Below are 144,179 nucleotides of genomic sequence, written 5' to 3' on the forward strand. Positions count from 1 at the left end.
ATGCAGCCAAGTTTACTATTAGGTGTGGATTGGACACGACCGACTCGCTGGGTAGGGCAATTGCATCGACAGTGGCTCTTCGTCGCCACACCTGGCTATTCAGGGGATGTCCAGTCAGGTTTGATAGACATGCCTTTAGATGGCTCGCCTTTTTGGTGAGAAGGCAGACTCTGCGCTTGAGAGGTTCAAGGATTCTTGAGCTACGGCCAGATCCTTGGGCCTCTGTTTTCTGTCCCTTTCGAGGCTTCGGAAGGGGCGCGGTACCACGCCAGCCACAAGTTAGCCACCGTCCTCTGGCTTCACACCATACCGTGCGAGGACGAGGTCATGGTACCGTCAGACCCAGAGGGTCTGGCCAGGGATCGGCCACCACACAGCCCCACTCCGCAGCGCCCAAGCCCTCCTAATGTTGTTCTGCAAGACCATGTCCGTCCAGTTGGAGGGAGGATTCAATATCATCTCCCTCACTGGCAATCCATCACATCGGACAAATGGGTCTTGCAGATCATACAGAAGGGCTATTCGATCCCCTTCCAGTGTTTCCCTCCTATCCCTCTGATAAAAGAACGGCTGATGGAGGATCATTTGGTTTTGCTCCGCGAGAAAGTTCGGCTCTCTTGGCCAAGGAAGCTATAGAAAGGGTCCTGTGTCAGAAGTAGGCAGTGGTTGTTATTCCCGCTACTTTCTGATTCCCAGAAAGAACAAGGGTGTAGGAAAGTACCATCTTGCCTGGCATGTTACCCCCATTTTTCACTGTATATATGTTGTTTTAGTTGTATGTGTCACTGGGAACCTGGTAACCCAGGGCCCCAGTGCTCATAAGTGTGCCTGAATGTGTTACCTGTGTAGTGACTAACTGTCTCACTGAGGCTCTGCTAATCAGAACCTCAGTGGTTATGCTCTCTCATTTCTTTCCAAATTGTCACTAACAGGCTAGTGACCATTTTTACCAATTTACATTGGCTTACTGGAACACCCTTATAATTCCCTAGTATATGGTACTGAGGTACCCAGGGTATTGGGGTTCCAGGAGATCCCTATGGGATGCAGCATTTCTTTTGCCACCCATAGGGAGCTCTGACAATTCTTACACAGGCCTGCCACTGCAGCCTGAGTGAAATAACGTCCACGTTATTTCACAGCCATTTTAGACTGCACTTAAGTAACTTATAAGTCACCTATATGTCTAACCTTTACCTGGTAAAGGTTAGGTGCAAAGTTACTTAGTGTGAGGGCACCCTGGCACTAGCCAAGGTGCCCCCACATTGTTCAGAGACAATTCCCTGAACTTTGTGAGTGCGGGGACACCATTACACGCGTGCACTACATATAGGTCAGTACCTATATGTAGCTTCACAATGGTAACTCCGAATATGGCCATGTAACATGTCTATGATCATGGAATTGCCCCCTCTATGCCATCCTGACATAGTTGGCACAATCCCATGATCCCAGTGGTCTGTAGCACAGACCCTGGTACTGCCAAACTGCCCTTCCTGGGGTTTCACTGCAGCTGCTGCTGCTGCCAACCCCTCAGACAGGCATCTGCCCTCCTGGGGTCCAGCCAGGCCTGGCCCAGGATGGCAGAACAAAGAACTTCCTCTGAGAGAGGGTGTGACACCCTCTCCCTTTGGAAAATGGTGTGAAGGCAGGGGAGGAGTAGCCTCCCCCAGCCTCTGGAAATGCTTTGTTGGGCACAGATGTGCCCAATTCTGCATAAGCCAGTCTACACCGGTTCAGGGGACCCCTTAGCCCTGCTCTGGCGCGAAACTGGACAAAGGAAAGGGGAGTGACCACTCCCCTGACCTGCACCTCCCCTGGGAGGTGTCCAGAGATCCTCCAGTGTGCTCCAGACCTCTGCCGTCTTGGAAACAGAGGTGCTGCTGGCACACTGGACTGCTCTGAGTGGCCAGTGCCACCAGGTGACGTCAGAGACTCCTTGTGATAGGCTCCTTCAGGTGTTGCTAGCCTATCCTCTCTCCTAGGTAGCCAAACCCTCTTTTCTGGCTATTTAGGGTCTCTGTCTCTGGGGAAACTTTAGATAACGAATGCATGAGCTCAGCCGAGTTCCTCTGCATCTCTCTCTTCACCTTCTGATAAGGAATCGACTGCTGACCGCGCTGGAAGCCTGCAAAACTGCAACATAGTAGCAAAGACGACTACTGCAACTCTGTAACGCTGATCCTGCCGCCTTCTCGACTGTTTTCCTGCTTGTGCATGCTTTGGGGGTAGCCTGCCTCCTCTCTGCACCAGAAGCTCTGAAGAAATCTCCCGTGGGTCGACGGAATCTTCCCCCTTCAACCGCAGGCACCAAAAAGCTGCATTACCGGTCCCTTGGGTCTCCTCTCAGCACGACGAGCGAGGTCCCTCGAATCCAGCGACTCTGTCCAAGTGACCCCCACAGTCCAGTGACTCTTCAGTCCAAGTTTGGTGGAAGTAAGTCCTTGCCTCACCTCGTTGGGCTGCATTGCTGGGAACCGCGACTTTTGCAGCTACTCCGGCCCCTGTGCACTTCCGGCGGAAATCCTTTGTGCACAGCCAAGCCTGGGTCCACAGCACTCTAACCTGCATTGCACGACTTTCTAAGTCGGTCTCCGGCGACGTGGGACTCCTTTGTGCAACTTCAGCGAGCACCGTTTCACGCATCCTTGTAGTGCCTGTTTCTGGCACTTCTCCGGGTGATACCTGCTTTAGAGAGGGCTCCTTGTCTTGCTCGACGTCCCCTCTCTCTCCTGGTCCAATTTGCGACCTCCTGGTCCCTCCAGGGCCACAGCAGCGTCCAAAAACGCTAACCGCACAATTTGCAGCTAGCAAGGCTTGTTGGCGTTCTTTCGGCGGGAAAACACTTCTGCAAGACTCTCCACGGCGAGAGGGATCCGTCCACCAAAGGGGAAATCTCTAGCCCTTTTCGTTCCTGCAGAAACCGCAGCTTCTTCTGTCCAGTAGAAGCTTCTTTGCACCCGCAGCTGGCATTTCCTGGGCATCTGCCCATCTCCGACTTGCTTGTGACTTTTGGACTTGGTCCCCTTGTTCCACAGGTACCCTAGATTGGAAATCCACAGTTGTTGGTTTGTGTCTTTCCTGCATTATTCCTCTAACACGACTTCTTTGTCCTTAGGGGAACTTTAGTGCACTTTGCACTCACTTTTCAGGGTCTTGGGGAGGGTTATTTTTCTAATTCTCACTATTTTCTAATAGTCCCAGCGACCCTCTACAAGGTCACATAGGTTTGGGGTCCATTCATGGTTCGCATTCCACTTTTGGAGTATATAGTATGTGTTGCCCCTATCCCTATGTTTCCCCATTGCATCCTATTGTAACTATACATTGTTTGCACTGTTTTCTAAGACTATACTGCATATTTTTGCTATTGTGTATATATATCTTGTGTATATTTCCTATCCTCTCACTGAGGGTACACTCTAAGATACTTTGGCATATTGTCATAAAAATAAAGTACCTTTATTTTTAGTATAACTGTGTATTGTGTTTTCTTATGATATTGTGCATATGACACTAGGTGGTACTGTAGTAGCTTCACACGTCTCCTAGTTCAGCCTAAGCTGCTCTGCTAAGCTACCATTATCTATCAGCCTAAGCTGCTAGACACCCTATACACTAATAAGGGATAACTGGGCCTGGTGCAAGGTGCAAGTACCCCTTGGTACTCACTACAAGCCAGTCCAGCCTCCTACATTGGTTGTGCAGCGGTGGGATAAGTGCTTTGAGACTACTTACCACTCTTGTCATTGTACTTTTCATAAGAGAAAAATATACAAAACAAGGTCAGTGTATATACACATAGCCAAAAAGTTTTGCATTTCCTCTTTTCACTCTTTTCTAAGTGCTGAAAAGTACTTCTAAACTTTCAAAAAGTTCTTAAAAGTTTAAAAAGTTTTTTTCTGTCTTTCTAAAAAGTTCTGACAAACTTTTTATCTTTTACTATCACTTTAACTCTCTCTAAAAATGTCTGGCACAGGCCAAAATGTTGATCTGTCCAAACTTGCATATGATCACCTTAGCTGGAAAGGAGCAAGGAGTCTCTGCATAGAGAGAGGTTTGAGTGTAGGGAAGAATCCTTCCTTAGAACTGTTAATTAACATGCTTAGAGTACAGGATAAGGCCATAAGTGCCCCATCTGTTGCAAAAGTAGCTAATGGTTCTCAATCTGATCCAGGGACTCCCCCAGGAAAAGATTCAGGAAAGAAAGTTCCTAGCCTGCCCATTACTAGACAGTCTAGCATAGTTGGTAATGATGATGAGCCACACCATATAAATAGTGTTCTCTCGTAGGGGATTTCCATGTATAGTCATAAGCATTGAATAGTTCCGCGCGCCTGCGGGGACCCCGGAGCACTGATGTGAAGTATATTCTTAAGTGCAAACACCAGCCGTTTAAAGAAAAGGTCTGTCAAAAAACACTTAAGAATAACATTGTGCAGCCTATGTGAACAGCTACACAGGCCAAATTGTTGAAAAGAAAATCAATAGTAGTGTAAATTCATGTTCAAACACCTATTTATTCTAGAAATGTAATAACAAATACATTCTCATACTTTATTTACACCTCTGATGAGAATAAAACAATGCAGGGCAGTGTAGCCCATAGGCTGCCATTATACAGAATGTAAATAGAGCTGTGCCTTTAAGAAAAGTAAAGTCTTCCTGTTTCCCATCATGCACAGCAAAAGGCAGTTGCCTCAGTTCTTTTTTCCGGCTCCTGCTGACAGGACCCTGAAGCATTGAGCTCTACCTCACAAAAGCTTTTGTGACAGAAATTCATTGAAATATCTTCTGAATTTCATTTTCACTCGACGTTTTTACCTTTGAGTGATCATTTTCTACTGATTTCTGTTAAATTCTGACAGAATTTTGAGGTTTTTCTAGTTAGAAATGCCTTCACTTTTTGATAAATGTCCTTCTTGTGGAAGAAAGAAGGCTAAAACAGATTCACATAGGGTCTGTATAATTTGTCTTCCATCCAGCCACAAACCGGAGTCGTGTGACATCTGTAAAACCTTCTCTAGAAGAACCCTTCGTGACAGAGAGAAGATCCGACTCCAGGCGAAAGAGGACAGGAGAAAAAGTGGCCATTCCACTACAGAGCGAGGAGAAGGTCAGACTTCTACCAGGGCTCAACCTGTTTCCTCCATGACTCCTTCCAGACCTGCTGAAAAACGACATAGATCTCCGACGACGTCGAGAGCGTCGACGTCGAAGCAGGGAACGGCGCCAACATGTTCGCCGTCGAGGAGTGCTTCGCCGGCGAGAAAACGACATCGTTCGCCGTCGACAGCTATTTCGCCGTCGAGGCGGCGAAGACACCCGACGTCGAGAGGATCTGGGTCGCCGTCGACACGGCGAACGATCCGAGTCGGGCTCGCCGTCGACACGGCGAGGGAGATCGCCGTTGAGAGAGAGTGTTCGCCGTCGGAGGCGTTCACCGTCACTGCACCGACGTCGAGGTTCGTCGTCGAGAGGTTCTCAGCGGCGAGACAAGTCGACGTCTAGAGGCACTCGGCGTCACCGCAGTTCGACGTCGAGGAGTGCTTCGACGTCGAGAAGACCATCTAAGAGGCCTAGAAGGGTTTATACAACCTCAGAATCCTCGGCCTCGCTTATCCTACTTCCAGCATCACCACAGCTCTCACAAAGGCAGTCGCCTTTACCACAGACGCCGGTAACACCTACGGCTCCTCTTCCGGCGCCTCCTCCAGAACCTGTTCCGAGGACTCCAACGCGATCTGCAGGGCGTTCTGGTTATTCCTCGAGACGTACATCTACCTCAAGGCACCGTCGTCAATCACATCATGGACATTCTTCATCGTCCACACGAGACTACTCTCCAACCTTATCAGACTCACCATCCCCAAGAGTGTCTCCCATAGATGATGTCAACACATTTCAGGAGGTCTTAGTGAGAGGGGCAACCAAGCTGAATATCCCGCTAGCAGCTCCAGCCCAATCGACATCAGTAATCTTTGAGACCTTGCATCAAAGGACATCTTCACGACCTTTACTTCCACTGGTTCCGGGTCTTATTGAACCGGCAATGGACATTTTTCTCACGCCGGCTACAACAAAGTCTGCTCCTTCCAGACTCATTAAAAAGTACCGTCCACCAGAGCAAGATCCTCTATTCTTGAGGTCGGACCCAGTACCAGACTCGGTAGTTATAGTGGCAGCGAAGAAATCGCATTCGACGTCACCGTCTTCCTCTGCTCCCCCAGACAAAGAAAGCAGAAAGATCGATGCTGCAGGAAGAAAAGTATGCTCGACGGCATCTATCACCATGAAAGCAGCCAGTGCCACTGCTTTATTAGGGAGATATGATCGATCCCTCTGGGACTCTATACTACAGTTCTCAGAGCATCTCCCTAGGGACAAAAGGGAAGATTTCCTAGAGGTCGTGAGCGAGGGAGCAATGGTTTCTAACCAGATCATAAATGCTGCGGCAGATGCTTCAACTCTATCCGCACATAACTATGCTCATGGTATAGCGCTCAGGAGACATGCATGGCTGCGGCTTACATCGCTTAAACCCGAAGCACAGCAGAGGATACAGAACCTGCCTTTCTCAGGCTCCACTCTATTCGGCTCTCATGCCGATGATGAGATGGCCAGAATGAAGTCGGAGCTGGATACCTTAAAAGCGGTAGGCATAGAGCGACCTAAAGAACAGCGAAAGGGATTCCGCCCATATCAAAGAAGACTGTTCACCCACAGGTATCAGGCTCCACATTGGTCGTCTTCACGCCCTCAGCAACAGCAGCAGCAGCAGCATCAGAGGGGCTTCTCCAGAAAGTCGACAAGGGGTCGTTCAACACCTCAGACCCAGACACCTCGACAAACTCCCACGTCTAGGCCCTGAATCTTTGCTTCCCCCTCCTCCGTTACCCACTCCGGTAGGGGGAAGTATCTCAAATCATCTAGACGAGTGGCTACGCATCACAACAGACGCCTGGGTATTGAATATTGTGAGACATGGTTACGCTCTCAGATTCACCAGTTCTCCACCATCTGTTCCACCCAAAACAGCCAACCACCATCTCGAAGCTCTGCAGTTAGAGGTCAATATCCTATTGCAAAAAAGAGCCATAGAACCCGTTCCCATCAGCCAACATGGGAAGGGGATTTATTCGAGATATTTCCTTGTACAGAAAAAAGACAAACAAGAGTTTCGTCCCATCTTAGATCTGAGGACAGCAAACAAATGGATTCGCAAAGAAAAATTCAGGATGTTAGCCTTACACCAAATTTACCCACATTTACGTCAGGGCGACTGGCTATGTGCGATAGATCTTTGCGACGCTTACTTCCATATCCCAGTAGCCAAGAAACATCGAAAATTCCTAAGGTTCACTGTCGGAAAACGCCATTACCAATTTGCAGTTCTACCGTTCGGCCTAAAATCAGCGCCAAGGACTTTTTCCAAATGCATGGCGGTAGTAGCCGCCCACTTGAGGAAACAGCGAATATTCGTCTATCCCTATCGAGACGATTGGCTCATAAAGGCCTCCAGCTATCTCGAGGCACAGCAGCATTTCGAATGGACTCTACAACTGCTACAAAAACTTGGTCTTCAAGTCAATCTTCTGAAATCAACAGCAACACCTGTTCAGAGGATGCATTACTTAGGGGCCATTGTAGATACCAAGCTAGGAAAGGTGTTTCCTTCGGAGGAACGACGGTTATCGATTCTCCAAAAGTGCAAACAACTGCAGGAAAGACCTCAAGCCACTGCAAGAATAATAGCTTCTCTACTGGGCTCGATGGCGTCTTGTATCCATCTGGTTCCCAATGCTCGTCTCCATATGAGACCATTGCAGGAAAATCTAGAGGATCAGTGGTGTCAACTGAGGGACGATTGGGAGAACAAAGTCCTGCTGTCTCCTCACACCCTACAATCCCTCAAGTGGTGGTGTTTGCCCAGCAATCTCTTGGTGGGGATTCCGTTCCAACAACGACCTCCATCTCAAACCATCGTAACAGATGCGTCACTGCTCGGATGGGGGGCGCACATGGAACATCTTCGAGTCCAAGGCGAGTGGTCACAGAAAGAGAGTCTCTATCACATCAACCTGCTGGAACTTCGCGCAGTCCACCTTGCGCTCAAAGCCTTCCTTCCCTCTCTGAGAACGGAAACTCTCCTTCTTCAGACAGACAACGTGGCCACTATGTACTACGTGAACAAACAAGGAGGCACCAGGTCCAGAATTTTATCCAGAGAGGCCCAGACAATCTGGCATTGGCTTCTAGCCAGGAACCTGTCGCTAGTGGCAACTCACCTGCCCGGCATCCAGAATGTTCAAGCGGATGCCCTCAGTCGGGTAATAAGCGAGAACCACGAATGGGTACTACACGACGACGTCGTTCATTCCATTTTCGCACTCTGGGGTACCCCTTCTACAGACCTATTCGCAACCCCAGAAAACAAAAAATGCCAAAACTTCGCCTCCAGATATTACCATCCAGGGACACTGGGGAATGCCCTATGGATAAGCTGGTCAGGGGCATTTCTTTACGCCTTTCCACCGCTTCCCCTGATTCCGGCAGTTCTCCAGAAGCTGTCCAATGCTCAGACCAAAATGATCCTAATTGCTCCGGAGTGGCCACGCCAGTGGTGGTTCCCAGACCTTCTTCACCGGTCACTCAAACCACACATCAGGCTACCATATCGCCCGGACCTTCTCACGAAGTTCAGAGGGCAGATATCTCATCCCAACCCCTCATCGTTGAGTTTGGCAGCATGGCTCCTGAGCTAGTGCAATATGGACATTTGAACTTACCTCAGGACTGTATGGAAATTCTGAGGGAAGCAAAACGCCCTTCCACACGATCAGCCTATGCAAGCAAGTGGAAGAGATTCTGCATTTGGTGTTTACACAACAACATTGACCCGGTTTCTTGTGGAGAACAATCTATCTTACCATACTTGTTAAGTTTGGCAAAATCGGGCTTACAACTGTCGTCAATAAAAGTTCACTTGGCGGCGATAACAGCATACAGAAAGAGTCCTTCACAAACTTCCTTTTTTCGGATTCCGATTATTAAGGATTTCCTAGAAGGTTTAAAAAAGGTTTTTCCTCCCATTAGAAAGCCTTCTCCTCCATGGGAACTGAACGTTGTCTTATCACGTCTGATGCTGCCGCCATTCGAGCCGATACACAAGGCATCGCTGCAGCATCTCACATGGAAAGCTGCTTTTCTGGTGGCAATCACTTCAGCGCGTAGGGTCAGCGAAATCCAGGCCCTTTGCGCTCAGGAACCCTACACGGTTTTTCATTCTGCAAAAGTGGTAATGAGAACTCATCCAAAATTTCTACCTAAGGTAGTCTCCGACTTCCATGTGAACCAAACAATTTCATTACCGACTTTCTTTCAGAATCCAGCTACTCCTGCTGAGAGAACTCTGCACTCTCTGGATGTAAAGAAAGTATTGAAATTTTACTTGGACAGGACAAAAAGCTTACGAAAATCACAACAGCTTTTTATTAACTATGGCCCAATCAGAACAGGTTTGGGCACATCTAAACAATCTTTATCCAGGTGGATTGTTTCATGTATAATGTTATGTTATCAGTTAGCAAACAAATCCCTTGGTGGTAGACCAAAAGCCCACTCGACCAGAGGGAAAGCAGCTACTGTAGCCTTGATGAGAAATGTCCCTTTGGCAGAAATATGCAAGGCTGCCACTTGGAGGTCGGTCCATACCTTTACTAAGCATTACTGCCTTGATACAGACGCTAGGGCAGATGCTCAGGTTGGACAGGCTTTGCTCAAGAATTTGTTTGCATGATTCATGTTTTTCTCAGTATTCTTATATCGACTCCACCGCGGCTATGGGGATGGGCTTGCTACTCTATTCAATGCTTATGACTATACATGGAAATCCCCTACGAGAGAAGGAATGGTTTCTTACCTGTAACTCCAGTTCTCTCGTAGGGGTATTTCCATGATAGTCATAAGCAACCCTCCCTCCTCCCCGGTGGAGTTGACATAGAACATGAATATTATGGAGGTGGGTACTCCAACAAATGTTTTGTTTTTTCTTCATGTCAGGTTAATAGCCTCCAAAAAAGAACTGAGGCAACTGCCTTTTGCTGTGCATGATGGGAAACAGGAAGACTTTACTTTTCTTAAAGGCACAGCTCTATTTACATTCTGTATAATGGCAGCCTATGGGCTACACTGCCCTGCATTGTTTTATTCTCATCAGAGGTGTAAATAAAGTATGAGAATGTATTTGTTATTACATTTCTAGAATAAATAGGTGTTTGAACATGAATTTACACTACTATTGATTTTCTTTTCAACAATTTGGCCTGTGTAGCTGTTCACATAGGCTGCACAATGTTATTCTTAAGTGTTTTTTGACAGACCTTTTCTTTAAACGGCTGGTGTTTGCACTTAAGAATATACTTCACATCAGTGCTCCGGGGTCCCCGCAGGCGCGCGGAACTATTCAATGCTTATGACTATCATGGAAATACCCCTACGAGAGAACTGGAGTTACAGGTAAGAAACCATTCCTTTTCTCACATCATAGCAAAAGCATTTATTCTCACCATACTGGTAGTGATGTTTCTGTTAGCCAAGCTGTTAGGGTGGCTTCTGTAAGGGACAGGTCTCCTTCTGTCCATTCTCACCATACTTCTCTCGTAGGGGATTTCCATGTAAGTCATAAGCACTGAATAGTTCCGCGCGCCTGCGGGGACCCCGGAGCACTGTTGTGTAGTATATTCTTAAGTGCAATCATCAGCTCCTTGACAAAAAGGTCTGTGAAAAACACTTAAGAATAACAATGCGCAGCCTATGTGAACAGCTACACAAGCCAAAATTGTTAGAAGAAAAAACAGTTGTAGTGTAAATTTCACATTTAAACCTCTATTTATTCTATAAATACATAAATAAATACATTCTCATATTTTATTTACACCTCTCATGAGAATAAAACAATGTAGGGCAGTGTAGCCCATAGGCTGCCATTATACAGAATGAAAATAGAGCTGTGCCTTTAAGAAAGTAAAGTCTTCCTGTTTCCCATCATGCACAGCAAAAGGCAGTTGCCTCAGTTCTTTTTTCCGGCTCCTGCTGACAGGACCCTGAAGCATTGAGCTCTACCTCACAAAAGCTTTTGTGACAGAAATTCATTGAAATATCTTCTGAATTTCATTTTCACTCGACGTTTTTACCTTTGAGTGATCATTTTCTACTGATTTCTGTCAAATTCTGACAGAATTTGGAGGTTTTTTCTAGTTAGAAATGCCTTCACTTTTTGATAAATGTCCTTCTTGTGGAAGAAAGAAGGCTAAAACAGATCCACATAGGGTCTGTATAATTTGTCTTCCATCCAGCCACAAACCGGAGTCGTGTGACATTTGTAAAACCTTCTCTAGAAGAACCCTTCGTGATAGAGAGAAGATCCGACTTCAGGCGAGAGAGGACAGGAGAAAAAGTGGCCATTCCACTACAGAGCGAGGAGAAGGTCAGACTTCTACCAGGGCTCAACCTGTTTCCTCCATGACTCCTTCCAGACCTGCTGAAAAACGACATAGATCTCCGACGACGTCGAGAGCGTCGATGTCGAAGCAGGGAACGGCGCCAACATGTTCGCCGTCGAGGAGTGCTTCGCCGGCGAGAAAAAGGCATCGTTCGCCGTCGACAGCTATTTCGCCGTCGAGGCGGCGAAGACACCCGACGTCGAGAGGATCTGGGTCGCCGTCGACACGGCAAACACAGTCAACGTCAAGGAGATCCGAGTCGGGCTCGCCGTCGACACGGCGAGGGAGATCGCCGTCGAGAGAGAGTGTTCGCCGTCGGAGGCGTTCACCGTCACTGCACCGACGTCGAGGTTCGTCGTCGAGAGATTCTCAGCGGCGAGACGAGTCGACGTCTAGAGGCACTCGCCGTCACCGCAGTTCGACGTCGAGGAGTGCTTCGACGTCGAGAAGACCATCTAAGAGGCCTAGAAGGGTTTATACAACCTCGGAATCCTCGGCCTCGCTTATCCTACTTCCAGCATCGCCACAGCTCTCGCAAAGGCAGTCGCCGTTACCACAGACGCCGGTAACACCTACGGCTCCTCTTCCGGCGCCTCCTCCAGAACCTGTTCCGAGGACTCCAACGCGATCTGCAGGGCGTTCTGGTTATTCCTCGAGGCGTACATCTACCTCTAGGCACCGTCGTCAGGAATCACATCATGGACATTCTTCATCGTCCACACGAGACTACTCTCCAACCTTATCGGACTCACCATCCCCAAGAGTGTCTCCCATAGATGATGTCAACACTTTTCAGGAGGTCTTAGTAAGAGGGGCAACCAAGCTGAATATCCCGCTAGCAGCTCCGGCCCCATCGACATCAGTGATCTTTGAGACCTTGCATCAAAGGACATCTTCACGACCTTTACTTCCACTGGTTCCGGGTCTTATTGAGCCAGCAATGGACATTTTTCTCACGCCGGCTACAACAAAGTCTGCTCCTTCCAGACTCATTAAAAAGTACCGTCCACCAGAGCAAGATCCTCTATTCTTGAGGTCGGACCCAGTACCAGACTCGGTAGTTATAGTGGCAGCGAAGAAATCGCATTCGACGTCACCGTCTTCCTCTGCTCCCCCAGACAAAGAGAGCAGAAAGATCGATGCTGCAGGAAGAAAAGTATGCTCGACGGCATCCATCACCATGAAAGCAGCCAGTGCCACTGCTTTATTAGGGAGATATGATCGATCCCTCTGGGACTCTATACTGCAGTTCGCGGAGCATCTCCCTAGGGACAAAAGGGAAGATTTCCTAGAGGTCGTGAGCGAGGGAGCTATGGTTTCTAACCAGATTATAAGTGCTGCAGCGGATTCTTCAACACTATCAGCACATAACTATGCTCATGGTATAGCGCTCAGGAGACATGCATGGCTGCGGCTTACATCGCTTAAACCCGAAGCACAGCAGAGGATACAGAACCTGCCTTTCTCAGGCTCCACTTTGTTCGGCTCTCATGCCGATGATGAGATGGCCAGAATGAAGTCGGAGCTGCATACCCTGAAAGCGGTAGGCAAGGAGCGACCTAAGGAACAGCGAAAAGGATTCCGCCCATATCAAAGAAGACTGTTCACCCACAGGTATCAGGCTCCACATTGGACGTCTTCACGCCCTCAGCAACAGCAACAGCAGCAGCATCAGAGGGGCTTCTCCAGAAGGTCGACAAGGGGTCGTTCAACACCTCAGACCCAGATACCTCGACAAGCTCCCACGTCTAAGCCCTGAATCTTTGCTTCCCCCTCCTCCGTTACCCACTCCGGTAGGGGGAAGTATCGCAAATCATCTGGACGAGTGGCAACGCATCACAACAGACGCCTGGGTATTGAATATTGTGAGACATGGTTACGCTCAGATTCACCAGTTCTCCACCATCTGTTCCACCCAAAACAGCCAACCACCATCTCGAAGCTCTGCAGTTAGAGGTCAATATCCTATTGCAGAAAAGAGCCATAGAACCCGTTCCCATCAGCCAACAAGGGAAGGGGATTTATTCGAGATATTTCCTTGTACCGAAAAAAGACAAACAAGAGTTTCGTCCCATCTTAGATCTGAGGACAGCAAACAAATGGATTCGCAAAGAAAAATTCAGGATGTTAGCCTTACACCAAATTTACCCACATCTACTTCAGGGCGACTGGCTATGTGCGATAGATCTTTGCGACGCTTACTTTCATATCCCAGTAACCAAGAAACACCGAAAATTCCTAAGGTTCACCGTCGGAAAACGCCATTACCAATTTGCAGTTCTACCTTTCGGCCTAAAATCAGCGCCAAGAACTTTTTCCAAATGCATGGCGGTAGTAGCCGCCCACTTGAGGAAACAGCGAATATTCGTCTACCCCTATTTAGACGATTGGCTCATAAAGGCCTCCAGCTGTCTCGAGGCACAGCACCATTTCGAATGGACTCTACAACTGCTACAAAAACTTGGTCTTCAAGTCAATCTTCTGAAATCTACAGCAACACCTGTTCAGAGGTTGCATTACTTAGGGGCCATTGTAGATACCAGGCTAGGAAAGGTGTTTCCTTCGGAGGAACGACGGTTATCGATTCTCCAAAAATGCAAACAACTGCAGGAAAGACCTCAAGCCACTGCAAGAATAATAGCTTCTCTACTGGGCTCGATGGCGTCTTGTATCCATCTGGTTCCCAATGCTCGCCTCCATATGAGACCATTGCAGGAAAATCTAGAGGATCAGTGGTGTCAACTGAGGGACGATTGGGAGAACAAAGTCCTTCTTTCTCCTCACACCCTACAATCCCTGAAGTGGTGGTGCTTACCCAGCAATCTCTTGGTGGGGATTCCGTTCCAACAACGGCCTCCATCTCAAACCATCGTAACAGATGCGTCACTGCTCGGATGGGGGGCGCACATGGAACATCTTCGAGTCCAAGGCGAGTGGTCACAGAGAGAGAGTCTCTATCACATCAACCTGCTGGAACTTCGCGCAGTCCACCTTGCGCTCAAAGCCTTCCTTCCCTCTCTGAGAACGGAAACTCTCCTTCTTCAGACAGACAACGTGGCCACTATGTACTACGTGAACAAACAAGGAGGCACCAGGTCCAGAGTTTTATCCAGAGAGGCTCAGACAATCTGGCATTGGCTTCTAGCCAGGAACCTGTCGCTAGTGGCAACTCACCTGTCCGGCATCCAGAATGTTCAAGCGGATGCCCTCAGTCGGGTAATGAACGAGAACCACGAATGGGTACTACACGACGACGTCGTTCATTCCATTTTCGCACTCTGGGGTACCCCCTCTACAGACCTATTCGCAACCCCGGAAAACAAAAAATGCCAAAACTTCGCCTCCAGATATTACCATCCAGGGACACTGGGGAATGCCCTGTGGATAAGCTGGTCAGGAGCATTTCTTTACGCCTTTCCACCGCTTCCCCTGATTCCGGCGGTCCTCCAGAAGCTGTCCAATGCTCAGACCAAAATGATCCTAATTGCTCCGGAGTGGCCACGCCAGTGGTGGTTCCCAGACCTTCTTCACCGGTCACTCAAACCACACATCAGGCTACCATATTGTCCGGACCTTCTCACGAAGTTCAGAGGGCAGATATCTCATCCCAACCCCTCATCGTTGAGTTTGGCAGCATGGCTCCTGAGCTAGTGCAATATGGACACTTGAACCTACCTCAGGACTGTATGGAAATTCTGAAGGAAGCGAAACGCCCTTCCACACGATCAGCCTATGCAAGCAAGTGGAAGAGATTCTGCATTTGGTGTTTACACAACAACATTGACCCGGTTTCCTGTGGAGAACAATCTATCCTGCCATACCTTTTAAGTTTGGCAAAATCGGGCTTACAACTGTCGTCAATAAAAGTTCACTTGGCGGCGATAACGGCATACAGAAAGAGTCCTTCACAAACGTCCTTTTTTCGGATGCCGATTATTAAGGATTTCCTAGAAGGTTTAAAGAAGGTTTTTCCTCCCATTAGAAAGCCTTCTCCTCCATGGGAACTGAACATTGTCTTATCACGTCTGATGCTGACGCCATTCGAGCCGATACACAAGGCATCGCTGCAGCATCTCACATGGAAAGCTGCTTTTCTAGTGGCAATCACTTCAGCGCGTAGGGTCAGCGAAATCCAGGCCCTTTGCGCGCAGGAACCCTACACGGTTTTTCATTCTACAAAAGTGGTAATGAGAACTCATCCAAAATTTCTACCTAAGGTAGTCTCCGACTTCCATGTGAACCAAACAATTTCATTACCGACTTTCTTTCAGAATCCAGCTACTCCTGCTGAGAGAACTCTGCACTCTCTGGATGTAAAGAGAGTATTGAAATTTTACTTGTACAGGACAAAAAGCTTACGAAAATCACAACAGCTTTTTATTAACTATGGCCCAATCAGAACAGGTTTGGGCACATCTAAACAATCTTTATCCAGGTGGATTGTTTCATGTATAATGTTATGTTATCAGTTAGCAAACAAATCCCTTGGTGGTAGGCCAAAAGCCCACTCTACCAGAGGGAAAGCAGCTACTGTAGCCTTGATGAGAAATGTCCCTTTGGCAGAAATATGCAAGGCTGCCACTTGGAGGTCGGTCCATACCTTTATTAAGCATTACTGCCTTGATACAGACGCTAGGGCAGATGCTCAGGTTGGACAGGCTTTGCTCAATAATTTGTTTGCATGATTCATGTTTTTTCTCAGTATTCTTATATCTACTCCACCGCGGTTATGGGGATGGGCTTGCTACTCTATTCAGTGCTTATGACTATACATGGAAATCCCCTACGAGAGAAGGAATGGTTTCTTACCTGTAACTCCAGTTCTCTCGTAGGGGTATTTCCATGATAGTCATAAGCAACCCTCCCTCCTCCCCGGTGGAGTTGACACAGAATATGAATATTATGGAGGTTGGTACTCCAACAAATGTTTTGTTTTTCTTCATGTCAGGTTAATAGCCTCCAAAAAAGAACTGAGGCAACTGCCTTTTGCTGTGCATGATGGGAAACAGGAAGACTTTACTTTCTTAAAGGCACAGCTCTATTTTCATTCTGTATAATGGCAGCCTATGGGCTACACTGCCCTACATTGTTTTATTCTCATGAGAGGTGTAAATAAAATATGAGAATGTATTTATTTATGTATTTATAGAATAAATAGAGGTTTAAATGTGAAATTTACACTACAACTGTTTTTTCTTCTAACAATTTTGGCTTGTGTAGCTGTTCACATAGGCTGCGCATTGTTATTCTTAAGTGTTTTTCACAGACCTTTTTGTCAAGGAGCTGATGATTGCACTTAAGAATATACTACACAACAGTGCTCCGGGGTCCCCGCAGGCGCGCGGAACTATTCAGTGCTTATGACTATCATGGAAATACCCCTACGAGAGAACTGGAGTTACAGGTAAGAAACCATTCCTTCTGTTTCAAGGCATGTCCCTCCCACCCACCCTGATGACAGATTGTTAGAAAGGGAGCTCAATAGATTGAGAGTGGAACAAACCAGACTGAAGCTCAAGAAGCAACAGCTGGATTTGGATAGACAGACTTTAGACGTAGAGAAGGAGAGACAGAAACTGGGTTTAGAAACCCATGGTGGCAGCAGCAGTATTCCCCATAGTCATCCTGCAAAAGAGCATGATTCCAGGAATCTGCATAAGATAGTTCCCCCTTATAAGGAGGGGGATGACATTAACAAGTGGTTTGCTGCACTTGAGAGGGCCTGTGTTGTACAGGATGTCCCTCAAAGGCAGTGGGCTGCTATCCTATGGCTATCATTTAGTGGAAAAGGTAGGGATAGGCTCCTTACTGTGAAAGAAAATGATGCTAATAATTTCCAAGTTCTTAAGAATGCACTCCTGGATGGTTATGGCTTAACCACTGAACAATACAGGATAAAGTTCAGAGAGACCAAAAAGGAGTCTTCACAAGACTGGGTTGATTTCATTGACCATTCAGTGAAGGCCTTGGAGGGGTGGTTACATGGCAGTAAAGTTACTGATTATGACAGCCTGTATAACTTGATCCTGAGAGAGCATATTCTTAATAATTGTGTGTCTGATTTGTTGCACCAGTACTTGGTGGACTCTGATCTGACCTCTCCCCAAGAATTGGGAAAGAAGGCAGACAAATGGGTCAGAACAAGGGTGAACAGAAAAGTTCATATAGGGGGTGACAAAGATGGCAACAAAAAGAAGGATGGTAAGTCTTCTGACAAGGGTGGGGACAAATCTAAAAATGAGTCTTCATCAGGCCCACAAAAACACTCTGGTGGGGGTGGTGGGCCCAAATCCTCTTTTAATCAGAACAAGGAAAAGAAACCATGGTGCTATTTATGTAAAATAAAAGGCCATTGGACAACAGGTCCCAGTTGTCCAAAGAAAGGCACCAAGCCTCCTACCACTACAACCCCTACTGCTACACCTAGTGTCCCTACTAATAGCAGTGGTGGTGGGAGCAAACCTACTAATAGCCAATCCAAGGGAGTAGCTGGGCTCACTATTGGTAACTTAGTTGGGGTTGGCCTTGTTAGGGAGGCCACAGAGGCTGTGTTAGTCTCTGAGGGGGCTATTGATTTAGCCACCTTAGTTGCTTGTCCCCTTAATATGGATAAGTACAAGCAGCTACCCCTAATAAATGGTGTTGAGGTTCAGGCCTACAGGGACACTGGTGCCAGTGTGACTATGGTCATAGAGAAACTGGTCCGCCCTGAACAACACCTACTTGGTCACCAGTACCAAGTAACCGATGTTCACAACAACACACTTAGCCACCCCATGGCTGTTGTAAATCTCAACTGGGGGGGGGTTACTGGTCCAAAGAAAGTTGTGGTAGCTTCAGATTTACCTGTAGACTGTCTATTAGGGAATGATTTGGAGACATCAGCTTGGTCAGATGTGGAGTTGGAGGCCCATGCAGCAATGCTGGGCATCCCAGGGCATATTTTTGCTTTGACAAGGGCTCAGGCCAAAAAGCAAAAAGGACAGGGAAGCTTGGATCCTGGAACAATGGACCAAGTGCTCCCTAAAGCTAGGGCTAGTAGAAGCAAACCACTTCCTACTATCCCTCCCTCTACAGTGGATTCAACTTCTGAGGAAGAAGAATTCCCTCCCTGTGCAGAACCTACACCAGAGGAGCTGGAAGCAGACACTGCTGAGCTTTTGGGTGAAGGGGGGCCTGCCAGAGAGGAGCTGAGTGTGGCACAGCAAACCTGTCCCACATTAGAGGGTCTCAGACAGCAAGCTGTCAAACAGGCTAATGGGGATGTCAGTGACTCTCACAGAGTTTACTGGGAGGACAACCTCTTGTACACTGAGCATAGGGATCCTAAACCTGGAGCTGCCAGGAGATTAGTGATTCCTCAGGAGTACAGAAAGTTCCTCCTAACACTGGCACATGACATTCCCCTAGCTGGGCATCTAGGACAAATGAAAACTTGGGACAGGCTTGTTCCCCTGTTTCATTGGCCTAGAATGTCTGAGGACACAAAGGAATTTTGTAAGTCCTGTGAAACCTGTCAAGCCAGTGGCAAGACAGGTGGCACCCCAAAGGCACCCCTTATTCCACTGCCTGTGGTTGGGGTTCCCTTTGAAAGGGTAGGGGTTGACATAGTTGGCCCCCTTGACCCTCCTACGGCAATAGGTTTATCTTGGTGGTAGTGGACCATGCCACAAGATATCCTGAAGCAATTCCTTTAAGGACCACTACAGCACCTGCAGTGGCAAAGGCCCTCCTGGGAATATTTTCTAGGGTGGGCTTCCCAAAGGAAGTGGTATCAGACAGGGGAAGCAATTTCATGTCTGCATACTTAAAGGCCATGTGGAAGGAGTGTGGTGTAACGTACAAGTTCACAACACCCTATCATTCACAAACAAATGGACTGGTGGAGAGATTTAATAAAACTCTCAAAGGCATGATTATGGGTCTCCCTGAAAAACTCCGCAGGAGATGGGATATCCTTCTACCATGCCTCCTTTTTGCCTACAGGGAGGTACCCCAGAAAGGAGTGGGCTTCAGCCCCTTTGAACTTCTTTTTGGACACCCTGTTAGGGGTCCACTCACACTTGTAAAGGAGGGTTGGGAACAGCCTTTAAAAGCTCCTAAGCAGGATATTGTGGATTATGTACTTGGCCTCAGATCAAGGATGGCTGAGTACATGAAAAAGGCCAGTAAAAACCTTCAGGCCAGCCAAGAGCTCCAGAAGCAATGGCATGATCAGAAGGCTATTTTGGTTCAGTACCAACCAGGGCAGAAAGTGTGGGTCTTGGAGCCTGTGGCCCCAAGAGCACTCCAAGATAAATGGAGTGGACCCCACACAATTGTTGAAAAGAAGGGAGAAGTCACCTATTTAGTTGACTTAGGCACTGCCAGGAGTCCCCTTAGGGTGCTCCATGTTGTGAGAAGGTAGCCTCTTTCTAGCCTTGTTACCCCCACTTTTGGCCTGTTTGTGAGTGTATGTCAGGGTGTTTGTCACTGTTTTCACTGTCTCACTGGGATCCTGATAGCCAGGCCTCAGTGCTCATAGTGAAAACACTATGTTTTCAGTATGTTTGTTATGTGTCACTGGGATCCTGCTAGTCAGGACCCCAGTGCTCATAAGGTTGTGGCCTATATGTATGTGTCACTGGGACCCTGTCACACAGGACCCCAGTGCTCATAGGTGTGCATGTATATGTTCCCTGTGTGGTGCCTAACTGTCTCACTGAGGCTCTGCTAACCAGAACCTCAGTGGTTATGCTCTCTCATTACTTTCAAATTGTCACTAACAGGCTAGTGACCATTTTTACCAATTTACATTGGCTTACTGGAACACCCTTATAATTCCCTAGTATATGGTACTGAGGTACCCAGGGTATTGGGGTTCCAGGAGATCCCTATGGGCTGCAGCATTTCTTTTGCCACCCATAGGGAGCTCTGACAATTCTTACACAGGCCTGCCACTGCAGCCTGAGTGAAATAACGTCCACGTTATTTCACAGCCATTTTACACTGCACTTAAGTAACTTATAAGTCACCTATATGTCTAACCTTTACCTGGTAAAGGTTGGGTGCAAAGTTACTTAGTGTGAGGGCACCCTGGCACTAGCCAAGGTGCCCCCACATTGTTCAGAGCCAATTCCCTGAACTTTGTGAGTGCGGGGACACCATTACACGCGTGCACTACATATAGGTCACTACCTATATGTAGCTTCAGCATGGTAACTCCGAATATGGCCATGTAACATGTCTATGATCATGGAATTGCCCCCTCTATACCATCCTGGCATAGTTGGCACAATCCCATGATCCCAGTGGTCTGTAGCACAGACCCTGGTACTGCCAAACTGCCCTTCCTGGGGTTTCACTGCAGCTGCTGCTGCTGCCAACCCCTCAGACAGGCAGCTGCCCTCCTGGGGTCCAGCCAGGCCTGGCCCAGGATGGCAGAACAAAGAACTTCCTCTGAGAGAGGGTGTGACACCCTCTCCCTTTGGAAAATGGTGTGAAGTCAGGGGAGGAGTAGCCTCCCCCAGCCTCTGGAAATGCTTTGTTGGGCACAGATGTGCCCAATTCTGCATAAGCCAGTCTACACCGGTTCAGGGACCCCTTAGCCCCTGCTCTGGCGCAAAACTGGACAAAGGAAAGGGGAGTGACCACTCCCCTGACCTGCACCTCCCCTGGGAGGTGTCCAGAGCTCCTCCAGTGTGCTCCAGACCTCTGCCATCTTGGAAACAGAGGTGCTGCTGGCACACTGGACTGCTCTGAGTGGCCAGTGCCACCAGGTGACGTCAGAGACTCCTGCTGATAGGCTCCTTCAGGTGTTAGTAGCCTATCCTCTCTCCTAAGTAGCCAAACCCTCTTTTCTGGCTATTTAGGGTCTCTGTCTCTGGGGAAACTTTAGATAACGAATGCATGAGCTCAGCCGAGTTCCTCTGCATCTCCCTCTTCACCTTCTGATAAGGAATCGACCGCTGACCGCGCTGGAAGCCTGCAAACCTGCAACATAGTAGCAAAGACGACTACTGCAACTCTGTAACGCTGATCCTGCCACCTTCTCGACTGTTTTCCTGCTTGTGCATGCTGTGGGGGTAGTCTGCCTCCTCTCTGCACCAGAAGCTCCGAAGAAATCTCCCGTGGGTCGACGGAATCTTCCCCCTGCAACCGCAGGCACCAAAAAGCTGCATTACCGGTCCCTTGGGTCTCCTCTCAGCACGACGAGCGAGGTCCCTCGAATCCAGCGACGCTGTCCAAGTGACCCCCACAGTCCAGTGACTCTTCACCCAAGTTTGGTGGAGGTAAGTCCTTGCCTCACCTCGCTGGGCTGCATTGCTGGGAACCGCGACTTTGCAGCTACTCCGGCCCCTGTGCACTTCCAGCAGAAATCCTTCGTGCACAGCCAAGCCTGGGTCCACGGCACTCTAACCTGCATTCCACGACTTTCTAAGTTGGTCTCCGGCGACGTGGGACTCCTTTGTGCAACTTCGGTGAGCACCGTTTCACGCATCCTCGTAGTGCCTGTTTCTGGCACTTCTCCGGGTGCTACCTGCTTCAGTGAGGACTCTTTGTCTTGCTCGACGTCCCCTCTCTCTGCAGGTCCAATTTGCGACCTTCTGGTCCCTCCTGGGCCCCAGCAGCGTCCAAAAACGCCAAACGCACGATTTGCGTGTAGCAAGGCTTGTTGGCGTCTTTCCGGCGGAAAAACACTTCTGCACGACTCTCCAAGGCGAGCGGGATCCGTCCACCAAAGGGGAAGTCTCTAGCCCTTTTCGTTCCTGCAGAAACCTCAGCTTCTTCTGTCCAGTCGAAGCATCTTTGCACCCGCAGCTGGCATTTCCTGGGCATCTGCCCATCTCCGACGTGCTTGTGACTTTTGGACTTGGTCCCCTTGTTCCACAGGTACCCTAGATTGGAAATCCACAGTTGTTGCATTGCTGGTTTGTGTCTTTCCTGCATTATTCCTCTAACACGACTATTTTGTCCTTAGGGGAACTTTAGTGCACTTTGCACTCACTTTTCAGGGTCTTGGGGAGGGTTATTTTTCTAACTCTCACTATTTTCTAATAGTCCCAGCGACCCTCTACAAGGTCACATAGGTTTGGGGTCCATTTGTGGTTCGCATTCCACTTTTGGAGTGTATGGTTTGTGTTGCCCCTATCCCTATGTTTCCCCATTGCATCCTATTGTAACTATACATTGTTTGCACTGTTTTCTAAGACTATACTGCATATTTTTGCTATTGTGTATATATATCTTGTGTATATTTCCTATCCTCTCACTGAGGGTACACTCTAAGATACTTTGGCATATTGTCATAAAAATAAAGTACCTTTATTTTTAGTATAACTGTGTATTGTGTTTTCTTATGATATTGTGCTTCTCTTCCAGGGGATCCTCATCAATAGTCATAAACATTGAATATTCCCGCCCTTGTGCGGGGACCCCGGAGCATATATATAAAATACATACATATTATCATGTGTAAAACAGCAATGCAGGCTATAATCATAAATAGGCTAAAATGCTTTATTTCTATGCAAGTTTTTTTTTTTTTTTTTTTTATATTATAAAATCACAATAGATCATAAATATCTACCTAAGCCCCCAAAAACTGGACTTAGGGAAGTAAACAGCAGTAAATAGCAGAGAAAAATAGAAAAAACTACATTGAAAAACAATGAAGCATTCTTAGCCAATAGGCTGCATGCAGGTTAACACAGGAGAACCATAAAAACTTTGGCACCGTGCCTTTAAGACCCTGAGCACCTCCAGTATCCCACCATGCCTCAGGGGTGAAGGGAAGGTGACAGTTGGTTCATAGTTAGGTCAGTTCTTTTTTCCGGCTTCTTCTGAGAGGATCCTGGAGCATTGAGCTCTCAGTTTTTCTGAGTTTTTCTTCAGAAAAATCCTTAAAAATAGTGTTTTTCCTGTTTACTCGACAGATAACATCTTTTGTCTGAGTTTGGAAGTCTTTTTTGACAGAAAATGCCATCTCTTTTTGTAAAATGTCCTTCTTGTGGGAAGAAGAAAGCCCAGTCAGACCCACACTCTCTGTGTATTGTCTGCCTGCAACAGAGTCACTGTCCTGACACCTGCAAGTATTGTAAGAACATGTCAAGGAGGACTCTCAAAGACAGAGAGAAGATCAGGCTACATGGGCTTCAGGAGAGGAAAAAGTCAACATCCTCTTCACTTCCCAGACCTACAGCAGAAGGAATGGCCCGATCGACGTCGACAGGTAGGATTGTGCCTGTTTGTTCTCCATCGACGTCATCGGCACCACCGTCTCACCGGCATAGATCGCCGTCGACGGCGACCAGACCGACGTCGAGGGACAAAACGTCGAAGCATGGACACAGGGGTACATCTCCGTCGACGGCAGGCCGCCGTTCGGCGTCGAGCCATCTCCGGCGCTCCCGTTCGCCGTCGAGAACGTCTCACCCCTTGGCGTCGAAGGACACGACACCAAAAACACCTCGACGGCATGAACATCCGCCGTCGACCACTCGCCACTCAACGTCGAGACACACGACGGCGAGTAGGTCCAGGTCCCGCGATAGGCGATCGGCGTCAAGACACTCGACGGCAAGACCCCCGACGTCAAGACCTTCGACGTCGAGAACAGCTCAGCCATCGCAACCTTCGACGTCGAGGATACAATCGACGTCGACACAACCTTCAGCTGTGTCACAGGCAGTAGAGCCAGCGTACAAAGCTCCCTCACCGGTGGTCTCTATAAGGAGTGCATCATCCCATTCCAGAGCATCGGGGCATGTTTCTCCCATCACTCTATCACCCAGATGGTTAGAGAGCCTGAATAGACCGGCAGCATCCCCGGATTCACAATACTCTAGGATGTATTCTCCTACTGCCTCATTACCGAGAACGCCATCGCCTACAGCTAGAGCAGGACGGGCTCGTTCTGCTTCTCGTCAGCCGACCACAAGACCTGCACACTCTGCTACAGCCTCTCGGAGCAGGTCCCGTTCCCGAAGGAGAACCAGGTCACGAACACCACGCAGAAGATCACCTTCTTGGTCTTCTTCAGGATCGTCTGTTGGGCGGTACTCCCCCACACTCACAGATTCTCCACCTGCTAGGATTTCCCCGGTGGATGATATCACCACTTTTAATGAGGTTCTTCTAAGGGGAGCGCAGAAGCTAAATATTGAGGTACCGGAGCCGGCCACCTCATCCTCAGTTATCTTTGAGACCCTACAACACAGATCAGTCTCGAGAAAACTGCTGCCACTAGTACCGGGTTTGCTGCAACCGACTATGGACACTTTTCTGTCTCCAGCCACTCTCAAGTCTGCCCCGGCTAGGATTCAAAAGAAATACAAAGCTCCGGAACAAGATCCTTTATTCCTGCGGAAGGATCCGCCACCGGACTCTGTGATCTTAGCCGCAGCCAGAAAAACACACTCTGTGGCATCATCTTCCACAGTCCCCCCGGATAAGGAGAGCAGACACCTAGACTCTCTGGGGAGAAAGATGTGCGGTACGGCGGCATCTGCTATGAAGGTCTCCAGCGCCTCAGCACTTCTGGGCAGATATGACCGCTCTCTGTGGGACTCACTCCACAGATTTACAGAAAAGTTGCCCAGGGAAGATAGACAGGACTTCCAGGAAATCTTGCAGGAAGGGGGCCTAGTATCTAACCAGGTCATCAGCGCGGCGGCGGACGGGGCGGATTTGGCTGCGCATGGGTATGCGCACGGAATCTGCGCTAGGAGGTCTTCCTGGCTACGGCTCACGGGTCTGAAACAGGAAGCACAGCAGCGCATTTTGAACCTCCCATTCAGCGGGAGTTCGTTGTTCGGTACCCACGCGGATGAAGAGATGGCCCGAATGAAAACGGAAGTCGACACGATGAGGGCAGTGGGCCTGGAACGTAAAAAAGACTTCAGGCGGAGGTACAGGCCGTATGACAGACGACCATTCCAGCAGAGGGTTCAAACCCCTCACTGGTCTCAGAGGCCACAACAACGACAGGGACGTCCCCTGTTTCAGGCACGTAGACCCACAAGAGACCGAGGGTCAAGTAGACCTCAACAGTCTACAGCAAAGACACCATCAAAGCAATGAGGCATTGCTTCCCTCAGCACTGTGCACCACTCCGGTGGGGGGAAGTGTTACGCATCATCTTCGCGAGTGGCACTCCATCACAAAAGACAAATGGGTGCTCAATATTGTCGAACATGGCTATTCTCTCCTTTTCAAAAAACCTCCTCCACACTTGCCGCCAGCAAGGTGTTTTCCTTCTCATCTCAGCCTGCTACGCAAGGAAGTTCTCGCACTCCTACAAAAGAAAGCTGTAGAAAAGGTTCCTCCGGCACAAAAAGGAAAAGGGGTGTACTCCCGTTACTTTCTGGTGGCGAAAAAAGGTCAACAGGGCCTCTTCAGGCCAATTCTGGACTTACGGCTCCTGAACAAGTACATAAGAAAACAAAAGTTCAGGATGCTAGCCCTTCACCAGATTGTCCCGCAACTGCATCAGGGAGACTGGATGTGCTCCATCGACCTACAGGATGCATATTTTCACATCCCAATAGCAACCAAACATCGGAAATTTTTACGTTTCCAGATAGCGTCACAGCACTACCAATTCAGAGTCCTTCCATTCGGCCTGAAGTCTGCACCCCGAGTCTTTTCAAAATGTGTAGCAGTGGTAGCGGCACACCTTCGAAGACAAAAAATATTCGTCTACCCCTACCTGGACGACTGGCTAGTGAAGGCCTCATCTCCGGATCAGGCGAGAAAACATCGAGATATCGTTCTAAGAACTTTCGAGTCTCTAGGTCTTCAAGTCAACCACGACAAGTCAACCTTGATTCCAACACAAAACCTCCACTACCTGGGAGCGATACTAAACACAGAGCTCCAAAGAGTGTATCCTTCGGAGGAACGACTTTTATCAATCCACAGGAAGTGTCAACAACTATTAACAGCCGATGCACCTACAGCTCGTCAGGTGACATCGCTTCTGGGCTCCATGGCTTCATGCATCTTCATTGTCCCGAATGCCAGGCTACGCATGAGGCCCCTTCAGGAGGCATTAGAGAACAATTGGAGCCAAAAGACTGGTCACTGGGAGGACAGAGTTCGACTACCAGCAGTGGCTTTTCAATCACTACAATGGTGGATGCACAGACCTCACCTGTCGATAGGTTCTCCGTTTCACCAGACAATTCCAGTCGACACTCTGGTAACGGATGCGTCTCTTCAGGGTTGGGGTGCTCATCTGGGTTCCTTCCAAGCTCAGGGTCTGTGGTCCGACAAGGAAAAGAACTATCACATAAATCTACTGGAACTCAGAGCAGTCCATCTGGCTCTCAAATCTTTCTCTCCATTGGTTCAGGGGAAATCTATCCTAATTCAGACAGACAATACAACCACAATGTATTACCTGAACAAACAGGGGGGAACAAGATCACTACCTCTGTCTCGAGAATCCCAAACGATATGGCATTGGCTCCTGGCCAGGGGAATGTCTATCACAGCGGTACACCTGCCAGGTCAGCAAAACGTAGAGGCAGATTTCCTGAGCAGACATCTGGAAGACGCTCACGACTGGGTCCTACACGACGAAGTCGTCGAGGACATCTTCGGTCAATTGGGTCGACCCCAGTTGGATCTCTTTGCAGACGAAACAAACAAGAAATGCCCAGACTTCGCATCCAGGTTCTGCCGTCCGGGATCTCAAGGGAATGCCCTGTTGATCAACTGGTCAGGGACATTTCTCTACGCCTTTCCACCGATTCCCCTCATACCGGCAGTAATCAACAAATTTTACAACTCCAGAACCAGAATGATTCTGATAGCGCCACAATGGCCCCGCCAATTCTGGTACACGGACCTACTCAACTTATCGGAAAGACCTCACAGGAGGTTGCCGTGCAGACCGGATCTCCTGAGCAGAATGGAAGGCAGAATCCTACATCCCAACCTTCCCTCTCTGAGCTTGACAGCATGGCTCCTGAATTCCTACAGTATGGGCACCTAGGGCTCTCACAGGAGTGCATGAGCATCTTGAAAGAGTCAAAACGACCTTCCACGCGGCGTTCTTACGCTTTTAAGTGGAAGAGATTTTACATCTGGTGCTCTCAACAAGGTATAAATCCCATACGAGCTCAGGAGGACGTCATACTGTCCTATTTACTTCATCTGGCGAAGTCTGGTCTGCAGGTATCTTCTATTAAGGTTCATTTGTCTGCAATTACAGCGTATCGTAAGTCGCCTTCTCAGGAATCCTTCTTTACGATACCTGTAGTCAAGGATTTTTTAGAAGGCTTGAAAAAGGTTTTTCCTCCCATTCGGAGACCTTCTCCTCCATGGGAACTGAATGTAGTCCTGTCAAAACTTATGGGCCCTCCTTTTGAACCTATCCACAAGGCCTCTTTACAGCACCTTACGTGGAAGACGGCTTTTTTGGTGGCCATTACTTCAGCGAGGAGGGTCAGCGAAATTCAGGCTCTGTCTTGCAGAGAACCGTACACGTTTTTTCACGATAATAGAGTGGTTCTGCGAACTCACCCATCTTTCCTTCCGAAGGTGGTGTCAGAATTCCATATCAATCAGACTATATCTTTACCGACTTTCTTTCCCAAGCCGGAGACTCCGGCTGAGAAAGCATTGCACTCTTTAGACTTGAAAAGAGTGCTGAAATTCTATTTGGACAAAACAAAACCGATTAGACATTCTAACCATTTGTTTCTAAATTATGGTCATTTAAGAACAGGAGAGGCAGCGTCTAAACGAACGATATCAAGATGGATTGTGTCTTGTATTGTTAACTCTTACCAACTGGCTAATAAGAGATTACTGGCTAGGCCAAAAGCGCATTCCACAAGGGGAAAAGCGGCTACTGCTGCCCTCCTTAACAATGTACCAATTTCCGAGATTTGTAAGGCTGCTACATGGAAGTCTGTGCATACCTTTACTAAGCATTACTGTTTAGACTCGGATGCAAGAGCGGATGCCCAGGTGGGGCAGGCCTCTCTTAGAAATCTATTTGCATGAATATATATATTTTCCTGCACTTCTTTCAGACAGTCCGCAGAGTTTAGGGATGGGCTTGCTAATCTATTCAATGTTTATGACTATTGATGAGGATCCCCTGGAAGAGAAGGATAAGTTACTTACCTGTAAATCCTAGTTCTCTTCCAGGGGTATCCTCATCAAAGTCATAAACAACCCACCCTCCTCCCCGGACTCAAGTCTCCTGGAAGTGCAGGACAGATTATCTTTCTGATCAGTTACACAGATTGTCACCGTAAAAAAGTACTGACCTAACTATGAACCAACTGTCACCTTCCCTTCACCCCTGAGGCATGGTGGGATACTGGAGGTGCTCAGGGTCTTAAAGGCACGGTGCCAAAGTTTTTATGGTTCTCCTGTGTTAACCTGCATGCAGCCTATTGGCTAAGAATGCTTCATTGTTTTTCAATGTAGTTTTTTCTATTTTTCTCTGCTATTTACTGCTGTTTACTTCCCTAAGTCCAGTTTTTGGGGGCTTAGGTAGATATTTATGATCTATTGTGATTTTATAATATAAAAAAAAAAAAAAAAACTTGCATAGAAATAAAGCATTTTAGCCTATTTATGATTATAGCCTGCATTGCTGTTTTACACATGATAATATGTATGTATTTTATATATATGCTCCGGGGTCCCCGCACAAGGGCGGGAATATTCAATGTTTATGACTTTGATGAGGATACCCCTGGAAGAGAACTAGGATTTACAGGTAAGTAACTTATCCATATGACACTAAGTGGTACTGTAGTAGCTTCACACGTCTCCTAGTTCAGCCTAAGCTGCTCTGCTAAGCTACATTATCTATCAGCCTAAGCTGCTAGACACCCTATACACTAATAAGGGATAACTGGGCCTGGTGCAAGGTGCAAGTACCCCTTGGTACTCACTACAAGCCAGTCCAGCCTCCTACACATGTCAACCGCCTGAAACCCTACTATGACAGGGCTGATCTCACCCTGCTCATGGCAACAGATGAAGGACAGGAAGAATCAGTGATCCTCTACCTGATCTCTTCTCTTCCACAGAACAAGATGCTCTTGTGGAAGGTGTAGTTTTGGCTGATTGTCTTACTGCTGAGCAGAAAGACAATTGCATAAACCTCCTAGATCAATTCTCTGAACTCTTCTCTACTGTGCCAGGTACCACTTCTTGGTGTGAGCACACTATAGATACTGGAGACAGTTTACCTGTCAAAAGTAAGATCTATAGGCAGCCTGACCATGTCAGGGACTGCATAAAGCAAGAGGTCCAGAAGATGTTAGAACTAGGAGTAGTTGAGCACTCTGACAGTCCATGGGCTTCTCCTGTGGTACTGGTACCAAAACCCCATTCCAAAGATGGAAAGAAGTAAATGCGGTTTTGTATAGACTATAGAGGTCTCAACTTGGTAACCAAAACTGATGCTCACCCTATACCCAGGGCAGATGAGCTCATAGATACACTGGCATCTGCCAAGTATCTAAGCACTTTTGACTTGACTGCAGGGTATTGGCAGATCAAATTGTCAGAAGATGCTAAACCTAAGACTGCATTTTCAACCATTGGAGGACATTACCAGTTTACTGTAATGCCTTTTGGTTTGAAAAATGCACCTGCCACTTTTCAGAGGTTGGTGAACACAGTCCTGCAAGGGCTGGAAGCTTTCAGTGCAGCATATTTGGACGATATAGCTGTCTTTAGCTCCAGCTGGGATGATCACCTGGTCCACCTATGGAAAGTTTTGGAGGCCCTGCAAAAGGCAGGCCTCACTATCAAGGCTTCAAAGTGCCAGATAGGGCAGGGTAAGGTGGTTTATCTGGGACACCTTGTTGGTGGGGAACAGATTGCACCACTTCAGGGGAAAATCCAAACAATTATTGATTGGGTTCCCCCTACCACTCAGACTCAGGTGAGAGCCTTCCTAGGCCTCACTGGGTATTACAGGAGGTTCATTAAGAACTATGGCTCCATTGCAGCCCCTCTTAATGACCTCACATCCAAGAAAATGCCTAAAAAGGTATTATGGACAGCAAACTGTCAGAAAGCTTTTGAGGAGCTGAAGCAGGCCATGTGCTTTGCACCTGTCCTGAAAAGCCCTTGTTACTCTAAAAAATTATATGTCCAAACTGATGCATCTGAATTAGGAGTAGGGGCAGTCCTATCACAACTTAATTCTGAGGGCCAGGATCAACCTGTTGCTTTTATTAGTAGGAGGTTGACCCCTAGAGAAAAGCGTTGGTCTGCCATTGAGAGGGAGGCCTTTGCTGTGGTCTGGGCTCTGAAGAAGTTGAGGCCATCCCTGTTTGGCACTCACTTCATTGTTCAGACAGACCACAAACCTCTACTTTGGCTAAAACAAATGAAAGGTGAAAATCCTAAATTGTTGAGGTGGTCTATATCCCTACAGGGAATGGACTATACAGTGGAACATTGACCTGGGAGTAGCCACTCCAATGCAGATGGACTCTCCAGATATTTCCACTTAGACAATGAAGACTCATCAGGTCATGGCTAGTCTTATTGTCCTTCGTTTGGGGGGGGGGTTGTGTAGGAAAGTACCATCTTGCCTGGCATGTTACCCCCATTTTTCACTGTATATATGTTGTTTTAGTTGTATGTGTCACTGGGACCCTGGTAACCCAGGGCCCCAGTGCTCATAAGTGTGCCTGAATGTGTTACCTGTGTAGTGACTAACTGTCTCACTGAGGCTCTGCTAATCAGAACCTCAGTGGTTATGCTCTCTCATTTCTTTCCAAATTGTCACTAACAGGCTAGTGACCATTTTTACCAATTTACATTGGCTTACTGGAACACCCTTATAATTCCCTAGTATATGGTACTGAGGTACCCAGGGTATTGGGGTTCCAGGAGATCCCTATGGGCTGCAGCATTTCTTTTGCCACCCATAGGGAGCTCTGACAATTCTTACACAGGCCTGCCACTGCAGCCTGAGTGAAATAACGTCCACGTTATTTCACAGCCATTTTACACTGCACTTAAGTAACTTATAAGTCACCTATATGTCTAACCTTTACCTGGTAAAGGTTAGGTGCAAAGTTACTTAGTGTGAGGGCACCCTGGCACTAGCCAAGGTGCCCCCACATTGTTCAGAGACAATTCCCTGAACTTTGTGAGTGCGGGGACACCATTACACGCGTGCACTACATATAGGTCACTACCTATATGTAGCTTCACAATGGTAACTCCGAATATGGCCATGTAACATGTCTATGATCATGGAATTGCCCCCTCTATGCCATCCTGACATAGTTGGCACAATCCCATGATCCCAGTGGTCTGTATCACAGACCCTGGTACTGCCAAACTGCCTTTCCGGAGTCTCCACTGCAGCTGCTGCTGCTGCCAACCCCTCAGACAGGCATCTGCCCTCCTGGGGTCCAGCCAGGCCTGGCCCAGGATGGCAGAACAAAGAACTTCCTCTGAGAGAGGGTGTGACACCCTCTTCCTTTGGAAAATGGTGTGAAGGCAGGGGAGGAGTAGCCTCCCCCAGCCTCTGGAAATGCTTTGTTGGGCACAGATGTGCCCAATTCTGCATATGCCAGTCTACACCGGTTCAGGGGACCCCTTAGCCCTGCTCTGGCGCGAAACTGGACAAAGGAAAGGGGAGTGACCACTCCCCTGACCTGCACCTCCCCTGGGAGGTGTCCAGAGCTCCTCCAGTGTGCTCCAGACCTCTGCCATCTTGGAAACAGAGGTGCTGCTGGCACACTGGACTGCTCTGAGTGGCCAGTGCCACCAGGTGACGTCAGAGACTCCTTGTGATAGGCTCTTTCAGGTGTTGCTAGCCTATCCTCTCTCCTAGGTAGCCAAACCCTCTTTTCTGGCTATTTAGGGTCTCTGTCTCTGGGGAAACTTTAGATAACGAATGCATGAGCTCAGCCGAGTTCCTCTGCATCTCTCTCTTCACCTTCTGATAAGGAATCGACTGCTGACCGCGCTGGAAGCCTGCAAAACTGCAACATAGTAGCAAAGACGACTACTGCAACTCTGTAACGCTGATCCTGCCGCCTTCTCGACTGTTTTCCTGCTTGTGCATGCTGTGGGGGTAGCCTGCCTCCTCTCTGCACCAGAAGCTCCGAAGAAATCTCCTGTGGGTCGACGGAATCTTCCCCCTGCAACCGCAGGCACCAAAAAGCTGCATTACCGGTCCCTTGGGTTTCCTCTCAGCACGACGAGCGAGGTCCCTCGAATCCAGCGACTTTGTCCAAGTGACCCCCACAGTCCAGTGACTCTTCAGTCCAAGTTTGGTGGAGGTAAGTCCTTGCCTCACCTCGCTGGGCTGCATTGCTGGGAACCGCGACTTTTGCAGCTACTCCGGCCCCTGTGCACTTCCGGCGGAAATCCTTTGTGCACAGCCAAGCCTGGATCCACGGCACTCTAACCTGCATTGCACGACTTTCTAAGTCGGTCTCCGGCGACGTGGGACTCCTTTGTGCAACTTCGGCGAGCACCGTTTCACGCATCCTTGTAGTGCCTGTTTCTGGCACTTCTCTGGGTGATACCTGCTTCAGAGCGGGCTCCTTGTCTTGCTCGACGTCCCCTCTCTCTCCTGGTCCAATTTGCGACCTCCTGGTCCCTCCAGGGCCACAGCAGCATCCAAAAACGCTAACCGCACGATTTGCAGCTAGCAAGGCTTGTTGGCGTTCTTTCGGCGGGAAAATACTTCTGCACGACTCTCCACGGCGAGAGGGATCCGTCCACCAAAGGGGAATTCTCTAGCCCTTTTCGTTCCTGCAGAAACCTCAGCTTCTTCTGTCCAGTAGAAGCTTCTTTGCACCCGCAGCTGGCATTTCCTGGGCATCTGCCCATCTCCGACTTGCTTGTGACTTTTGGACTTGGTCCCCTTGTTCCACAGGTACCCTAGATTGGAAATCCACAGTTGTTGCATTGTTGGTTTGTGTCTTTCCTGCATTATTCCTCTAACACGACTTCTTTGTCCTTAGGGGAACTTTAGTGCACTTTGCACTCACTTTTCAGGGTCTTGGGGAGGGTTATTTTTCTAATTCTCACTATTTTCTAATAGTCCCTGCGACCCTCTACAAGGTCACATAGGTTTGGGGTCCATTCGTGGTTCGCATTCCACTTTTGGAGTATATGGTTTGTGTTGCCCCTATCCCTATGTTTCCCCATTGCATCCTATTGTAACTATACATTGTTTGCACTGTTTTCTAAGACTATACTGCATATTTTTGCTATTGTGTATATATATCTTGTGTATATTTCCTATCCTCTCACTGAGGGTACACTCTAAGATACTTTGGCATATTGTCATAAAAATAAAGTACCTTTATTTTTAGTATAACTGTGTATTGTGTTTTCTTATGATATTGTGCATATGACACTAGGTGGTACTGTAGTAGCTTCACACGTCTCCTAGTTCAGCCTAAGCTGCTCTGCTAAGCTACCATTATCTATCAGCCGAAGCTGCTAGACACCCTATACACTAATAAGGGATAACTGGGCCTGGTGCAAGGTGCAAGTACCCCTTGGTACTCACTACAAGCCAGTCCAGCCTCCTACATTGGTGGTAGCGGTGGGATAAGTGCTTTGAGACTACTTACCACTCTTGTCATTGTACTTTTCAAAAGAGAAAAATATACAAAACAAGGTCAGTGTATATACACATAGCGAAAAAGTTTTGCATTTCCTCTTTTCACTCTTTTCTAAGTGCTGAAAAGTACTTCTAAACTTTCAAAAAGTTCTTAAAAGTTTAAAAAGTTTTTTTCTGTCTTTCTAAAAAGTTCTGACAAACTTTTTATCTTTTACTATCACTTTAACTCTCTCTAAAAATGTCTGGCACAGGCCAAAATGTTGATCTGTCCAAACTTGCATATGATCACCTTAGCTGGAAAGGAGCAAGGAGTCTCTGCATAGAGAGAGGTTTGAGTGTAGGGAAGAATCCTTCCTTAGAACTGTTAATTAACATGCTTAGAGTACAGGATAAGGCCATAAGTGCCCCATCTGTTGCAAAAGTAGCTAATGGTTCTCAATCTGATCCAGGGACTCCCCCAGGAAAAGATTCAGGAAAGAAACTTCCTAGCCTGCCCATTACTAGACAGTCTAGCATAGTTGGTAATGATGATGAGCCACACCATATAAATAGTGTTTTCTCACATCATAGCAAAAGCATTTATTCTCACCATACTGGTAGTGATGTTTCTGTTAGCCAAGCTGTTAGGGTGGCTTCTGTAAGGGACAGGTCTCCTTCTGTCCATTCTCACCATACTTCTGTTTCAAGGCATATCCCTCCCACCCACCCTGATGACAGATTGTTAGAAAGGGAGCTCAATAGATTGAGAGTGGAACAAACCAGACTGAAGCTCAAGAAGCAACAGCTGGATTTGGATAGACAGACTTTAGACGTAGAGAAGGAGAGACAGAAACTGGGTTTAGAAACCCATGGTGGCAGCAGCAGTATTCCCCATAGTCATCCTGCAAAAGAGCATGATTCCAGGAATCTGCATAAGATAGTTCCCCCTTATAAGGAGGGGGATGACATTAACAAGTGGTTTGCTGCACTTGAGAGGGCCTGTGTTGTACAGGATGTCCCTCAAAGGCAGTGGGCTGCTATCTTATGGCTATCATTTAGTGGAAAAGGTAGGGATAGGTTCCTTACTGTGAAAGAAAATGATGCTAATAATTTCCAAGTTCTTAAGAATGCACTCCTGGATGGTTATGGCTTAACCACTGAACAATACAGGATAAAGTTCAGAGAGACCAAAAAGGAGTCTTCACAAGACTGGGTTGATTTCATTGACCATTCAGTGAAGGCCTTGGAGGGGTGGTTACATGGCAGTAAAGTTACTGATTATGACAGCCTGTATAACTTGATCCTGAGAGAGCATATTCTTAACAATTGTGTGTCTGATTTGTTGCACCAGTACTTGGTGGACTCTGATCTGACCTCTCCCCAAGAATTGGGAAAGAAGGCAGACAAATGGGTCAGAACAAGGGTGAACAGAAAAGTTCATATAGGGGGTGACAAAGATGGCAACAAAAAGAAGGATGGTAAGTCTTCTGACAAGGGTGGGGACAAATCTAAAAATGAGTCTTCATCAGGCCCACAAAAACACTCTGGTGGGGGTGGTGGGCCCAAATCCTCTTTTAATCAGAACAAGGAAAAGAAACCATGGTGCTATTTATGTAAAATAAAAGGCCATTGGACAACAGATCCCAGTTGTCCAAAGAAAGGCACCAAGCCTCCTACCACTACAACCCCTACTGCTACACCTAGTGTCCCTACTAATAGCAGTGGTGGTGGGAGCAAACCTACTAATAGCCAATCCAAGGGAGTAGCTGGGCTCTGAAGAACCAGAACCTTATGGGCCTGGCGGCGCAGGGTACGCCTGAAATCTCCTTGGATTCACCTGCCTCAACTAACAGAGACACGGGACACTCTGTCAGGCGTAAAAGATCAGATTTTATTAGCTGCAGCTAGTACAGTTGTCCAAGAAGTACACAAGGTATGTTCTCAGGAGACTGCCACTTTACTTTGTGGCGCACAATCTTATATACCGTATAAAAACCATTTATTAACTACATACACTCCCAGAACACATAGAAAGGAGCCAGTAAGAATAATGTAAAGATAGAACAGAGCCAATAGAAATGTCGGAAAACAAGACAGCACCAATAGAAGGAATTGGAAAACAAAGTATCAAGTGACTTAAGGTTGCCTCCCCTCCAGCTGTGTTTGTCACCCCTCCCTTGAACTAATTCATTAACCGATCCACAACGAAGTTGCATGTGGTGCGATAAGTTTGTGTGCGTTTGGAGGACAGTTGTGAAATGAGAGAATACTAGCAAAGGACAGCGAAGGCCAGACGATAAGATAAGATCGGCGGAGAATAGTGTGAGCCTACAGATAGTTGAAACAAGGATTAGAAAACCAGACAGGGATTAGTGTACTCGGTCAGACCTTAATACCAGCCTTGTAAAGATAGAGGCAGAAGGCTGTTTTGAACACCATGTTGCAGAATAAGCAGAAAAGGCAGAATGGACTTCGTTCGCTGTGCTGCCTGAGTGAAGGCAACATAAAATGGCGGCGGGCCACAAAATGGCGGGTCGATACGATCGTATTAAAAATCGAATTTCCTCAGACCCTCCTTTTGCCAGAACTCAGGCAAGATACACAAACTCATGTTAATCTGAGTCGATGTCTATGGCCATGAGGTCATCAAGCTGTTGCTGTACCATCATTTTGATATTCTCTGCTCTTTATGACTTGGGTTTGGGAATACATGCAGTAGCACATAGGTTGCAGATGGCAGGACCGCAGTGCATACAAAGACAACAAGAGAATATAAAAGCTAAAATTACTCCAAAGAATGTCAACACCTTCCAACCCCATTTGGACAGTAATCCCCAAAACCACTCTGAAAAGGACCAATCTCCTTCGTCCTGATGAATCGACTCGGAGATTATGTGTAACTTAGAGATAGCTTGGTATACTGTCGGAGCGTCATTAGGTATGAAAATACAGCAACTTGATCCGATCAATTTGCATACTCCACCACGGTCCGCAAGAACAAAGTCTAAGGCAACACGGTTCTGCAAGGTCATAAGACGATCAGCCTGTAGTTCAGCTGTAATGTTACTTAAAGCTCCTACAGTGATGTCTATGGTGGTTTCTACGACACAAACCAATTGCCTTATATTTCTGCTGTTGGCCATTGGACCCCAGAAGGGAAGAAATCCTTTGAGGAAATCTCCTCCCTCTTGTCCTGCTGTGTCTTTCGAATCCACAATCCCTCTGCCATATCTATTTTTATGATGGTTCGCAGGAGCGGTGTATGTAGGGGGAAGAAGAAAGGCTATATAACAAGTACCAGAGAAATCAGCTGGCAACCATGTATAAGCCCTATCGTGGCAAACGAAGTATGTACCTTGAGATGGTACTAACGGCGGTGAATTCAGGGCTGAATAAACATATGTATGGGAACATAAACTTTCTCTTTGTCCGGTGTTTGGAGTTCTACCATTTATTTGCCGACAGAAATTTCCTTGTTGGGGTATGACCCGTATCGGAGGAGATTTTCCTTGCTTAACCTTATCATTGAGGCTGGAAATGTAATTAGTTATGTTCCAATTGGTATATGCTTTTCTTTCATCTATGGAAGCTTCACTTTTTTTCCATGATTTTAGCCATAGCTACCATTCCCTTTATCAATAAACTATGACTGAAATCTGAACCAACACTATGTGAACTGACAGGTTGTTTAATTTTACTTTGATATGCATTATTGAAAATGACAAAATAAGCCCAAGCGGAACCCTCATAGGAGAATGGAAGAACTAAATATGGCATTCCTTTTTCTACCGTATGTGGTATGAGTCCACACACCCAACAGTCAGTTGTATTGATCACTAACTGATGTTGATGTAACAACTGGACGAAGGAATTGTTAAAGTATTCAGTTCTTCTGATGAGTTCATGCTGGGGAAGAGTGTGAAATAGGTGCGGAGAGATAGTAGAAGAAGATGTAGAGGTAGGAGAAGAGACAACTTTTTGCTGCAGAGTAATAATGATCCAGTTTACAGATGCCAAAAGAATACACGACAATATAATGACGCATAGAGCAATACTACAACGACTATATATTTCTTTACAATTATTCTTTACATTTTTACTTTCTCTTTTATCTAATGTAGCCTCCATCTTTCTAAGTGGATGCTCACGGCAATCTTCCTCAATCACTGTAGTCACGATTATCTACCGTCCTATGACACTGTGAGGTCCTGCAGGCCTATTGCCACTTACTCAGGTCGTAACTAAGACTCCTACCGTGACCCTGCAACCGGGATAGAGTACTACATAGGAGAGAAATTTACAAGTTCTTTGGTCTTGGTCTCAAATTATAGCGTTCCTGTCCAGAGGCAGTCTGGTTTTGAAACAATGTTCCTGGATTTGTCGTGTTCAAGCGACGATGCAATGGTATTGCTTCTTGAAGGATGTCGTCGTCCTCTTTCTCAGAAAGTGTTCCAATTAGATGCGCATCACTGAATGGTACAAATTGCGGAACTTTCTCACTTTCAGAGTCACTGATGCCTCTACGGACCCACTGATCGAAAGGCAAGGGCAAAGGCACTTTCTTGCAGTGCACGGCATGCACCCAGTTTTTCTTTCCTTCGACTTTAACTGCTGTTCTTGTGGTCAAAAGAACCAGGCGTGGCTCTCTCCATCTGGGCTCCAAATTTCTCTGTCGTTGGAAATTTTTCGTGCAGACCCAGTCACCTGGTCGGATGGAATGACCTGGGTCTGTGGAAGCCTCTGGTAGAGCACTCTGAACCTGTTGATGAAGAACACGCAATTTAGTTGTAAGGTCATGCAAGTAGTCAATCAACATCGGGTATGGCAAGTCTGAGTATTTCTTAGGGCGAGGAACTCCCCATACATTAGCTGGGCGACCAAATATCACTTCGTAAGGGCTAAGCCCCAAACGAGAGTGTACTGCTGTTCTGGTGGACAGAAGAGCCAATGGTAAAGCATCAGGCCAATTAAGTCCTGTGCTAGCTTGCACCTTAGCAATTTTAAGCTTCAAGGTTCCATTGTAGCATTCTACTAAACCAGCCGACTGTGGGTGATTCGCCGCGTGGAACTTCTGTTTTATGCCAAGACCTGCACAAACTTTTTGCATGACTTGACCCACAAATTCGCTCCCATTGTCACTCCAGACAATGCGCGGCAAACCAAACCTAGGGAAGAATTCTTTCAAAAGTATTTTGGCAGTTGATAAAGCAGTATTGTCCTTCAGAGGGTAGGCTTCTACCCATCTAGAAAAAGCACATACTACCACCAGAACATATTTGAGGTTGTTGCATCGTTCCATGTGAATATAATCGATCTGCAACACCTCAAATGGATATGTTGGAGGAGCAAAATGACCTGCTGGAGTTGGGGTTCCCTTTCCCGGATTGTACATCAAGCAAACAATACAATGTTTTACTACATTATTTGCACACTTTGGGATCCCCTCATTTTGCCACACTGGAGCCAGAAGTTTACATATTCCTTTTGCACTTAGGTGAGCTGGACCATGTGCCATAGTAACTACAGGTAGTACATAAGCATCTGGTAACAGCCAACGTTGATGTTCTGATAATTCAACCCAACATCCCATCTCATCTAACATTCCTGTACTTTCCTTCCACTTTCTCAACTCATTCTCCGTAGCCTCTCCTTGAATTGATTTCACACTCTCTACTGTATCTTCACACATTCCCTTTTCTCTTACGCAGTTTGCGGGACTTGCAACATACATTCGACTTGTGTTGTCTCTGGCTGTCTTTTTCGCTACCTCATCTGCAAATGCATTTCCTCGACCAACATCGTCCACTATCTTTTTGTGTGCACTACACTTCACGATCGCTATCTGAGTAGGCATTGTAAGTGACTCAAGAAGTTCAGTCACTAATTGACCATGTTGTATCTTAGTACCATGGGAAGTAAAGAATCCTCTTTCCTTCCATAAACGCCCAAAGTTAAACGCTACACCAAAAGCGTATTGGCTATCAGTGTACACGTTTACTCTTTTTCCTTTGGATAACACACACGCTCTAGTTAAGGCTATCAATTCAGCTGCCTGAGCTGAATTATGTCTAATGCGTGCTGTCTCCACAATCGTATGCAAAGTAGTAATAGCGTAGGCTGAAACTGTATCTCCATTCGGGAGCTTGAAACAAGAACCATCTACCCATAGTGTTCCATCTGGATTCACTAATGGCGTGTCTTTTAGGTCAATTCTACCCTTAGTCTCTTCTTCAGTACGGAGAAAACAATCATGCTGTTCAGAGACATCTCTCTCTTCTGGAAGAGGCAACAAAGTAGCTGGATTCAGGGTATTACATCGTTTGATGTGTATGTGACTAGCCAAAAGCGTCAGCTCATATCCGGACAACCGAGCACTCGTAAGATGCTGCGTTTTTGTCCTATTTAGTAAAGTATCCACTGCATGTGGCACCATAACAATGAGAGTATTATCTAGCACTACTCCAGCAGACTGTCGAATAGAAATTGCTGCTGCCGCTGTTGCCTTAAGACAACTAGGCAATGCTTTAGCTACTGGATCTAACGTAGCTGAGAAATATGCGCATGGTCGCTGTTGATCTCCAAAACGCTGCGTTAAGACTGACAATGCACAACCCTCTCTTTCGTGGACATAGAGCGTAAAGGGCTTACTGTAATCAGGAGTACCCAATACAGGAGCAGAACACAAAGCAATACGCAAATCAGTAAAACTCTTCTGACATTCGTCAGTCCACGGAAGAGGCTGAGGCGTATCTTTTAAAGTTAGCGCCAACAGCGGTTTAGCCAATAAAGAGAAACTCGGAATCCACTGTCTACAATAAGAAGTAATGCCCAAAAAGGCACGTACCTCTCTTTGTGTGGATGGCACTGACATTTGTGCAATTGCCTGAATTCGTTCGGGGGTCAATCGTCGTCCCTCCTTTGACAAGAGATGACCCAAATAAGTCACCTCGCGACAGACATATTGTAATTTAGAAGGAGAAACCTTGTGATTCAGATCAAACAAATGACGCAACAGTGCAACGGTCACGTTTTTGCAAATCTCCTCTGAATCAGCGGCAACTAATAAGTCATCCATGTACTGAATGAGAGCGGCACCGGACGGTAAGGAAAAGGCATCAAGATGACATTTTAGAGCTTGACTGTAAATAGAGGGACTTTCACAATAACCTTGAGGTGCGCGTTTAAACCGGAAGCTTCGGCCTCCGAGGGAAAAACCAAAAATATCTCTACTCTCTTCGGCGATGGGAATACTAAAGAAAGCATTCTTTAAATCAATAACTGAAAACCAAGTCGCTGTAGAAGGTATCATCGTCAACAGAGCAGTGATATCTGGGACTACAGGAAACTGCGGTACGACAATCTTGTTTACCTCCCGAAGATCAATTACAAAACGATAAACAGGAGGCTGAGAAGGATCAGTGCGTTGAAGAACCGGAAGAACAGGACTGTTACATGTATTTCCTCTCGTTTCCTCAACCACACCCTTCTGAATCAAATCATGGACAATTTCCAGAAGTGCTTTCTCACCTTCAGTAGAGATTCTGTATTGCGGAATACGTGGCATTTCAGCATTGGGCTTAAGAGTAACAACATAAGGTGGGATCTCAAGACAACCAACGTCATTCGGACCCGTAGCCCAAAGCGTTTCGGGAAGAGAAAGCAATTCAGGTGGGAATTGATCTTTTGATAAGTACATTGGACTAGTCATTTTCTGTCCTAGAGTGAGGTATACACCAGAAGGTGAACAATATATCGTAGCATGCATTCTTTTTAATAGATCTAAACCCAACAGATTTTCACCACAACCATTCGTCAGAAGAAGCGGAGCTTCTAAATCATAAGGGCCTATTGAAACAGGCAAAGGGCAAGAAACTGGATTGCGAACAGGGGCGCCAGAAAATCCTACAGATACATTCGTTAAGCCAGACAAAGGTGCGCCAGGGAGTTTAGAATGAATGATAGAGCTTCTCATGGCACCAGTATCTAAAAGAAATGGCTCTGAAACACCCATTGTAGTGACATTAACATAAGGTCCATTCTGATCCACTGGAATTGACGTAACCCCCTTACTTTGTCCATGGCTGTCCTATTCAAAATGAAGACTTTCATTCCCTCCTTCAATATACTGATCCTCACTGTAATACTGTGTAGACCTAACATTTTGCTGGTCAAAGTAATTTCCGGAATTTGGAGGAACAAAAGAACGCTGCTCTTGGGTTAACACACCTCGACCTCTACCTCTATTTGCTGACTGAGGACCACCACGACCTCGTGAAGCAGATGTTGCTCCATTACGCTGCAACAATGCCGGACAATTGTTCTTAAAATGACCTTCCTCCCTACAATAAGCACATTGATTGGGACCTAGCAAAGGTCTTGGAATGAATGGTTCAGGCTTTTGATACAACCTCTGAAACTGCGGAGGCTGTTGAAACTGAGGCTGAACATAACGAGGAGGATAAGCCTGTTGCAAGAGAACTTTAGTTTTTAATTCTTTCGTCTTTTTCTCTTGTTTTTCCCTTTCTTCTTTGTCTCTATTTTCATAATATTGTGCAGTAGCCAATATCTGGGCGGAAGAAGAAACTGCCCATGAACTCTCGGAGTCTTTTAGCTTGTGTGATAGTTCAGGAAGCAAGTTATATACGAACTTATCCACAAATAATCGCTGTCCCCCTTCTGTAGCCATATCTTGACCACTGTGATCAATGAATGTCTCCTCGAATCGGGTAAAGAAATCGGAAACACTTTCATCTTTCTTTTGTTTACATGCTGCTAGCTTATCCCAATTAACTCTCAAAGCAGGCATCATTGTTTTCATTAATGTAATAATCCTACCAGGGAGTTCTGAGATCAAAGCGTCGGGCTTTGCACCACCTACTTGACCTCTATCTGCGGCAATAATAGCGTTCCAATCGCCGCCTAATTCTTGAGCGTGATCCTCTCTACGAATTTTAGCCCATATTGTCTGTGGAACTACATTTCCCATCAACATGTCAATATCTGCTAGATTCATAGTACATGCATCAACTGTTTGCGACAACTCTTTATAGTAACCAGCAGGATTTTTGCGTGAATCTGGTAGTGACTGTTTAAGTGCTAAAACTTCAGACCTTTTCCAGGGGACATGTATCCATATGCGCTGAAAATGCGCAGGAATAGCTGGATTAGCACCTGCTGCTGCAACTTCTTCCTTCCATATTGGAGAAACCTCTCTCATGGGATAGTTTTTCAGTGCTGTCCTAACTGAAGGATCAGAATCAGGAAAAGTCTGTGAGAACAATAGGGATCTGAAAGAAATAAGTGTTCTGACAGCGTTTTCAACCTTAGGACCCACAATAAGTCCTTTGTCAAAGTCAGCCTGAACATCTAACAGATCCTGTGGGACCGAACCCAAATTCATATCCTCCCATTCTTTAGCGAGAGTATCGCACATAACTTTAAAAACATATCTCTGCGTAGGTGCATTCCATTGCAGAAAGGTGGACATAATATCAGACGTACTATATTGGGGACCCTTCTTGATCCATCTACAAGCAAGTGAGTCCAATTTTTCTCGCTCTTCGGAGTCTGGGAATTGACTACGAGACTGTCTTCGAGAAAAAGCTGGAGACACGTTTAAAGCTTCAAAGAAAGGTGATAAGAGACCAGAGACAGTATCTGCAAATCGCTTACGCATAGATGGAGAATTTGACATAAGGATAGGGGACAAGGTATTAGGTGAATTAACTAAAGGAGCATTAGGAATTGCCAAAGGAGCAGAAGGCAAAGGAGTTAAAGGCAAAGCTGGCATAGGCAATACTTGAGGAGGCAAATGTGGAAAAGCTGGAGCAGGCGGAAGCACAACTGGCGGCTGAACAGGCTGTAACATCGGGGGTGCATTAGCACCTTGTACATAGGGCAGAGGCAATTTCAATAAGTGGGACATTAAGGAATCTTCCTCAAAATCTTTTCTCTTATCAAGGGAAGAGATAGGCAACGTCGGATAGCATTTATCTATTGCCATTCGATGCTGTCTGTCTGAAATTTCCATTGCATTATCTATTTCATCATCTTTGAATTGCTGAGCAGCCTGTATAATAGTCATTCCCTGTGTTTTCCTATCTCGTTTCGCTTGTTTAATTTCTCTCTGTTTGGCTTCCTTACGCCAAAGGCGAAAAGAGTCAAACATTGCCGGCCGGGCTTTTCTTTTAAATAACGTTGCTTCTAAATTATCTAGCACATCAGTTTCGAAACTACCATTTTCTGGCCATTTTAAAACACCATCTTTCTTTGTATATCGGGTCCATGTCTTATTAAAGGCAATAGGACCAACACCATGTTTAGAATAGAGCTCATATGTGGGAGTTCCAACCGAAGGAATCGGACAGGAGTCCTCAAGCTGGGAGTCCCTATTACAACCAAAGCAACAAAGTTTTCCAAACTTAGTCAGACCAGACATCTCACGATTTTTACTGGCTGTTCACAAACATCAAGGGGGTAAAACTTTCAGTTTACACAGCACAAATGCACTTCCCCTCGGCTTTGGCCACCGCAATGGCCAAATCTAAGGACCTAAGGACAAAACAAAGACCAAAATTTGTGGGCGCGACCCACCAAATACTTAACTAAGGATGTCTTCTTACACCAACAGAGGCCCGTCTATCGTCTCGCTTTACCATACATCATCAAAGAAAGGGCCAAGGCAGGGCGGCAGTCAGGGCAGCAGTCGTCAGTAGCCGTCAGGAAGGAGTAACCGTGCTGAAAAAGACCTTCGGACCACTTCGACATACAGGGGTCGCTTGACGTGGCTCGCGATTCCTCCAGAATTTTCTTGCGGGGTTCCTCACGACCTTCAGGCAGAACCGGTACCGCTGAAGCCGCCCCACGTTGGGCGCCAGTTGAAGAACCAGAACCTTATGGGCCTGGCGGCGCAGGGTACGCCTGAAATCTCCTTGGATTCACCTGCCTCAACTAACAGAGACACGGGACACTCTGTCAGGCGTAAAAGATCAGATTTTATTAGCTGCAGCTAGTACAGTTGTCCAAGAAGTACACAAGGTATGTTCTCAGGAGACTGCCACTTTACTTTGTGGCGCACAATCTTATATACCGTATAAAAACCATTTATTAACTACATACACTCCCAGAACACATAGAAAGGAGCCAGTAAGAATAATGTAAAGATAGAACAGAGCCAATAGAAATGTCGGAAAACAAGACAGCACCAATAGAAGGAATTGGAAAACAAAGTATCAAGTGACTTAAGGTTGCCTCCCCTCCAGCTGTGTTTGTCACCCCTCCCTTGAACTAATTCATTAACCGATCCACAACGAAGTTGCATGTGGTGCGATAAGTTTGTGTGCGTTTGGAGGACAGTTGTGAAATGAGAGAATACTAGCAAAGGACAGCGAAGGCCAGACGATAAGATAAGATCGGCGGAGAATAGTGTGAGCCTACAGATAGTTGAAACAAGGATTAGAAAACCAGACAGGGATTAGTGTACTCGGTCAGACCTTAATACCAGCCTTGTAAAGATAGAGGCAGAAGGCTGTTTTGAACACCATGTTGCAGAATAAGCAGAAAAGGCAGAATGGACTTCGTTCGCTGTGCTGCCTGAGTGAAGGCAACATAAAATGGCGGCGGGCCACAAAATGGCGGGTCGATACGATCGTATTAAAAATCGAATTTCCTCAGCTCACTATTGGTAACTTAGTTGGGGTTGGCCTTGTTAGGGAGGCCACAGAGGCTGTGTTAGTCTCTGAGGGGGCTATTGATTTAGCCACCTTAGTTGCTTGTCCCCTTAATATGGATAAGTACAAGCAGCTACCCCTAATAAATGGTGTTGAGGTTCAGGCCTACAGGGACACTGGTGCCAGTGTGACTATGGTCATAGAGAAACTGGTCCGCCCTGAACAACACCTACTTGGTCACCAGTACCAAGTAACCGATGTTCACAACAACACACTTAGCCACCCCATGGCTGTTGTAAATCTCAACTGGGGGGGGGTTACTGGTCCAAAGAAAGTTGTGGTAGCTTCAGATTTACCTGTAGACTGTCTATTGGGGAATGATTTGGAGACATCAGCTTGGTCAGATGTGGAGTTGGAGGCCCATGCAGCAATGCTGGGCATCCCAGGGCATATTTTTGCTTTGACAAGGGCTCAGGCCAAAAAGCAAAAAGGACAGGGAAGCTTGGATCCTGGAACAATGGACCAAGTGCTCCCTAAAGCTAGGGCTAGTAGAAGCAAACCACTTCCTACTATCCCTCCCTCTACAGTGGATTCAACTTCTGAGGAAGAAGAATTCCCTCCCTGTGCAGAACCTACACCAGAGGAGCTGGAAGCAGACACTGCTGAGCTTTTGGGTGAAGGGGGGCCTGCCAGAGAGGAGCTGAGTGTGGCACAGCAAACCTGTCCCACATTAGAGGGTCTCAGACAGCAAGCTGTCAAACAGGCTAATGGGGATGTCAGTGACTCTCACAGAGTTTACTGGGAGGACAACCTCTTGTACACTGAGCATAGGGATCCTAAACCTGGAGCTGCCAGGAGATTAGTGATTCCTCAGGAGTACAGAAAGTTCCTCCTAACACTGGCACATGACATTCCCCTAGCTGGGCATCTAGGACAAATGAAAACTTGGGACAGGCTTGTTCCCCTGTTTCATTGGCCTAGAATGTCTGAGGACACAAAGGAATTTTGTAAGTCCTGTGAAACCTGTCAAGCCAGTGGCAAGACAGGTGGCACCCCAAAGGCACCCCTTATTCCACTGCCTGTGGTTGGGGTTCCCTTTGAAAGGGTAGGGGTTGACATAGTTGGCCCCCTTGACCCTCCTACTGCTTCAGGCAATAGGTTTATCTTGGTGGTAGTGGACCATGCCACAAGATATCCTGAAGCAATTCCTTTAAGGACCACTACAGCACCTGCAGTGGCAAAGGCCCTCCTGGGAATATTTTCTAGGGTGGGCTTCCCAAAGGAAGTGGTATCAGACAGGGGAAGCAATTTCATGTCTGCATACTTAAAGGCCATGTGGAAGGAGTGTGGTGTAACGTACAAGTTCACAACACCCTATCATCCACAAACAAATGGACTGGTGGAGAGATTTAATAAAACTCTCAAAGGCATGATTATGGGTCTCCCTGAAAAACTCCGCAGGAGATGGGATATCCTTCTACCATGCCTCCTTTTTGCCTACAGGGAGGTACCCCAGAAAGGAGTGGGCTTCAGCCCCTTTGAACTTCTTTTTGGACACCCTGTTAGGGGTCCACTCACACTTGTAAAGGAGGGTTGGGAACAGCCTTTAAAAGCTCCTAAGCAGGATATTGTGGATTATGTACTTGGCCTCAGATCAAGGATGGCTGAGTACATGAAAAAGGCCAGTAAAAACCTTCAGGCCAGCCAAGAGCTCCAGAAGCAATGGCATGATCAGAAGGCTGTTTTGGTTCAGTACCAACCAGGGCAGAAAGTGTGGGTCTTGGAGCCTGTGGCCCCAAGAGCACTCCAAGATAAATGGAGTGGACCCCACACAATTGTTGAAAAGAAGGGAGAAGTCACCTATTTAGTTGACTTAGGCACTGCCAGGAGTCCCCTTAGGGTGCTCCATGTCAACCGCCTGAAACCCTACTATGACAGGGCTGATCTCACCCTGCTCATGGCAACAGATGAAGGACAGGAAGAAGACAGTGATCCTCTACCTGATCTCTTCTCTTCCACAGAACAAGATGCTTTTGTGGAAGGTGTAGTTTTGGCTGATTGTCTTACTGCTGAGCAGAAAGACAATTGCATAAACCTCCTAGATCAATTCTCTGAACTCTTCTCTACTGTGCCAGGTACCACTTCTTGGTGTGAGCACACTATAGATACTGGAGACAGTTTACCTGTCAAAAGTAAGATCTATAGGCAGCCTGACCATGTCAGGGACTGCATAAAGCAAGAGGTCCAGAAGATGTTAGAACTAGGAGTAGTTGAGCACTCTGACAGTCCATGGGCTTCTCCTGTGGTACTGGTACCAAAACCCCATTCCAAAGATGGAAAGAAGGAAATGCGGTTTTGTGTAGACTATAGAGGTCTCAACTTGGTAACCAAAACTGATGCTCACCCTATACCCAGGGCAGATGAGCTCATAGATACACTGGCATCTGCCAAGTATCTAAGCACTTTTGACTTGACTGCAGGGTATTGGCAGATCAAATTGTCAGAAGATGCTAAACCTAAGACTGCATTTTCAACCATTGGAGGACATTACCAGTTTACTGTAATGCCTTTTGGTTTGAAAAATGCACCTGCCACGTTTCAGAGGTTGGTGAACACAGTCCTGCAAGGGCTGGAAGCTTTCAGTGCAGCATATTTGGACGATATAGCTGTCTTTAGCTCCAGCTGGGATGATCACCTGGTCCACCTATGGAAAGTTTTGGAGGCCCTGCAAAAGGCAGGCCTCACTATCAAGGCTTCAAAGTGCCAGATAGGGCAGGGTAAGGTGGTTTATCTGGGACACCTTGTTGGTGGGGAACAGATTGCACCACTTCAGGGGAAAATCCAAACAATTATTGATTGGGTTCCCCCTACCACTCAGACTCAGGTGAGAGCCTTCCTAGGCCTCACTGGGTATTACAGGAGGTTCATTAAGAACTATGGCTCAATTGCAGCCCCTCTTAATGACCTCACATCCAAGAAAATGCCTAAAAAGGTATTATGGACAGCAAACTGTCAGAAAGCTTTTGAGGAGCTGAAGCAGGCCATGTGCTCTGCACCTGTCCTGAAAAGCCCTTGTTACTCTAAAAAATTATATGTCCAAACTGATGCATCTGAATTAGGAGTAGGGGCAGTCCTATCACAACTTAATTCTGAGGGCCAGGATCAACCTGTTGCTTTTATTAGTAGGAGGTTGACCCCTAGAGAAAAGCGTTGGTCTGCCATTGAGAGGGAGGCCTTTGCTGTGGTCTGGGCTCTGAAGAAGTTGAGGCCATACCTGTTTGGCACTCACTTCATTGTTCAGACAGACCACAAACCTCTACTTTGGCTAAAACAAATGAAAGGTGAAAATCCTAAATTGTTGAGGTGGTCTATATCCCTACAGGGAATGGACTATACAGTGGAACATAGACCTGGGAGTAGCCACTCCAATGCAGATGGACTCTCCAGATATTTCCACTTAGACAATGAAGACTCATCAGGTCATGGCTAGTCTTATTGTCCTTCGTTTGGGGGGGTGGGGTTGTGTAGGAAAGTACCATCTTGCCTGGCATGTTACCCCCATTTTTCACTGTATATATGTTGTTTTAGTTGTATGTGTCACTGGGACCCTGGTAACCCAGGGCCCCAGTGCTCATAAGTGTGCCTGAATGTGTTACCTGTGTAGTGACTAACTGTCTCACTGAGGCTCTGCTAATCAGAACCTCAGTGGTTATGCTCTCTCATTTCTTTCCAAATTGTCACTAACAGGCTAGTGACCATTTTTACCAATTTACGTTGGCTTACTGGAACACCCTTATAATTCCCTAGTATATGGTACTGAGGTACCCAGGGTATTGGGGTTCCAGGAGATCCCTATGGGCTGCAGCATTTCTTTTGCCACCCATAGGGAGCTCTGACAATTCTTACACAGGCCTGCTACTGCAGCCTGAGTGAAATAACGTCCACGTTATTTCACAGCCATTTTACACTGCACTTAAGTAACTTATAAGTCACCTATATGTCTAACCTTTACCTGGTAAAGGTTAGGTGCAAAGTTACTTAGTGTGAGGGCACCCTGGCACTAGCCAAGGTGCCCCCACATTGTTCAGAGACAATTCCCTGAACTTTGTGAGTGCGGGGACACCATTACACGCGTGCACTACATATAGGTCACTACCTATATGTAGCTTCACAATGGTAACTCCGAATATGGCCATGTAACATGTCTATGATCATGGAATTGCCCCCTCTATGCCATCCTGACATAGTTGGCACAATCCCATGATCCCAGTGGTCTGTATCACAGACCCTGGTACTGCCAAACTGCCTTTCCGGAGTCTCCACTGCAGCTGCTGCTGCTGCCAACCCCTCAGACAGGCATCTGCCCTCCTGGGGTCCAGCCAGGCCTGGCCCAGGATGGCAGAACAAAGAACTTCCTCTGAGAGAGGGTGTGACACCCTCTTCCTTTGGAAAATGGTGTGAAGGCAGGGGAGGAGTAGCCTCCCCCAGCCTCTGGAAATGCTTTGTTGGGCACAGATGTGCCCAATTCTGCATATGCCAGTCTACACCGGTTCAGGGGACCCCTTAGCCCTGCTCTGGCGCGAAACTGGACAAAGGAAAGGGGAGTGACCACTCCCCTGACCTGCACCTCCCCTGGGAGGTGTCCAGAGCTCCTCCAGTGTGCTCCAGACCTCTGCCATCTTGGAAACAGAGGTGCTGCTGGCACACTGGACTGCTCTGAGTGGCCAGTGCCACCAGGTGACGTCAGAGACTCCTTGTGATAGGCTCTTTCAGGTGTTGCTAGCCTATCCTCTCTCCTAGGTAGCCAAACCCTCTTTTCTGGCTATTTAGGGTCTCTGTCTCTGGGGAAACTTTAGATAACGAATGCATGAGCTCAGCCGAGTTCCTCTGCATCTCTCTCTTCACCTTCTGATAAGGAATCGACTGCTGACCGCGCTGGAAGCCTGCAAAACTGCAACATAGTAGCAAAGACGAGTACTGCAACTCTGTAACGCTGATCCTGCCGCCTTCTCGACTGTTTTCCTGCTTGTGCATGCTGTGGGGGTAGCCTGCCTCCTCTCTGCACCAGAAGCTCCGAAGAAATCTCCCGTGGGTCGACGGAATCTTCCCCCTGCAACCGCAGGCACCAAAAAGCTGCATTACCGGTCCCTTGGGTCTCCTCTCAGCACGACGAGCGAGGTCCCTCGAATCCAGCGACTCTGTCCAAGTGACCCCCGCAGTCCAGTGACTCTTCAGTCCAAGTTTGGTGGAGGTAAGTCCTTGCCTCACCTCGCTGGGCTGCATTGCTGGGAACCGCGACTTTTGCAGCTACTCCGGCCCCTGTGCACTTCCGGCGGAAATCCTTTGTGCACAGCCAAGCCTGGGTCCACGGCACTCTAACCTGCATTGCACGACTTTCTAAGTCGGTCTCCGGCGACGTGGGACTCCTTTGTGCAACTTCGGCGAGCACCGTTTCACGCATCCTTGTAGTGCCTGTTTCTGGCACTTCTCTGGGTGATACCTGCTTCAGAGAGGGCTCCTTGCCTTGCTCGACGTCCCCTCTCTCTCCTGGTCCAATGTGCGACCTCCTGGTCCCTCCAGGGCCACAGCAGCATCCAAAAACGCTAACCGCACGATTTGCAGCTAGCAAGGCTTGTTGGCGTTCTTTCGGCGGGAAAACACTTCTGCACGACTCTCCACGGCGAGTGGGATCCGTCCACTAAAGGGGAAGTCTCTAGCCCTTTTTGTTCCTGCAGAAACCTCAGCTTCTTCTGTCCAGTAGAAGCTTCTTTGCACCCGCAGCTGGCATTTCCTGGGCATCTGCCCATCTCCGACTTGCTTGTGACTTTTGGACTTGGTCCCCTTGTTCCACAGGTACCCTAGATTGGAAATCCACAGTTGTTGCATTGTTGGTTTGTGTCTTTCCTGCATTATTCCTCTAACACGACTTCTTTGTCCTTAGGGGAACTTTAGTGCACTTTGCACTCACTTTTCAGGGTCTTGGGGAGGGTTATTTTTCTAATTCTCACTATTTTCTAATAGTCCCTGCGACCCTCTACAAGGTCACATAGGTTTGGGGTCCATTCGTGGTTCGCATTCCACTTTTGGAGTATATGGTTTGTGTTGCCCCTATCCCTATGTTTCCCCATTGCATCCTATTGTAACTATACATTGTTTGCACTGTTTTCTAAGACTATACTGCATATTTTTGCTATTGTGTATATATATCTTGTGTATATTTCCTATCCTCTCACTGAGGGTACACTCTAAGATACTTTGGCATATTGTCATAAAAATAAAGTACCTTTATTTTTAGTATAACTGTGTATTGTGTTTTCTTATGATATTGTGCATATGACACTAGGTGGTACTGTAGTAGCTTCACACGTCTCCTAGTTCAGCCTAAGCTGCTCTGCTAAGCTACCATTATCTATCAGCCTAAGCTGCTAGACACCCTATACACTAATAAGGGATAACTGGGCCTGGTGCAAGGTGCAAGTACCCCTTGGTACTCACTACAAGCCAGTCCAGCCTCCTACAAAGGGCCTTCGCCCTATCCTGGATTTAAGGGACGTCAATCTGTTCCTCAGAGAAATTCAAGCTGCTCACTCTTGCTGAGGTCTTCTCTGCCCTAGACCAGGAAGTCTGGATGGTAGGGTTGGACTTGCAGGATGCGTATTTTCATATCCCCATCCTGCCCTCCCACAGGCGTTACTTGCGGTTCAAGGTGGGCCACGATCATTTTCAGTTTACTGTGCTCCCTTTTGGTCTCATCAGTGCCCCTCGGGTGTTCATGAAGGTGATGGCAGTGTGGCAGATCATCTGCGCAGGTTAGGGATGTCAGTCTTCCCCTGCCTAGATGATTGGCTGTTGAAGGCTCCGACGCCCCAGGCTCTCGTCACCCATCTTCAGACGACAGCGAACCTCCTGCATTCGCTGGGGTTCACTATAAATGTGCCAAAGTCACACTTGTCTCACTCTCAGAAGCTCACTTTCATCGTAGCTGTTCTGGACACAGTGCAGTATATGGCCAATACTCATGAGCATCGAGTCCAGGATATTCAGGTTATGATACCGATGTTTCGGCCTCTATCCTCGATTTCGGTGAGACAGACTCTGAGGTTGTTGGGACTCATGGCTTCCTGCATCCTTTTGGTCAAGCATGCCAGATGGCATATGAGGGCTCTGCAGTGGGACCTGAAGTTCCAATGGGCACAGCATCAGGGAAATCTTATCAACGTGGTTCATAATTCGGAGGGAACTGCAAAGGATCTGCAGTGGTGGTTAGCAAATTGTGATTGGGTCAAAGGCAGACTCCTCTCCCTTCCCAAACCAGATCTCACAGTAGTGACAGATGCGTCACTTCTGGGATGGGGTGGTAATCTGGGAGAGGTGGTGATCAGGGGTCTCTGGTCTCCTGCGGAATCCAGGATCCAAATCAACTTGTTGGAGCTTTCGGGCGATCCAACTAGCATTAAAGGCATTTCTTCCTGTTGTGAAGGGGAAGGTAGTGCAGGTGTTCACAAACAACACTACTGTGATGTGGTACTGCAACAAGCAGGGCAGTGTGGGGTCGTGGACTCTTTTTCAAGAGGCTCTGCGTCTCTGGACGTGGCTGGAACATCAGGACATAACCCTGGTGGTTCAACACCTGGCAGGTTCTTTGAACGCCAGAGCGGACAAACTGAGCCTGTGATGCTTAGGAGATCACAAATGGTATCTCCTTACGGAGGTGGCGCAAGGACTCTTTCAGCAGTGGGGAGAGCCTTGGTTAGATCTGTTCGCCTCTGCAGAGAATGCGCTATGTCAGCAGTATTGCGCGTTGGAGTTTCCAAGGCGGCTATCGATAGGTGACGCTTTTCGTTGCGATTAGAATTCAGGCCTCCTGTACGCCTTTCCGCCCATACCACCTCTGCCTAGAGTTCTCAAGAAAATCATGAACAACTGGGCCCAAGTAATCCTAGTGGCTCTGTATTGGACACGAAGAGTCTGGTATCCAGAGCTTCTCAAAATGAGCATCAGTCCTCCAAACAGGTTGCCTCTTCGGGAAGATCGTCTGTCGCAGCAGCAGGGGAAGGTTCACCACCCAAACCTGCCAACTCTGCGGCTTCATGCGTGGACATTGAGCAGCAACAGTTGATGGTTTATGACCTCCCTCCCGTGGTCTGTGATGTCATTCTGGCAGCGAAGCGTCCCTCTACTAAGTCAATTTACACCTGCCATTGGAAACGTTTTGTATCGTATTGTACAGAGAGGTCTATTGATCCTCTTCTTCTCTTTCTAATATCATTCTGTTCATTCTGTCACTTACCCAACGGGATTCCTCCTTAGGGACTCTTTAGGGCTATCTTTCTGCCTTATCTGCTTTTCTTCGCTTGCCCGATGTAGGAAAGCACCATCTTGCCTGGCATGTTACCCCCAATTTTACTGTATGTATGTTTGTATTTGCCTATGTGTCACTGGGATCCTGCTAGCCAGGACCCCAGTGCTCATAAAGTATGTCCTGTATGTGTTCCCTGTGTGGTGCCTAACTGTATCACTGAGGCTCTGCTAACCAGAACCTCAGTGTTTATGTTCTCTCTGCTTTTAAAATTGTCACTGCAGGCTAGTGACTAATTTTACCAGTTCTCATTGGCACACTGGAACACCCTTATAATTCCCTTGTATACGGTACCTAGGTATCCAGGGTATGGGGGTTCCAGGAGATCCCTATAGGCTGCAGCATTTCTTTTGCCACCCATAGGGAGCTCAGAAAATTCTTAAACAGGACTGCCACTGCAGCCTGAGTGAAATAACGTCCACAATATTTCACAGCCATTTTACACTGCACACTGCACTGAAGTAACTTATAGTCACCTATATGTCCAACTCTCACTTGGTGAAGGTTAGGTGCAAAGTCACTTAGTGTGTGGGCACCCTGGCACTAGCCAAGGTGGGCTCACATTGTTATGGGGAAATTCCCTGGACTTTGTGAGTATGGGGACACCATTACACGCGTGCACTACATATAGGTCAATACCTATATGTAGCGTCACAATGGTAACTCCGAACATGGCCATGTAACATGCCTAGGATCATGGGATTGTCCCCCCAATACCATTTTGATATTGGGGGGACAATTCCATGCATCCCCGGGTCTCCAGCATAGAGCCTGGGTACTGCCAAACTAACTTACTGCCGCTGCCAACCCCTCAGACAGGTTTCTGCCCCCCTGGGGTCTGGGCAGCCTGGTCCCAGGAAGGCAGAACAAAGGATTTCCTCTGAGAGAGGGTGTTACACCCTCTCCCTTTGGAAATAGGTGTGAAGGGCCTGGGAGGAGTAGCCTCTCCTGGCCTCTGGAAATGCTTTGAAGGGCACAGATGGTGCCCTCCTTGCATACAGCAGTCTACAGTGGTTCAGGGATCCCCCCAGCCCTGCTCTGACACGAAACTGGACAAAGGAAAGGGGAGTGACTACTCCCCTGACCAGCACCTCCCAGGGGAGGTGCCCAGAGCTCCTCCAGTGTGTCCCAGATCTCTGCCATCTTGGATGCAGAGGTGTGAAGGCACAATGGACAGCTCTGAGTGGCCAGTGCCTGCAGGTGACGTCAGAGACCCCTCCTGATAGGTGCTTACCTTTCTCTGTGGCCAATCCTCCTCTGTGGGCTTTTTAGGGTCTCTCCTGTGGGTATCTCACCAGATAACGAATTCAAGAGCTCACCAGAGTTCCTCTGCACTTCCCTCTTCAACTTCTGCCAAGGATCGACCGCTGACTTCTCCTGGATGCCTGCATAACCACAACAAAGTAGCAAGAAGACTACCAGCAACATTGTAGCGCCTCATCCTGCCGGCTTTCTCAACTGTTTCCTGGTGGTGCATGCTCTGAGGGCTGTCTGCCTTCACCCTGCACTGGAAGCCAAGAAGAAATCTGCAGTGGGTCGCCGGAATCTTCCCCCTGCTAACGCAGACACCAAACTTCTGCATCACCGGTTCTCTGGGTCCCCTCTCATCCTGACGAGCGTGGTCCCTGGAACACAGAAGCTGGGTCCAATTGTCTTCGACAGTCCAGTGGCCCTTCTGTCCAAATTTGGTGGAGGTAAGTCGTTGCCTCCCCAGGCCAGACAGTAATCCTGTATACTGCGTGAACTGCAGCTGCTCGGGCTTCTGTGCACTTTTGCAAGACTTCCTTTGTGCACAGCCTAGCCCAGGTCCCCAGTACTCCGTCCTGCATTGACCAACTCGCTGAGTTGGACTCCGACGTTGTGGGACCCTCTTTTGTGGCTCTGAGTCAACGGTTGTCCTCAGATCTTCTAAGTGACTGTTCAGGTGCTTCTGCGGGTGCTGCCTGCTTCTGCGTGGGCTCTCTGTGTTGCTGAGCGCCACCTCTGTCTCCTCCTCCAAGGGGCAACCTCCTGGTTATTCCTGGGCCCTAGCAGCACCCAAAGTCTTCAATCGCGACTCTTGCAGCTAGCAAGGCTTGTTTGTGATCTTTTTGCGTGGAAACAACTTTGCATCCTCCAGCACGCCGTGGGACATCTTCTGACCAAAGTAGAAGTTCCTGGCCCCTTCTGTTATTGCAGAATCTTGTGCTTCTTCCACCCGGAGGCAGCCCTTTTGCACCTTCATCCGGGGTTTAGTGGGCTCATGCCCCCCTGGACACTTGCGTGACTTTGGACTTGGTCCCCTTCCTTTACAGGTCCTCAGGTCCAGGAATCCGTCTTCAGTGTTTTGCAGTCAGTTGTTGTCCTTGAAGAATCCCCTATCTCGACTTTACAGTCTTTCTGGGGTAGTAAGGTAACTTAACTCCTACTTTTCAGGGTCTTGGGGTGGGGTATCTTGGACACCCTTAGAGTTTTCTTACACTCCCAGCGACCCTCTATGCACTACACTAGGCCTGGGGTCCATTCGTGATTCGCATTCCACTTTTGGAGTGTATGGTTTGTGTTGCCCCAGGCCTATTTCTCCCTATTGCATCCTATTGTGTTCTACATTGTTTGCACTACTTTTCTAACTGTTACTTACCTGATTTTGGTTTGTGTGTGTATATTTTGTGTATATTACTTACCTCCTAAGGGAGTATATTCTCTGAGATACTTTTGGCATATTGTCACTAAAATAAAGTACCTTTATTTTTAGTAATTCTAAGTATTGTGTGTTCTTATTATATAGTGCTATATGATATAAGTGGTATAGTAGGAGCTTTGCAGGTCTCCTAGTTCAGCCTAAGCTGCTCTGCTATAGCTACCTCTATCAGCCTAAGCTGCTAGAACACCTCTAATCTACTAATAAGGGATAACTGGACCTGACACCAGGTGTAAGTACCACAAGGTACCCACTATAAGCCAGGTCAGCCTCCTACACCCGATCAACCATCTTTGTTTGACTAACCCATTGTACTGAGATTCTTAAAAGGGCTTGTACATATGTTTCCACCTACGCTTTTTGTTATGCCCCAGTGGGACCTCAATCTAGTGGTCACTTTTCTAATGTGTGCTCCTTTTGAGCCTTTACATAACTGTCCTCGCCGGCTGCTCACTATCAAAACAGACTCCTTAGTGGTGATCACATCTGCCAGGAGAGTGAGTGAGATGCAGGCTATATAATCGAAACCGCTGTATCTCACAATATATCCTGATAAGGTAGTCCTCAGAACTTGTGCCTTTTTCCTCCACAAGATGGTGACCCCTTTCCATCTGGGTCAAAATATCACCCTGCCCACCTTCAATGCACCACCGCATCCCTCTAAGGAAGAGGAGGGTCTCCATTGGCTGGACCCAAAAAGAGCATTATTGTTCTACTTTGACCGCACAAAAGTGTTCCGAGTGGATGACCAACTCTTTGTGGGGTACATTGGTGTAAAGAAGGGTCGTGCAGTCCAGAAACAAACCATTTCGCACTGGGTCGTTCTCTGCATAAACATTTGCTACGCTTTGGCTAAAAAGCAGCCCCCTGAGGGATTGAGAGCTCACTCTACCAGAGGGAAAGCTGCTACCACTGTGTTAGCTCGAGGCGTGCCGGTACTTGATATTTGCCAAGCTGCAATGTGGGCTTCCTTGCACACGTTTGCAAGACACTACTGCCTAGATAGCCAGGTGAGGAGAGAGGGGCATTTTGCTCGCTCGGTCCTTCAGGACTTCCTGGTGTGAAGTATATTCTCTCAGCCCACCGCCAGGAGTTATAGCTTGGGTATCTATTCTAAGGTAAGGAATCTGCAGCTAGAAGTCTCTATCAGATGAACAAGTTACTTACCTTTGGTAATGAATTATCTGGTATAGACTGTATCTAGCTGCAGATTCCTTACACCCACCCAAGCCTCCCCTCTCTACAAATATATACATTATGTTTTTCATATTTTTTCCCTTTCTCAAGGGCATCTCTTTTTACTCAAACAATCAAAAGAAAAGTAAATAATTGTTGGTTCTTCCATGACTCTGCGCTTCTGGCGTGGGAAGTTGTGGAAAAGAACTGAAGTACGTGCGCTGGTGTGGTGCCTATATAGAAGACCGTGACGTCACAGACAGCTCCAACGATGCTGACGACACCACTCTGATCCAAACGACGCCATCCAATGGCGAGCGAAGGGTACTGAGCAGCAGAAAAAAGTATGGGTTCGAAGCTGTCACCAGGGAATTCTACGATAAGGAATCTGCAGCTAGATAGAGTCTCTACCAGATATTTCGTTACCGAAGGTAAGTAGCTGGTTCTTCTCTGTCGCCTCTACACATAGGATGCTAGCAACATTCAGAAGAAGATACAATTTACTGTCATACAGTACATAACCTTTATTCCGGAAATAATCTTTGGTCATAAAATCAAAGGCGGTTTGCAAGCTGACAATCTGCAGTAATATTTAATGCCTCATATGATACTTGTACACGTTCCAATATTCAGCCGTCGCTGGTTATCATCCTTTGACACATTAGCTAGCTATTCACATAGGACGATCAAATTCAGTTCCCAGCTGAACACAGACCTTTAAAAAGCACAGAATCGCTGGGTGCATTTCAGCTAATGTTATTTTAAGCAACATGTTTATGAATTCTGCAATGCATATGCATCCAGGCCTTGTAAAAGTGTCAGCATGCAGATGGTCATTTTGTAATTTGACCTAAAAGTAAGTATCTACTTTAAGTAACACCATAATGCCCATATAATGAGGTCTCAAACACTTTAAAATAGTTTTTGCAGAAATAAAGAGCCACCTCACTATTTTTAAAATATACATCACACACATGTTTTTCTTCAGCTCTTTCAGTGATCTTTCTGACAAATGTTGGTCACTGCTCTTGCATGTGCTAAAGTTTTGTGCGCGGTTGCACGTGCATTCGAACTTTCTCGATGTACTCAACAAGACACTGATAATATCTGGATGGACAATATTTTTACCTGTCAAATGATATAACATCTTGAGCCAATAATGGCCCTTATTACAACCCCACCAGTTGGTGTTAAAGTGGCGGTAATACTGCCAACAGGCCGGCGGTAATTACCGCCAAATCGTGACCATGGCAATGTTATCTCCAATAGACAGCTAATGTACCACACCGACCGCCCACCATATTAAGACACACTATTCCGCCACCCTTCCCAGGGCGGTACCAACGATATCAAAAGCCTGGCGGAAACACTGCACAGAAGTGCAAGGAATCACCATTGGAGACACAGGGAACAACTCCTCCGCCATGGAGCCTGAGCTGCATGACTTCCCCATGATTTTCTACATGCTGCTCCACCACAAACATCAACACCGGCAAAGACGACGACGGTGAGTACAGCGGCCTGACACACAAGGGAGGGAGGGAGGAAAAAGAGAGTGACACACAAGCAACACACAACACCATACACACAGCTAGCTGCATTACCAAAACATTTGTACGCCCGACCTCGGATGAATAATGCAGCAACAAAATGATTTCGAGAAAGTGAATGTAATGAGAGAAGCACATCAAGATAAATAAGTGAGGCAAGACAAGACATATATAAATATGTACACAAAAAGGGACACAGCCCAGTCCACAATGTACGTAGTCCACATGGCCACAGCCCAAAGTCCAAGGCCAAACATGGCACCTGCCTCAACACGGAGAGAACACTGCAGGGGCATCTGTTGGTAAATAGGCAGGCACCTCAGGGGGACGGGGCACCTCAGCCGGGAGATGGAGGGGGCAACATTCCCTGTGCTCGGTCCTGGGGAGTGCAAGGCCACAGTCTCTCGAGTGGATGACTTGCCCTCTTGCTCTGGAGGGGGCAACATTCCCTGTGCTTGGTCCTGGGGAGTGCAAGGCTACAGTCTCTCGAGTGGGTGACTTGTCCACTTGCTCTGGAGGGGGCAGCATGCCCATTGCTTGGTCCTGGGGAGTGCAAGGCCACAGTCTCTCGAATGGGTGACTTTCCCACTTGCTCTGAGGGGACAACATGCCCTGTGCTTGGTCCTGGGGAGTGCAACGCCACAGTCTCTCAGGTCTCTCAGGTGGGTGTCATAGCCACTGGATTTGCAGGGGGCAGACCACACAGCAGCCCATGGAAGCAGGATTACATACCGTCTGCCGCGGCGGTGACAGCTGCTTAGTGGTGGTACTGCTGCTGCTGGTTGCAGGAGGCTTCTGCCCATCCCCTGCACCCTCGGACGGCTGCTCACTGGAGGTAGTAGTGGTGGTTCTGCTGGTGGGAGGATCTTTCTGCCCATCCCCTGCAACCTCGGACGGCTGCTCACTGGAGGTGGTGGTGATGCTGCTGGTGGGGGGAGCCTCCTGCCCATCCACTGCAACCTCGGATGGCTGCTCGCTGGAGGTGGAGGTGCTGCCGGTGGGGGGAGGCTCCTGCCCATCCCCTGCAACCCCGGACAGCTGCACAACCATGGTTGGTGGTGGGGGCTCCATCATAGTTCCTTCCCCAGGCCCCTTGCTCTTACTGCCTGCTGGTACAGGCTCCTTCCCCTTCTTGGCAGCAGCTTGGGCAGGCTCCTTTCCCTTCTTGGCAGCAGCCTGGGCAGGCTTCTTTCCCTTCTTGGCAGCAGCTTGGACCGGCTCCTTTCCCTTCTCTGCAGCAGCTTGGGCAGGCTCCTTTACCCTCAGGACATGTGCCCTGGATCCTTTTCCATCACGAGTGGGTGCGGTGATGACTGGACCCGTGGACTGGGTGGCTGAGGTGCTTGGCAGGGTTCTTCCCACCCTGGCCCAACGTGCAGGACAGGGGGTAGGGAAGAGGTCAATGGTGGATAGAAACAGGTTTTTATGGACACTGGGGTGGGAAGAGGGAGAAGGTTTGGGAGTGGAGGAAGAAGGAGTGGTTTGTGGAGGTGTCTGCTGATTTTGGGTGCAGGTGGATGGGCTGGATGCTGTTGTGAGGTGGATGGCTGTTGAGTGTTTGAGTGCTTGCGTTTGTGTACCTTAGGAGGGGGAGGACAGAGACAGTGGGAGAGGACACAGGGGACATGTGCATGCCTGTTGTGGAGGTGTCTGCCAGTGAAGTATGTGTTCTGCTTGGTGTAGTGGTGATGGTGGTAGTGGATGATGATGTAGTGCATGCAGGTGGGAGTGTGGACAGAACTGGGAGGGAGGTGGAGGAGGAGGCTGAGGGGGATATTGGTATGTCTGCATCAGGATGGTGTTTGTGTGAGTGCCTGTTGGATGAAGTGTGGTGCTTGTGTTTGCCTGAACCACTCTTGTGTTTAGTCTTGTGTGCATGCTCATCTGCCTGTGTGCTTGGGGTGGGTTGGGGTGAGGAGAATGGGACTGGGAAGTAGAAGTTGGATGGGGGAGGATAGAAACAGGGACAATGGCTGCCATCAGAGAGGAGGCCAGAGCCTGGATCGATCTCTGTTGGGCCGCCAATCCAGTGTGAATGCCCTCCAGGAATGCATTAGTCCGTTGCATTTGGCTGCCAGCCCCTGGATGGCATTCAAAATGGTTGACTGCCCTACAGAGATGGATCTCAGGAGGTCAATAGCCCCCTCACTCAGGGCAGCAGGGCTAACTGGGGCAGGGCCTGATGTGCCTGGGGCAAAGGGCACGGGCAACACGATGAGGGGCTGCTGGGAGGGCGGTGCTGGTACAGAGTTGGCAGCTGTATCTGAGGTGTTTACAGAGGTGTACGCCACCACCATCAAGCTTCCATCGGAGGAAGTATCTGTGTCTCAACTGTCCCCTCCAGTCTCTGCCATGGTGCTCCCCTCGTCCTCCATCCCACTGGTACCCTCAGCATCGGTGGAGTCTGCCTCCTGGGTCCTGTGGGATTCAGCTCCCTCCGTCGCTGGTGCCTCTGCATCTCTGCCAGATGAGGCTAATGCACATAAGGACAGGATAACAAAACAACGGGGGAAAAGACAAAGGATACACTTGGTCAATGGCTGCACCAACACCACAGTTGGCATACAAATGCTCTCACACACAGGGAACAGGCCTACGCAATGTGCCATAGCACAACCAGAGAAAAAGTTAGCATCCAAGGCTTGGGGAGGAGCACACACCGCCAAATGCAGCACACCTTGGACCCACGCAGCCCTGACCAGTAGTGGATGCTTATAAGCTAGGTAGCTGGATTAACCCCTCAGAACCCTAGCCACTAGGGGATCTACGCTGCAATGTCAGGCCTGGCCTAGGGGGACCCACTGACATACAACTCCCACCCGGATACCAGCCTACCATGCGTAAGTTGTAATGATGGGCACTGTACTCACCCCCTTGTGGCTGCTGTGATGCCCTCAAGCACCCATCCACCTCAGGATAGGCCACCGCCAGTCTACGGGCCATCGGGGGGGTCAGGGTTCGACGGGCACCCTTTCCTCGTTAGAAAGCCTTCCCCAGCTGGGCCTCCTCCATCTTCAGTGCCCAGCGTCTCAGGTCCTCCCACCGTTTCCGACCCCTAGGGTCCGCACGTCCTTGGCAATGGCACGCCATATACCCTTCTTTTGATGGGTGTGGACCTGCAGACGAAATATACACAGGAAAATGGTGTAGGAGGCTGGCCTGGCTTGTAGTGGGTACCAGAGGTACTTACACCTTGTGCCAGGTCCAGTTATCCCCTATTAGTGTAGAAGAGGTGTTTCTAGCAGCTTAGACTGATAGAAGGTAGCTATGGCAAAGCAGCTTAGGCTGAACTAGGAGACATGTAAAGCTCCTACTATACCACTGGTGTCATATGCACAATATCATTAGAAAACACAATACACAGAATTTCTAAAAAATAAAGGTACTTTATTTTTATGACAATATGCCAAAAGTATATCAGTGAGTACCCTCAGTATGAGGATAAGTTATATACACAAGATATATGTACACAAACCAAAATTAGGTAAGTAATAGCAAGAAAAGTAATGCAAGCATTGTAAAGTTACAATAGATTGCAATAGGAGCACATAGGTATGGGGGCAACACAAACCATATACTCCAAAAGTGGAATGCGAACCACGAATGGACCCCAAACCTATGTGAGCTTGCAGATGGTTGCTGGGACTGTAAGAAAACAGTGAGGGTTAGAAAAATAGCCCACCCCAAGACCCTGAAAAGTAGGTGTAAAGTGCACCTATAACCCCCAGAGAGCACAGAAGTCGTGATAGGGGGATTCTGCAGCAAGAACAAATACCAGCAATGCAACAACAGTGGATTTCCGGACCTGAGTACCTGTAAGACAAGGGGACCAAGTCCAATAGTCGCGACAGTGTCGAGAGTGGGCAGGAGCCCAGGAAATGCCAGCTGAGGGTGCAAGGAAGCTGCCACCTGTTGGAAAAAGCTTGGAGTTCTGCAAGAAAGAAGAGGACTAGGAACTTTTCCTTTGGAGGATGGATGGCCCACATCGCGATGAAGCTCTCAAAGGTGTTCTCACGCAGAAAGACCACAAACAAGCCTTGCTAGCTGCAAGGGTCACAGTAGAGGTTTTTGGGTGCTGCTGTGGCCCAGGAGGGACCAGGATGTCGCCACTTAGAGGAGGAGACGGAGGGGGCATCCAGCAGGTCAGGGAGCCCTCACAGAAGTAGGCAGCACCCGCAGAAGTACCTGAACAGGCACTTGGAAGAAGAGTGAACTGGAGTCCATGCGAAGTCACAAAAGGGAGTCCCACGACGCCGGAGGGCAACTCAGAAGGTTGTGCACTGCAGGTTAGAGTGTCGGGGACCCAGGCTTGGCTGTGCACAAAGGAAATCCTGGAAGAGTGCACAGGAGCCGGAGCAGCTGCAAATCACGCAGTACCCAGCAATGCAGTCTAGCGTGGGGAGGCAAGGACTTACCTCCACCAAACTTGGACTGAAGAGTCACTGGACTGTGGGAGTCACTTGGACAGAGTTGTTGAGTTCCAGGGACCACGCTCGTTGTGCTGCGAGTGGACCCAGAGGACCAGTGATGCAGTCTTTTGGTGCCTGCGGTTGCAGGGGGAAGATTCCGTCGACCCACAGGAGATTTCTTCAGAGCTCCTGGTGCAGAGAGGAGGCAGGCTACACCCAGAGCATGCACCACCTGGAAACAGTCGAGAATGCCGGCAGGATGAAGCGATACAAAGTTGCTAGTAGTCGTCTTGCTAATTTGTTGTGGTTTTGCAGGCGTCCTGAGCAGTCAGCCGTCGATCCTTTGGCAGAAGGTGAAGAGGGAGATGCAGAGGAACTCTGATGAGCTCTTGCATTCGTTATCTGGTGAGATCCCCAAAGCAGAGACCCTAAATAGCCATAAAAGGAGGTTTGGCTACCTAGGAAGGAGGATTGGCTACCAAGAGAGGTAAGAGCCTATCAGAAGGAGCCTCTGACGTCACCTGCTGGCACTGGCCACTCAGAGCAGTCCAGTGTGCCACAGACACCTCTGTTTCCAAGATGGCAGAGGTCTGGGACACACTGGAGGAGCTCTGGGCACCTCCCCCGGTGAGGTGCAGGTCATGGGAGTGGTCACTCCCCTTTCCTTTGTCCAGTTTTGCGTCAGAGCAGGGCTGGGGGATCCCTGAACTGGTGTAGACTGGCTGATGCATCGATGGGCACAATCTGTGCCCATCAAAGCATTTCCAGAGGCTGAGGGAGGCTACTCCTCCCCAGCCCTCACACCTATTTCCAGAGGGAGAGGGTGTGACACCCTCCCTCAGAGGAAGTCCTTTGTTCTGCCTTCCTGGGCCAGGGCTGCCTGGACCCCAGGAGGGCAGAAACCTGTCTGAGGGGTTGGCATCAGCAGCAGCTGCAGTGGAGACCCCGGAGAGGCAGTTTGGCAGTACCCGGGTACTATGCTAGAGTCCCGGGGGATCATGGAATTGTCCCCCCAATGCCAGAATGGCATTGGGGTGACAATTCCATGATCTTAGACATGTTACATGGCCATGTTCGGAGCTACCATTGTGAAGCTGTACATAGGTAGTGACATATGTACAGTGCACGCGTGTAATGGTGTCCCCGCACTCACAAAGTCTGGGGAATTTGCCCTGAACGATGTGGGGGCACCTTGGCTAGTGCCAGGGTGCCCACACACTAAGTAACTTTGCACCTAACCTTCACCAGGTGAAGGTTAGAGATATAGGTGACTTATAAGTTACTTAAGTGCAGTGGTAAATGGCTGTGAAATAACGTGGATGTTATTTCACTCAGGCTGCAGAGGCAGGCTTGTGTGCAGTAGCAGGCTTGTGTAAGAATTGTCAGAGCTCCCTATGGGTGGCAAAAGAAATGCTGCAGCCCATAGGGATCTCCTGGAACCCCAATACCCTGGGTACCTCAGTACCATATACTAGGGAATTATATGGGTGTACCAGTATGCCAATGTGAATTGGTAAATTTAGTCAATAGCCTGTTAGTGACAAATTTGGAAAGCAAAGAGAGCATAACCACTGAGGTTCTGGTTAGCAGAGCCTCAGTGAGACAGTTGGGCATCACACAGGGGACACATACAGGGCACATACTTATGAGCACTGGGGCCCTGCCTGGCAGGGTCCCATTGACACATAGACTAAAACAACATATATACAGTGAAATATGGGGGTAATATACCAGGCAAGATGGTACTTTCCTACACCAGGATGCATAGTTACAGAATGCTTTAGTGAGCATCATTCAAAAGGAGATTGAAGGAGAGAAAGCTTGAAGAACTTTTAAGGAATAAACTACAGTTAGTTTCGCATCCGTCTCCTGTCGTGTTTCTTCTAGCTGCCAATCCAAACCTGCTTTTAGCCTTTCTCGTGCTTAAGGAATCTGAGTCTTTGCATCGGTGGCGCAGGTTTACCAACTCGCTATAATGCGTTTTCGGTAGCAATCACCTCTGCCAGAAACGTCACAATTCTTCAAGTTTTTTTTTACATCATCTATCACAAGGACAAGATAGTCCTTCGTATTTTACTCTCTTATACTTTAAGTACGGACTGAATTTCATTTGATGCAAAAACAGGTTATGCCGCTGTTTCAACCAAGGCATGTCGCTTCTTCAACTGAGGAAATGCTTCACAGTTTAGTTTGCACAATAATTCAGAAGTGTTCCCTAGTAAATACAAAACGATTTAGGCCTTATGAGCTTCTGCTTGTAACACATATTCCCTCACTAGAAAGCATGTATCTAAAGCCATTGTGATTCGGTGGATTGAAATCCGACAACATCAGGGATTCAGGCTTTTCTGACATTTTTGCTGATTCCCCCAGATCCAAGACAACGTCTGTGATCTTTAAAGACCTGTCCCTACAACATACATTAATAGGGCAGCAACATGGGCTACTTGGCACACACTCTATAAGCATTACGTCCTGAAAGCCATTTCACTGAAAGGACCCGGCTTTTGACCAGAAGTGCAGCATGGATTACTTGTATGAGGCATATTGCTCCCTCGCTGCCATTTTAATTTGCCAAGAAAACGATTTGTGGAGGAGGGTAAGCAAGGAATATCTGTACTTGACTTTTCTATGAATGTAACCGAATGCAGAATTAGCGTCACATCACGTTCTGTAGTTTGTACCGGCATATGATGCAAATTGCTTATTGCTCATGCATTTGTAACTGCTAATACATATTTGTTGTACATTAAGCATTTTCTTAAAACTTTCCCTTGTTTTCCGTTTTCTTTTTCAGGAGAGAAGTGCAGCAGTCTTAACAGCATTTGCTTTTATCTCCCACCGTCACCTTCCTCATCTGTGTATGATGGCACCAATGTTTCGAAGTGAGGAGATGTGTCTGATGCAGCTGCTTATGCCAGAGGATGCAGAGTTTGGCTGCATCGCAGAACTTGGAGAACTGGGTCTTGTGCAATTCAGAGATGTAAGGAAAGCAGTTTGTTTTTGTTTTGAGAGGTATGGTGAGGAGTGACAAGAGGCGATGTGCAAAGTGATAATTTTTTGGCATTAGGCTTTAGATCGCTACTTTTAACAGTAATGTAAAAATGTTGAGGACAACAGTAACCTGTTTGCAAGCCAATGTTAAGAATCTTATTAGCAGCTCATATTGTAATCTGAAGGGAACACATTATTGCGAGATGTTTTATAGTTGATATACCAATCCAAAAAATAGCTTTCTATGTTTTAAACTTCTACCGCCTTGAAACTCACACAACGCCAGCATCTGTCTCAGTATCTCCCAATCTAATTTCCCTAACGATTCCACTCCCACAGGGGCGTAGGAGACAATACATTTCTGGGGCGGACAGCCTTGGGGACTTTCAATCAACCCTATACAAATCGCTTGTTGTTTGCGAACTGCAGGCTCCGATAAATATACACAATCATATATATTGGAAGTGAAATAGGGAGAAAGGAAGGCATGTTTTCACAGTCTGAAAGTATCTTTTATTGTTATTTACATTCACAAAGTAATTAGCTCAAATGTGAAAATAACATGTTGATTAACCTTGCATCTTCATGCACCAAGCAAATAAAGGTAGGAGGGTAAAAAGGAAGAACATGCCCCCCACCCATCATGCCCTTCGCCTCATGCCAATTGGAACCGCACTGGAGATTTCAAAAGCGATTAGGTACAACAGTTGTAAACTGTACTCAGAAACTATAGTTCTAATAACACGTCTACTCCTGTGTGCGATCTTGGGAAGCTCAGCTCCACCTCAGTCATAACTAGAAGCATTTGAACTGAAGAAGCTCTTGGAGTTACAGGCTATATAAATATGGATTCTTTAATCTCTGTATAAACTGCAGTCACTAATTTGTTTAGAATCGTCTGTTTGTGATGCACCAAGTCACTGCGTATAAAGAAAAGGCATTCACTGATTATGAAGAAAAGACATCAGAAAATGACTATGATAGGCTTATTACAGTCGAGTTCTGACATTACAGTGCCTTCTGCCAGAGCTAGCAGCCAAGGTGAAAGGCAGATCAGGTCACAGAGCAAAATTAATGCAGCTGTTCAAAGCAAAAAATAGAATGTTGCTTTTTTTTCTTCTGTTCTACTTTAATAGCTTGGAATGACAGAAGCTATACTCTAAGGTTTTAAGTGGTTTGTGGGAAAGTTGGTGGTGTGGTGTATTATATGGGGTAAAATACCCCCTGCGTACATAAGGATATTACAAGTCACCTTGAAGTTCATACCTTATAAACAAGCATTGGCAAAGCCAATAGGTCTCGCCTATGCAAGTTCTATTGCCTTTGCCAATGTGTTTTAGCCATGCTGTACACTAGTAAGACTACTATTCAGCATGGCTCAAAGTTAATGGCATAAAGGAGTATGATGTGTCATCGACTGGTGTGGCGTAGTGTCATGGAGTAAGTAGAGTGTTCTAGAATGGAGCAGTAAACTAACTTTAAAGGAACAGGGGTCCCTTGAATAAAATGCAACACCACTCCCATAAACAGTGATATTAAAGTAGTATGCAAATAGAATGTTTCATGCATTTTTTCAAACAAAATATAAAAGATCAACTGTAGTGGGAAAACATCAACAGGGGAAATCGAGAACGACTAGTATTCTGGCACTATACAAGTTATCTGGATGACCCAAAGTCACCAATTACAAGAAAAATGTAAAAAGTAACCTATACAGTACAGTGGTTTGGAGGAGGCTGGCCTGGTTTGTAGTGGGTACCTATGGTATGTACACCTTACACCAGGTCCAGTTATCCTTTATTAGTGAAATGTAGGCAGTTTCTAGAAGCCAGGCTCTCTAGGGGTAGCTGTAGCCAAGCTCATCTAGGAGACATGCAAAGCTCATGCAAATACCAGTGTAGTCACACAGTTCTCACACACATGAAAGAAAATACTCAGTGTTACAAAAATAAAGGTTCTTTATTTTAGTGATACAAATGCCAAAAATACCATAGAGACTATACTCCTTTAGGAGGTAAGTAATACATCAATTATATACACTAGTAAGCAGAAATAGCTGTAAAAACTGTTAGAAAACAGTGCAATTAGTGAAAATCACAATGGTTAGAAATGGGCCTGGGGGAACACAAACCATATACTAAGAAAGTGGAATGCGAATGTTGGTTTCCCACCTAGGCAAGTGTGGTGTTTAGAGGGGCGCTGGGAGTGTTAGAAAACACCAAAGGTAAGTAATAGAACCCACCTCAGAGCCTAGGAAAGCAGGAGTAAATCACAGTAACGTTCCACAAGAACACGAGAAAGAAGATAATGCCAGAACCAGAAGAGACTTCAAGACACAAAGGGTGGATTCCTGGACCTAAACACCTGTGGAAGAATGGGACTAAGTCCAAAAAGCACAGAAGAGTCCAGGGAGGACAGGAGCCCCTGCTAACATGAATCAAGGTGCAAAAGAAGAACCACTGGTGAAGAACAACAGTCTGGATTCTGCCAACAAGCCTTGGCACACGCAAAGCTCACGGTTGGCAGAAAATGGCACTGCCCGGGACCAGGAGGAACCTGGTGGACTCTATCCAGGAGGGGAAGTCAGAGGGGGCTCTCAGCATCTCAGAGAGCCCACAGAAGACCAGGCAGTGCACACAGAGGTCCCCCAGCACGGGGACAAAGGAGTTGCAAAAGGAGGCCCACGCAGCACAAAAACAAAGGATCCCACGCCGCCAGAGACCCACTCAGGAAGCTGTGCATCACAGGAAGGAGTGCTGGGGACCGGAGCTACATTGTGCACAAAGAATTTCGTAGAAGGATGCCAACAAGCCTTGGCAACTGAAAAACACGTGGTGCACAGGGGTACTGTCTTGGGTGGGAAGGCAAGGTCTTACCTCCACCAAAGTTGGACAGTAGGACGTCAGGACCATCGGGACCACTTCAGTCCACCACCCGTGATGCAGGATCCATGCAGCTCATCAGGAGAGGGGACCCACGCAGATGGCCGTCATTACAGAGAGGTGCCTGCTGAAGCAGGGGAGTGACTCCTTCACTCCAAGGGAGATTCCTTCATTCTTCTGGTGCAGGCTGAAGACAGGTTGTCCTCTAAGGATTCACAACTGAGAAACAGTTGCATTTGCTGGCAAGAGCTGAAGATACAATGTTGCAGAAGTCGTCTTTGCTTCTTTGTTGCAGTTTGTGGAGCTCCTGGAGGGTCCAGATGCAATTTCTTCAGTGAGAAGGTGAAGTAAAGGATGCAGAGAATTCCTGCTGGAGTCTTGCAAGCCGAATCTGAATAACCTCCCAAAGGAGAAACCCTAAATAGCCCTGAAAGGGGGATTGGTCAGCTAAACAGGTAAGCACCTATCAGGGGACGGCTCTGACACCACCTGCTGGCACTGGCCACTCAGATGCTCCCAGAGTTCGCTGCCAACTTGGAATCCAAGATGGCAAAACCCAGGGACCCTCTGGAGGAGCTCTGAGCACCACACCTGGGGTGGTGATGGACAGGGGAATGGCCACTCCCCTTTCCTTTGTCTAGTTTCATGCCAGAGCAGGGACTTGGGGGTACCTGAACCGGTGTAGACTGGATTATGCGAGGAGGGCACCAAATGTGCCCTTCAAAGCATTTCCAGTGGCCTGGGGAAGGAAGCTACCCCTCCCAAACCTGTAACACTTATTTCCAAAGAGAGGTGTAACACCCCTCTCCCAAAGGAAGTCCTTTGTTTGGCCTACCTGGGTTTTAGCTTCTCAAGCATCAGGAGGGCAGAACCCTGTCTGAGAGGTGGCAGCAGCTGGGGCTGCCTGGAAAACCTCAGAAGGCTGGAATGGCAATACTAGGGGTCCTCTAAGGAGCCCCAGAGTGCATGAAATCATACAACCAATGCTTGCAAAAGCCTTGGGGTATGATTTCAACATGTTTGATACCAAACATACCTATGTTCGGAGTTACCATTATTGTAGCTGGACATTGGTAGTGACCTATTTCCAGTACACGTCTAAAATGGCATCCCACATTCACAAAGTCTGGGAAAATGGTCCTGGAGGCCATGGGGGCACCTCTGCTAGTGCAGGGGTGCCCTCACACATAGGTGATCTGCACCCTGCCCTCAGGGCTGGAGGTCCTGCTATAGGGGTGACTAATAAGTGACCTGGTGCAGTGTAACTGGCAGTGAAAGGGTGCATAGACCTTTTCACGTGGGCTGCAATTTCAGTCCTGCAAAAGCCTTTGCATGGGCTCCCTATGGGTGGCAAAGGAAATGCTGCAGCCCATAGAGATGTCCTAGAACCCCAATGCCCCGGGTACCTAAGTACCATATACTAGGGACTTATAATGGGGCACCAGTATGCTGATTTTGGGTGAAATACTGGGTTACCAGTATGCAACAACCATAATTTCAGGGAGAGAGCATAATTACCGGGGTCCTGATTAGCAGGATCTCAGTAGACACACTCAAACACACTGGCAAACAGGCCAAAAGTGGGGGTAACCAACCTAGAAAGAGGCTACTTTCCCACAAGGTCAGCATCCACAATAATGATTTACAAGCTTTTATACACCGACTTTTACAAGAATGACTCAAATAGTGAATCAAGAAGTAATTAGATAGTGCCTATGCTTATGCCAACTTATGTACAATATCACAAATTCAAGTCAAGGTACTTTGGTCGACAATATTTCAATCCCCTAGACAACTATCGGGATCATCCTAAGCTTTCGTTAAGCTTGAGTTAAAAGGGTTACAGAGTGCTTGTAACCAAAACGGCAAAGATAAATCTGACTCACGTCTCATATAAGTGACAAGGCAATCAACGGAGATCTGAATCTCTAATCAAGCGCTGTAGGAGGCTGGACTGGCTTGTAGTGAGTACCTAGGGGTACTTGCACCTTGCACCAGGCCCAGTTATCCCTTATTAGTGTATAGGGTGTCTAGCAGCATAGGCTGATAGATAATGGTAGCTTAGCAGAGCAGCTTAGGCTGAACTAGGAGACGAGTGAAGCTCCTACAGTACCACTTAGTGTCATATGCACAATATCATAAGAAAACACAATACACAGTTATACTAAAAATAAAGGTACTTTAGTTTTATGACAATATGCCAAAAGTATCTCAGTGAGTACCCTCAGTATGAGGATAGCAAATATACACAAGATATATGTACACAATACCATAAATATGCAGTATAGTCTTAGAAAACAGTGCAAACAATGTATAGTTACAATTGGATGCAATGGGGACACATAGGGATAGGGGTAACACAAACCATATACTCCAAAAGTGGAATGCGAACCACGAATGGACCCCAAACCTATGTGACCTTGTAGAGGGTCGCTGGGACTATTAGGAAATAGTAAGGGTTAGAAAAGTAGCCCACCCCAAGACCCTGAAAAGTGAGTGCAAAGTGCACTAAAGTTCCCCAAAGGACATAGAAGTCGTGATAGGGGAATTCTGCAGGAAAGACACAAACCAGCAATGCAACAACGATGGATTTCCAGTTGAGGGTACCTGTGGAACAAGGGGACCAAGTCCAAAAGTCACAAGCAAGTCGGAGATGGGCAGATGCCCAGGAAATGCCAGCTGTGGGTGCAAAGAAGCTGCTACTGGACAGTAGAAGCTTAGGTTTCTGCAGGAACGACAAGGGCTAGAGACTTCCCCTTTGTAGGACGGATCCTTCACGCCGTGGAGAGTCGTGCAGAAGTATTTTCCCGCCGAAAGACCGCCAACAAGCCTTGCTAGCTGCAAATCGTGCAGTAAGGGTTTTTGGATGCTGCTGTGGCCCAGGAGGGACCAGGATGTCGCCAATTGCGTCAGGGGACAGAGGGGGCGTCGGGCAAGACAAGGAGCCCTCTCAGAAGCAGGCAGCACCCGGAGAAGTGCCAGAAACAGGCACTACGAGGATGCGTGAAACGGTGCTCACCCGAAGTTGCACAAAGGAGTCCCACGTCGCCGGAGACCAACTTAGAAAGTCGTGCAATGCAGGTTAGAGTGCTGTGGACCCAGGCTTGGCTGTGCACAAAGGATTTCCACTGGAAGTGCACAGAGGCCGGAGTAGGTGCAAAAGTCGCGGTTCCCAGCAATGCAGTCTGGCGTGGGGAGGCAAGGACTTACCTCCACCAGACTTGGACTGAAGAGTCACTGGACTGTGGGGGTCACTTGGACACAGTTGCTGGATTCAAGGGACCTCGCTCGTCGTGCTGAGAGGAGACCCAGGGGACCGGTAATGCAGTTCTTTGGTGCCTGCGGTTGCAGGGGGAAGATTCCATCGACCCACGGGAGATTTCTTCGGAGCTTCTAGTGCAGAGAGGAGGCAGACTAACCCCACAGCATGCACCACCAGGAAAACAGTCGAGAAGGCAGCAGGATCAGCGTTACAGAGTTGCAGTAGTCGTCTTAGCTACTTTGTTGCAGTTTTGCAGGCTTCCAGCGCGGTCAGCAGTCGATTCCTTGGCAGAAGGTGAAGAGAGAGATGCAGAGGAACTCGGATGAGCTCTTGCATTCATTATCTAAGGAATCCCAAGAGACAGAGACCCTAAATAGCCAGAAAAGAGGGTTTGGCTACCTAGGAGAGAGGATAGGCTAGCAACACCTGAAGGAGCCTATCAAAAGGAGTCTCTGACGTCACCTGGTGGCACTGGCCACTCAGAGCAGTCCAGTGTGCCAGCAGCACCTCTGTTTCCAAGATGGCAGAGGTCTGGAGCACACTGGAGGAGCTCTGGACACCTCCCAGGGGAGGTGCAGGTCAGGGGAGTGGTCACTCCCCTTTCCTTTGTCCAGTTTCGCGCCAGAGCAGGGCTAAGGGGTCCCTGAACCGGTGTAGACTGGCTTATGCAGAAATGGGCACCAAATGTGCCCATGAAAGCATTTCCAGAGGCTGGGGGAGGCTACTCCTCCCCTGCCTTCACACCATTTTCCAAAGGGACAGGGTGTAACACCCTCTCTCAGAGGAAGTCCTTTGTTCTGCCATCCTGGGCCAGGCCTGGCTGGACCCCAGGAGGGCAGAAACCTGTCTGAGGGGTTGGCAGCAGCAGCAGCTGCAGTGAAACCCCTGAAAAGGCAGTTTGGCAGTACCAGGGTCTGTGCTACAGACCACTGGGATCATGGGATTGTGCCAACTATGCTAGGATGGCATAGAGGGGGCAATTCCATGATCATAGACATGTTACATGGCCATATTCGGAGTTACCATTGTGAAGCTACATATAGGTAGTGACCTATATGTAGTGCACGCGTGTAATGGTGTCCCCGCACTCACAAAGTCCGGGGAATTGGCCCTGAACAATGTGGGGGCACCTTGGCTAGTGCCAGGGTGCCCTCACACTAAGTAACTTTGCACCTAACCTTTACCAGGTAAAGGATAGACATATAGGTGACTTATAAGTTACTTAAGTGCAGTGTAAAATGGCTGTAAAATAACGTGGACGTTATTTCACTCAGGCTGCAGTGGCAGGCCTGTGTAAGAATTGTCAGAGCTCCCTATGGGTGGCAAAAGAAATGCTGCAGCCCATAGGGATCTCTTGGAACCCCAATACCCTGGGTACCTCAGTACCATATACTAGGGAATTATAAGGGTGTTCCAGTAAGCCAATGTAAATTGGTAAAATTGGTCACTAGCCTGTTAGTGACAATTTGAAAGAAATGAGAGAGCATAACCACTGAGGTTCTGATTAGCAGACCCTCAGTGAGACAGTTAGTCACTACACAGGTAACATATTCAGGCACACTTATGAGCACTGGGGCCCTGGGTGACAGGGTCCCAGTGACACATACAACTAAAACAACATATATACAGTGAAAAATGGGGGTAACATGCCAGGCAAGATGGTACTTTCCAACAAGCGCCAATGCCATAAAGTAGTAGTAGAGTGTAGTAGTGTCAGAGTGTAATAGAGTGACACAGAGTGGAGTGGCAGAGTGTCTCAGAGTGGAAAGGCATAAAGAAGAATGAACTGGAGTAGATTGAAGTAAAGTAATGTGAAGTGGCATAGAGAAAGTTGGGTAGAGTGCTACAGTGAGCATATTACATTGTTGTATAGTGGAGTGGCTTAGAGTGTTGTGCAGTGGCGTTGAGCAGAGTATCGTAGATTGAAGTGGCATAGAGTGGTGTGGAGTGGCACAGAGTGGAGTAAAGTGGAATGGAGTGGCGTACAGGGAGTTGTGTAGGGAGTTACAGAGTGGAGAAAGTGTTAGAGTTTAATGGAATAGAGTGTCAGAGTCTAGTATCATGGAGTGTAATGTCAGAGTGAAGTATCATAGAGTGGAGTTGGGTGGTCTAGAGTGAAGTGACATAGAGTACAGTGGTGCAAAGTAGATTGGTGAGAGTGTAGTGGTATAGAGTGCATTGGTTTTGAGTAAAGTGGTGTAGAGTGCATTGGCGAAGAATGCACTGGTTTAGCGTACAGTGCAGTAGCGTAAAGTGGTGAAGAGTCGCGGGGCGCAGAGTGGAGTGGCACAGCATGGATTGCAGAGCTTCAGAGTGCTGTGTCATAGAGTGATGCGGTGCATGGTAGAGTGGAGTGGTGCAAGGTAGAGTAGACTGGTGTAGAGTGCAGTAGTGGAGTGCAGTGATGCAGAGTAGAGTGGCATAGAGTGTAGTGGCATATAGTACATTGGTGTAGAGTGATATAGTTGAGCGGTGCAGAGTAGAGTGCCGTGGTGCAGAGTAGAGAGGAGTATAGCTCAGTGGCAGAGTGCAGAATTGCAGAGTAGAGTGTCATAAAGGGCAGTGGTGTAGAGTAGGGTGGCACAGAATACACTGGTGTAGAGTGCAATGATGTAGAGTGATGCAGAGTAGAATAGTGTAGTGGCACATAGTACATTGGTGTAGAGTGCAGTAGAGTGGCATATAGTTGAGTGGTGCAGAGTAGAGTGTCATAAAGGGCAGTGGTGTAGAGTAGGGTGGCATAGAATACACTGGTGTAGAGTGCAGTGATGTAGAGTGATGCAGAGTAGAGAATAGTGGCTTAGAGTACAGTGGTGCAGAGTAGAATAGAGTTGCATAGAGTGCCGTGGCATAGATTAGATTGCTGCAGAGTACAGTATAGTGGTGAAGAGTAGATTGTTGCAGAGTGGAGCATAGTGATGTAGAGTGCAGTAGCATAGAGCGGTGCAGAGCAGATTGGAGTGGCGCAGGGTACCTTGGAGTGGTAAAGGGTAGACTGGACTGGCATAACAGAGTGGAGTTGCGTAGATTGCAGTGGCATAGAGGAGATGATTTCAAAGTAGAGTGAAGTGCCCTACAGTGGAGTGGTGTAGAGTTGATTAGAGTGCAGTGGTGCAGAAAAGAGTGCAGTGGGACAGAGTACAGTGGCATTGAGTGCAGTGGTGCAGAGTAGAGTGGCGTGGAGTTCAGTGGCAGAGAGTGCAAAGTTGCAGATTAGAGGGTCGCAGAGTACAGTGGTCTATTGTATAGTGGCATAGAGTGCAGTGGCATAGAGTGCATTGGTTTTGAGTAAAGTGGTGAAGAGTGCACTGGCAGAGTGCACGGGTGTGGTGTGCAATGGTTAGAGTAGAATAGCAGAGATTGCAGTGGCATAGTGTAGAGTGCTGAAAAGTAGACCAACCAAAACCAAAGACCTCCTACTCTTCAGAAAAAACCTCAAGACATGGCTGTTCGAACAGTAACCCCCCTCAACCCCCCCATTAGCACCTTGAGACCATCATGGGTGAGTAGCTGCTCTATAAATTTTTTTGATTGATTGATTGATTGATTGATAGAGTAGTGTAGAGTGGAGTGGTACAGCATAGATTGCAGTGGCGTGGTGTAGAGTGGAGTGGTACAGCATAGATTGGAGTGGCGTAGAGTAGCACAGAGTGGAGAAAAGAGGTGTAGGGTGCAGCGGAATAGGGTAGATTGTTTCAGAGTATAGTGAAGAAAAGATAGAGAAAAGATAATATACTTCAATATGCTTAAGTATGTAACTATAACAACAACATAAATAATAACGCTAGGCATAATGGCCCAAAATGAAATATGGCTTCTCCCTGTTAGCCACGCTGTAATCAAGCCCTTCATTACCTAGATAACAAAACATTAAACATAAATGTTAAAAAAATATACCCTTCTAATAGCTAAATTGCTGTGTGAAAAGGTAAAATCTGGGCTCAATCTCGACTTCACTGTTTCACCAACTGGTGTGATCTTAGTCAAATACAAATATTGTGCTTCACAGAGTCTCCTTTCTAGCCTGCAGGCATCAGGGTGAGTGGGACTCTGTTTCCTCTTTAGATCTTCCTGATTGTCTTGCAGCTCCTCTTGAAGGCCTCCTGCAGTGCTCCTCTTCAAGGCGGCAGGTGATGCAGACAGTAATCATCCAAAACTCTTCTCCTCCTCGTGCCCTTTGTTCTTATGAGCACCCTTAATGCCCACAGTTGTGAACAGGACAAAAAAATGGTCAGAGAGCGCTGGGGTCCTCCGGACTCACCTTCATTCTGTTCCCATCAGATTGGAGGATGGTCTGTACAGGGCTATTATAAGTAGCGCTTTTGTGCGCTAATGGCCCTCTGAATAATAGATGTGAGAGGGGAAATTATTTTGTCCCCTTGTCCCCCCCACCTTCATCCCCCGTGTCCCCCATCCTCCAAAATCTGGGGGGGATACATCCCCTGCGTTCCCCACACTTCCAACGCCCATGCACTCCCATCTTTTCTTATGCTAGAAAGGTTTTTACAGAAAACTAATCATGGGTTTCTACCGGAGTTTGTAGGTTTTTATTGTAGTGGTTCCTATAGTAGGTTCTTGCAGCAAGGCAATTTTACTTGCCACGCAGTGCCACAGGGAGTTTGTGGCATTTTGTAAATGTGGAAGACAGCTATCTTCCGCTTCACACATCTGATGAACCCTTAAGCCTTTCTTTTCTACCATGAGGTAATTCAATTAGCTCATGACTGAAAATGCATGCTTAAGAGTTCATCGGATAGGTGAAGCTGAAGATGGCCATTTGCTATTGATCAGGATTAACTCCCATCAGACTGCGAGTAAAATAACTGTAAAATAAAATATAAAAATATAAAATATAAATATACGAATATAAAATGAAATATTTACCCCATGCAACAGTTTTTGTACATGCTAAACAATGCTAGCGAAATTTGCCGTTAGTGGACTTTATACAGCATCAAATATTCACCATAGATTATTTTCTGTGTTAAATACTTCATGCTGAAAAAAACCCATACAGATAGTTAAGCAGTGTGCTTTTTTCCGCCATGTGGGGAAGATCCCAAAACTTTTCTGCCTTTTTTTGAAGGCTCTGTATGCCTAGAAACACTACTTTCAGTGATGGGTTCATCTATTCCATGATATCTTTAGATGTTCCTCACCTTTTTCTGTATTCATCCAGAAAGCCAATGATTTTTTGCTGTTTTTCTCTGAAGGTTATTTGCCCTTTTGACTTTTGACCACCATTCCTGCACATTTTGAGAAATGCTCAGCCTGTTTTGGTAAAGTGTCTTAGAAAGATTTCCATGGTGTGTGTGTGGTCTGTTCTCATGACAGTCATTCATTCAAGATATATGTGTGCCAGAGATTTTGCGAAATGATTACAAAATCAGATTCTGCATCGTGCACCTTAAAGGCATCGCCACCAATGTCTTTCTCATCGACACTGATCTTCGACATCAGGACCAGCGTCGTTGTCATCGAGAGGTTAAGCAGCAGCTTGCACTCCTTCAAACGAAGGTTCACTGTCAACACATCACCATGGACACATGACGTCAAAATTGTCTTCAAGAATATCAGTGCCCCTGTCAACGTTGACGGCAAAGATTTCAGTAGCAATGGCCTGTTTGCCGCTGCAGGCCACTCGTTCAACTTCAGTACATGATGTTAAAAAAACATACATTACCTGTACAGCTAACAGTAAGACACAATTACAATGTCGAATCTTCTTCCTCTATGTCGAGAGTTTCACAAGTGGTACTCTCTTCTTCACCAGGGTGGTCTGGATCATCTTCTGCTCGTTCCACCTCATCTCTAGCATCTTGTGATCCAGGTATTCAAATGAACAAACCTCTCTGCCAGTGTAAGCAGTCATACCTGTAGAGGATCCCTTGCAGACCCACTTTTATCCCTTAGTCCTGTCACCAGATGAAAGCCCGCCAAAGGAAACTTATGATGTCCTCAGTCAGAAAATAGAAACCTCTATCACTGATTACAACATAACAGAGAACACCCTCTAGCAGAATGGATGCATCTTATTCCAGATGAAGACCAAGATCTCCTTATTCCGATTCAACTCATACCTCCTGTACTTCAGTGTCACCACTAGAATCACCTTTTAGAGTATCTCCTGCAGATTATCTTCTTACTTTTGAAGATGTCTTAATTAGAGGAGCAAATAAGGTAATATTAACATAGACACAACCCAGGCACTGTTTCTGTCATTCTTGAAATGCTACAATGAAGGGCAGCTCTGAAACCTCTTCTGCCTTGTCTACCAGGTCTGTTGGACAATGTGAAAGAAATTTCTTATCCCAACCACTGTTGAAGCTGACACTCCAAGACTTCTAAGGAAATATAAATTACCCCAACATTATCCTGATTTTCTCAGAATGGATCCCAATCCTGATTCATTCATTGTTACAGCAGTTAGATGAAAACATGCTTCTATTCCAGAATCCACTGCTCATCCTGATAGAGCTAGCAAATTGGACGCTGTGGGGAAAAAGATCTGTGTTACAGCTTACACTATCTTAAAGAATGCCAAAACAGCTACTCTTTTAGCAAGATATCATAGGGAGGTTTGGGATGGTATGAAATGTTTTGCCTTTAATTTACATAAGGAACAAGGATTTTCTTGAAATTATTAAAGAAGGCTCTCTGATCTTCTGATCCTGAGCCGATCTATCAGTGCCTCAGTTGACTAGGTTTAACTTTCAGCGACTTCATTCTGTCATGGGATTTCACTCAGAAGATGATCCTGGCTTTGTTTATCCTCCCTAAACACTGACTCTCAATTAAAAATTAAAAATTTACCTTTTTCAGGTTCCTCCCTATTCAGACAGCATATTGAAGAAGAATTGGTCAGAATGGATAGGACACCGAAACACTGAGAGCGGTAGGACTGGAGGAACAAAAGAAATTTTTCAAATAACAATACAAGACCAGAGACAAGCAATGCTACTGTCAAAGAGTTCAAACCCCTAGGTGGCCATACCAGCCGCAACACCTACAAAGACAGACCCAAAAACAATACCAGAAGGGATATCTGTAGGAAGGTAGCCTCGTTCTAGCATTGTTACCCCCACTTTTGGCCTGTTTGTGGGTATATCACAGGTTGTTTTTACTGTCTCACTGGGATCCTGCTAGCCAGGACCCCAGTGCTCATAATGAAACCCCTATTTGTCAGTGTGTTTTATATGTCTCACTGGGATCCTGCTAGCCAGGACACCGTTCTCATAGTTTGTGCCCTGAATGTGTATTCCCTGTGTAGTGCCTAACTGTTTCACTGAGGCTCTGCTAATCAGAACCTCTGTGCTTATACTTTATCTGCCTTTAAAATTGTCACTGCAGGCTAGTGACCATTTTTACCAATTCTGATTGGCACACTGGAACACCCTTGTAATTCCCTAGTATATGGTACCTAGGTACCCAGGGTATTGGAGTTCCAGGAGATCACTATGGGCTGCAGCATTTATTTTGACACCCATAGGGAGCTCAGACAATTCTTAAACAGGACTGCCACTGCAGCCTGAGTGAAATAACGTCCATGTTATTTCACAGCCATTTTACACTGCTCTTAAGTAACTTATAAGTCACCTATATGTCTAACCCTCACTTGGTGAAGGTTAGGTGCAAAGTTACTAATTGTGTGGGCATCCTGGCACTAGCCAAGGTGCCCCCACATAGTTCAGGGCAATTTCCCCAGACTTTGTGAGTGCAGGGAAACCATTAGACGCGTGCACAACATATAGGTCAATACCTATATGTAGCTTCACAATGGTAACTCCGAATATGGCCATGTAACATGTGAATTGTTCCCCCATACCAAATCTGGTATTGGAGTGCCAATACCATGCATCCCTGGTGCACCAGCATGGACCCCAGATACTGCCAAACCAGCTCTCTGGGGTTTTCACTGCAGCTACTGCTGCTGCCAACCCACAGACAGGCTTTTGCCCTCCTGGGGTCTGGGCAGCCCAGTCCCAGGAAGGCAGAACAAAGGATTTGCTCCGAGAGAGGGTGTTACACCCTCTCCCTTTGGAAATAGGTGTTAAGGGTCTGAGAGGAGTAGCCTCTCCTGGCCTCTGGAAATGCTTTGAAGGGCACAGATGGTGCCCTCGTTGCATAAACCAGTCTACACCGGTTCAGGGAGCCACCAGGCGCTGCTTTGGCGTGAAACTGGACAAAGGAAAGGGGAGTGACCACTCCCCTGTCCATCACCACCCCAGTGGTGGTGCCCAGAGCTCCTCCATTGTGTCCCAGACTTCTGCCATCTTGAATGCAGAGGTGTGAGGGCACAATGGAGGCCTCTGAGTGGCCAGAGCCAGCAGGTGACGTCAGAGACCCCTCCTGATAGGTGCTTCTCTTCCAGGGGATCCTCATCAAAGTCATAAACATTGAATATTCCCGCCCTTGTGCGGGGACCCCGGAGCATATATAAAATATATACACATTATACATGTGTAACAAACAGTCATGCAGGCTATCATGTTAAAAACAGGCTAAAATGCTTTATTTCTATGAATTTTTTTTTTTTTTTTTTTTTTTTTTAAATACTACAATAGAGCATAAATAAGTACCCAAGCTCCTAAAACTAGGCTTGGGGAAGTAAGCAGTAGCAAACTCTAGTGAAAAAATAGAGAAAACTGCATTGAAAAACAATGAAGCATTCTTAGCCAATAGGCTGCATGTAGGTTAACACAGGAGAACCATAAAAACTTTGGCACTGTGCCTTTAAGACCCTGAGCACCTCCAGTATCCCACCATGCCTCAGGGGTGAAGGAAAGGTGACAGTTGGTTTACAGTTAGGTCAGTTCTTTTTTCCGGCTTCTTCTGAGAGGATCCTGGAGCATTGAGCTCTCAGTTTTTCTGAGTTTTCCTCAGAAAAATTCTTTAAAAAAGCGTTTTTTCACTTTTCACTCGACAAGTAACATCTTTGTCTGAGCTAGGAAGGTTTTTTCTGACAGAAAAATGCCTTCTCTTTTTGTCAAATGCCCTGCTTGTGGGAAGAAGAAGGCCCAGTCAGATCCCCACTCTCTGTGCATAGTGTGCCTGCCTCAGAGTCACTGCCCTGACACTTGTAAGTACTGTAAGAACATGTCTAGGAGGACTCTGAAAGACAGAGAGAAGATCTGACTTCATGGGCTTCAGGAGAGGAAAAGAACATCGTCCTCCTCACTCCCCAGGCATCCAGAAGGCCATTCTCAGGAGAGAATGGCCCGGTCGACGTCGACAGGTAGGAAAATACCTGTTTGTTCACCGTCGACGTCGTCGCTACCACCGTCCCACCGGCATAGATCGCCGTCGACGGCGACGCACCCGACGTCGAAGGGAACGGCGTCGAGGGAACATCAGAGCAGGGGCAGGTCTCCGTCGACGGCAGCCCGCCGATCGACGTCGAGCCACCGCCGGCATGCCCGGTCGCCGCCAAAGGCTGTGCGCCCCCCGACGTCAGGACACACGACGTCGAGATCTCCACGACGGCACGAGAAACATCCGCCGTCAACCTCCCATCGCTCCACGTCGAGGCACACGACGGCGAGCAGGTCGAGGTCCAAGGAACGCCGTTCGACGTCAAGGCACTCAACGTCGAGGCAATCAACGTCGAGGCAGGACCAACCGACTGGGCGTCCTTCGACGTCGAAACAGCCATCGACGTCGACGCAGGTTTTACCTGTCCAACAGGGAGCAGAACATCGCCCCTCGCCAGACAAGGCTCAGTCTCCAGTGGTCTCCATACCGAGCGACTCTTCTCGGTCAAGAGCATCTCCTGGGCATGTCTCGCCCATCAACCTATCTCCGAGATGGCTGGAGAGCCTCAACAGACCAGCGGCCTCCCCAGATTCGCAATATTCGCGAATGTATTCACCCACTGCCTCCCCGCCAAGAACGCCATCGCCGACAGCCGGGGCAGAACGGGCTCGTTCAGCTCCTCGACAGCCGACCGCGAGGCCTAGGCGCTCGGCTACAGCGTCCCGCAGCAGATCTCGCTCTCAACGGAGATCCAGGTCGCGCTCAAGAAGATCACCCTCTTGGTCTTCATCAGGTTCTTCTGTCGGGCGTTACTCACCTACTCTTACAGATTCACCACCTGCTAGAGTCTCACCAGTGGATGACATAACCACTTTCAACGAGGTGTTGCTAAGAGGAGCGCAGAAACTCAATATAGAGGTTCCAGAACCGTCTACCTCCTCATCAATCATCTTTGAGACGCTACAACAGAGATCAGCGTCGAAAAAGTTGCTGCCTCTAGTGCCTGGTTTGTTGCAGCCGACCATGGACACTTTTCTGGCCCCAGCCTCGCTTAAGTCTGCCCCGGCTCGGATTCTTAAAAAGTACAAGGCTCCAGAGCAAGACCCTTTATTCCTTAGGAAGGATCCGCCGCCAGACTCAGTGATCATAGCTGCCGCCCGAAAGACCCACTCGGTGGCATCTTCATCCACGGTACCCCCGGATAAAGAGAGCAGGCATTTAGACTCTCTGGGAAGAAAGATGTGCGGGACAGCGGCTTCAGCAATGAAGGTCTCTAGTGCGTCTGCGCTCCTGGGCAGGTACGATCGTTCTCTGTGGGATTCCCTCAGTAGATTTACAGAAAAACTGCCCAGAGAAGACAGGCAAGATTTCCAAGAGATTCTACAGGAAGGATGCCTGGTATCTAACCAAGTTATCAGCGCGGCAGCGGATGGGGCGGATTTGGCGGCTCATGGGTACGCACATGGTATCTGTGCGAGGAGATCTTCCTGGCTGAGGCTCACTGGCTTGAAACAGGAGGCACAACAACGTATCCTGAATCTCCCATTTGCCGGGAATTCTCTATTCGGTGCCCATGCAGACGAAGAGATGGCCCGCATGAAGACCGAGGTGGATACCATGAAGGCGGTAGGCCTCGAAAGAAGGAAAGATTTCAGGCGGAGGTACAGACCGTACGATAGACGCCCTTTCCAACAGAGGGTTCAAACCCCTCATTGGTCGCAAAGGTCTCAGCAACGACAGGGACGCCCTCTGTTTCAGCGAAGAAACACAAGGGAGCGAGGGTCAAGTAGACCTCAACAGTCCACTCCAAAAGCACCCACTAAGCAATGAAGTCTCGCTTCCCTCGACACTGTACACCACTCCGGTGGGGGGAAGTATTATTGCTCATCTTCACGAGTGGCACTCTATCACAAGAGACAAATGGGTGCTCAATATTGTCGAACATGGCTATTCTCTCCTTTTCAAGCAGCCTCCACCACACTTGCCACCAACCAAACACAATCCGGCTCATCTCACCTTGCTACGCAAGGAGGCTCTCGCCCTCCTAAGAAAGAATGCCATAGAAAGGGTTCCACCTGCCCACAGAGGAAAGGGGGTCTACTCCCGTTACTTTCTAGTAGCAAAGAAGGGTCAAGAGGGCGTTTTCAGGCCAATCCTGGATCTAAGACTGCTGAACAAATACATAAGAAAGCAGAAGTTCAGAATGCTAGCGCTTCACCAAATTTTCCCTCAACTGCATCAGGGAGACTGGATGTGCTCCATCGACCTTCAGGATGCGTATTTCCACATCCCAATAGCTCCAAAGCATCGAAAATTCCTGCGCTTTCGAGTAGCGTTACAGCATTACCAGTTCAGGGTTCTACCCTTTGGCCTGAAATCTGCTCCAAGAGTTTTCTCGAAATGTATGGCAGTGGTGGCGGCGCATCTACGAAGACAAAGGATATACATATATCCATACCTAGACGACTGGCTACTAAAGGCTTCTTCTCCGGAGCAGGCGAGAAGCCATCGGGACATTGTACTAGGAGTTTGCGAAGCTCTAGGTCTTCAGGTCAATTACCAGAAGTCAACCTTGACTCCAACGCAGAGTCTTCACTACCTAGGAGCTATCATAAACACAGAACTACAAAAAGTGTATCCTTCGGAGGAACGACTGTCCTCAATAAACATGAAGTGCCAGGACCTGTTGAGAGCCAGCGCACCTACGGCACGTCAGGTGACATCACTACTGGGCTCCATGGCATCGTGCATCTTTATTGTCCCAAATGCCAGACTCCACATGAGACCCCTCCAAGAGGCATTGGAGGCCAATTGGAGCCAAAGAACAGGTCGCTGGGAAGACACAATGCGGCTACCGGAGGTAGCACTGCAGTCATTGAGATGGTGGATGCACAGACCTCACCTGTCAGTGGGCGCTCCGTTTCACCAGGTACTTCCATCCGACACTCTGGTAACGGATGCGTCTCTTCAGGGATGGGGGGCTCATCTGGGTCCTTTTCAAGCGCAGGGTCTGTGGTCAGACAAGGAGAAGCAGTACCACATCAATCTGCTAGAACTCAGAGCGGTCCATCTGGCTCTCAAGTCTTTCACACCGCTAATTCAGGGGAAAACTCTATTGATACAGACGGACAATACAACCACGATGTATTACTTGAACAAACAAGGGGGAACGAGATCCCTACCCCTTTCACGAGAGTCCCAAGCGATATGGCATTGGCTCCTGGCCAGAGGAATGTCAATCACAGCAGTTCACCTGCCAGGTCAGCAGAACGTAGAAGCAGACTTTCTAAGCAGACACCTGGAGGACGTTCACGATTGGGTCCTGCAGGACGAAGTCGCAGAATACATCTTCGCGCAATGGGGTCGGCCTCAACTGGACCTCTTCGCAGACGATGTAAACAGGAAATGCCCAGACTTCGCATCCAGGTTCTACCGTCCAGGATCTCGAGGGAATGCCCTGTTGATCGACTGGTCAGGGACATTTCTTTACGCTTTTCCTCCGATTCCCCTCATTCCGGCAGTGATCAGCAAACTTTACGGATCCAGGACCAGAATGATTCTTATAGCGCCACAATGGCCTCGACAATTCTGGTACACGGATCTCCTCAACCTGTCGGTAAAACCTCACAGGAGGCTGCCGTGCAGACCGGATCTTCTGAGCAGAATGGAGGGCAGGATTCTGCATCCCAACCTACCCTCTCTGAGCTTAACAGCATGGCTCCTGAATTCCTGCAGTATGGGCACCTAGGACTCTCGCAGGAGTGCATGAACATCTTGAAAGAGTCCAAACGGCCTTCCACGCGGCGTTCCTACGCTTTTAAGTGGAAGAGATTCTACATATGGTGCTGTCAGCAAGGCCATAATCCCATACGGGCGCAGGAGGACGTCATACTGTCCTATTTGCTTCACCTAGCGAAATCCGGTCTGCAGGTATCATCTATTAAGGTACATTTGTCTGTTATTACTGCCTATCGCAAGTCACCTTCTCAGGAATCCTTCTTTACGAAACCTGTAGTCAAGGATTTCTTAGAAGGTTTGAAGAAAGTTTTTCCGCCAATTCGGAGGCCTTCTCCTCCGTGGGAACTGAACATAGTCCTAGCAAAGCTTATGGGCCCTCCTTTCGAGCCTATCCATAAGGCCTCCTTACAACACCTTACGTGGAAAACGGCTTTTCTGGTGGCCATTACTTCAGCGAGGAGGGTCAGTGAGATCCAGGCCTTGTCTGCAAAAGAACCGTACACGGTTTTTCATGACAATAGAGTAGTTCTACGAACTCACCCATCTTTCCTTCCGAAGGTGGTGTCAGAATTCCATATTAATCAGACCATAACTTTACCGACGTTCTTTCCCAATCCGGAAACTCCGGCTGAGAAAGCATTGCACTCATTAGACTTGAAAAGAGTGCTGAAATTTTATCTGGACAAGACAAAATCGATTAGACACTCTAACCGCTTGTTTGTGAACTATGGTCATTTAAGGACAGGAGAAGCAGCATCTAAGCGAACAATATCAAGATGGATAGTCTCTTGTATTGTTAATACTTACCAGCTAGCTAATAGACAATTGCTAGCGCGGCCTAGAGCGCATTCCACAAGGGGAAAAGCGGCTACTGCTGCTCTCCTTAACAATGTTCCTATATCTGAGATTTGTAAGGCTGCTACATGGAAGTCTGTCCATACTTTTACAAGACATTATTGTTTAGACTCAGATGCAAGAGCGGATGCCCAAGTGGGGCAGGCCTCTCTAAGGAATTTATTTGCGTAAGACATGTCTATTCCTGCACTTCTATCGGACAGTCCGCTGGGTTTAGGGATGGGCTTGCTAATCTATTCAATGTTTATGACTATTGATGAGGATCCCCTGGAAGAGAAGGATAAGTTACTTACCTGTAAATCCTAGTTCTCTTCCAGGGGTATCCTCATCAAAGTCATAAACAACCCACCCTTCTCCCCGGACACACGTCTACTGGAAGTGCAGGACAGACAGTATTTTGATTCAATTATACAAATTGTCACCGTAAAAAGAACTGACCTAACTGTGAACCAACTGTCACCTTTCCTTCACCCCTGAGGCATGGTGGGATACTGGAGGTGCTCAGGGTCTTAAAGGCACAGTGCCAAAGTTTTTATGGTTCTCCTGTGTTAACCTACATGCAGCCTATTGGCTAAGAATGCTTCATTGTTTTTCAATGCAGTTTTCTCTATTTTTTCACTAGAGTTTGCTACTGCTTACTTCCCCAAGCCTAGTTTTAGGAGCTTGGGTACTTATTTATGCTCTATTGTAGTATTTAAAAAAAAAAAAAAATTCATAGAAATAAAGCATTTTAGCCTGTTTTTAACATGATAGCCTGCATGACTGTTTGTTACACATGTATAATGTGTATATATTTTATATATGCTCCGGGGTCCCCGCACAAGGGCGGGAATATTCAATGTTTATGACTTTGATGAGGATACCCCTGGAAGAGAACTAGGATTTACAGGTAAGTAACTTATCCTTACCTGACTATGTGGCCAATCCTCCTCTGAGGGCTATTTAGGGTATCTCCTGTGGGCTTCTCTTCAGATAACGAATGCAAGAGCTCACCAGAGTTCCTCTGCATCTCCCTCTTCAACTTCTGCCAGGGATCGACCGCTGAGTGCTCCAGGACGCCTGCAAAACTGCAACAAAGTAGCAAGAAGACTACCAGCGACATTGTAGCACCTAATCCTGCCGGCTTTCTTGACTGTTTCCTGGTGGTGCATGCTCTGGGGGCTGTCTGCCTTCACCCTGCACTGGAAGCCAAGAAGAAATCTCCTGTGGGTCGACGGAATCTTCCCCTGCTAATGCAGGCACCAAACTTCTGCTTCTCCGGTCCTCTGGGTCCCCTCTCATCGTGACGAGCGTGGTCCCTGGAACAGAGGCGCTGGTTCCAAGTGACCGCGACAGTCCAGTGGTCCCTCTGTCCAAATTTGCTGGAGGTAAGTGCTTGCCTCCCCACGCCAGACAGTAATCCTGTGTACTGCGTGAACTGCAGCTGCTAGGGCTTCGGTGCACGTTTGCAAGGAATCCGTCGTGCACAGCACAGCCAAGGGCCCTAGCACTCGGTCCTGCATTGCTCAACTCGCTGAGTTGACCACCGGCTTCGTGGGACCTTCCTTTGTAGTGTTGAGACGACGCCGTGCTCAGTTTTCTTGAACCCGTGTTCAAGTTCTTCTTCGGGTGCTGCCTGCTTCTGCGTGGGCTCTCTCTGTTGCTGAGTGCCCCCTCTGTCTCCTCCTCCGAGGGGCGACCTCCTGGTCCTTCCTGGACCCTGCCAGCACCCATTTTCTTCAACCGTGACCTTTGCAGCTAACAAGGCTTGTTTGCGGTCTTTCTACGTAGAAACAACTCCTCCAGCACGCCGTGGGACATCTTCTGTGCAAAGGAGAAGTTCCTGGCATCTTCCGTTGCTGCAGAATCTTCAGCTTCTTCCACCCAAAGGCAGACGTTTTTCACCTTCATCCGGGGTTTAGTGGGCTCCTGGCACCCTGGTCACTTTCATGACTCTTGGACTTGGGCCCTCATTCCAACCTTGGCGGGAGGCTGAAGCTGCCTGCCAACGTCTGACTGCCTGGCGGCTGCCAATGCAGCCGCGCTCGTGCCAAGGCCATTATGAGATACCCGCTGGGCCAGCGGGGATCTCTGCCGCAATACAGGAGCCGGCTCCAAATGGAGCTGGCGGTGTTGCGGCTGTGCGACGGGTCCAGTCTGCCCCCAGGGGCCCCGCGACTCCCCTTTCCGCCAGCCTTTTCATGGCGGTGCAAACCGCCATGAAAAGGCTAGCGGGAGGGGGACTCGTAATCCCCTGGGCAGCTCTGCAAGCAGCGCTGCCCTGGCGGATTACTCCCGCCGGGACAAAAGTGGCGGGAAGCCGTCGGTACTGGTGGTGCGACTGCGGCTGAAGCCCAGGATTTCACCGCCAACCTGTTAGTGGTGAAATCCGCCAAAACAACCCTGGCGGTCAAAGACAGCCAGGGTTGTACTGACCCCCTTGGTCCCTTTCCTTTACAGGTCCTCAGGTCCAGGAATCCGCCTTCAGTGCTTTGCAGTCAGTTGTGGTCTTTGCAGAATCTCATATCACGACTTTAGTGTGTTTCTGGGGAAGTAGGGTAACTTTACTCCTACTTTTCAGGGTCTTGGTGTGGGGTATTGTAGAAGGCTGGCCTGGCTCATAATGGGTACCTTGTGGTACTTACACCCTGCGCCAGGTCCAGTTATCCCTTATTAGTAGAATAGAGGTGTTTCTAGAAGCTTAGGCTGATAGAAGGTAGCTATGGTAAAGCAGCTTAGGCTGAACTAGGAGACATGCATAGCTCCTACTATACCACTTATATCATATAGCACAAAATCATAAGAAAACACAATACTCAGAGTTACTAAAAATAAAGGTACTTTACTTTTATGACAATATGCAACAAGTATCTCAGTGAGTACCCTCAGTTAGAAGGTAAGTAATATACACAAGTTATATGTACACAAACCCAAAACAGGTAAGTAATAGTAAGAAAAGTAATGCAAACAGTGTAGAATTACAATAGAATGCAATAGGTGAACCTAGGTCTAGGGGCAACACAAACCATATGCTCCAAAAGTGGAATGCAAATAACGAATGGACCCCAGACCTATGGGAGCTTGTAGAGGGTCGCTGGGACTGTAATAAAACAGTCAGGGTGTCCAAGATACCCTACCCCAAGACCCTGAAAAGTAGGAGTAAAGTACCCCTACTGCCCCAATAGGACACAATAGTCGTGAGAGGTTGAATCTACAAGAACCACAAACACCAGCAAAGCACTGAAGACAGAGTCCTGGACCTGAGGACCTGCAAGGCAAGGGGACCAAGTCCAAGAGTCACGACAGTGTCCAGGGGGGGCAGGAGCCCAGGAAACCCCGGATGAAGGTGCAAGGAAGCTGCCTCCGGATGGAAGAAGCTTAGGATTCTGCAACAACAAAGAGGACTAGGAACTTCTCCTTTGGATGGAAGATGTCCCACGTCGTGCTGAAGGTTGCAGAAGTGTTCCCACGCAGAAATACCGCAAACAAGCCATGCTAGCTGCAAGGGTCACGGTAGAGGTTTTTGGGTGCTGCTGGGGACCAGGAAGGACCAGGATGTCGCCCCTTGGAGGAGGAGACAGAGGGGGTGTTCAGCAACTCAGAGAGCCCCCACAGAAGCAGGCAGCACCTGCAGAAGTACCGGAACAGGCACTTAGAAGATTTGTGAACCGGAGCTGGCTCAGAGTCACAAAGGAGGGTCCCAAAACGTCGGAGGCCAACTCAGAGGGTTGAGCACTGCAGGACGGAGTGCTGGGCACCCAGGCTATGCTGTGCACGAAGGAATCCTTGGAGGAGTGTACAGTAGCCGGAGCAGCTGCAAATCACGCAGTACACAGGTGTGCAGTCTAGCGTGGGAAGGACTTACCTCCACCAAACTTGGACTGAAGGATTACAGGACTGTGGGAGTCACTTGGATAGAGTTCCTGTGTTCCAGGATGAGAGGGGACCCAGAGGACCGGTGATGCAGTCTTTTGGTGCCTGCGTTAGCAGGGGGGATATTGGGTCGACCCACTGGAGATTTCTTCTTGGCTTCCAGTGCAGGGTGAAGGCAGATGACCCCCAGAGCATGCACCACCAGGAAACAGTCGAGAAAGCCGGCAGGATGAGGTGCTACAGTGTTGCTGGTAATGGTCTTGCTAATTTGTTGCGGTTTTGCAGGCGTCCTGAAGCAGTCAGCGGTCGATCCTTGGCATTAGTTGAAGAGGGAAGTGCAGAGGAACTCTGGTGAGCTCTTGCATTCGTTATCTGAAGAATTACCCAGAGGAGAGACCCTAAGTAGCCAGAAAAGGAGGTTTGGCTACCAAGAAAGGAGGATTGGCTACCAAGAATGTTAAGAGCCTATCAGAGGGGGTCTCTGACGTCACCTGCTGTCACTGGCCACTCAGAGCAGTCCAGTGTGCCCCCAACACCTCTGTTTCCAAGATAGCAGAGGTCTGGGACACACTGGAGGAGCTCTGGGCACCCCCCCGGGAGGTACTGGTCAGGGGAGTGGTCACTCCCCTTTCCTTTGTCCAGTTTCACGCCAGAGCAGGGCTGGGGGATCCCTGAACCGGTGTAGACTGGCTTATGCAGAGATGGGCACCTTCTGATGGATACAACTACCTGTGGATTCCTCACCTCATGAATACTCCCATGGCGCCAGCATTCTACGGAAATCTTCTTACTAGTCTCTGCACGTCGACGAGGACGTCACTGTCTCGCACGCGACGCCGTCTGACGTCATACAGGCAATAAGAGGTCCTCGACGACGTGCGGACGTCAGTTCCCTTTTTTCCGTGCATTCGAAACGGTTATCTTCGAGGGAGCAACTGTTACTCTTGCGGTTACAGTGTATATCTTGCTGCGTACTCTTTCTCTGTGGAAATAATGTCGCAGAGAAAGTCTGGATTTAAGCCTTGTCGTGAGTGTGGAGGCAAGATGTCGGTGACGGATCCTCATTCCGATTGCCTTTGGTGTTTGAGCTCCGACCACGACGTCTCGACTTGTGATTCGTGTCAGCACATGAATCCGAAGGCCATTAAAGAACGCGAGGCGAAGCTGTTTATGGCCAAGTCAAAGGAGAAGCATCACAAGAAAAAGTATTCTCCAAGACATCGGCGTCATCGAGACTCCCGGACATGGGAGGTCAGCCCCACGGTGACGCCGCATCCTTCGACGCCGTTGCTCTCTCCGACGTCTCCAACTTCGCCTGGACAGGCGTCGGTGATTGAGGTATTGGAGCCTCAGGTGTTTTCTCCGGCGCAGACGCCGAGGCCGGCGTCGGGGTCGCCTCCGAGTCAGGCACCCCAGTATCCGGCTTTTCCCACCCCTGGAGCCGATAGTTCCGCATTCTTGAATGCGATGTATGCCATCTTCCAACAGATGGCTCCAGGGGGTGCTCCGGCTGGGCCTTTGGCCTTTTCTTTGGGTGATCCTGCGCCTCTTCGGCCGGCACCCTTTATGCCCTTTCTCCCGTTTGGGAACGTGGGCTCGGCGCCAGTGTCGGCGCCGGTGGCCGCTCCGATGGCTTCGGAGGGATTGGCCCCAGGGATTTCCATCCCGTCGACGTCGAGATTTCGGCCTGTGACTCCGGTGGGTCCATCCGTTTCATCTGCTCTTCAGTCGGCGCCGAAGTTACCTGTGGCGCCGGATGCGGCGTCGGTGGCTTCGGAAGATCGGCGCCGATCTCCGACTTCGGCGGAGGTGTTGTCGACTCCGCGGATTGAGCAACGACTGCATTCAAGGAGGCGTGCTCTCCGGGTACTAGAGGAGCAGGAGTACCAACGAGCCCTAGAGGAAGGAGAGCTAGAGGACTCGGGTGATGGGCTGCGTGGACTGGAGTCGGCCAGTGGGCTGGACACTTCCCCTGAGTGGGACCTTTCGTCCCCGGGGGAATATACCGAGGAAGCTGCTTCCTTTCATACAGTGGTACGGAAGGCAGCTAGTTTTTTGGACCTGCCTTTGCCGGTGGTGGAGGCGAAACAAAACCTTTTGACAGAGGTGTTGCATCCGGCCTCAGCCGCGGCGGAGCCTCTATTACCTTTTAATGACGCTCTGCTGGATCCGGTTTTAGAGGTGTGGAAGAAGCCGGCATCTTCCCCAGCAGTTCACAGAGCCGTGGCCAGGAGGTATCGGACGGCTCCAACTGATCCTGGTTTCCTATCTAGGCACCCTACGCCGGAGAGCTTGGTTGTGCAGGCCTCCTGTTCGTCCAAATCAGCGCCTGGTTCTTTCCCGACGGTGCCTGGGGACAGAGACTCAAAAAAGCTAGAGGCGCAGTCGAAGAAGATTTTTTCGTCCTGCAGTCTGGCGTTAAAAGCCACTAATGCGACCTGTATCCTGGGGAGGTATATTCATGCTCTGATGGATGACATCTCCTCTTCGTTTACAGAGCTTCCCCAGGGTCTTTTGGATCTTGTCTCTGATGCCCAGGCTGCTGCGACCCAAATTATCCAGACGGGACTGGATACCACCGACTCGGTAGCCAGAGCAATGGGCACAACTGTGGTGGAAAGGAGACAGGCCTGGCTACGTAACTCGGGCTTTTCGGCAGATGTACAGTCCACATTGTTGGATCTCCCGTTTGATGGGGACAAACTGTTTGGGGCTAAGGCTGATTCGGCCTTGGAACGTTTTAAGGAGAGCAGGGCCACGGCTAAGTCGTTGGGACTCCAAGCTCCTTCTTCCACGGCCTCTTCCAGATTCTTCAGGAGGTTTCGTGGATTTGGGCGTGGCTCTTCCTCCTCTTCCTTTCGGGGAAGATATCAGCAACCTGCCTCTTCCCACCCCTATAGATCTTTTAGGGGGAGGGGTAGGGTCCGCACCAGGGGAGCCTCTCAGCAGCACTCTGCCTCTTCCTCATCCTCTGGCGGGGTGCAGCAGGGGAAGCAGCCTTAGGCTTCCACCATTTCCCACTCACTCCTCTCCTGTAGGGGGAAGATTACAGCATTTTCTCACCAAATGGGAGACTGTTACGTCGGACACTTGGGTTCTCAGTGTTGTGGGAAAAGGCTACACCCTTCCCTTTCGGGAGTTTCCGCCCCTCATCCCGCCCCGCCCTTCGTATTGTTCACAAGAACACCTCCTGTTGCTAGAACAGGAGGTGGAAGTCCTCCTTTTAAAGGGCGCGGTGGAGTTGGTCCCGGAGCAGGAAAGGGGTCAAGGAGTTTACTCAAGGTATTTCCTGATTCCCAAGAAGGATGGTCGTTTGAGACCAATTCTGGACCTGAGGATCTTGAATTGGTTCCTCAAGCAGGAAAAGTTCAAGATGCTGACCCTAGCACAGGTGCTTTTGGCGTTGAACATGGAAGACTGGATGGTGTCTGTCGACTTGCAGGATGCTTACTTTCATATCCCGATACTCAAGACACAGGAAGTATCTCCGGTTTGTGGTGGGATCGCAACACTACCAGTTTGCGGTCCTTCCGTTTGGTCTTACTTCAGCACCTCGAGTCTTCACGAAGGTGATGTCGGTGGTTGCGGCAGAGCTCAGAAGGAAGGGGATAGCAGTATTCCCTTACTTGGACGATTGGTTGATCAAAGCCAAGTCCCCGGAGCTTGTGTTGCGTCATCTGCAGTCAACAACCCAGTTGTTGTTCGACCTGGGCTTTTCGGTGAACGAGCCCAAATCTCACCTGGAGCCCTCTCAGCGCCTCCTGTTCATAGGGGCAGTACTGGATACGACATTGGGTCGGGCCTTTCCTCCGCCTCAGCGGATTCAAGATATTCAGGATTTGGTTCCAATGTTTCGAAACGGAGCGGTAGTTCCAGTCCTCAAGGTCCTTCGTCTGCTCGGTCTTTTTGCCTCCTGCATTCTGTTGGTCACGCATGCTCGCTGGCACATGAGGGCTCTTCAGTGGTGCCTCCGAAGGCAGTGGTCTCAACACAGAGGGGATCTAGAGGGTACTGTCAAGATCTCCAGAGATGCTGCTGTGGATTTGAAGTGGTGGATTGCAAGCAACAATCTTTCACAAGGAAAACCGTTCCAGCAGTCGCCACCAGTGGCCACAGTCATAACGGATGCTTCCACTCTAGGGTGGGGAGCTCATCTGGGGGATCTGGAGATCAAAGGTCTTTGGTCTCCAGAGGAACAGATTTTTCACATCAATCTGTTAGAGTTACGGGCTGTACGTCTGGCTCTCAAGGCCTTCCTCCCTTCCCTTCGTGGTCAGTCGGTACAGGTCCTAACGGACAATACTACCACGATGTGGTACATAAACAAGCAGGGAGGAGTGGGGTCGTACCTTCTCTGCAGAGAAGCTCTTCGACTATGGTCCTGGGCAAAGGACCATCGGATTTGCTTGATAGCAAACCATCTGGCCGGAGTCTTGAACGTGCGTGCGGACAGTCTCAGTCGCCACTTCTCGGCAGACCACGAGTGGCGTCTCCATCCAGATCAAGTCCGTTTAATCTTCCAGAAGTGGGGGTTTCCTCGGGTAGATCTGTTCGCCACTCGAGAGAACGCGCATTGTCCGTTGTTCTGCAGCCTTCAGTATCCGATGCAGGAAGCATTGGGGGACGCGTTTCAAATGACCTGGTGCGGCCAGTTGCTTTACGCGTTTCCTCCCATACCCTTGATTCCTCGAGTATTGAGGAAGATTCGCCAAGACCGGGCTCTAGTAATCGTAATAGCTCCGGATTGGCCAAGGAGGGTGTGGTACTCCGACCTTCTCCAACTCTCAACGTGCCCGCCGCTCCGTCTCCCTTTCAGGGCAGACCTCCTCTCGCAGTCGCAGGGGCAGGTTCTACACCCCAACCTCCAGAGTCTGCACCTACATGCCTGGAGATTGAACGGGGCAACCTGAGTTCCTTCTCTCTCCCGCCTGAGGTAGTGGATGTTATATTAGCGGCCAGGCGACACTCCACTAAATCTATCTACGCTAATAGGTGGTCTAAATTTGTTGCGTGGTGTGGAGAGAGGCAGATTGATCCTTTACAAGCTCATCTATCGGACGTTTTGTCTTTTGCTCTATCTCTGGCGCAGAAAGGTTGTGCAGTGGCTACCATTAAAGGTTATTTATCGGCCTTGTCAGCCTTCATATGTCTTCCAGACCAACCATCTTTATTTAAATCCCCTATTGTTATCAGATTCTTGAAAGGTCTTCTAAATCAATATCCTCCAAAGCCATTCGTTATGCCGCAATGGGATTTGTCCTTAGTCCTGACTTTCCTTATGGGGTCCCCTTTTGAACCTATGCATTCTTGCCCCTTAAGGTATTTGTTTTTAAAAACAGTCTTCCTGATAGCTATAACATCAGCAAGGAGAGTGAGTGAGTTGCAGGCCTTATCAGTAAAACCCCCTTATACAACTTTTTATGGGGATAAGGTGGTGTTGAGGACCAAGGCTGCTTTCCTCCCGAAGGTTGTTTCACCCTTCCATTTGGCTCAGGCAATTACTTTGTCCACGTTCTATCCTCCGCCTCATCCTTCCAAAGAGGAAGAAAGACTGCACCGTCTGGATCCAAAGAGAGCGTTGAGCTTCTTTATCAATAGAACAAAGGATTTCAGGCTGGAGGATCAGCTGTTTGTTGGATACGTGGGCAAGAGGAGAGGAAAGGCAGTCCACAAGAGAACACTATCCAGGTGGGTTGTTCTTTGCATTAAAATATGTTACTCTTTGGCAAAGAAGGATCCTCCTGAGGGCATTAGAGCTCATTCCACCAGAGCTAAGTCGGCCACTTCGGCCTTAGCCAGAGGTGTTCCTGTGGTCGACATCTGCAAGGCCGCAACTTGGTCGTCCCTTCACACTTTTGCAAAACATTACTGTTTAGATTCTGAGGTTAGAAGGGACGGCCATTTTGCACGGTCAGTGCTGCAGGATTTCTTGGTTTGACCATTTAGGCACCCACCGCCGGGCGTGGTACTGCTTTGGGACTCTATTCATGAGGTGAGGAATCCACAGGTAGTTGTATCCATCAGAAGAACGAGTTACTTACCTTCGGTAACGACTTTTCTGGTGGATACATTAGCTACCTGTGGATTCCTCACGGTCCCACCCGCCTCCCCGTTGCCTTTATGGTCTTGCCAAGTAATCCTTGAGTGCGCTCCTCTTGATCTTTGAGGGTGCAATAGATGTATATATATAATATATTTATATATATATATGGGTATATGTGTATATATCTTTATGTATATACTTGGTGTGTGTATATATTTTTAAAAGAAAGAGTTTTATATATATATATATATATATATATGTACATAAAAAAGATTTACAGTTATTCATACAATGTGGTGTATTTTTACAATATAATGGATGTTGCTTTGTTCTTTCATTACATTGCCTGGTTGTTCTCATGCACGTAAAAAATGATTGGTACTGACGTCCGCACGTCGTCGAGGACCTCTTATTGCCTGTATGACGTCAGACGGCGTCGCGTGCGAGACAGTGACGTCCTCGTCGACGTGCAGAGACTAGTAAGAAGATTTCCGTAGAATGCTGGCGCCATGGGAGTATTCATGAGGTGAGGAATCCACAGGTAGCTAATGTATCCACCAGAAAAGTCGTTACCGAAGGTAAGTAACTCGTTCATCTGTGCCCATCAAAGCATTTCCAGAGGCTGGGGGAGGCTACTCCTCCCCAGCCCTTCACACCTATTTCCAAAGGGAGAGGGTGTAACACCCTCTCTCAGAGGAAGTCCTTTGTTCTGCCTTTGTGGGCTGGGGCTGCCCAGACCCCAGGAGGGCAGAATCCTGTCTGAGGGGTTGGCAGCAGCAGCAGCTGCAGTGGAAACCCCAGAATGGCAGTTTGGCAGCACCTGGGTTCTGTGCTAGAGTCCCGGGGGATCATGGAATTGTCCCCCCAATACCAGAATGGTATTGGGATGACAATTCCATGATCTTAGACATGTTACATGGACATGTTCGGAGTTACCATTGTGACGCTATACATAGGTAGTGACCTATGTATAGTGCACGCATGTAATGGTGTCCCCGCACTCACAAAGTTTGGGGAATTTGCCCTGAACGATGTGGGGGTACCTTGGCTACTGCCAGGGTGCCCACACACTAAGTAACTTGGCACCCAACCTTCACTAAGTGAGGGTTAGACATATAGGTGACTTATAAGTTACTTATGTGCAGTGAAAAATGGCTGTGAAATAACGTGGACCTCATTTCACTCAGGCTGCAGTGGCAGGCCTGTGTAAGAATTGTCTGAGCTCCCTATGGGTGGTAAAAGAAATGCTGCACCCATAGGGATCTCCCGGAACCCCAATACCCTGGGTACCTCAGTACCGTATGCAAGGGAATTATATGGGTGCACCAGTGTGCCAATGAGAATTGGTAAATTTAGTCACTAGCCTGCAGTGACACATTTAGAAAGCAGAGAGCATAAACACTGAGGTTCTGGTTAGCAGAGCCTCAGTGATACAGTTAGGCACCAAACAGGGAGCACATACAGGGCACATACTATGAGCACTGGGGTCCTGCCTGGTAGGATCTCAGTGACACAAGGGTTAAAACAACATACATACAGTGAAAAATGGGGGTAACATGCCAGGCAAGATGTTACTTTTCTACAGGTATCTTGTACACCCTTAGTGTTTTCTTACACTCCCAGCGACCCTCTACACACTACACTTGGCCCTGGGTCCCTAAGTGGTTTGCATTCCACTTTCGTAGTATATGGTTTGTGTTGCCCCTAGGCCTATTGTATTCTACAGTATTTGCACTACTTTTCTAACAGTTTACTTACCTGATTTTGGTTTGAGTGTATATTGTGTGTATTTTATTTACCTCCTAAGGGAGTATATCCTCTGAGATATTTTTGGCACATTGTCACTAAAATAAAGTACCTTTATTTTTAGAAACTCTGAGTATTGTGATTCTTATGATATAGTGCTATATGATATGAGTGGTATAGTAGTTTCAGTTTCTGAACAGTGCTGCTGTTCTCTGGAGTTTCTTGGTCCTTTAGGTGCAGGGCAGTCCTCTGAGTACTCAGAGGTTGCTGGTCCTCCTGGATGCGTCGCTTGTGCAGGTTCTTAGAGTCTGGAGACAGGTCGGTAGGGCTGGGGCCAAGTCAGTTGGTTTCTCCGTCGTCTCTGTGGGGCTTTCAGGTCAGCAGTCCTTCTTCGTCTTCAGGTTGCAGGAATCTGATTTCCTGGGTTCAGGGTCACCCCTAAATACAAAATTAACGGGTGTATTTTGGTCAGGGGGCAGTAGCCAATGGCTACTATCCTTGAGGGTGGCTACACCCTCTTTGTGCCTCCTCCCTGAGGGGAGGGGGGCACATCCCTATTCCTACTGGGGGAATCCTCCAAAATCAAGATGGAGGATTTCTTAAGGCAAGGGTCACCTCAGGTCAGGGCACCTTAGGGGCTGTCCTGACTCGTCGGTGACTCCTCCTTGTTCTTCACATTATCTCCTCCGGACTTGCCGCCAAAAGTGGGGGCTGTGGCCTGAGGGGCGGCCATCTCCACTAGCTGGGATGTCCTGGGGTGCTGTAACAACAAGCAGGAGCCTTTGAGACTCACCGCCAGTTGTTACATTTCCTGCAGGAGGAGGTGAGAAGCACCTCCACCCAGTACAGGCTTTGTTCCTGGCCACAGAGTGACAAAGGCACTCACCCCATGTGGCCAGAAGCTTGTCTGGTTGTGACAGGCTGGCAGAAACTGGTCAGCCTAGCACTAGGAGTTGGACTGGTATTCAGGGGGCATCTCTAAGGTGCCCTCTGGGTGCATTTTACAATAAACTCCACACTGGTATCAGTGTGCATTTATTGTGCTGAGAAGTTTGATGCCAAACTTCCCAGATTTCAGTGTAGCCATTATGGAACTATGGAGTTCGTAAATTGACAGACTCCCAGACCATATACTCTTTATGGATACCCGGCACTTACAATGTCTATGCTTTGGCTTAGACACTGTAGGGGCATATTGCTAATGCAGCTATGCCCTCACCTGTGGTATAGTGCACCCTGCCTTAGGGCTGTAAGGCCTGCTAGAGGGGTGACACACCTATGCCACAGGCAGTGGGTTAAGGGCATGGCGACTTAGTCATTTTCTCCCCACCAGCACACACAAACTGTGAGGCAGTGTGCATGTGCTGAGTGAGGGGTCCCCAGGGTGGCAAAATACTTCTCTTCCAGGGGAATCCTTATCAAAGTCATAAACATTGAATATTCCCGCCCTCGTGCGGGGACCCCGGAGCATACATAAAATACACACATATAAAAGTATGAAAAATGCACGAAAAATATATATATATAGCATTTTTAGTAGACAATTTTCATACCAAACTCAAGTATACGTGTGTACAACAGCAATACAGACTATATTCATAAACAGGCTAAAAATGCTTTATTTCTATGGATTTTCTTTTGTTGATTTTTTTTAAACAGTCCCTTTCAAAATTACAATAAGAGAAACACTTTCCAAAGCCCCAAAGCTGGGCCCAGTGAAAGAAGAGTAGCAACATCAGTGAAAAAAGAGAAAAAACTGCATTGAAAACAATGGAGCATTATTAGCCAATAGGCTGCATGCATGTTAACACAGGAGAACCATAAACTTCTGGCACCGTGCCTTTAAGACCCTGAGCACCTCCAGTATCCCACCATGCCTCAGGGGTGAAGGAGAGGTGACAGCTGGTTCACAGTTAGATCAGTTCTTTTTTCCAGCTTCTTCTGAGAGGATCCTGGAGCATTGAGCTCTCAGTTTTTTTGAGTTTTTCTCAGGAAAATATTTAAAAACAGCGTTTTTTCTACTTTCACTCAACATTTTGCAACTTTGTCTGAGTCAAGAGATTTTTTCCTGACTGGAAAATGCCTTCTCTTTTTGTGAAGTGCCCTTCCTGTGGGAAGAAGAAGGCCCAGTCTGATCCACATTCTCTCTGCATTGTGTGTCACGATTCACCCTGGGCTTACCATCGACACTGGCGAGGGATGGTGAGCGGCCCCGGTTCCTAAAAGTCCTGCTCTGGCCGAGGTAGGGGCGACCCCTTCCAGTAGCTACGGTGCTGTTGACAATAGTAAGCCACGACAGTCCGTGCCCTCCAGAAGGAGTCCCAGAGGAAAAACCGCAAGGGGGAAAAAACCTCCAACAGGAACTCCCTGAAACAGAAGGAGGACACAAGGAATTAGAACTCAAGATCCTGGAAATCTGGAAGACTGAAGGCAGAACAAGAACGACTGGCGTCTCAAGCGAAAACCAGCCAGAGCGTGACCACCACCGCTGAAGTGTTGCAACGCAATGAGAAGAAGAAATTATTCCCCTTGTATACACCTAGACAGGAAGTGATAAAACAGGAAGAAGTAACACCACCATCTTGGCTTGGGAAGGAGCTATAGCTAAAGATAGAAAATATACCCTGGTATAAAAGGAACAGGTGCATGCAGGGAAGAAGGGAAGTGCACGGCATGCTGGGAAGGACGAGGCATGCTTCAAAATCAAGCAGAGAGAAAAGAAAGGCCGTGAAGGCGTGTTGCAGGTGAGTAATGTTAGGGGGGAGGGCCCAGATACCCCACAACAATGTCCGCATTGCGCGCTGTACGCGGCGAGGACCGTGACCCAATTCTGGGCCTCCGGCTTCGCCGCGCCCTGATAATAGCGTGCGGCCAGAGAAAAGGGCCGCCGCGGGCGCCACGACCCTTGACCCGGGAGACGCCGCAGCTCCTCCCGCGGTTCGGCCGGGAAGCGCTGCAGCGGCCCGTGGCGCAACATTGTGTGTTTGCCTCAGAGTCAACGGCAACCCGACCGATGTCGAGAGATACGACGTCGAAGGTACATGGCCACCACAGGGGCAGATCTCCGTCGACGGCAACCCACCGATCGACGTCGAGCCAGCACCGGCATGCCCATTCGCCGTCGAAGGCCTCGCACCCCTCGTCGGCACCGAAGATGACGTCGAAATCGCCTCAACGGCAAGAGCAAAGACATCCGCCGTCTACGGCCCATCACTCGACGGCGAGGCACACGACGTTGAGCAGGTCGCGGTCAAGGGACCTGTGATTGGTTCCCGTGTTGAAGGAATACTCAAACGCGTTGGTCAGGTGTGCCAGTGTTTTATTAGAACAAGAGGATAGTCGGTGAGGTATGGTGCAGGTAAGTTAAAAGGATTTTCCTTCTTTGGGCGGGTGGTGGTTTCTTGTTGTGGTCGCTCTCACTCTTCTCTCTCTTTTATTTCCTCGGTATGCAGGTGTCCCGGGAGGTACATGTAAAAGAACAGAGGACAGAAGGTAAGTGGAAGGATCACTTTAGTTTTTTTTTCTTTCCTTTCCTTTCTAGTATCTACCTGTCTTATTTTGGAGTTTACAATGGCTATGATCTCACTGTCTCTCTTGGTTTGTCTGGAAAATCGTTCTTCTGGCCCTTTTTTTTATTAGCGCTTTACTGTTCTTCCCTTTCTTCTATGTTTTTGTAGGTGCAGTGCCTTTCGAGTGCCTCAATCCCTAGATATATAGAATTAAAGTGCTTCAGTGTGCTCTATGCGGAGGAGTCTCCGTGCTCTGTTTACCTCTATCCCTCATCCCTTCCCCAATCCCGTTTCCTTCTTCTCTTCCTTCCCCCCCTCTCATACGTCTCTCTCACTCTCGCTCTCTTTCTCTCTGTCTTCCCCCCTCAGGTATGTGATCCCACGCACCTCGGTTCGCCGCGCTTCTCCAGAAGCGTTGTGGGCATTAGCCTTTTCGTCCTCCCGGCTGCCTGCTCCTGCGGGACCTGTCGGACGTCTCCGGCCGATTCTTCCAGGTTGCCGTCAGCGGTTGCTGGGTCTCGAAGCGCAGCGCTTTGTCTGCTTTGGTGACTTCTGGTAGCTCGATCCTTTCCTCCTGTGGTACTCGTCCATCCGCTTCCTCCACACCATTTCTTTTCGTCAGTGTTGTCGGAGGAACATTTAACTTGGCAGCGGCCCGCCGATCCTGAGCGTCCCACCAATCACGGGGCAGGAGGCGGGTCATGCAACGGTCTCCAGGGGCAGAGTCAGCACAGGACCTGGAAGTGTGCGGGTGATCTCCAATCAACCCGTCACAAACACTCCCCCTAGAGAGTGGACTGTCGAGACACGGAGATGCAGGATACCGAGACAGAAAATCAGCCGTCACCATTTGGCTACCCGGGAGATGCTGGATCTGAAACGAAAAAGGCTGTAAGGAAAGGAACCAGCGTAGCACCCGGGAATTAGTGTCTTCATGACGGGCGAGCCAGGTGAGAGGGGCATGGTCAGTGACCAGGGTAAAAGTTCGACCAGACAGATAATATCGAAGAGATTCAATAGCCCATTTAATGGCTAAGGACTCCTTTTCAATAGCCGGATAGTGCCGTTCACGTGGGAGAAGTTTCCGGCTGATGTACTGAAGGAGGTGGAGAGACTCATCATCCTGAGGCTGCGTTAGCACAGCCCCAAGTCCAACCTCTGAGGCATCAGTTAAGAGCACAAAAGGTTTATCAAAATCTGGACAGCAGAGGACTGGTGCGGAAATAAGAGCGGTTTTAAGTCTGTCGAAACTACCCAACTCGATGTCCGAAGGAGGTTTAAGTGTATTGGGACATGACTTCCACAACAAGTTAGAAAGAGGTTCGGCGATAGTTGAAAAGTGGGGTATAAACCGTCTGTAGTAGCCAACCAGTCCCAAAAACGCCCTAATATCTTTTTTCTTCTTCAGATAGGACATCTTTGAAATAGCGTCTAGTTTCTCTACTTGTGGGCTTATCTTACCCCCTCATACAACGTAACCCAGATATTTAATACTAGTTTGTCCCAGTCTACACTTCTCCGGGTTGGCGGTTAACTGTGCTTTTCTAAGAGCATTTAGAACGGACTCAAGGCGGGACATGTGTTCATCCCATGTTCTGCTATAGATAACGATGTCATCCAGATAGGCAGCTGCATACTGCCTATATGGTCGTAAAATGCCATCCATGAGTCTTTGGAAGGTGACAGGAGCCCCGTGTAACCCAAACGGCAAGACAGTGAATTGGTATAAACCTGAAGGGGTGACAAAGGCTGTTTTTTCTTTATCTTCTTCTCTCAGTGGCATTTGCCAATATCCCTTCGTGAGGTCTAGCGTGCTTAGATATTTGGCTTGTCCCAACCTTTCAACTAGCTCGTCAATTCTAGGCATAGGATATGCATCAAAGTATGTTAAGTTATTGACACCCCTATAATCAACACAAAATCGGGTGCTGCTGTCGGGTTTAGGAACTAACACGACTGGCGAGCACCAGGGACTGGCTGAGGGTTCTATAATACCGGCTGCTAACATGGCCTGGACTTCCTTCTCTATAATTTTTTGTTTGGCCTCAGGGATGCGGTATGGTCTCTGTCGAGACACCGTATTCTCTTTAAGGCGAATGGGATGTTGTATAAGGGAGGTTCTTCCCGGATATTTGGAAAATACGTCCTGATTTTGGGTCACCATGAGCTGCAGCTGGTTCAGATATTGCCGCATCAGATTAGGATTGATCCAGGGTTTCCCTGGAGTGGTTTCAGGGGGGAGGTGTAAGAATGGGATATGGAATATCTTCATTTACTTCGGCGGTGACATAATGGACGGTTTGTCCATCCGTGGGTTCTATCCATTTCTTAAGCAGGTTGATATGATATATCTGTTCTCTTCTGCCGTTTTGGGACATGGATAACTTATACGTGGTGGGGTTTATTTGGGCAGTTACTTCATAGGGACCTTGCCATCGGGCCAATAATTTATTATCAGTGCTGGGGAGTAAGACCAGGGCTTTATCACCTACTGCCAAGGTTCTAACAACACTATGAGTGTCATACGACTGTTTCTGCTTCTGCTGGGCAGCACGCAATGCATTGTGGGCTTCTTCCCATACGGTATTGAGGTTATCTCGCAATTCTCGGGTATAAGTTAACAAATCCTTGACCTCTTCTTCAGTCTCTTCCCATTGTTCGGCTAACATATCTAGCAATGTACGGGGTTGGCGGCCGAACAACATTTCAAAAGGACTATGACCTAAAGAGGATTGTATATGGGTCCGGATAGCGTATAGGACCAGAGGAAGTTTCTTTTCCCAATCCTTCCCCGCCTCAGATATACTTTTCCGTAGGAGAGACTTAATGGTTTTGTTGTATCTTTCCACTAGTCAGTCTGTTTGAGGGTGGTATTCGGAAGTACGGATTTGTTTCACCCCTAGTAATCTTCAGACCTCAGTCATTAGTCTGGACATAAAAGGAGTCCCCTGATCCGTTAATATTTCATTCGGGAAGCCTACCCTCGAAAAGAACTCTATCATTGCCTGGGCGACTGCTTTAGTATGCATACTGGGGAGGGCAATAGCTTCTGGATATCTCGTGGCATAATCCACTAATACCAATACATACTGTCTACCTCGGGTCGAAGGGGTGAGAGGACCAATAATATCCATTCCAACTCTGGTGAAGGGAATATCTATGACGGGAAGGAGTTGTAGGGGAACAGGTCGTGTATTAGAGGGATTGTATAGCTGACATTTTGTACACTCTGAACAGTGTCTACGAACCTCTCCATAAATACCCGGCCAATAAAATAGTTTCAGTACAGCTTCCTCGGTTTTCTCTCTTCCCAAGTGGCCTTCCCCATGATCCCCATGTGCTAGCTGTAATACCTGTTGGCAGTGACTACGGGGCATCACTAATTGCAGGGCATTTCCTCTCGAGTTGTTGGGTTTCCTATATAATAGATTGTTTTGGATCAGGAATGTGGGACCTACCCCTTGTACTGCCCCGACAGTTGCCTGTTCCCATGCATGCTTCAATGTGGGGTCTTCATTCTGACTCCTTCGGAAATCCCCAGTGATCGTACAAACTGTCCCGCACTTCTAGGTTTCTCCGGGGAGGTGTTCCTCTGCCCGTAAGAACGCTGTTGCTCCCTTTTTTGTCTCCTATTGAGATTAGCCCGCATGGGTTTTAGGTCCTCTATCACCACCCCACTGGGTGCCTCCTTCCACCAGTCTTTAAACACATGCTCCTGTCCAGCCGTTTCTAATAAAGAAGAAAATCCCTCATAGTCAGTCCCTAGTATAATGTCTTCTTCTAACTTAGGGAGTACCCCGACCTGTAATTCCTCCGGTTGTTCACTCCATTTCAACCAGATCGTGGCAAAGGGGTAGTATTGTCGATCACCGTGTACACAGGCGATGAGTACTTGAGTTTCCGGATCTTCTTGACCGGGTACAACCAGATTCCCTCTAATAACACTCTGGCTGCAGCCTGAATCGATTAATGCTATTCTTTCTATACCATTGACAAGGATAGGGAGGGTGTATTTGGGTGGTCTCCCTCCGTCCGAAATACTCTCCCTTTTGTCAGGCCGATCTCCATGGGTTCTTCAGTATCTTTTCTTTGGGGACAATACCTGGCTATGTGGCCCCATTCAGAGCAGTTGTAACATTGTGGGCCTGTGCCGGGGTATCCGGAACCGACTGGACCCATAGGCTGGGGTCGGTCAGATCCGTGGCTTGCCACCGGCCGAGGGGGAACCATTCTAGACACACTTGGTCGGATTGAAGGGGAAGGAGCTTTTCTTCCTGTAGCGCTGAAATCCGGACTCCTATGATAAGCACAGGCTAGATCCATAGCCGTTTCATTAGTGAGACCGGGATGCTGCCTTACCCAATTGCGAGTAGTCGAAGGTAATGCGTCTAGGTATTGCTCTAGGACTATGATATCAAATATTTCTTCCCTAGATGTTTCAGAGGGCTGTAACCACCTGCCAGCTGCATGTTGCACGCGGTAGTATAAAAGTGCGGGGGTTCTCCTGCTGCTGCCATTCCATTTGTCTGAATCTGGCCCGGTAGCTTTCACTGTCGAGGCCCACTCTTTCTAGAATGGCTTTCTTGATGTCTCTATAGGGAAGAGTCCCGCTCGGATTGATTGCTTGATAGGCAGACTGCAGGTGACCAGTGAGAAGTGGGGCGATGTACTGGCCCCATTTATCCTCGGGCCAATTAGCTGTGTTAGCTACCCTCTCAAAGTTTGTAAAAAATGAATCAGGATCTTCCTGCTTCTGATACCGCTGTAACACACTGCTCGGTACATTAGGATGGACTTTAGTATGGGCGATAGTGTCCGTCAGTTTCCCCAATGCGGTCTCATGCACCAACTGATTATTGGCCATAATTGTGGCCTGACTCTTAAGAGCAGTTTGTAATGCCTTCCGCTCCTCTTTTGCCTCTTTCATTTGTTGCTCCCACATTAACTGTAGGTGGCATTGTCCTTCAGCTAATTGCGCGATTACATCGGCCATGGTTGCCTTTTCTTCCATGGTGGGGATACTATCAAATCCAACTTCTGACACCACTTGTGATTGGTTCCCGTGTTGAAGGTATGGTGCAGGTAAGTTAAAAGGATTTTCCTTCTTTGGGCGGGTGGTGGTTTCTTGTTGTGGTCGCTCTCACTCTTCTCTCTCTTTCATTTCCTCGGTATGCAGGTGTCCCGGGAGGTACATGTAAAAGAACAGAGGACAGAAGGTAAGTGGATGGATCACTTTAGGGGTTTTCTCTTTCCTTTCCTTTCTAGTATCTACCTGTCTTATTTTGGAGTTTACAATGGCTATGATCTCACTGTCTCTCTTGGTTTGTCTGGAAAATCGTTCTTCTGGCCCTTTTTTTTATTAGCGCTTTACTGTTCTTCCCTTTCTTCTATGTTTTTGTAGGTGCAGTGCCTTTCGAGTGCCTCAATCCCTAGATATATAGAATTAAAGTGCTTCGGTGTGCTCTATGCGGAGGAGTCTCCGTGCTCTGTTTACCTCTTTCCCTCGTCCCTTCCCCAATCCCGTTTCCTTCTTCTCTTCCTCCCCCCCCCCTCTCTCATACGTCTCTCTCACTCTCGCTCTCTTTCTCTTTGTCTTCCCCCCTCAGGTATGTGATCCCACGCACCTGAGTTCGCCGCGCTTCTCCAGAAGCGTGGCGGGCATTAGCGTTTCGTCCTCCCGACTGCATGCTCCCGCGGGACCTGTCGGACGTCTCCGGCCGATTCCTCCAGGTTGCCGTCAGCGGTTGCTGGGTCTCGAAGCGCCGCGCTTCGTCTGCTTTGGTGACTTCTGGTAGCTCGATCTTTTTCTCCTGTGGTACTCGTCCGTCCGCTTCTTCCACACCATTTCTTTTCGTCAGTGTTGTCGGAGGAACATTTAAATTGGCAGGGGCCCGCCGATCCTGAGCGTCCCACCAATCACGGGACGGGAGGCGGGTCATGCAACGGTCTCCAGGGGCAGAGTCAGCACAGGACCTGGAAATGTGCGGATGATCTCCAATCAACCCGTCACAGGACCGCCGATCACCGTCGAGGCGCTCAACGTCGAGACCAGAGCAATCCGCAACACTCCTTTCGACGTCGCTGCAACTGTCGACGTCGACACAAGTTTTACCTATCTCACAAGGAGAAGAGCGTCGACTACCGCCGGTGGATAAGAACACTCCAACAACTCCTGTGGTCTCCATAAGGAGTGGTTCATCTGGGCGGTCGAGAGTCGCATCGTCTGGGCATGTCTCGCCCATCAATTTGTCGCCAAGGTGGTTGGAGAGCCTTAATAAAACGACTGATTTTCCGGACTCGCAATACTTGAGGATGTACTCACCTTCGGCTTCTCTCCCGAGAACACCATCGCCAACAGCGCGGGCAGGACAGGCTCGTTCTGCGTCTCGCCAGTCGGCCACTAGGCCTCGGCGCACCGCTGCAACATCTTGGAGCAGGTCACGCTCCCAGAGAAGATCCAGATCACACCATCGCAGAAGGTCTCCTTCTTCGTCCACATCGTTGAGGTCTTCAGTAAGATTAGATCTCTTCGCAGACGAGGAAAACAAGAAATGCCCAGACTTCGTGTCCAGGTTCTACCATCCGGGGTCTCGAGGGAATGCCCTGTTGATCGACTGGTCAGGGATATTTCTCTACGCCTTTCCACCGATTCCCCTCATACCAGCTGTGATAAACAAACTCTACAGATCCAGCACCAGAATGATTCTCATAGACCCGCAATGGCCTCGTCAGTTCTGGTACATGGATCTCCTCAACCTATCAGAACAGCCGCACAGGAGGCTGCCGTGCAGACTGGATCTCCTTTGCAAGTTGGGAGGCAGGATACTTCACCCCAACCTTCCCTCTCTGAGCTTGACGGCATGGCTCCTGAATTCCTGCAGCATGGGCACCTAGGGCTCTCGCAGGAGTGCATAAACATCTTAAAGGAGTCCAGACGACCTTCCACGCGGCGTTCTTACGCGTTCAAGTGAAAGAGGTTCTACATATGGTGTCGTCAGCAAGGTCAGAATCCTATACTGGCTCAGGAGGAGGTCATACTGTCTTACCTGCTCCATTTGGCGAAATCGGGTCTGCAAGTGTCATCTATTAAGGTACATTTATCTGCCATTACAGCCTATCGTAAGTCACCTTGTCAGGAATCCTTTTTTATAAGACCAGTAGTCAAGGATTTCTTAGAAGGTTTGAAAAAGGTTTTTCCACCCATTCGAAAACCCTGTCCTCCATGGGAACTAAACATAGTATTATCTAGACTCATGGGCCCTCCTTTCGAACCTATCCACAAAGCTTCTTTGCAACACCTTACGTGGAAGACGGCTTTTCTTGTAGCCATTACTTCCGCGAGGAGGGTCAGTGAAATTTAGGCTTTGTCCTCCAAAGAACCATACACAGTCTTCCATGAAAATAGAGTGGTTCTACGAACTCATCCATCATTCTTACCGAAGGTGGTGTCAGATTTTCAAATCAATCAGACTATTTCAATACCAACTTTTTTCCCCAATCCGGATACTCTGGCGAAGAAAGCTTTGCACTCCCTGGATTTGAAAAGAGTGCTAACATTTTACTTGGATAAGACCAAACTGATTAGACGATCTCACCACTTATTCGTAAATTACGGTCATTTGAGAACAGGCGAGGCAGCCTCAAAACGAACCATATCTAGATGGATAGTTTCATGTATTGTTACTGCATATCAATTGGCTAACAAACAGTTATTGGCTAGGCATAAGGCTCATTCAACTAGAGGAAAAGCGGCTACTGCTGCCCTCCTTAATAATGTTCCAATCTCTGAAATCTGTAAGGCTGCTACATGGAAGTCTGTACATACATTTACTAGGCATTACTGTTTGGACTCAGATGCCAGAGCGGACGCTCAAGTTGGGCAAGGGTCTCTGAGAAATTTGTTTGCATAGTGTATATCTCTTCCTGCACTTCTATTAGGCAGTCCGCAGAGTTAAGGGATGGGCTTGCTAATCTATTCAATGTTTATGACTATTGATGAGGATCCCCTGGAAGAGAAGGATAAGTTACTTACCTGTAAATCCTAGTTCTCTTCCATGGGTATCCTCATCAATGTCATAAACAACCCACCCTCCTCCCCGGACGCAAGTCTCCTAGAAGTGCAGGACACACTATTTCTCTAATCTGCTGGATACGTTGTCACAGTAAAAAAGTACTGACCTAACTGTGAACCAACTGTCACCTTTCCTTCACCCCTGAGGTATGGTGGGATACTGGAGGTGCTCAGGGTCTTAAAGGCACAGTGCCAGAATGTTATGGTTCTCCTGTGTTAACCTGCATGCAGCCTATTGGCTAATAATGCTCCATTGTTTTCAATGCAGTTTTTTCTCTTTTTTCACTGATGTTGCTACTGCTTCTTTCACTGGGCCCAGCTTTGGGGCTTTGGAAAGTTTTTCTCTTATTGTAATTTTGAAAGGGACTGTTTAAAAAAAAAAAAAAGAAAAAAAAAGAAAACTCCATAGAAATAAAGCATTTTTAGCCTGTTTATGAATATAGTCTGCATTGCTTTTGTACATACGTATATTTGAGTTTGGTATGAAAATTGTCTACTAAAAATGCTATATATATATTTTTTTTGTGTGCATTTTTCATACTTTTATATGTGTGTATTTTATGTATGCTCCGGGGTCCCCGCACGAGGGCAGGAATATTCCATGTTTATGACTTTGATGAGGATACCCCTGGAAGAGAACTAGGATTTACAGGTAAGTAACTTATCTATGCTGCAGCCCTTAGAGACCTTCCCTGGCCACAGGGCCTTTGGTACAAGGGGTACCATTTACAAGGGACTTATCTGTGTGCCAGGGCTGTGCCAATTGTGGGAACAAAGGTACAGTTTAGGGAAAGAACACTGGTGCTAGGGCCTGGTTAGCAGTGTCCCAGCACACTTTCAATCATAACTGGCATCAACAAAAGGCAAAAAGTTGGGGGGTAACCATGCCAAGGGAGGCAGTTCCGTACAGCAGTGAACCGCAAATCGCCATGGTTTACGACCTGGGGGCATCAAGCCCACTTGGACAGCTAATTGGGTTGGGGAATGGTCCGAAAGACCGCCTTCCAATATACAGGCATCCTGGGCGTGTGCCACTAAACTGTGGGAGATGAGTAAGTAATCCAATCGGGATTGGGTACCATGAACCGGTGAAAGGAAAGTATATTCTGTGCCGACCAGGTGTGTTAACCTCCAATGGGCTACCAAGCCGTTGTCCTGCATTACATCAGACTGGAGGGATTTGTCGCCATTATTGGTAATATTGAGGGGGCCAGTCCTATCCAATACTGCGTCTCTAGCCAGGTTCCAGTCTCCCCCTATTACGTAGCGAGTAGCCACTATTTGCGACAAGAGGCGGTTGATTTGTAGAAAAAACTGTTGTTTTGAGCCAATTGGACCATAGATGGAGCCCACGCATATGGAGGAGTTACCCAGTTTTAGTTTGGCGAACACGTAGCGTCCCTCTGGATCCATCCATGTTTTGATGACAGTAAGAGGTATGCTCTTCCGCAGTAGTATTGCAACGCCGCACTTCCGTGGGGTGCCGCCATCTGCTTCTTGTAAGGTGGGGCTGCAGCTTAATACCGCAGTTCCCACCCAGTCACGGTGCAGTGTAGCGGATTCTGCCCTGTCAAGGTGTGTCTCTTGTAGTAGAGCTATATCCGCTGCTAGCGGGGTGGAGTCCAGCACAACCAGGAGAGCCGCGTGGCGAAGTTACTGCTGCTGTATGTGTAGTGGGTGACAGCTGGTCAGTGCAGCAGTGGTAGTGACGAGCCATGTGGATGAAGCGGTGGGGGGATGTCAGGGTGGGGAAGGTGATGAGGGGAGTGGGGTGTGCCTGTTGACCCATCTGTTGGGGGTTCTCTCTCCTTGCGGCCCGGTGGTTTCCAAAGGACAAGCGTAAGTCCCAATGCCCTTCAGTGGATGCTAATCACAGATGGAAGATTCTGTGGCCACGCGGGGACCAGGCAGGCAGCGCAGTGGGTTTAAGGGGCGCAGCCGGGTCCGTCGAGTCACACGGTTCGGTCCCGGGGGGGAAGAGTGGGCAGGTGAGAGGGGAGCAGGAGAGAACAAGGCAAAGAAAGGTGGTTCTCAACCATTTGAACAGTGTAGGAGGCTGGCCTGGCTTATAGTGAGGACCTGATGGTACATACACCTTGTGCCAGGTCCAGTTATCCCTTATTAGAAGATTAGTAGTGTTCTAGCAGCTTAGGCTGATAGAGGTAGCTATAGCAAAGCAGCTTAGGCTGAACTAGGAGACATGCAAAGCTCCTACTATACCACTTATATCATATAGGTACTATATCATAGGAAACACAATACTCAGGGTTACTAAAAATAAAGGTACTTTGGGGCATATTTATACTCCGTTTGCGCCGAATTTGCGTCGTTTTTTTCGACGCAAATTCGACGCAGAACTAACGCCAACTAACGCCATATTTATACTCTGGCGTTAGACGCTTCGGGCGCCAAAGTGCCCGGAGTGTGCGTCATTTTTTAGCGTGAACCCCTTCCTTGCGTTAATGATATGCAAGGGAGGCGTTCCCGTCTTAAAAAATGACTCCCAGGCCTTTACGTGGTATTTATACTCCCGGGCAAAAATGACGCCCGGGAGTGGGCGTGGCCAAAAACGGCGCTTTTGCGCCGCTTTTTAACGCCTGGGTCAGGGATGGCGTTAAGGGACAAGTGGGCTCAAAATGAGCCCAGAGTGCCCTCCCCTGCCCCCAGGGACCCCCCCTGCCACCCTTGCCCACCCCAGGAGGACACCCAAGGACGGAGGGACCCATCCCATGGACATTAAGGTAAGTTCAGGTAAGTATTTTTTTTTTTTTTTTTTTGTGGCATAGGGGGGCCTGATTTGTGCCCCCCTACATGCCACTATGCCCAATGACCATGCCCAGGGGACAGAAGTCCCCTGGGCATGGCCATTGGGCAAGGGGGCATGACTCCTATCTTTACAATGATAGGAGTCATGTTGATGGGGGATGGGCGTCGAAAATAAATGGCGCAAGTCGGGTTACGATGATTTTTTCGACGTAACCTGACTTGCCCCATTTTAAGACGCCCATGCGCCATTTTCCCCCTACGCCGGCGCTGCCTGGTGTACGTGGTTTTTCTCGCGCACACCAGGCAGCGCCGGTCTGCTTGCGCCGGCTAACGCCATTCAATAAATACGGCGCCCGCATGGCGCTTCAGAATGGCGTTAGCCGGCGCAAAACTTTTTGACGCAAAACTGCGTTAGCGCAGTTTTGCGTCAAAAAGTATAAATACGGCCCTTTATTTTAGTGACAATGTGCCAAAAATATTTCAGAGGATATACTCCCTTAGGAGGTAAGCAAAATACACAAAATATACACACAAACCAAAATCAGGTAAGTAAACATTTAGAAAATAGTGCAAACACTGTAGAATACAATAGGATGAAAAAGGCCTAGGGGCAACACAAACCATATACTATGAAAGTGGAATGCAAACTACAAATGGACCCCTAGGCTAGTGTAATGTGTGGAGGGTCCCTGGGAGTGTAAGAAAACACTAAGGGTGTCCAAGATACCCCACCCCAGGACCCTGGAAAGTAGGAGTAAAGTAGTACTATTTCCCCAGAAACATACTAGAGTCGTGATAGAGGATTCTGCAAAGACCACAACATACTGCAAAGCACTGAAGACGGATTCCTGGACCCGAGGACCTGCAAAGGAAGGGGACCAAGTCCAAGAGTCGTGAAAGTGTCCGGGTGGGCAGGAGCCCACTAAACCCCGGATGAAGGTGCAAAATGGCTGCCTCCAGATGGAAGAAGCTGAAGATTCTGCAGCAACGGAAGGTGCTAGGAACTTCTCCTTTGTGCAGAAGATGTCCCACGGAGTGCTAGAGGATGCAGAGCTGTTTCTATGTCAAAAGACCACAAACAAGCCTTGCTAGCTGCAAGAGTCTTGGTTGAAGAAAAAGGGTGCTGCCCGGGCCCAGGAAGGACCAGGATGTCGCCACTTAGGAGAGGAGACAGAGGGGGCCTTCAGCAACATAGAGAGCCCACACACAAGAACTCTGGTGAATTCTTGCAAGTCGTTATCTGAGGAAAACCCCACAGGAGAGACCCTAAATAGCCCTCAGAGGAGGATTGGCCTCCTAGTCAGGAACGCACCTATCAGGAGGGGTCTCTGACGTCACCTGCCGGCACTGGCCACTCAGAGGCCTCCAGAGTGCCCTCACGCCTCTGGATCCAAGATGGCAGAGGTCTGGGACACACTGAGGGAGCTCTGGGCACCACCCCGGGGGTGGTGATGGACAGGGGAGTGGCCACTCCCCTTTCCTTTGTCCATTGTCGTGCCAGAACATGGACTGGGGGTTCTCTGAACCGGTGTAGACTGGCTTATGCAAGGAGGGCACCATCTGTGCCCTTCAAAGCAGTTCTAGAGACTGGCAGAGGCTACCCCTCCCCAGCCCTTAACACCTATTTCCAAAGGGAAAGGGTTTAACACCCTATCTCAGAGGAAATTCTTTGTTCTGCCTTCCTGGGACTGGGCTGCTCAGACCCCAAGAGTGCAGACCTCTGTCTGTGGGGTGGCAGCAGCGGTAACTGCAGAGAAAACTCCAGAGAGCTGGTTTGGCAGTACCCGGGGTCCATAGTGGAGCCCTGGGGATGCATGGCATTGGCACCCCAATACCAGATTTGACAAGGGGGGACAATTCCATGAACTTAGACATGTTACATGGCCTTATTCGGAGTTACAAATGTGAAGCTACATATAGGTATTGACCTAAATGTAGTGCACGCGTGTAATGGCGTCTCTCTGCACTCACAAAGTCCGGGGAAATGGCCCTGAACTATGTGGGGGCACCTTTGCTAGTGCAAGGGTGCCCTCACACTTAGTAACTTTGCACCTAACCTTCAGCAAGTGAAGGTTAGACATATAGGTGACTTATAAGTACTTAAGTGCAGTGAGAATGGCTGTGAAATAACGTGTGCATTATTTCACTCAAGCTGCAGTGGCAGTCCTGTGTAAAGGTTTGTCTGAGCCCCCTATGGGTGGCAAAAGGAATGTTGCAGCCCATAGGGATCTCCTGGAACCCCAATACCTTGGGTAGCTAGGTACCATATACTAGGGAATTATAAGGGTGTTCCAGTGTGCCAATTGAAATTGGTAAAAGTGGTCACTAGCCTATAGTGACAAATTTAAAGCAGAGCGAGCATAAGCACTGAGGTTCTGGTTAGCAGAGCCTCAGTGACACGGTTAGTCACTACAGAGGTACACACATTCAGGCCACAAACTATGAGCACTGGGGTCCTGGCTAGCAGGATCCCAATGAGACAGTCAAAAACAAACTTACATATATGTAAAAATGGGGGTAACATGCCAGGCAGGATGGTACTTTCCTACACAGCCCTTCCCTGTCCTTATTCTAGATGCCCCATAGTGGTGTCCTGGCTACCTCCCCAATCCCCTTCTCCCCTCTCCCTCCCCCCTTGTACCTTTTACATGTCTGTTTCCTACCACCCCACACATCCCACGTCCCTCCCTCGTCCCATCCTTCCTCCTGTCTCTCCCTCCTCCCTCCAGCTTACCCCCCTTTTGTTTCTGTTTCCTAGACACCAGCTTCTACCTTCTACCCTCTACAACCCCACCTTTCCTCCCTCATATCTATCCTTCTCTATCATTTTTCTCCCATCACAAAGGCATGATCTGCTACAAATCTGTGAAGACCTCAGCACCCACACCCAGGTAACGCCATACAGTTGCAACACTACACTACTGCATTACCCAAGAGCATGTGTCACAAATCAACAGCCCGTACCTCAGCTCACAGTCACCCCCTTTTCCTCTTTTCTGCTGCTATCCCCTCCCCACTTTTACATTTATTAGTCATCATTGTCCTTTTATATTGTTTAGATCCACGAATGACTGTGTTTAACCCATCCTGTTATCCATAAGATACATTTGCATGATTTCCAAAAAGTACAGGGACTCCGATTCCTTTTTCTGTTCTGTATCATTCTACATTATCAATAATAAAAAGAATTACAAAACAAAAAAAAGGGACACCAGGAGGGGCATAAGAGTTCATCAAAGTAAGGGAGATTACCTTGTCTCCAACTCCAATGCAATGTAAAGTTACTGCTAAAAACAGATTACTGGGATCCCTAAAGCATTCATGCTGCCAATGCAGTCTATTCGACAGTAAACATGCAACCCCTCCCTTTGCGTGACCCCTCATTGAGGGGGAGGCCTTACAGCAGAAGGAATAAATATTTCTAAACTGCAACTCCCCAATAGACCAGGTTTCTTGGAGACAAATTATATCAGGATTGAGGGATGTTCAGAAAATCAAAATTTCCCCTTTGGACTTTATACCTGCTACATTCCAAGATATGAGGGTAAGCTCACTGCTACATTGATGGTGCTGTTGGTCTAGAGGTTTTGGTAGAACTACTTAATCCTGCTGGTAACGAATTACAAGAGTGGGAATTGATGCTTAAATCAGGATGTGGACAAACGGGAGGGTCCCTAACTAATACTTCTCTGCCATAGGCTCCTAGGTGAATTTGTAAATCCTGATAAATGTGAGAGTTAGTGTTGTGTTTAACCAAAGGGATGCCTGAGGAAAAAGGTTTCCACACCCCATCAGAAGATTGGAGATTTCACTCAGTTAACCTTAAACCCGTCTCGCTCAAGACGGGGACTACATCAGTACCTTTACATTGTAAAGACTCTAAATTATAAGATTTTGTTAATAGTCAATTTAGAGAAAAACGATACACAAGACGATGGACCAGAGTCAGCAACCTTCAAGGAGACCAAATGTATATCTTACTTTCAATCATTCTAAGAGGTTCAATATCCAAAAAAATCATTTTAACAATTAAGATCTGTTAAATAGAGATCATTGTCAAATAAAAGCATGAAATCTAAAGTTAAGGTATTCTCAGGGTAGCGACCCTGTCCTCTTCTAATAGGTTGCAGCCATGTCTGAGCGGGTATAACTCCTGTGGTGGCTTCAAGGGTTTGAGCAGAGGGATTTAAGGATGACCTAATTGATTGATGAGTAGTTGGCTCACAAGTTGAAATTAGGTTGACCATTTCAGGATTACTGATTGGTGGATGGAGTTCGCACGTTGATGAAGAGACAATATGTGCAAGCCGAGAATGTAAGGCTGGAGCCTCCTGGTTTAAGGAATCTTGCAGGCCAGATTAGTCTTTGAAGAAACTTATCTTTCTCTGACCTTTTTTGGGATGTCTCCGGATTGAGTTTTTGGAGCTTTTGACTTTTTTCATTTTCTGTATTGGGGGCTGTACAGGAGTACCCAAGGTGCTAGTTAAGATATTTGCCTTTGAACAAGCTTTAAAAATTGGAAACATAACCGTCTCAGTTTTGGCAGACTGGTTCCAAGTCTGTCTCTGTTGTAGTCTCTTAATACGAATCTAATGGAATTGACTGGGCTTTCAATTGGCATAAGATTAATAGGGGATGGTGCCACCTGCGGTGCCCCAGCCTAGGAGCAAAAGTCAATACCAACAGGTGTTTCACTGTTTGCAATAGTGTGAATCCGGGCTATGAGATCATTGTGATGCTGCGTGTGAAATCCAGGATATACTCCATTGCCAGTTGTAAATTCTTTTAAAATGGTCGTTACGGAGTCAAGAATACAATAAGATCCACCACCCAATTTTTCTAAAAGTTTCAAAATGGAGGATAGGAGACGCTCTAAGCTTCAGAGCGAAGAGGAGACCAAAACATTTTGATCAGGATTATTGCTTAAAGGATTAATATTTAGGCTCAGTTTGGGTGTTGTTGAAAGATGAGAACAAAGAGGAGTGGTTAGAGGGTGTGCTGCTAAAGAGCTGTAGTTCTTTGGATAAAAGTAGAAGCGATGGCGGGGGAGAATTTGCCTTCTTGTGTGATCCATATCTTTGGATAAGTTCTAAGTCAAGATCAGGGAGAGTGAAGCCCCCGGGGAGATTCTCTGGGTCGGTGCATGGAAAAGGAGCGTCAGTGCCAGGTTCATGAGATGAAGTATCCTTTGCAGTGGCCATGTCATAATTTGATGGAGGAATTATAGTTGAGGCAGGTGAAGAAGCTTTACAAAAAGTTAAAGGCTCAAGAATAAAGGACGATGTATGAAACAAGGCTGAACTATTGTTTAGATCTGCTAAGGCATGAGGAGGGGATGATTCCTTGGAATAGAGACAAGTGGAAACGGGGTCTTCTGGTAAAGGAAAACCCTTACAGTCTGAAGAGCCTGGCTTTGAAGAAATAGAGGGAGCCTTCTCTTTACCCCATAGGGAAAACATTTGATTTCAGCACTTTAGGCCTGAAGTATTTGTGACTTTATTGCGCAAGGGATTAGATTTTGATATAAAACATGATCTCCCCAAAACCAGACTGCCGGATCTCAATTTTTTTGCAGTCATTGTGCCCTACGATATAATGGTTGATGTTTTACTTGTTTTAAGATGGGAAATGTACCATGTGGTGCCCACAGCGTCCCTGCAATCTCTCTGTGTGCCCTTAAAGGTGAGGCCCTCCGCAGATAATTAAGGCAGAAGTGAAATTTAAAAGGACCAACAGTACCTCTCTTCTCTAGCCTATGGAGGGACCACCTGTGTAGTGGCCTGTTGATATCACCAGTTCTTCTTTACAGCCGCCAGTGGTTGGGTCCTGCTGCAGTAAGGAGTTGTCAGCCCCTGCACATTGCGCCCTAGTCCTTTCAGTGTTGTGCCCCCAACGCCTCTCTCATGGCCTCCACGTCTCTTAAAACTGGAGGTCTGAAGGTCTTCAATTCGCCGCGCTGTGTCATCGGCGTATCGCCCACAGCCTCCGTGAATTCCTGAGAGTTTTCTTTAACCATGGTAGGGCGAGGCGATGGTAGTAAATGCGGCAGTTCGCTGCACTCGTGGTCACCAGCTGTAATCCTCGCTCCTCACTCCTTGAAGCACAATGTGGTGTGGCGTAGCTCAAAAACGCCGCTCTGATCCTCCGATCTGCAGTAGGGTGGCCAGGTAGTGTGATGTCTGTGGACGGGCCACCAGAGCTTCCCACACAACCTCCGCAGTCTCCACAGCCCCCTCCGTGGGTTCCTGATGGACTTGTTGCCTGCAGCGGGAAGTCAAAGTGGCAAGGCGGCAGGGCAGAAAGACGGCCCCCAGCGGGGAGCAGAAACCTGCCTCACTTGCAGTCTCCGTAGCCCTCTCTGCAAGTTCTTAATGGGCTCCTTGCCTGCAGCGGAACAACAGGTGGCAATGTGGCAGGGCAGGGAGACGGCCCCTGACAGGGAGCTGTAATATGCCGTACTCGTTGCCCCCACGGCCCCCCTTCTCAGTCCCATCCTCAGGATCCTTATGGGCTCATTGACCACAGCGGAAAGACGAGGCGGCGAGGTGGTAAAGTGGTAAGGCGGTCAAGGCGTCGGGCAGAGAAATGGCCCCCAGCAGAAAGCAGTAACTTGCTGCACTCACATACTCTGCACCCCCTCCACAGGTTCCTGTTTAGACCTGTTCCTGATGGGCATCTTGCAAGAGCGTCGGCACAGCAAGGCGTCGGAACTACAATGTGGCGAGGTAGCAGGGCAGGAAGACTGCCCCCGACAGGGAGCGGTCCCCAGCAGGGAGCGGTAGCTTGCGGTAACTTGCTGTAGCTTGACTCGCTAGTCGACGGGACCAGGCTGCCGATCTGATCCCCTGTTCCCCTGCGATCCTGTGTTGCGATCCTGCAGCATCAGGTGTCCAACGTTCAGTGCTTCAAAATAGTGTGAACAAGTGCATGACTTCCGCATCAAGGTCACAAAACAGCATGACTGCTTTGGTTTATGTGCACAAAGTACAGTAAGTAATTTCACAAGATAATGTTAGGACCCTAAATAGAAAAGATTTTGTATCTGTGTCAAAACAATGGGCATAATCCTATTATTGTTCAAGAGTGTCATTTTTCCATATCTGCTTCATTCCAAACCACAATTCTCATCAATAAAAATTAACCTGGCAGCCATTATTGCATACAGTAAACCCTCTTTCTTTAAAATCCCTGTATTAAAAGATGTTCTCAAAGGACTTTGGAAGGTTTTCCCTCCAATTAAAAGATTTTCGCCTTCATGGAAACTAAACTGTTGGGTCCACCTTTTGAACCAATTCATAAAGCAAACTTACAATATCTGTCATGAAATACTGCCTATTTCATAGCTATTACCTCTGCACACAGAGTTAGTGAACTACAAGCACTTTCAGAAGTAGACATTTGTTCATAATAACGTAGTATTACGTACTCATCAATTTTTCTTGTGAAAGGTACTGTCTTATTTTCACATTAATCAATCTATAATATTACCTACATTCTTTGCTAATCCTTCTTGGCAGCAGAAAGATCTCTGCATTCTCCTGATATTAAAAGGGTTCTCCACAAATTAAAAGATGTTTGAAAAACTCATCAACTCTTTGTAAATTATGGTAACCTACATCGAGTTTTGCAACTTAAAAGCAGACCATTGCAAGATGGATTGTTTCATGTATTCCTTTATACTGCCAACAGACTTCCCCCAAGCAAACCTAGTGCTCACTCAAACAAGGGGCAAAGCAGAAGCCACAGCATGGCTAAGACATGTTTTAATTCTGGAAATTTGTAAAACAGTCACCTGAAAGTCCACACACATTTTAGAAGACACTACTCTTTAGACACAGACACACAAGCTTAATCAATAGTTGTTCAAGATACACTTATAAATCTTTTTCACAGATTATTTTATCACTATTGGGAACTAAGCACTTTCTCTGAATATTTTTTTCCCTATTGAATATGTTTTTTTCTCATATCATGTGAACGGCAGCCACAAAATTAATTTATTTTTAGCTTGCGACTCTCTTCAGCGTTTATGACCATTAAAGAAGAATCTACAGTGTAGAAGGAGAGATTAAAAACCTGGTGTCCTAGTTCTGCATCTTAGAAATCTTCATTGAAATTCTAAACAACCCACTTCTCTTCCAGGGGATCCTCATCAATAGTCATAAACAGTGAATATTCCCGCCCTTGTGCGGGGACCCCGGAGCATATATAAAATATACACATATTATACATGTGTAACAAACAGTCATGCAGGCTATCATGTTAAAAACAGGCTAAAATGCTTTATTTCTATGATGTTTTTTTTTATTTTTATTTTTATATTAAATACTACAATAGAGCATAAATATGTACCTAAGCTCCTAAAACTAGGCTTAGGGAAGTAAGCAGTAGCAAACTCTAGAGAAAAAATAGAAAAAACTGCATTGAAAAACAATGAAGCATTCTTAGCCAATAGGCTGCATGCAGGTTAACACAGGAGAACCATAAAAACTTTGGCACCGTGCCTTTAAGACCCTGAGCACCTCCAGTATCCCACCATGCCTCAGGGGTGAAGGAAAGGTGACAGTTGGTTCACAGTTAGGTCAGTTCTTTTTTCCGGCTTCTTCTGAGAGGATCCTGGAGCATTGAGCTCTCAGTTTTTCTGAGTTTTTCTCAGAAAAATTCTTTAAAAAAGCGTTTTTTCACTTTTCACTCGACAAATAACACCTTTGTCTGAGCTAGGCAGGTTTTTTCTGACAGAAAAATGCCTTCACTTTTTGTCAAATGCCCTGCTTGTGGGAAGAAGAAGGCCCAGTCAGATCCCCACTCTCTGTGCATAGTGTGCCTGCCTCAGAGTCACTGCCCTGACACTTGTAAGTACTGCAAGAACATGTCTAGGAGGACTCTGAAAGACAGAGAGAAGATCCGGCTACATGGGCTTCAGGAGAGGAAAAGAACATCGTCCTCCTCACTTCCCAGACAGCCAGAAGGCCATTCTCAGGAGAGAATGGCCCGGTCGACGTCGACAGGTAGGAAAGTACCTGTTTGTTCGCCGTCGACGGCGACACGCCCGACGTCGAAGGGAACGGCGTCGAAGGGACATCAGAGCAGGGGCAGGTCTCCGTCGACGGCAGCCTGCCGATCGACGTCGAGCCATCGCCGGCGTGCCCGGTCGCCGCCAAAGGCTGTGCGCCCCCCGACGTCAGGACACACGACTTCGAAATCGCCACGACGGCACGAGAGACATCCGCCGTCGACCTCCCATCGCTCCACGTCGAGGCATACGACGGCGAGCAGGTCGAGGTCCAAGGATCGCCGTTCGACGTCAAGGCACTCAACGTCGAGGCACTCAACGTCGAGGCATGAGCAACCGGCTGGTTGTCCTTCGACGTCGAAACAGCCATCGACGTCGACACAGGTTTTACCTGTCCCACAGGGAGCAGAACATCGCCCCATGCCAGACAAGGCGCCATCTCCAGTGGTCTCCATACCGAGCGACTCTTCTCGGTCAAGAGCGGCATCTTCTGGGCATGTCTCGCCCATCAACCTATCTCCGAGATGGCTGGAGAGCCTCAACAGACCAGCGGCCTCCCCAGATTCGCAATATTCGCGAATGTATTCACCTACTGCCTCCCTGCCAAGAACGCCATCACCGACAGCCAGGGCAGAACGGGCTCGTTCAGCTCCTCGCCAAACGACCGCGAGGCCTAGACGCTCGGCTACAGCGTCTCGCAGCAGGTCTCGCTCTCAACGAAGATCCAGGTCGTGGTCAAGAAGAAGATCACCCTCTTGGTCTTCATCAGGTTCATCTGTCGGGCGTTACTCACCCACTCTAACAGATTCACCACCTGCTAGAGTCTCACCGGTGGATGACATTACCACATTCAACGAGGTGTTGCTAAGAGGAGCGCAGAAACTCAACATAGAGGTTCCAGAACCATCTACCTCCTCATCGGTCATCTTTGAGACTCTACAACAGAGATCAGCGTCAAAAAAGTTGCTGCCTCTAGTGCCTGGCTTGTTGCAGCCAACCATGGACACTTTTCTGGCCCCAGCCTCGCTTAAGTCTGCCCCGGCTAGAATTCTCAAAAAATACAAGGCTCCAGAACAGGACCCTTTATTCCTTAGAAAGGATCCGCCACCGGACTCGGTTATCATAGCTGCCGCCCGAAAGACCCACTCGGTGGCATCTTCATCCACGGTACCCCCGGATAAAGAGAGCAGGCATCTAGACTCTCTGGGGAGAAAGATATGCGGGACAGCGGCTTCAGCAATGAAGGTCTCCAGTGCGTCTGCGCTCCTGGGCAGGTATGATCGTTCTCTGTGGGACTCCCTCAGTAGATTTACAGAAAAATTGCCCAGAGAAGACAGACAAGATTTCCAGGAGATACTACAAGAAGGATGCCTGGTATTCAACCAGGTTATCAGCGCGGCAGCAGATGGGGCGGATTTGGCTGCTCATGGATACGCACATGGTATCTGTGCGAGGAGATCTTCCTGGCTGAGGCTCACTGGCTTGAAACAGGAAGCACAACAACGCATCCTGAATCTCCCATTTGCCGGGAACTCTCTATTCGGTGCCCATGCAGACGAAGAGATGGCCCGCATGAAGACCGAGGTGGATACCATGAAGGCGGTGGGCCTCGAAAGAAAGAAAGATTTCAGGCGGAGGTACAGGCCGTATGACAGGCGCCCTTTCCAGCAGAGGGTTCAAACCCCTCATTGGTCGCAAAGGTCACATCAACGACAGGGACGCCCTCTTTTTCAAAGGAGAAACACAAGGGAGCGAGGGTCAAGTAGACCTCAACAGTCCACTCCGAAAGCACCCACCAAGCAATGAAATCTCACTTCCCTCGACACTGTACACCACTCCGGTGGGGGGAAGTATTACGGCTTATCTTCACGAGTGGCACTCTATCACAAGAGACAAATGGGTGCTCAATATTGTCGAACATGGCTATTCTCTTCTTTTCAAACAGCCTCCACCACGCTTGCCACCAACCAAAGACAATCCATCTCATCTCAGCTTGCTACGCAAGGAGGCTCTCGCCCTCCTAAAAAAGAATGCCATAGAAAAGGTTCTACCTGCACACAGAGGACAGGGGGTCTACTCCCGTTACTTTCTAGTGGCAAAGAAGGGTCGAGAGGGCGTTTTCAGGCCAATTCTGGACCTACTGCTGCTGAACAAATACATAAGGAAGCAGAAGTTCAGAATGCTAGCGCTTCACCAGATTTTCCCTCAACTGCATCAGGGAGACTGGATGTGCTCCATCGACCTACAGGATGCGTACTTTCACATCCCGATAGCTCCCAAACATCGAAAATTCCTGCGCTTCCGAGTAGCGTTACAGCATTACCAGTTCAGAGTTCTACCCTTTGGCCTGAAATCTGCCCCAAGAGTTTTCTCGAAATGTATGGCAGTGGTGGCGGCACATCTCCGAAGACAAAGGATATACATATATCCATACCTAGACGACTGGCTACTAAAGGCTTCTTCTCCGGAGCAGGCGAGAAGCCATCGGGACATTGTACTAGGAGTTTGCGAAGCTCTAGGTCTTCAGGTCAATTACCAGAAGTCAACCTTGATTCCAACGCAGAATCTTCCCTACCTAGGAGCTATCATAAACACAGAACTCCAAAAAGTGTATCCTTCGGAGGAACGACTATCCTCAATAGACAGGAAGTGCCAGGACCTGTTGAGAGCCAGCGCACCTACGGCACGTCAGGTGACATCACTGCTGGGCTCCATGGCATCGTGCATTTTTATTGTCCCAAATGCCAGACTCCACATGAGACCCCTCCAAGAGGCATTGGAGACCAACTGGAGCCAAAGAACAGGTCGCTGGGAGGACACGGTGCGGCTACCGGCGGTAGCACTTCAGTCATTGAGATGGTGGATGCACAGACCTCACCTGTCAGTGGGTGCTCCGTTTCACCAGGTGCTTCCATCCGACGCCCTAGTAACGGATGCATCGCTTCAAGGATGGGGGGCTCATTTGGGTCCTTTTCAAGCGCAGGGTCTGTGGTCAGACAAGGAAAAGCAGTACCACATCAATCTGCTAGAACTCAGAGCGGTCCATCTGGCTCTCAAGTCTTTCATACCGCTAATTCAGGGGAAAACTCTCTTGATACAGACGGACAATACAACCACGATGTATTACTTGAACAAACAAGGGGGAACGAGGTCCCTACCCCTATCGCGAGAGTCCCAAGCGATATGGCATTGGCTCCTGGCCAGAGGAATGTCAATTACAGCAGTTCACCTGCCAGGTCAGCAGAACGTGGAAGCAGACTTTCTAAGCAGACACCTGGAGGACGTTCACGATTGGGTCCTACACGGCGAAGTCGCAGAATACATCTTCGCGCAATGGGGTCGGCCTCAACTGGATCTCTTCGCAGACGAAGTAAACAAGAAATGCCCAGACTTCGCATCCAGGTTCTACCGTCCGGGATCTCGAGGCAATGCCCTGTTGATCGACTGGTCAGGGATATTTCTTTACGCTTTTCCGCCGATTCCCCTCATTCCGGCAGTGATCAGCAAACTTTACAGATCCAGGACCAGAATGATTCTTATAGCGCCACAATGGCCCCGACAGTTCTGGTACACGGATCTCCTCAACCTGTCGGAAAAACCTCACAGGAGGCTGCCGTGCAGACCGGATCTTCTGAGCAGAATGGAGGGCAGGATTCTACATCCCAACCTACCCTCTCTGAGCTTAACAACATGGCTCCTGAATTCCTGCAGTATCGGCACCTAGGGCTCTCGCAGGAGTGCATGAACATCTTGAAAGAGTCCAAACGGCCTTCCACGCGGCGTTCTTACGCTTTTAAGTGGAAGAGATTCTACATATGGTGCTGTCAGAAAGGTCATAATCCCATACGGGCGCAGGAGGATGTCATACTGTCCTATTTGCTTCATCTAGCGAAGTCCGGTCTGCAGGTATCATCTATTAAGGTACATTTGTCTGCTATTACAGCCTATCGCAAGTCACCTTCTCAGGAATCCTTCTTTACAAAACCTGTAGTCAAGGATTTCTTAGAGGGTTTGAAGAAAGTTTTTCCGCCAATTCGGAGGCCTTCTCCTCCATGGGAACTGAACATAGTCCTGGCAAAACTTATGGGCCCTCCTTTCGAGCCTATACATAAGGCCTCTTTACAACACCTTACGTGGAAGACGGCTTTTCTAGTGGCCATTACTTCAGCGAGGAGGGTCAGTGAAATCCAGGCCTTGTCTTCAAAAGAACCGTACACGGTTTTTCATGACAATAGAGTGGTTCTTCGAACTCACCCATCTTTCCTTCCGAAGGTGGTGTCAGAATTCCATATTAATCAGACCATATCTTTACCGACGTTCTTTCCCAATCCGGAGACTCCGGCAGAGAAAGCATTGCACTCATTAGACTTGAAAAGAGTGCTGAAATTTTATCTGGACAAGACAAAATCGATTAGACACTCTAACCGCTTGTTTGTAAACTATGGTCATTTAAGGACAGGAGAGGCAGCATCTAAGCGAACAATATCAAGATGGATAGTTTCTTGTATTGTTAATACTTACCAGCTAGCTAATAAACAATTACTAGCGCAGCCTAGAGCGCATTCCACAAGGGGTAAAGCGGCTACTGCTGCTCTCCTTAACAATGTTCCGATATCTGAGATTTGTAAGGCTGCTACATGGAAGTCTGTCCATACGTTTACAAGACATTATTGTTTAGACTCAGATGCAAGAGCGGATGCCCAAGTGGGGCAGGCCTCTCTAAGAAATCTATTTGCGTAAGACATATCTATTCCTGCACTTCTATCGGACAGTCCGCTGGGTTTAGGGATGGGCTTGCTAATCTATTCAATGTTTATGACTATTGATGAGGATCCCCTGGAAGAGAAGGATAAGTTACTTACCTGTAAATCCTAGTTCTCTTCCAGGGGTATCCTCATCAAAGTCATAAACAACCCACTCTCCTCCCCGGACGCACGTCTCCTAGAAGTGCAGGACAGACTGTGTCTGGAATCAGTTATACAAATTGTCACCGTAAAAAGAACTGACCTAACTGTGAACCAACTGTCACCTTTCCTTCACCCCTGAGGCATGGTGGGATACTGGAGGTGCTCAGGGTCTTAAAGGCACGGTGCCAAAGTTTTTATGGTTCTCCTGTGTTAACCTGCATGCAGCCTATTGGCTAAGAATGCTTCATTGTTTTTCAATGCAGTTTTTTCTATTTTTTCTCTAGAGTTTGCTACTGCTTACTTCCCTAAGCCTAGTTTTAGGAGCTTGGGTACATATTTATGCTCTATTGTAGTATTTAATATAAAAAATAAAATAAAAAAAACTTCATAGAAATAAAGCATTTTAGCCTGTTTTTTACATGATAGCCTGCATGACTGTTTGTTACACATGTATAATATGTGTATATTTTATATATGCTCCGGGGTCCCCGCACAAGGGCGGGAATATTCAATGTTTATGACTTTGATGAGGATACCCCTGGAAGAGAACTAGGATTTACAGGTAAGTAACTTATCCTTCCTCCCCTGCTGTCTCTTGAAATAACATATTCTGTCTGAAAAATAGATTGTCACAGGCAGCTGTCAGTACCAGGTATTGTGGGCATTGTGGATTTCTCCTAGGTTCTAAAAAGGACAGTCCCTTTTTTCTCCTTTTTCAATCTAAGTCAATCAGGCTGCATTTTCTCTTCATGCTTTCCATGGCAGATGCCTAACATTGGATTTACATGGGAAATTAATTTGGATTTAGAACATTCCACAGAGTTAATTACATTAAAGACTATTGGCCTGATTATGAGTGTGGCAGTCTGCCCGTCGGACCGCCACTACGACAGTTGAGAGGGTGATGGCCTCACGACTGCCGTATTATGATTTCGACGACGGGCAGGCCAACACCAACAGTGCAGGGGCAATGGCTTCAACTCTCAGGGAGAGAAGAGGCCATTGTCACTGCACTGTTGGTGCTGGCACCACACTCAGAATACACACTGTCTGCTATGGCAGAGAGTGCACATTCCAAGTGTGTTGACAGGGGGGGCCCGCACTGCCCACGACATGGTCATAGGCAGTGCAAGGGCCCCCCTGTTGCCCCATCCAAGCCTTTCTGCCAGCCTTTTAATGCTGGTGACCCTGCCACGAAGAGGCTGTCAGAAATGCAAGTTGTGATCAGCACATTGGTGCTGACATCGGCACCGCTGTGCTTGACCACAACTTGCACCACTGCCAACCCATAGGGATCCATGATCCTGGAGGTGGAGGCAGTCTCCTGGTGGTCAGAACACCAGCATCGTAATCTGGTGGTCAGACCGCCAAGATTGCAGCAGTCAGACTGCCACAGTGAGTACAGCAGTCTTGGGACCGCTGTACTAATAATGAGGCCCTATATTTTCTAAGGTGTTCCTGGGTCCACACAGACTGGGGGAATTATTCAGCATTTATGCCTTCAGTGAATTTTCCTATTATTCAGAACTAGGACCACAAGTATGTAGGCTTTTGTTTTCTTCTTCTCCATATATGCCATTAAGAGGAAGAGTCACTATCCAAACAAACTGTTGATTGCAAAGTGCAATAGAGATAGTCTAAAAACATTAGTGGAACAAAGTGGTTTACTCACACTACTTTCTGATTAGGAAAAAAGACCGAAATAGGATCTTCACCCTCCCCTAGATGTTGAGGGCAACTAAGTGAGTGAAAAAAATTCAGAATGTTAGTGCTTTACCAAATTTTCCTTTTTTTCCATCTGCAGAATGCCTGTTTTCTTATGTTCATTTGTGCCAGTCAGTCAGTCAGTCAGTCAAAAAACTTTATTCGGCAGTTGCCATAAAAGTGCATACAAAGACACATATTACAAATCTATAAATAGAATAAAACACAATTAAATACCGTAAAAACAATTTCTAAAAACACCATGTAAACATCCGATCCAAAAACCCCTGGGCATATGACAAATAAGTATACTGAGCATAATTGAAAATCGCAGAAACACAAAATTTGCAAATGTTATCTCAGAACAGAAACTACCTTATAATATTATACAGAAATCTCTCACAAACATATAGAGATTAAAATGGAATTGACCTTTTCCTGATACTTAAAGAAGCTGTAACAAAATTTAGTGCGTGGTGACAAGTTTGAATATCTGGCAGTCTCTGAAAATATAGTAGAGCTTCCTTATAATGGATAGGTCTAAGATGACATAAAATGGGAAAATGAAGACCTTTCTATGAGCAGCGTATAAAGAACAAAAAACAAAAAAATGTGCGGTACTCTGCTTTGATTTGGAATCACAGGGGCAGGGTTGTAAATCCTTTTGCCAAAAACATGGTTTAGGAAAGGCTACCTTAAAATGAATCAAATTAAATCTAAAAAATGTTAAAAGAGAGGTTATTTTAGAACTTGAAAACCAGATCAAGTAAGGTTCAAGACATGGGACAGTTACAATCCGGATATAGGGGTCGAAGGATTTCAATTTCAGGGAGCTATAAAATCTCAACTCTGATATGTACTCAAAATAAGTTGACTTCAAGACAGACCTAGAGTTTGTAGTTAACAGTTGGGGTTCTTCAAACATGTACCTGAGCCCTAGCTTCTCAAAGGAGTTTTGCAGAAACACAAGCCAGGGGATCCTATTTGAGTTGTCCAACTGTAAGCAATCAGAAATGCAGTCTTGAACAAGTTTTGCCGCAGGGTTCAGCCAACATCTAATCCAGAGCAGTAAAGGAGCAATAGAAACCCTGTCCTCCAAAAAACGTTGACCAATTTCCTCATGGCTGATGATGTTTGCTATACACTTTGGAACCGTCAGTAAACTACGCAGGAATTTATTTTCAGCACCTTGGAGGGAGGGTATTTTGTTATAGCCCCAAACACCTGCCCCATATAAGACTGCTACAGCACACTTGGAGTTATAAAGTGTTTTCATCTGTGCAAGGGGTCTGTGACCTAATTTACGAGTAAAGCGAAAAATCGCTTCGTTATTCCTTGTCAGCTGTTGGAACTTGAAATTAATGTGAGTCTTCCAGGACAAAGAGGAACTCATATACATACCTAAATAACAAACAAAAAATTACCTTATTTAAAATATGTCCTCCCATAATAAATTGTTTGGACTTTATATTACGTGGGCCGCATGTCATAAAAAAGTCTTAGGGTAATTTACTTTCAGATCAAGATCCAACATAAATTTGTAAAATAGGTCCAAGAGTCATTGTAAACCATTTGCGGTACGAGCAATTAAAACGGCATCATCAGCATATGATAAAACTGGGAGCGGTCTCTGGCCCATCTTTGGTACATCCTTTCCATGTTTTACCAGCGAGTCATAAAGCCCATTTACATATATCAAAAAAAGAAAAGTCGCTAGGATACATCCCTGTCTTACGCCCCTTGTTGACGGAATAGGAGAAGTTCTCTGACCAGATAAACCAGTCTGGACTGAAACCGTTAGATCTGTATGTAGGCGTTTAATGAGCTCCAAAAGGGACGTATCACAACCTAAAGCTCCCAAAATTTGCCATAACTTCGACCTATTGACCAAATCAAAAGCACTAGTTAAATCAATAAATGCCATATGAATAGACTCCTTTTTGGCTGTCACATATTTACTAAGTATCAAATGCAGATTTCAAACTTGCTCAACTGTGCCTAGACCAGGTCTGAAGCCAAATTGAATTGGGGATAAAATCTGGGCCTCAGTCACCCAATCTTCTACACGAGATAAGATCACACTACCTAAAATCTTTGCCGTTGAATCAATAAGAGAAATTGGTCTATAACAGGAAGGATCTTGTCTGTTTCCTTTTTTGAAGATGAGAATGATAGTAACCGATTTCCATGAGGTAGGTACATTACTATTTTCCACACTATTCAACACATTTGTAACTAAAGGGCCCCAGAGATCAATTTCAGATTTAAAAAGATCAGCGGGGACCCCGTCAGGGCCAGGAGCCTTTCCCTGCCTTAGCCGATTGATGGCACTTAGGACCTCATAGAGATCAAAGGTAATATCTAGGGCCTTAATATTGGAGTCTGAGATAGAGTGTGCAGTAAGGTTATCCTCTATATACAGGTTCTCATTATCATCGTTTCCTGGGAAAAATACTTTCCTAAAATGAGTCACCCATACATCCTCTGCAATAAGACAATCGTCGGCCTTAGTGTTATTATCTGAAAAGTAAGGGTGATTTATCACCTTCCAGAATTTAGAAGTGTCCTTCAGCTCAGAGGCATCCAGAAGTTCGTCCCACGCCTTGGACCTAATTTCTGATTTCCTTTTTTCAAGAGCAGCCTTATAATCGGCTCTAGCTAGTTTAACTAGTTGGCGGGAGGAGGGAACTGCTTTAAGAGCATCTTTAAGTTTTTTATGAGCAGAAGAACACACAGAATCAAACCATCAATGAACCACTGGCCCCTTCAAGGGCCTATCCGTCACCAAGGCTCGCGAGATTTCAGTACTTAAAAGTTTAAATTCATGGACTATACGTTCATGATCTAACTGCTGGGACAGACACATATTAATAGAGTCAAACCTAGTTCTTACAATTTCCTGAATAAATAATTTAGGATTTATTTTGTCCCATTTTAAGCGTAAACAGCAATTTGAGTTGTAAACAGTACTAGCTCTCAAACTTTTATTCTTAGGAACCTGATTAATATTTATATCCAAATTAATGCTGAGGGGATTATGGTCACTGGCACAGTGAGGCGTGATCTCAAATTCTTGTATTAGATGATAATCAGAGGAGCCAATAAGTATATAATCATTGATGCTCCCCTTTGTAGGAGGCTGGCCTGGCTTGTAGTGGGTACCAAGGGGTACTTACACTCTGTACCAGGTCCAGTTATCCCTTATTAGTGTAGAAGAGGTGTTTCTAGCAGCTTAGGCTGATAGAGGGCAGCTATAGCAGAGCAGCTTAGGCTGAACTAGGAGACATGCAAAGCTCCTACTATACCACTGGTGTCATATGCACAATATCATAAGAAAACACAATACACAGATATACTAAAAATAAAGGTACTTTATTTTTATGACAATATGCCAAAAGTATCTCAGTGAGTACCCTCAGTATGAGGATGCCAAATATATCCAAGATATATGTACACAATACCAAAAATATGCAGTAATAGCAAAAGGAAGTAATGCAAGCATTGTAAAGTTACAGTAGATTGCAATAGGAGCACATAGGTATAGGGGCAACACAAACCATATACTCCAAAAGTGGAATGCGAACCACGAATGGACCCCAAACCTATGTGAGCTTGTAGCGGGTCGCTGGGACTGTAAGAAAACAGTGAGGGTTAGAAAAATAGCCCACCCCAAGACCCTGAAAAGTAGGTGTAAAGTGCACCTATAACCCCCAGAGAGCACAGAAGTCGTGATAGGGGGTTTCTGCAAGGAAGACCAACACCAGCAAAGCAACAACAGTGGATTTCCAGACCTGAGTACCTGTGGAACAAGGGGACCAAGCCCAAGAGTCGCAACAATGTCGAGAGTGGGCAGATGCCCAGGAAATGCCAGCTGAGGGTGCAAAGAAGCTGCCACTGGATGGTAGAAGCTGTGGATTCTGCAAGAACGAAGAGGGCTAGAAACTTCCCCTTTGGAGGATGGATGCCCCACGTCGTGAAGAAGCTTGCAGAGGTGTTCCCACGCAGAAAGACCACAAACAAGCCTTGCTAGATGCAAGGGTCGCAGTTAGGGTTTTTGGATGCTGCTGTGGCCCAGGAGGGACCAGGATGTTGCCACCTGGATGAGGAGACAGAGTGGGCACCCAGCAAGTCAGGGAGCCCTCACAGAAGCAGGCAGCAGCCGCAGAAGTACCGGAACAGGCACTTGGAAGAGGAGTGAACCGGAGTCCACCCGAAGTCACAAAAGGGAGTCCCACAACGCCGGAGGACAACTCAGAAGGTTGTGCACTGCAAGTTAGAGTGTCGGGGACCCAGGCTTGGCTGTGCACGAAGGAAATCCTGGAAGAGTGCACAGGAGCCGGAGCAGCTGCAAATCACGCGGTACCCAGCAATGCAGTCTAGCGTGGGGAGGCAAGGACTTACCTCCACCAAACTTGGACTGAAGAGTCACTGGACTGTGGGACTCACTTGGACAGAGTTGCTGAGTTCCAGGGACCACGCTCGTTGTGCTGAGAGGGGACCCAGAGGACCGGTGATGCAGTCTTTTGTTGCCTGCGGTTGCTGTGTGGTGAGTAAAGATTGAGTTGTAGTTTGTTTATTTAAAATGGTTCTCTTGTAGGGGATTTCCATGTATAGTCATAAGCGTTGAATAGTTCCTCCCGGCTGGTGGACCCCGGAGCACTTTTTCAAAATATCTTCTTTTGATGTTCGCCTCACTTCAGGAAGGCCTGCAAAGTCACTTAAGAATGTCAATATGCAGCCTAAAGGAAATGGCTACAGAGTCAAAAATTCTTCATCTTGTCTGCTTTCAAAAACAGCCATATACTAAGGCACATGCATTCAAAACATGTAAGAGTTGAAAATCTTTTGCAGTAAAGATCCTTCACAAACCTTTTTGTAATGCAGAATAAGGATGAAGGACTGCAGGGCAGTGTAGCCCATAGGCTGCCATTATAAATGAAGAAAAAAGATGACAAACAGACCTCCAGTATCCCTTCATGCCTAGAGTGAGGCAGTTACCTCAGTTCTTTTTTCCGGCTCCTGCTACCAGGACCCTGGAGCACTGAGCTCAACCTTTTTAGGCTTTTTCCACAAAACATGAGTGAAAATCTCACTAACAACTGTTTCACTAGATGTCTTTCGACTTTCTATCTTGGATAGTGGCTTTTCCTGACAGGATTTAAGGTATTTTTTCCTGGAAAATGCCTTCTCTTTTCGACAAATGCCACATTGTGGCAGGAGGAAGGCCAAAACAAACTCTCATGATGTCTGTATCATCTGCCTGCCTTCTTCACACCTTCCTGCCTCATTTAAAATCTGCAGGTCATTTTCCAGACATATCCTGCGCGACATGGAGAAGATTCACCTTCAAGGGAAAGCAGAGTGGCGACGCCAGTAAAAAGCCAGTGGGACCTCTGAGTGAAGGGAAGGTCAGTCTTCCACCAGAGCTCTTCCCTCAGCCTCCAGTGGACACTGAAGGTGTGAGAGGTGTTTTTTTGGAAGAAAATGCTGTCCGTCCCCATCGACATTGAGGAGATCGCCGTCGAGAGGAGGTACGGTGCCTACATGTTCGTAGTCGAAGTCTGGTTCGATGTCGCACAAGCATCGTTGCACGACGTCAGGAGACTGCACGACGTCAAGAGGCCGCAAGATGGCGATAGACCGCAGGATGTTCAGGACTCCAAATGTTCGACGCACGACGTCAAGGTGTAGTGAATCCTAGTTGTTTTAATGGGATAACAGGAGTTAGCTTAGCCGTAGGCTTGTAAATTCATGCCCCCGTCACCTAGTGACTTTTAACCTACTTAGCTTGCTCTGTCTTAGCTCATTTAATTATTTATTTCCTCTAAGATGGCTGCTTTGTTTATAGTTAAGCCACTTGTTATGAGTTTTATTATCAGTGTCACTGCGCCAAGGCGTCAAGATCAAGCACGAAAGACAAACAAACAGTTCACACTTAGGGATTTTCCCTCTCTGTACTTTCGAGGGATTGTTGCCGTCCCAAGCATGCCTGTTATCTATTGTTTTGGAATACACCTACGTCAGGGGACCTTGTAGATCTGTATAAATACATCACACTTTTAGACAGATAATCAGAGGGATTCCGACCAGAGGGCATCGCCACCATCGCTGATACCGATGCTGCAGTCATCTTGACGCTGACCCAGTCTTTGTGTCCCTGCGGAGTCTGAGATAGAGACCTCATTCCAAGGTAACGAGAGTTGGGGGCTCCTCTCATGGACACGGCTTTGGCAGATTAGGTTTAGCAAACCCAGCTCTCCTTTAGGTAGGAGGTTAGGCCTATTCTCATTAGGGTATTAGGGCATATTCCATTTTATACATAAATATATATATTTCTTTCATATATTGCAAAATGGTGGGGGTCTTCATAACAATGACTCTCTTTTTCACGATACTGTTGCTTGGTATATTCATTATCCTAATCATTGCAGTTCATGCAACTTATCGCAAATTGCAGTTATGTTAAATAAAAACTATTATAACTTCACTGCATCTGTGTTATTGCCTTTGTTTGTATGAGACATAATATATCTGTGAGAAAAGGGTAATTTCCGTTTAACCACGACAACCCTGAGATATCTCACTTTGAGTCCATGCGTAAGCGACTGCCACAAATCACCTTTTACTATTGTGTTTCTGGTGAGGTGCTACTAGTGAGCCGGTAAGGTTGGGATAACAGTTGCGACTTGTTGTAGGAAAGACTCAGTCGCCTACAAACAAAAGTACTGTTATCTTTAAACCAGCAGTCTTGCTCAGAGCAAGAGTCCAAACTACGACATGGCGCCACCAACGATGGTGTTTAGGCACTAATTTACGGATACCCTGACTTTCACTGTCTCACAGACAACAGGTACCCTAAGTACCGTTATACGGAGACGTCCGTGGTCTTTGGGAGAATCCTCCTCAGCTGAACAGGTAACACCTAATTAAGCTGTAGGTTGTTCGAGCTCAAACTCATAAAAAGGAAAAACTTCTGAGGAATCCTCCTCAGCTGAACAGGTAACACCTAATTAAGCTGTAGGTTGTTCGTGCTCAAACTCATAAAAAGGAAAAACTTCCCCTATTTTGGTGTTCCGTTTTCTCTAAAAAACTATGGCTAATACCATAGACATTCCTGCAAATGCTAGACATCCACTTACACAACATTTATTAGCACATGGCCTTACAGAAGAGGGCGAGATGTTACTATGATAATAGAGGCAACTGAAGCATACCAAACAGAAACATTTTACTGTTGGGTCACCTTTCCTGAGGCTGACCAAAGAACGCACACATTTCACACATATGAAATTGCGAACGTACCTGTACGGTACGAAGCATACCAGTATCATGAAATATCGCTCACATATCAAGAGCATCAGAACTGGTTTGAAGGCGCCCTACCACATGTACTACGAAGAGTGAGGCTAGGTCCCTTAAGTAATGAGGGACCTACATGGCCTATGTTTGCCACATATACACCTCACCCAGCCATACAGACCATGCCGATCGCAGATTTACGGGTATTATATAATGAATTAGTGGCATTATATAGACGATTGGTTCAGTTCGTAATGCGAACGTTGAACACTACACCAGCGCGTCCAGCACCACCAGTAGCTGGTGGTTATCAATTGGCTACTGGGATTAATCCTCAAACAGTGCATACTATTATGAGTAAAGTGCCCACGGACCGGGATAAAATACCGTTCTGGATAGCCCAGAAAACTAATCAGCTGGAAGCTGTGTTTCCCCATACGGGACCAAAGGAAAAACATAGGCTGCTCACTATGTGCTTGCCGTTTGGGATGGTTCCCTCGGTGGATGACTGCGCCACATGGGGTACAGTCTTCGCTGCCGTTTATACTACCACACATGGTACCCCGACACTTGCCAATTTACTGGAGGTGTTAAAACAAATACAAAATGAACATGGGGCTGCACCGGCCCTAGATCTGGGGGTGAAATTGATGTGTAACTTTGACGCCGTCTCCTCAATAATACTGAGTAATATTAAAGGGGAATCGGTGGCACTGGCAATACGCCAGCGTCTCCGGGAAACTCCCAATGTGGAACAAGAGAGACAGCTACCGAAAATAATTTCCGATACCTATACTAGTAAAGGACGGGATAGTTTGGGAGCCAAACCTAAAAAATTTGAATTACCAAGTACCACCCATAAGGAAGGTACAAAGCAGGCACAAGAGGGCTTTAAAAAACGCTGGGACAAACAAAAAGATTTCAAAGAAAGGAGAAATAAGAGAGCTGATTCTCCACATCCGGAGTACTCCGAAAGGAGGTATCATCTCAGAAATAGGGAGCACATTAGAACTCCAGACAGATATACTGATTCACGTCCCTCTCGTTCCTTTCAGGACGACGTCCGGAATACGTGAAAGAAAAGAAAGACTCACCACAGTCTGCCATTAAAAAAGAAGAAAAAACTCCTCAGCAAAAGCCGCAGTTTAAAAAGAAGAAGTTGGCAGCACTGACAGTTAAAAATGCCAGTAGTATTGAGAACACTGTTGAGGAACAAGAAGTGGGCTGTGACTCTGCTGGACAGCGCGGCAGAGGTCACGATAGGTCGCCAGAGTCTGAAAGATCATCTGGATGCGACAGCAACTAGCGATTACATCGCAGTTGAGACAGCGGATGGCCGCGTTCTCCTACCCGATAGGGTTTATGATTTAACAATTCAAATAGAGGGAGACGTGGAACGCATTATTAGTGTAATATTTTGGGATGAACTTACTAGTGATATCCTGTTGGCCGAGAGAGACTGGCCACCTGAACACGTCTGCAAGCTCCCGCATGGGGAAGATGTCATTTTGCCTTCTTTTTCCGATCTTGTTCCAGGGACAGACAAAAAAGCCTATGCTGCTGAATGGGCTTTAGCGCAGGCACCCGCACTATACCGTAATCATGTAGGTTGGGACAAGGACTCTCCTTGTCATGTTATTCCCGTTAGGTCTACACCCCAACCACAGCCACAATACCCTGTTAAACATGAAGCGAAAGCTCCGGTGACAGAGATACTGTCACAACTTGAGTACCAGGGAGTGATTGAGCCCTGTACATCGGCAATGAACAATCCACTATTCCCCGTTGCAAAGCCAGATCATTCATATAGAATAGTGGTTGATTATAGACACTTAAATAGTCATACACGCACGTATGCTATACAAAATTCACACAGCACAGCACTGATAAACAATATAGGTGGTCATTCTGACCTCGGCGGTAAAAGGCGCCTACCGCCGGTCAGAAATCCTCCATAATCCCGCCGCGGTCGCGGAAACCCGCCACGGTCATTCTGACCCGCAGAAGGCAAACCTCCGAAAATCCGACCGCCACAACAGACCGCCAGACCAGCGGTCGGCGGAAAGGTGGAGGTGACCAAACCTCCACCGCCACGCCAACAGAAATACGCCCATCCCATTACGACCCACGAATCCACGCGGCGGTCATTCAAACGCGGTATTCCATTGGCGGGACACACCGGCGCGGTCAGAATACCCACCAACGAACAAAACTCACCCACATTGGACGATTTGAATCCCACACACCTGATACACATACACACACCACTCCCACACACACAATACAATATAAAACACCCACCCACATCACCCACAAACCCCTACGCTTACAAAATCGTAAAGAAGGCAAGAGAGAGACACCAGGATCCAAAACATAACAGCCACAGCCACTCAACACCATCACCCACACACTATCCACACACAAAACAACACACACCACCACACTCAACTCACTTAAATACACATACTCCACCCCACACATCATACACACCACCCCATGGCACCCCAAAGACAACCCCGCTTCACAGACGAAGAACTCAGGGTTATGGTGGAGGAAATCGTTCGTGTAGAGCCCCAGCTGTTCGGCACACAGGTCCAATACACCAGCATTGCCCGGAGGACGGAGCTATGGCAGAGGATTGTCGACAGGGTGAACGCAGTGGGACAGCACCCCAGAAATCGGGAAGACATCAGGAAGCGATGGAACGACCTACGGGGGAAGGTGCGTTCCATGGTATCCAGGCACAACATCGCCGTGCAGAAGACTGGCGGAGGACCCCCACCTCAACCCCCACAATTCACATCATGGGAGGAGGAAGTCTTGAACATCCTGCATCCTGACGGCCTCGCAGGAGTCGGCGGAGAAATGGATACTGGTAAGTTGAAGCTTCAATACTGCTTCCCCCCCACCTGCATGCCAAATCAGACCCCAACCCTCACCCCCATCCTCGAACCCCACCCTCACCCCCACCCCCATCCTCACCCCCACCCTCACCCCCACCACCATCCTCACCCCCACCACCATCCTCACCCCCACCCCCAGCACACCTATTCCCCGCCAATGTCTCACCATCACAACCCACACATCCCAAAACCTAGGCCTGCATGCGTCCACTAAGCATGGACACCCATCACCAAAGCATGCCCAATGCATATACACATCCCCCCCACAAGCCACCCTCACCAAAGCCCCCACACACGAATGCCAGCACTTGGGGACACGGGAACCCACAGATACACCCATATGCCACACATTGAAACTATAACCATACCTCTATACCCCTGCAGGACCCGACCGTCAACACACCGCGGCGGAGGGGCCAGAATTATCCACACCCCCCACCCAAGAGGCCGTCAGCGATGACAGCAGCTCTGTCGATCTGGACACCGATGACCAGCCCGGACCATCGGGGACCTCTGGACAGTCGGTTCCCCTCACACAGGCACAGGCCACTATAGACCCTAACCCCTCTGGGAACACCAGCACAGCTCCCACCCAGCGGGCCCATGCCTCTGTCTCCAGGGCGCGTCAATCTGCGGTGTGTCTACCACTACAGGGCACCCAGGATAACCCACCACCCCAACAACAACAGGGACCTGGGGGCAGTGGTAGTGGGCACACCGGCCAGGGGGCAGAGGCCCAGGGAAACAGGCCAACTCGGCGGGCAGCTGTGCGACAGGGGGGGGAGGAGAGGCCCAGGGAACCCACTCTCCACGAGGTCCTCACCACCATCATGGGAGCATACAACCGCTCCCAGGAGACGATGGCGACGGTACTGGCCCGGTTCCAGGAGATCCAGGTGCTGCAGGAGGAACACTATCGGGGGTACAGGGAGGACATCCGAGCCATCAACACCACCCTGGTTACCATGGTAGGGCTGCTGCAGGACCTCGTAAACAGCAGGGCGGACACTGAACAACACCCAAGGGCCCCTGCCACTAGCCGGGACCAAGAACAGCCATCCACCTCCGCCGGCGCTAGTGGACAGGAGGCCCCCGCACAGCAGCAGCCCACCAGACCCCCACCTCCTGCAGGAGAAGAACCACCCCGCAAGAGGGCCCTGAGATCTCGCAAGACAGAGTAGGATGTCAAGACCCCCGCCAGCAATGGATACCACCTGATGTCATCCCACTGTCCCACATTGTCACCCTGTCCATCCTCGAACTGCCCATGCTCCATCTCTCCACAGGCCTCTGGACAATGCACCTGTGTGACTGTTACTCTGGACTCTGCCATGGACATTCCTTCACCATAGCCCCCACCCACTTGAAACCACCCATCCCATTTTGAGCACTTCAATAAACACCTATTTTGCACCAAAATATCAGGAGTCTGGCTGTGATTTCAATAGATTGTAATTGACATGACAGTGCAAATATGTCCTTGTACATGGTGAAGTCAACAAACAGCTGCCACAAAGCTGTAGTCCATGGGGAAACGAAGCACAGGACTCGTAGTGGGGACCCCAGATCTGAAATAGGGAGGGAAAAGCCAAAACTCAGTCATCATACACTGGGGCAAATAGACAGGCAGCAGAGATGCTGCAGAGTAGTTAACTTTTACTAAATTATCTTTGAAATGTTACCTGTGTCCTATTGGAAGTACTGTTCAATGATTCTGTCCCTGTTGTCTGTTTCAGCCCCGTCGTCTTCCTCCTCGTCACTCTCCTCAGGTTCCACCGCTGCCACAACACCACCGTCTCGACCATCCTCCTGCAGGAAAGGCACCTGGCGGCGCAAAGCCAGGTTGTGAAGCATGCAGCAGGCCACGATGATGTGACACACCTTCTTAGGTGAGTACATTAGGGATCCCCCGGTCATATGTAGGCAGCGAAACCTGGCCTTTAGGAGGCCAAAGGTGCGTTCGATCACCCTCCTAGTACGCCCATGGGCCTCATTGTACCGTTCCTCTGCCCTGGTCCGGGGATTCCTTACTGGGGTCAGTAGCCACGACAGGTTGGGGTACCCAGAGTCCCCCACTAGCCATACACGGTGTCTCTGTAGCTGTTCCATCACGTAAGGGATGCTGCTATTCCGCATGATGTAGGCGTCATGCACTGACCCTGGGAATTTGGCATTTACATGCGAGATGTACTGGTCAGCCAAACACACCACCTGGATGTTCATTGAATGGTAACTTTTTCTGTTCCTGTACACCTGCTCCCTGTCTCTTGGGGGAACCAAAGCCACATGGGTCCCATCAATGGCACCAATTACGTTGGGAATATGTCCAAGGGCGTAGAAATCACCCTTCACTGTAGCCAGTTCGCCCACCTCAGGGAAAATGATGTAGTTCCTCACGGATTTCATCAGGGCAGACAACACTCTGGATAACACCTTTGAAAACATGGGCTGAGACATCCCAGAAGCAATTCCCACTGTTGTCTGAAATGACCCACTTGCCAAGAAATGGAGTACTGACATGACCTGCACCAGAGGGGGAATCCCTGTGGGTTGGCGGATGGGGGACATCAGGTCGGGCTCCAGCCGGGCACACAGTTCATGGATAGTGGCACGGTTAAGACGGTAGGTCAGGATAATGTGGCGTTCTTCCATTGTCGACAGGTCCACCAGCGGTCGGTACACGGGAGGATTCATCCGTCTCCTCGCCCAACCCAGCGGACGGTGCCTAGGAAGGACAACATGGAGCACACAGTCAGGCAACCCACAGGTACGTACTCACAGCTAGCACAGTATACGATTCTCTATGCAGTGAATGGCGTGTATGAGTGGCTATGCAAGGCCTAGGCCTGTGTGACGCAGTTGAAATTGAGCCATGTGGGCCCTGGAAATGGCGGCTGCCTGACCTGTGAAGTGTGACAATGGGATGTGAGGTCAATGCGCTGGCGTGGCACACCGCGGCGGGCGGCGGGCCAAGACCGCGGCGCGAAGCCGCATTGGTTAACATTGAAGCCTATGGGTTTCAGGAGCCAATGGCGAAGGGCGCCGGCGGTGGCGGGACGCACCGCCGCGGTACGCACCGCCGCGGACGTGACCGCCATTTTCTATCTACTTATCCACTTGCGACTTGAACTTTCACAGGAGAGGACCTATACTGCAAGTGTTGCTGTGACCTCGGTCTGGAAGGGACAATGGCTGCTGCGACTGGGGAAAGGGCCCCTGCCTTCACTGGCGAGGAGTTGGAGAAACTTGTGGATGGGGTCCTCCCCCAGTATGCGCTACTCTACGGTCCTCCAGACCAACAAGTGAGTGTAATTCTATCTGGATTTGGGGCCACTGGCTGGCTTGGGGGCCTGGCGGGGATGGGGTGCATGTTGGGCCTGGCGGGGGCCTGGCGGGGATGGGGTGCAAGTTGGGCATGGCGGGGGGTCTGGCGGGGATGGGGGGCATGTTGGGGCTGGCGGGGGGCCTGGCGGGGATGGGGGGCATGTTGGGCATGGCGGGGGGCCTGGCGGGGGGCCTGGCGGGGATGGGGGGCATGTTGGGCATGGCGGGGGGCCTGGCGGGGGCCTGGCGGGGATGGGGGGCATGTTGGGCATGGCGGGGGGCCTGGCGGGGGGCCTGGCGGGGATGGGGGGCATGTTGGGCATGGCGGGGGGCCTGGCGGGGATGGGGGGCATGTTGGGCATGGCGGGGGGCCTGGCGGGGGGCCTGGCGGGGATGGGGTGCATGTTGGGCATGGCGGGGGGCCTGGCGGGGGGCCTGGCGGGGATGGGGGGCATGTTGGGCATGGCGGGGGGCCTGGCGGGGGGCCTGGCGGGGATGGGGTGCAAGTTGGGCATGGCGGGGGGCCTGGCGGGGATGGGGGGCATGTTGGGCATGGCGGGGGGCCTGGCGGGGGGCCTGGCGGGGATGGGGGGCATGTTGGGCATGGCGGGGGGCCTGGCGGGGGCCTGGCGGGGATGGGGGGCATGTTGGGCATGGCGGGGGGCCTGGCGGGGGGCCTGGCGGGGATGGGGGGCATGTTGGGCATGGCGGGGGGCCTGGCGGGGATGGGGGGCATGTTGGGCATGGCGGGGGGCCTGGCGGGGGGCCTGGCGGGGATGGGGTGCATGTTGGGCATGGCGGGGGGCCTGGCGGGGGGCCTGGCGGGGATGGGGGGCATGTTGGGCATGGCGGGGGGCCTGGCGGGGGGCCTGGCTGGGATGGGGTGCAAGTTGGGCATGGCGGGGGGCCTGGCGGGGATGGGGGGCATGTTGGGGCTGGCGGGGGGCCTGGCGGGGATGGGGGGCATGTTGGGCATGGCGGGGGGCCTGGCGGGGGGCCTGGCGGGGATGGGGGGCATGTTGGGCATGGCGGGGGGCCTGGCGGGGGCCTGGCGGGGATGGGGGGCATGTTGGGCATGGCGGGGGGCCTGGCGGGGGGCCTGGCGGGGATGGGGGGCATGTTGGGCATGGCGGGGGGCCTGGCGGGGATGGGGTGCATGTTGGGCCTGGCGGGGGGCCTGGCGGGGATGGGGGGCGTTGGGCCACTGGAAAGGAAAATGCTGAGTAACTTGAACGTGGTATTTCTCCCTCCCTGTACGTGTCACATAGGTCCGCGCCCATGAGAAGATTGGGATTTGGCGTGCCATCGCCAAGGAAGTCCGGGGCCTGGGGGTCCACCATCGACGGGGCACCCACTGCCGCAAGAGGTGGGAGGACATCCGCCGCGGGACAAAGAAGACCGCCGAGTCTCTGCTGGGGATGGCCTCCCAACGTAGGCGGGGTGCCTGCCGTCAACTGAGCCCCCTGATGTTCCGGATCCTGGCGGTGGCCTACCCTGATTTGGATGGGCGCGTGAGGGCAGCACAGCAGACACAAGGGGGTGAGTACAAGCATCATCTACTCTGTTGTCGTGCAGTGGAGGTGTCTGGGTGGGGGAGGAGGGCTGTGGGTCCCCCTAGGCCAGGGCGATATCTGTAGGCTGGGCACCCCCGTAAGCCCCTGTGTCCCCAGCCACCACCCTCAGTAGTGTGTCAGTACAGCCATCCCTGGGCCGTGTCATCCATGGGTGCAGTTGACAACTCTAGGCGTGTAGGGCATGTTCCACGGAATGCGTAGCGGACCACAAGTGCGCAACTTAGTGCAGGGGGCATCTGTGTCTGTCATGTCCGCTAACTGTACCGGAGATCCATGTACTCAATATCCCTTTATTTCTCTCTCCCCCCCCCCTTTTTGTTTGTCTTTCTGTGCTTGTGTGCATCAGCATCATCAGGCGGAGGAGAAGTGGCATCGGGGCAGGAGGGAGCTGCATCTCACATGGCCCAGGAGGGCCATGCCACAGAGTCAGACTGGACCAGTGAGACGGAGGGCGAGGGGAGCTCCACGACGGGGACGACTGGAGCCTGCAGCGACACGGACACGTCCTCGGAAGGGGGCTCCCTTGCGGGGGTGGCACCATCCGTGCCCCCCGCCATTACAGGTACAGCCGCCACCCAGCGCACCATCTCCGCCC

This window comes from Pleurodeles waltl, chromosome 4_1, assembly GCF_031143425.1.
Source record: "Pleurodeles waltl isolate 20211129_DDA chromosome 4_1, aPleWal1.hap1.20221129, whole genome shotgun sequence".
NCBI lineage: Eukaryota > Metazoa > Chordata > Amphibia > Caudata > Salamandridae > Pleurodeles > Pleurodeles waltl.